The sequence below is a fragment of the Ambystoma mexicanum genome, chromosome 1q (genome assembly GCF_040938575.1).
Source record: "Ambystoma mexicanum isolate Mex_15411 chromosome 1q, UKY_AmexF1_1, whole genome shotgun sequence".
Classification (NCBI taxonomy): Eukaryota; Metazoa; Chordata; class Amphibia; order Caudata; family Ambystomatidae; genus Ambystoma; species Ambystoma mexicanum.
Window position 1 is genome coordinate 1,551,113,424 of NC_090922.1, and position 121,896 is coordinate 1,551,235,319.

General features: G+C 51.1%; 1 protein-coding gene across 1 annotated transcript; it reads left to right on the plus strand.

Moving 5' to 3' along the window:
* The first annotated feature begins 55,443 nt into the window (after positions 1-55,443).
* LOC138552094 (zinc finger protein 268-like) lies at positions 55,444-114,631 on the plus strand. The gene is made up of 3 exons (XM_069642516.1): positions 55,444-55,580; positions 60,647-60,710; positions 106,640-114,631. Exon 3 carries the CDS (start codon positions 107,705-107,707, stop codon positions 109,661-109,663), a length of 1,959 nt encoding a protein of 652 aa, XP_069498617.1. The 5' UTR covers positions 55,444-55,580; positions 60,647-60,710; positions 106,640-107,704; the 3' UTR covers positions 109,664-114,631.
* Positions 114,632-121,896: the final 7,265 nt, after the last annotated feature.

Sequence of the window (121,896 nt, forward strand, 5' to 3'; positions counted from 1 at the left end):
GCTCTGTTCTACCTTATTCCAACTCTTCGGCAGATTAAATCAGACGAAATAAAGATTTTGGACTCAAGCAACAGACACCACACAGCCAAAGCCTACCTACATATTCCCTCAACAAGGGTGAAAACTTTAATAAGACAGGAGTCTCATGAGCTTCTAAAGCTGGGCTACGCACTTATGGAACCGACACCCAGAAAACAGGTAGCCCGATTGTCAAGAGCCCGAAGCATACAAAATAGACTAACATCTTAAAATACCCTTCCCACCAACTCAAGGAAGCAAAAATATAAGGAGGAAGAAGACCCTCCTAAGAGTATCCAAGAAAAAGTTTGAACGAAGGAGAGAAAGGACCTTAAAATTAACTCAGTGTCCCCAATGAAAACCGATGCTCACCACACACCTCGCCCAGACCGTCGAGGGTGCAGTGTAAATCAGTTTCACCCTCCCAAACCTGAGGATAGGAAAAACCTAAGCTATTCCAGCCGGCAAGGGTCTGACTGAATTTCAGAAATGAAAAGATCCTTTACACAAAGAATCGGGACAGGAAAGGACCCTGAAACACCAAGGACAAAGGAAAAACTCAGCAAGGCATATGGTCCTGGCTGCCGAAGGCATTGATATTACATCGCAAGAAATAGCAATCCGCCTGTCTGACAGGCGATAAAAGAGACGACTCGTCAGCCCACACACCCCTCAATGACTTAAAACTATGTTCTTGGAACACAAGAGGGCATCACCACTTAACAGCCTTGGGAGACGCAAACCTTGGCTCCTTTGATATTATTTGCCTCCAAGAAACCTGGCTTGTAGAAAAGCCAATTTTGGACGGGTATGACCTCGCTGTAGCTCCAGCAAGAAAAGGCCCATTAGGCCGCCACTCGTCAGGCCTGCTCACAGCCTGCCTCAACGGGCAAGGCCTTTTGATAAAAGAAATTCTTCAGTCAAATTTGTCATCCTTGATAGTATTGATAAACTGGTCCCAAACAGCAGCGGCGGCAACAAACCCAACCTCTCACACACCAATTGCAATTGTAAACACCTACTGGAACCCAGCAGCTGTAGACGCAGTGGTCTTCCTCGACATGATTGAGAAGGAGATCAATGAGATCCAGACAATACCTCAGGTATCTTTTTTCTAATCTGTGGCGACCTGAATGCATCCTGCCAAATGGTAAACACCATAAAGGAGTCAATAAACAAATTAACAGGGACCACCTACAGAGGCCACTTATGGTCCAAGCTAATGACATCGAGAAACCTGGTCAACCTTTTCTCTGTGTTTGAAAACAAAAACCGCCTACCAACATGGAAGCAGGCTGAAATGAAGGCCACCATAGATTACATTTATGTCTCTCGACCTTTCCTGCAAATGACCATGTCCTTCGAGGTCTGTGGCATGACGGCCAGCGACCACAATCTGCTAGCAATGTCCTGGATGAATAGCGTCAAGAAAACTCCAACTTCGAATATCCGGATAGAACCAAACAACCAAGGAAATTGTCTTAAACTCACCTCGGACTCAATCAAAGAGCTGACCAGGAGATATACCAACACTGGAAGCCCAGATCGCAAAGGCAAACTAGGCTACATCCCTTTACTTCTATCTTATACTGCACAGGGCTCAAAAGAAATTGAAACCCAGTGCATATAACCTCCACTCATATGACACCCTGCTAGTAGCTAAAAGACAAGAACTATGCAAAACCAAGAGGCACGCAAAAAACCTAGAACCTGAACAGGCCACAGTAATAACAATGGTAGCCACAAAAATATACCATAACTGGGTGCAAAACCATTTCCGAGAGATTTGGAAAAAATTCTGAAAGCAATCTGCGGCAGGAACGCCAGAGAATTCTGGTCGCTTCTAAGATCTACAACTCCTATGAGTAAAAATGTGATCTTCAATAGTATTGGCGTACCTGTATGGACTAATCACTTCAAGTCGCTCTTCAAATCACCTCACCAATGCACAGAACCAACTTTGGAGTGTGATACGTCTGCATGGGCAATACATAACGATCATGAAGAGATCTCAGACCAAATAAAAAAACTAAAACATTCCAGATCGGCTGGGCCTGATGGCATTACCAACTTGGACCTTAAAAATCATCCAAAAGAATGGGCAATCGTCCTAAGTAAAGTCTTCACTAGATGTGCCAAGCAAAAATCAATACCACCATATTGGACTTCGGCAACAATCGTGCCAATTTACAAGAAGGGCAATAATAGCGATCCATCAAATTATCGCCATATATCGCTCCTGGATTGCATTGGGAAAGTTTTTGGAGCCCTATTATTGAAAAAATTTCAGTCATGGGCAACAAGTGCTCCCTGCAATGACATCTTCCAGTCAGGATTAAAAAAAACACAGGCAAAACAGCAAAGGTTTTAACAATAAGTATCCTGAAAAGCAACGTACTGGGGGGAGGCCAGAAACTATTTGTGGCTTTCATTGACTTAAGACAAGCGTTCCACCTGATCTATTGAACCAGCCTCTCGTCGGAATTGGCAGAGTGGAACTGTCCGAAAGAGATACTTCTCCCTATAAAGGGCTTACACAATGTTATGACTCTTAGAGTGAATTTAACTCAGCAGGGGGTCCTTTCTGCTGAAATTTCCGCCCCAAGAGGGGTTACACAAGGATGCCCCTTGGCTCCAGCCCTTTTCCTAACCTACATGGGTGACTATATACAAACGGAAGACTCCATCAGATTGTTTCCACCAAAATTGGCCACTACAAAAATCAGCCCACTCCTGTATGCGGGTGATCGTATTCTTTTTGACCAGACGCCTATAGGACCCCAGAGGCAACTCAACCGTCTATGTCACTACATTACAGAAAACAACCTTGAAATGAATAAAGAAAAAACAAAGTAATCACACTCGAGAAGGCACCTAAGAAAACAGAAAACCTTTGGTGGTACCTTTAAGAGAGTGAGATAGACAAAGTAAAAGAGTTCAAATATCTCGGTGTAAACCTCGACAGCTCCAAACAAGGAAGCACGATGCAAGAGGTTTTACAAGGAAAAATAAAGAAATTGGCTACCCAATGCAAAACGATTGACTTAAAGTTTGGCTGATTTTCCACCATTCCGGCAATTAACTTTTATAAAATGAAAGCCATACCAACTATCACATACGGAGCCGAGGCAATGCCATCAATACCAAATAAAATCTGGCCGAGGTTGGAAGCATACTTTTGGAGGACCGTTCTGTCTCTCCCCACGTCTACACCGTTGTCATCGATACAACGAGAGTTAAGCCTCCTCTCCCTATTAGGAACCATCAACTGTAATTCTCGACTGCTCTACAGGAAATGCTTGCTTCAACCCAGCCAATCAATCTATACTCTGATAGGAAGCGAAATGCAGGAGGAAAACTGCAAAATGTTAACATCTTGGAGGAATGACAAATAATTCTTACTGAATTCCGTCGTATGCAACGAAGACGACTTGATTGCCAACCTAGTCAGAGTAATAAAGAAACTTAAAACTTTGGACGGGTGTATGACTGTAGACACAGCTGCAACAAATAAACTTACGACACACCTTCCCCCAAGCACAAGAAAACTCAATGAACTGCAAGGTTACATAGCAAAAATTCAGAGCAGACCGGCACACAACTATCTTCTAAGGGCCAGACTGAATTTATTGGAAACAAATGAAATTCTGACAATATGAGGTCTTTCCTCAACCAGCGATTGCCGGTTCTGCAAAAAAGAAAAAGAAAAAGAGACAATTCGCCACATGCTCCTTTCTTGTCCAGGAACTTGCACAGTAAAATCTGCTTATTTAAAATCGTTCCGCATCGATCCTCAATGGACGGAAGAAGAACAGTGGTGGTTTAGGATGATGGGAGGAGACGGAGCTTCTTGGCAAATGGCGCTAGTCAAAATCCTTCAACACATCTTTGCATCTAAGTCCAGAACATCAAAAGGCATAGATAGCGCAATCAAGGAAGCTATCTGACTCTTGAATCTGGCTGTCTTCTTGACTTTGACTGCCTTTCTTTTTCTCTGCTGGATCTCCAAGACTCTATTTTTCTACTTGTCTTTTTGTAAAAATCAAATTTTTGATTAAACACAAATAAAATAAAAAATAAAAAAAGTTATGGGAAACAAGCAAATTTGTGAGACATTTGCGACCAGGAAGCAACTGAAACACGTGTGCAACAACACATGTCCTAACTTCCTAAGTTCCCACAGGTGTCCCGATAAAAAATATATTGAGTGTGGGTGCACTGACCCGGGCGCAAAGGATGAAGGCTAAACCATTGTTATACCGAAAGCCCTGGGAAAGAGTGGATTTGGCCTTCTGGACAACCCACAGATTTGGGCCTGTCATGTTGCAGCCCCAATGGAGCACAGGTAAACCCATGCATTTCTAAAAACATGACGCCCGTCAGATTCAAAAGAGGTCTCACTTCCATGCGTTGCGCTGCAATGTATTACCAAGAATATCTAGCAAAATTCAAAATGTCGGTAATCTAATTTGTTTGAACCTCATCTGGCCCTGTTGAAAGGGTGTGAGGTACCTTGACTTCCGGATGGACTGGAATCGAGAAGAATATGGCTTCTTTAGGGATGCTGTATAAAATTGTTGTAGGTTTCGGGATGACTGGAAATTCTTTCTGTACCACATCATTTAGGGGGCAGGGCACAAGTCCTGGATCATTCTCCAATTGCCCCCCCCATTGATTTTTTAACCAGATATATTACCGTATTGCATGGGGACGTAGATGGCACAGTAATCCCCTGGTCCAGTAGGGCCTGTATTGTTTTTCTAATGCCCTCCTCCACCTCCCTTGATAGTGGATATTGTCTCACCTTGGGCAGCACTGCACCTGGCTTCAGGGTTATACGCACAGGCGTTACTTCTTTCCTTAACCCTACATCATGTGAATTTGTAGTCCACAACTGCGAGGGCACGTGCTGTAACTCTTCATCGAAAAATGGGGATGGAGTTAATGCCGCCATCAGGGGGCGCTGCGCTCCTCGGTACTGCATCATTATGTCACTCGGGACGCACATCTCCAGTATTATTTCCCCCTCTTAGTCGTTATTCTCAAACAGTTCGTCATCCGTCGTCTCCTCTAGCTGAAATATTGGGTCTAAACAGAGCACAGTGTGCCACTCACACCCATCCTTATCCATTCCTAATAGGACCGTCCTTCTGTGTGAAACATACAACTCCTGCAGGTCCAGCGACAATATCGTTCCTGACACCGCCTTGGGCGACACAGCTGGGCAATGAATTAAAATCAGTCGGCACTCTCCAGCACTGCTTGGCAATCTGAGGCACCGCCTTCACACGCACTGTAATATTATAGATACACATGTCCGGGTCTACGGGAATCCTGCAGACTACCACCTCCCTTGTCATTGTGTGTATTATTAACATCGCCATAACAGCTCACATCACAGGTGTGGAACAGACTACTCCATGATCTGTAAAGAATATAGTCATGTTCAACTTACTGAGCAGGTCCCTACCCAGTAAATTGACAGGGTAACTCTCTAAATATAGTAAGGGTGCCAGTATTCCGTTCCCTCCCATCTTTACACCCAACTCCTTAGTGTATGGATCCTTTGAAATCACCCATAGAATCCCTGCGCACCAAGATATGTCCCTTATAGTCGAAAGCTTCCATCCATGATACATGATTTAGTTGCACCAGAGTCCACCATGAATGTGAACTGCTTATTTCCTATCTCTGCCCCCACCAATGGTTCCTCTTCAGGGTGGATAGTTGCCGACAAGACCGGACATGCGTGTGCTCTCTGTGGGCTGTCCTAATCGGGATACGTGTTTGTTCTAGGGAACGAGAAGGGCCTAGCTCCTACTACTGCTGCTCCCCAAAGGGAGCGGCAGTCCCAGCTGTCATCCGAATTAACGGGGCAACATTGTCCTGCTGTTGCTGTGATGGGTGCTGTGCTTGTGTGTCCAGCGCTTGGGCCTGTTGATTATAATTTTGGTATTGTCCCTGGGTTCACCTGGTTCTTGTACCCTTGACCCTGTTACTGGTACCCTAATCCTTCGGCCCTTGACCCTGTTGTTGTGGCCCATAATTATACCCGACTGCAGACCTGCTCCTGCACTCCCTTTCGAAATGCCCCCACCTTAAACAATTCCAACATTGAGACTGTCTGAACCCACCTCCCCTGGGTCCAAACCCTCCTCCTCTTGCTCCTCGAAATCCCCCTCTTCCTTGCTGGGGCCCTCCTTGCTGCCACTGTGGGCCGGGGAACTGTTGCCCTGCGCCCCACTGTCCTTGTCCTCCTTCTGCCCAGAGTGCCGCAATAGTGGCACTCATCACTTGCTGGTTACTCTCTGTTCCTTCCACCTGTACTGGTGTCGGCACAGGCACCTGAACTGCCACCTTTGCTAATTATTTCTCCACCAATTTTGCTTCGTCCCTCAGACACCATTGCACTGTTTCCTTCTCCTGCTCCTTAATCCTTTTACAGTGATGTACTATTATACTCTGTGTTTCCACCCATCCATTCGCCTCAATACCCACAATCATATCCAGCGCATTCTGCACTTCCTTCTGTAATCCTCTCTTTACAATAAAATAAAATAATGGTATTGATTGATCCCACGGCCCTCCCATCTCTGCTCTTCATTTCTCTTGCATCTTAAGAATAAATCTAGCTGCAAATCGGGAGTGTCCAGGAAGGCCCTCCCTAGTGCGTCTCATACCATTACCCTAACTCCATTAAATGATGCTCCATCATGTGGGTCATCCACAGGGTTACTCCCGGGTATCCGGCTTTAACCCACACCTCCCCTGCCTGATCCCCAATTACGGCAACAAATAGACTCTTAGGATCTCCTATTGCCAGGGGCACCCCTGCCCCCTGACGTATTTTTTGTATTCATGTATCTACTTGCTCACCCCTGCTGTGAGCTGTGGGAGGTTATTTGGGGCCAGGGCACATGTATGAGGGTCATCTGCCTCTTTGCTCTACTTCCCACATGCTTCTTCACCACTCTTCTCTTTACTAACGCCATCCGACCGGCCCTGTTCCTCAACCTGCCCGCTGCCCATTGACCTCTTACCTGGGGGGTATTTGCAGCCATCTCTTAACCCATCCTTTATTCTTCACTCTGATCCTCCGTGAACGTACCAGCACCCACTTCCTCCACATCCTCTCCCAAAACCATATTTTCATCTCCCAAAATAATCCATCCACCCGGACACCTTTCTTTCCCGACCCTTACACGTCTTATACCTTCAATATCCATCTTAAGCAGCACTTCCCCTGACTTTCACTCTCCCGATCCTTCTCTGAATGCACTTATATCTGTGACAGCTGCAAGCCACCCATCATAGGGTTAAACCACAGCACAGGGCCCTAGCCATGTTTCTTCCCTCTGGCTGCACACCACCCTTAGTGAGCTATGACAGCTGCAAGCCGCCTATCCACAGGTTATACTACAGCACAGGCGCAGGACCGTAGCCATGTTCCTTTCCTCAGGCTGCACACTGCCCTTAGCAAGCTGTGGCAGCTGCAAGCCACCTATCCACAGGTTACACCACAGCTCAGGTACAGGGCCCTCGCCATGTTTCTTCCTTAGGGCTGCATACTGCCCTTAGCAGGCTGTGATAGCTGCAAGCAGCCTATCCACAGGTTAGACCACAACTCAGGCACAGGGCCCTTGCCATGTTTCTTCCTTCTGGCTATACACCACCCTTAGCAGTGCAGGCACAGGGCCCTAGCCATGTTTCTTCCTTCTGGCTGCACACCATCCTTAGGAAGCTTTGACAGCTGCAAGCCGCCTATCCACGGGTTACCCCCCACAGCAAAGGCACAGGGCCTTGCCATGTTTCTTCCCTCTGGCTGCGCCCTGCTGTTAGCAAGCTGTGACAACTGCAAGCCACCTATCCACCAGTTAGACCACAGCTCAGGCGCAGGGCCTTAGCATGTTGCTTCCCTCTGGCTGCACACCGCCTCTAGTGAGCTGTAACAGCCGCAAGCCGGCCATCCATAAGTTACAACACAGCGCAGGGACAGGGCCCTAGCCATGTTTCTTCCCTTTGGCTGCGCACTGCTGTTAGCAAACTGTGACAGCTGCAAGCGCCTATCCACAGGTTACAACACAGCGCAGGCACAGGGACCTAGCCATTTTTTTTCCCAATGGCTGCAAACCAATGTTAGCAATCTGTGACAGTGGCAAGCTGCCAATCCACAGGTTACAACACAGCGCAGGGACAGGGCCTAGCCATGTTTCTTCCCTCTGGCTGTGCACTGCTGTTAGCAAGTTGTGACAGTGGTAAGCTGCCGATCCACAGGTTACACCACAGAACAGGCACAGTGCCCTAGCCATGTTTCTTCCCTCTAGCTGCACAGCACCCTTAGCAAGCTGTGACAGCTGCAAGCCGCATATCCTCACTTTACACCATAGCTCAGGCACAGGGCCCTAGCCATGTTTCTTCCCTCTGGTAGCACACGGCCCTTAGCAAGCTGTGACAGCTGCAAGCCACCTATTCCCAGATTACACCACAGCACAGGCTCCTAGCCATGTTTAATCCCTCTGGCTGCACATCACCCTTAGCAAGCTGTGACAATTGAAAGCCGGTTCGCCACAGGTTACACCACAGCACAGTCACAGGACACTAGCCATGTTTCTTCCCTTTAGCTGTACACTGTCCTTCACAAGCTGTGACAAATGCAAGTTGACTATCCCTAGGTTACACCACAGCACAAGCACAGGACCCTAGCCATGTTTCTTCACTCTTGCTGCATACCACCCTTAGCAAGCTGTGACAGCAGCAAGCCGCCTAGACAAAGGTTATACCACAGCACAGGCACAGGCCCTAGTCATGTTTCTTCCCTCTGGCTGCACACGGCCCTTAGCAAGCTGTAAAAGCCACAAACCACCTATCCACAGGTTACACCACAATACAGGCGCAGGGCCCAAGCAACGTTTTTTCCCTCTGGCTGCACACGGCGGTTAGCAAGGTGTAACAGCTGCAAGTTGCCTATCCACAGGTTACCCCAAGGCACAGGCACAAGGACCTAGCCATGTTTCTTCCCTCTGGCTGCACAGTGCCCATAGAAAGCTGTGATAACTAAACTCCGCCTATAAACACGTAACACCACAGCGCAGGAACAGGGCCCTATCCATGTTTCTTCCCTCTGGTTGCACACGGCTCTTAGCAAGCTGTGACAGCTGCAAGCCACCTATTCCCAGATTACACCACAGCACAGGCACAGGTGCCTAGCCATGTTTCATCCCTCTGGCTGCACATCGCCCTTAGCAAGCTGTGGCAGCTGAAAGCCGGTTAGCCACAGGTTACACCACAGCACAGTCACAGGACACCAGCCATGTTTCTTCCCTTTAGCTGCACACTGTCCTTTGCAAGCTGTGACAGCTGCAAGTTGCCACCTATCCACAGGTTACACCACAGCACAAGCACAGGACCCCAGCCATGTTTCTTCCCTCTTGCTGCATACCACCCTTAGCGAGCTGTGACAGCTGCAAGCCGCCTATCCACAGGTTATACCACAGCACAGGCACAGGGCCCTTGCCATGTTTCTTCTCTCTGGCTGTACACCACCCCCAGCAAGCTGTGACAGCTGCAAGCTGCCTATCCACAGGTTACACCACAGCACAGGCACAGGGACCTAGCCATGTTCCTTCCCTCTGGCTGCACACCACCCTTAGCAAGCTTTGACAGCTGCAAGCCGCCTATCCACAGGTTACCCCAAAGCACAGGCACAGGGCCTTAACCATGTTGCTTCCCTCTTGCTGCACACCGCCTCTAGCGAGCTGTAACAGCTGCAAGCCACCTATCGACAGGTTACACCACAGTGCAGGCACAGCATTGTGGTGCACCCTCCACCAGGCCCCCACTCATGTCTCCCAGCAGCCCCACCCCCCAGCACTGCGGCACCTGCCAGCAGGCCCCCACTCATGTCCCACTCGTGTCCCCCTGCACCCCCACCACCCAGCAGTGCAGGGCACCCTCCACCAGGCCCCCACTCATGTCCCCCTGCACCCCCACCCCCAGCATTGTGGGGCACCCTCCACCAGGCCCCCACTCATGTCTCCCAGCACCCCCACCCCCCAGCACTGTGGGGCACCTGCCAGCAGGCCTCCACTCATGTCCCACTCATGTCCCCCTGCACCCCCACCGCCCAGCAATGCAGGGCACACTCCACCAGGCCCCCACTCATGTCCCCCTGCACCCCCACCCCCCAGCACGGTGGTGCACCCTCCACCAGGCCCCCACTCATGTCCTCCTGTACCCCCACCCCCCAGCACTGTGGTGCACCCTCCACCAGGCCCCCACTCATGTCTCCCAGCACCCCCACCCCCCAGCACTGTGGGGCACCTGCCAGCAGGCCCCCACTCATGTCCCACTCATGTCCCCCTGCACCCCCACCACCCAGCAGTGCAGGGCACCCTCCACCAGGCCCCCACTCATGTCCCCCTGCACCCCCACCCCCCAGCACTGTGGGGCACCCTCCACCAGGCCCCCACTCATGTCCCCCTGCACCCCCATCCCCCAGCACTGCGGGGCACCTGCCAGCAGGCCCCCACTCATGTCTCCCAGCACCCCCACTCCCCAGCAGTGCGGGGCACCTGCCAGCAGGCCCCCACACATGTCTCCCAGCACCCCCACCCCCCAGCACTGTGGGGCACCTGCCAGCAGGCCCCCACTCATGTCCCCCTGCACCCCCACCACCCAGCAGTGCAGGGCAGCCTCCACCAGGCCCCCATTCATGTCTCCCAGCACCCCCACCCCCCAGCACTGTGGGGCACCTGCCAGCAGGCCCCCACTCATGTCTCCCAGCACCCCCACCCCCCAGCAGTGCGGGGCACCTGCCAGCAGGCCGCCACACATGTCCCCCAGCCAACACGTCATCACAATCCAGATCCCAGGCTCCTATGCCCACCCAAATCCCACCCCACGCCACCTCAGTCCACACACCCAACCAAGCTTTACATCCATTCAAAATTGAAATACCCATTACATGATAGATAACAAATAAGCAGTATGCGCATGAGTACAAGTCCGTCAGACCCACACAATGGCAACACATGACTGTGAAAACCCACATTGTGACAGGCATGAAACCAATGAGAGAAGTCCACACATTGAAGTAAGAAACAAAAATGTATTACAGTGTAAATGAAGTGAATGAAATCAAAACAAACAATAATGGCAACAAAAATCAAAATGCAGCATGTCCACAAAAATAATAAATAATGAAAATGGGAATCCAAAATAACCGTAATGAAATTGTGTCCAAAGTCACCGTCCAACAAAGCAAATCCAAAGGGAAAGTAAAGTGAAAATCCATTGCTCCATGGTGAAAAAATAATAAAAGATGAAGGCCACAAATCCACTGTCAAACTATGTACAAAGAGCAAATCCAGGGTCCATGATCCCAACGATGTAAATGAAACCTACAATAAAACCCACCTAACTAATAACTATATACAAAAAAGTGGGGCATAGTTCAAGCGCCCCAAATTTAAAAAAATAAATAAAACCTATCACTAATTAACTATATACAATGGCAGCAGGCTAGTCCAACGGCTCACTTCTGGATGTTGCGGGCCAGGGCATCATCGAACTCCTGTCCAATGTCCCGGAGGCGGTCCTGTTCCATGGCCCCGAGGATCCGCAGGGACGACGACATGTTCTCCTCCAACTCCCTGCGGATTGCCTCGAGGCACTCGGCCCGCCTCAGGGCTCTCCGCATGGAGTTCTCCGCCCTGACCATCGTGAGCCGTGCCTCTTCTGCCCGCTACCGCTCCGCATCTATGGCGTGGCCCAACCGCTGCCACACAGAAGACACTTCCCGTCCTGGGTCCTCCTACCCTCTGGCCGATGCCTGCCCCTCTGATGTCGAAGGCCCCGAACCATCGTGGCTCCCACCTACAGCCTCCTGCTGCTGCTGCTGTCCATGTGCCCTGTCCGATGGTGCCTGCACATCCTGCTCCAGCTGGGGTGCAGTTGTTGATGTGGCCACCCCTGCTGGACGTCCGACCCCCGACTGTGGCAGGGATCTGTTGTCCACCAGCCTGGCCGCACGGTCAGAGGCAGCTCCACAGGGCACCCAGGTGATACATGGATGGGAAGATGGCATGGAGGACGACTGGGGCATAGGGGGTTCCGTTGAGGAGGGGGTCGGAACAAGGTCCAGGAAACGGAGGAATCCGGCCATGGTGAGCTATCCCAGTGGGTCAACGCGGTCAACGAGCCATGCGAGAAGACATGAAGTCTCATCATGGAAAGACTGCAGGTCAGCTTGCATGGCCCGTTGACGCAACGCCACCCCACCCTGGACAGGCTCAACCTGTTGCAGGATAGCCACATCTGCAGGTGGAGGAAGGCCAGTTGATGTAAGCCAATACCCTCCCTGAGAACGGGTCTGGAGGTAAGCATCCCTGCTGGTGCAAGATGATGCAGTGACAGGAGCAGGGACAGGATTGCACACAGGCACCTCCGCGGCGGCCTGTGCTGCCACCTGTCCCTGGTCCTGCACTGCACCACTAGCACCAGTGGAATCCCCACCTCCAGACCCCACCTCTGTTGCTTGCACGGCCTCCTCCTCCACCAAACCCCCCACCAACCTGGATGACTCCATGCCATCTTCCTCCGTTGGGCCCTGTGGGGTCCCAGCTGACCCTTCTGCTGCCGAGGAGTCCAACTCCAACGTCCGCCTCCTGGACCTCCCCTCGGCAGCTGCAGCCTCGGACGCGGCACCGGACTCCTCACTCCCCGACGAGATCACAACCTGGGAGGGGAGCCGGGCCTTGCGTCTCCGGCTGGTGGTGCGACCTCTGCCGCTGTGCTCCACAGCACCTTCTCCGCCCTCTTCATCAGTTGACGCTGCAGACAGGGAGAAATAAAACACAGGCATCAGGGCACTGTATAATGGACTCATAAACACATGACAGTTGTACATGAGTGGCATTGGCAAACCTCAGACATGGCATCACAATCCCCAACACACATGTCATTTCAACTTGCACACATGAGCTATACCACAGCCATTTCGCAACAGCCAGCACCATCCATACACATACAACAGCATGAGCAGGCAAAGACATCACATGCGACACAGGGAGTGCACTACACATGCACACACACCACCACACTTGCATGCATGTGTACACCTCCGCCAACTGTCGCAGTGTTCAGATCGGCATCCATGTCACACCTGCCAATCATTCTTCCACATCCTTTGCCATGCAAGCCTACACAAACAAGCACCATCCATGTGTCACACATGAGAGCCCTTGCATGTGTCAGCCTCACGGCCCTGTACCCCCCCCCATACTTGGCCACATAGAACCACATGTGCAACCTGCACACTCCTGCCACACCACCACACGCACAGCTTACAATCAGTATGCATGTACACTTACCGCTCGACTCCAGACGGGTCTGCCTCTCAAGGACCTGGACGTGGAGCACTGGGGATATGCGTTCCAGCACCCTCATCTGATCTTCCGACAAGTGGCCCCGGCGCCCCTTAGCATCCGCTGCTTTCAGGTGGCGCCGGGCCTTCTTGAGGGTCCTGGACCTGAAGTCCTCCCAGCGCTTCTTCACATGATGGAATAGTCGGACTGCCACACCCTCCGCGTTGATGGCAGTCATGATGTCCGTCCAGATCCGAGTCCGTCTTTCCTTGTCGGCGCGCAACCTTCCGAAGAGGGCATCATACTGCCCCAGGACATGCTCCACCAGGACTCCAACTTCGGTGGCAGTGAAGCTGGTGCCCCTCTGCCTCTCTGGCCGGGGGTTGCCACTGGTGCCAGATGTTGCAGTGCCCGACATGGCAACCCCAGAGGCAGGAGTGGGTGGGCAACTGGGTCCTGGGGCTGGGCTGTGGAGTGATGGTATCCCAGTCGGGAGCCTACGGTTCCAGCAGGGGTGGTCACAGCAACAGCACCCCTGGCTGATGTGCAGGCAGCAAATGGCAGGACACGTGGGCAGCAGGCAGTCAGACAGCAGCAGATGGCAGGTGGGAGCATGCTCGGGGCTCTGGGGGGCAGTAATTCAGCCTTCTGGGCAGGAGCGTGGTCTTCCGTGTGCTTACGCATGGCCAGCTTGATACGGAGTGATTTGGCACGTGAAAGTCCAGCACGTCTGCATGTAATTCGAGGAAAGGCCCTTAGCGCGTAAGCGCGTCAGCACACGTACGTTAATTCATTGGCCCAAAGGCCCCCAGGCACGTCTATGACGTCACGCGCATGGCCGTTGAGAATGGCGCGTGTAAAATAAAAATACACGTCCGAGTGTCAAAGCGTGTAATTGGTGGAAATGGCCCCAGCGCGTATGCGCGTCTTTGACGTGTGTATAAAAGGTACGTGTAGAACACCATTTCCTTGTACGTGCTTTTTGTGGAGAGCAAGTGGGTGAAATCTGTACTTCTTGTCAGTTCACACGCGATTTACTTCACAGCGTTTCAAGTTCGTACTCCCTATTACCTCTGACAGCTTTTTCTCTTTTCCTCTTTTTCCTGGGCCTGTTTCCTCAAACAGCGTTCCCTTCTACTGTTGTCCTGTCTCCTCAGACAGCGTACAATTCTTCTTTTGGCGGGGGTGTTGCCAACGCACACACGAGCGTCTTTTTCATGCTTTGTTTCCTGGCAGACGGTGAGTCGCGCACGTATTTAACATCTGTGCTTGCCCTGTGTGTCGCGCACCTCTTCAGAGGTCATTCTAGGCTGCGTGTGACACGCATACGTTCATTCTTGTGTTTCTGGGTGCCACAGTGTAGTGCAGGTTTATTTTTCCACACACGTGGTCTAGGAGGGGTTGCGTGCACCTTACTTCCCTTTTTTGGGGTGCCTGTGCATTGCGTGACCCGTCATCTTTCCCCAGGGGTGACATACAGCCTTGCTAGAGCTCTAGGGTACGATTACCATCTGGTACCCAACCCCTTTGACCCCCAATTGCCCAGGACAATAGTTTACAGCAACTCCCATACGCACAATAACATCAGTGCCATGGTTGGGAGGCGACCAAGCCGTAAGGGTGGCAAAGGTGGCCGAGCCCCAAGTGGTGGCCGTGGTGGATCCGGTAGGGGACGTGGCTGTGACTTGCAGGGTGCCCCTAGCCCCCCCCATGTGTGGAGGACCAATCAGGGACACCCATGCCCTCCCCCCCCGGTTGAGGGTAACGTGGCTGACACCATCCATGCTCAGCCCTTGTTGGACCAGCCCACTGTGGCACCAGACCTGGCACAGGGTGACTCTATGGCTAACTTCCAGGTCAGCAAGTCTAGGCCACGTGCGCCGGTGCACGTTGGTGTCATCAGGCCACGTGGATCAGGGGCAGCTAGGTCATCTGCTGCCCCGAGAAGGCAGGGTGGGGAGGCTGCAGGGGCAGCTGTGGCTCCATCCACCCCACCTCTCACACACCCAGCCAGGACAGTGTCGGTCCTAGTCCATCCTGCTGACATTCCCCCTGACACCATCACACTTGAGCTAATGCCTGCACCAACTCCCATGCTGAGTGTGCAATCCCACACTCCTAGTACAGAGTCCAACGGGGCTCCTGCCCCTAGTGTCCAGAGCAGCGTAGGACACTCAGGATCCCCACCACCTTCCAAGCGGAAGAGGAAGAGTGCTCGTCCAGTAGAGGCTGATGCCCCAGACACGGCTACACAGTCCGGCCCGTTAAGGAAGCCCAGCTTCAATGAGGCCGAACTGAATTCACTTGTAGAGTATGTGTCCGCACATGACCGCGAAATGGTGATTATTGCAGGATCCAAGACCACACCTGCACAACGTCTGGCACACTGGCAGACCATCGCAGACATCATAAGTGCCCTTGGAATCGTGAGGCACACAGCTACTGAATGCTACAAGCGCTGGAATGACCTGAAGCGCAGGGCAAAGAATAAGCTGGCCTCAAGTCATGCTGCTACTCTAGTGACTGGAGGTGGGTCTCCAGCAGAGGACATAGAACTCACTCCACATGAGCATGTTCCTGGGACCTACGTCACAGAGGAACAGATCCAAGGTGTGGGAGAACTGCCAGATTATGAGGCATTGTCCGGTGAGTGCACATGCATGTGTGTGTCATCCTTGTGCATGGTGTGTGTGTGAGGGCTTCTGTTTGGGTGCCAGGTGAGGGTGTGTTTGCCTGAGTGGTTTGGGTCACCCATGTGCCTCATCCAATACATTCTGCGCACCAGCATTTGGGTATAGCAGTATCCCTTCTGCCAACAGAAGACATCTAGCCCAACACCACGCCAGTTGCCCTTGAAGTGTCATCTTGCCACAACATTGTTGCTTATTTTTCTCTGTTCATTCAGGCAGATTGTTTGCATTCCACCACTTTTACTAGGCATTTCTCAGTCCTATTGTCACATGTCTGACATGGCTATGGTAAAGTGGAGTGACTTTGTTTCCTGGATATCATTTGTTTAGACATGTCCCTGTGCTATAGGACCATTTTGGACTGGCAGCTCCAGGTTAAACATTTGAACTATTTCAATTAACCTGCCAATCACAGGCCAATGTGTGATGCCACTGCTAGGCAGCATGCGCAAATGTGTTCATCTTCCATCTTGGTGTCATCAATGTGTGCCATCTGCCTCCCCTTCACACGCAGTGACGGTGCATGCATGGGAGGGTTTTAGTCATGTGGGACATGTGTCAATCAAGTACTGGTTCTGTTGCTTCTCAGCCCTAATTGTGTGCCATGGTGCTAATGCCTGTTTCCATTTCTTTTCTTTCATGTCTTTGCAGGTGATGACGCACTTGATACTGCTGGGGTTGTGGAGATGGTGCAGACCCAGGAGGGGTCTCAGGGCCGACCGACCACCAGTGAGGGACGTGGTGTGGTGGTGGGTGAGAACCCACAACTGCTGCAAGTCATGCTCTCAAGGGGTGTCTCTGGGTGCACCTCCCCCGAGCTGTATTCGGGTGTCGATTCTGATGATGAGACCTATGTGCCATCGCAGGTGAGTGATCCTGGGAGGGATTCTGTTCTGTCCGACCCACCTGCACCAGGGGTAGAACCCTCAATGGGGATATCAGTGTTGGCAGGTCCGCCTTTGGTGGTTACGGATGCAGGGTCACACTCCGCAACATCTGATCCTGTTCCTGGGCCAGCAGATCAGAGGGGGAATGCAGTCCTGCAGCCTCAGGCAGTGCCGGCACAGCAATGCGCAGTTCGCCTTGCCCCAGACAGGTGTGGTGCGTGCCGACATGGTGGCTGTACGCCACCTGGCAATACCGCATGGGAGCAATCCATATACGGTATGGCAACCCAACAGGCAGCATCATCAGAGATGATTGCTCAGGCCATGGATAGGGTGGCCACTTCCATTGTCCCCCCAGAAAGGCTGATGGAGCGACTACAGCAGGCAACAGACTCCATCTGCCAGTCACACAGGGAGGACATGTTGGCGTCCGACAGGGACAGGCGGGCGGCACTGGCGACTCTGCGGGAAGCCATTTCCATAGAGTCCCAGGGCCACAGGGAAGCCCTGAGGGTGGAACTCCGTCACCTCAGGACGACTCTTGTTGAGCTTGAGGCTTCAACAAACACAAGGACAGAACAGCAGCTGGAGTGTCTCACACGTACGCTCTCAGCTGAGATGCAGGCAACTCGTGAGGAGGTCCGGTCATCCTGTGAGTTATTGCATGGGGACCTCCGCACAATTATCCTCCAGAACCAGACCTACCACACCCGCATGCTTGCTGCCATGGAGGACCACACTAGGGCTTTGCGTGGGCTGCCTCCCATAGTGCTACCACCTCCTGAGGCAGCTGCTGGGGAGAGCGACAGCAGTGATTCTCTCACAATAGGGTAGCCGTGAAGGCCATGAGCCCATGGAGGTGTTTTTTTTCCCATAATCCACACAGGTGGGTTTTGGTGTGCATCCTGTCCTCTGACCTCCTGGGTGGCCTCCCCCACCCCCTGTGGCCCATACATTGCCATTTTTGATTTTTCTTTTTTTATTTTTCATTTTTGATTTTTCATTTTTGATTTTTGATTTTTCTTACAGTGTGTTGCCTTGTGTGGCTTCCGTGGGCATCCGCTGTATTGTGGCTGGGCACATGCAGGCTTGTCCTGAATTTGGGTTAGATGCTTGGGTTTGTGAGACACACACCCCTCCTGCTTCCCGTTTCCATGGGCTTGCAAAGGGTGTGCCCAAGTGACATTGACTTACACAGTGACGTTGGACTCCCATGACATTTGTGGGTAGTCTGTAGTCAATACTGTGGATACATTCCTAGTGCATATTGTTGTTGTATTGTACACTGCCTGGTGTATTGATATGTAACTCTGCATCCATGTCTTCCTCCTAATTTGCAGGTTCATTGCTCATGTCTTCACAAGGCCCTCTACTTTGGAGATGGAGTCCATGTTGTCAGCAGTGCACCTACACTTTTGCGTGGCGCCAACACTGTACAGTTGGAAGTGGTCGAAGTGCAGGCATTTTCAGGTGGTGAGACTACCAATTTTTTGCATTCGTACTGTCATGTTAATGGTAGGTTTGAGGGTCAGTTGCTGATTAGTTTTGTTGCTAAATACCTGCTCATGTGTTTTGTTGGTCCTGCATTACTGTGAGCATTTCATGTGTTGCCAGTTACCTTTAGGGACACTGTACTTTGTGACACTTGTGTCATGTTGTAGGGATTACTTTGTTTGCTCTCACATACCATGACATGGCATGGTGTGTCGTGTGGCGGTGCTGGGGAGGGTTTGGGTGACATGGCACTGTCCTCATGTTGCATTTTACAAGTGGGTATACATTTTAGCTGCATAGAAGTGTGTCTTTTAATGAAACTGCATTGGTGGTGTCTGTGTAGGTAGGGATGCACACATTGTAACACTTCCATGTGAACAATCTCAGACTCATATGGTTCTGACAGTTGATTCTCCCTTCATACACGATCATTGTCAGGTCGAGTCATCATTGCTTATCAGATGGTATGTGCCAGGGCTGTGTGCACTCCACAGGGGTCTGATTTCTATGTGAAGTAATTAGCCACCAGCTGCGTACGGGCTGCCTCACCCCGTGCCCTTTCCCCTCCCATGCGCAGCGGGCGTGCATGTGGTTGGGGATGTGGGGGCACCACCATGTCCACAGCCAGGCCCCGGCGTGTTGCAACATTGTGCAGGACACATGCTGCCACTATGATCCTGCACACTACTGGGGGTGCATATAACAGCTGCCCGCCAGAACGGTCAAGGGAGCGAAAGCGTGACTTGAGCACTCCGAATGTGCACTCCACTATGCCCCGGGTTGCAATATGGGCTGTGTTGTATCTTACCTCGGGAGGCGTGATGTGGCGTCATCATGTGGGTGCTCAGAGGGTAGGCACTGTCCCCTGGTGAGGAGGTGATGGGTATCATTAGTGGGGTAGTGACATAACTCTGCATCTGACATGCATGCATGTGCAGTGGCATTCATACTCACCAAGCAGCCATGTATCGCCATGTCGCCCAGCTTATAGGTCCCGGCTTAGGGTAGACATTCGGTAAATGAAGCTGTCGTGGGTGGACCCTGGACAGTTGGCATATACTGAGGTGATGATTCCCTTGGCATTACATACTACCTGCAGGTTGATGGAATGCCAGTGCTTGCGGTTCCTATAGATGTGCTCAGATGCCCTGGGGGGACGTAGTGCCACATGGGTGCAGTCAATGGCACCTAGCACTTTGGGGAATTGTGCCACACCGTAGAAATCCAGGGCGGCAGCCTGCCTTTCTGCAGGTGTTCTGGGCAGGTATATGTGCCTGCGGACTGATGGGTGTGCAGTGATGATGTTCAAGACCTGGTGTAGGCAGCGTGACTGCGCGTCTTGAAACACCTGTGTATAGGCGCGTTACAAATACCATATCATATCATATCATATCACCCCACTTGTCCGCTGAAATGATCCAGTGGCCAAGAAGTGCAATACATTAAGGACCTTCTCCAGGGGGCTGAGTGCTTGGGAGCACAGGGTGGGTGATGTGAGGTCATCCTCCCACTCACTCACCAGGTCCAGTATTATGTGAGGTGGAAACCTGTACCTCCCATACACCTGGTCATCAGGCATCCCAAAAAGGCTGGTTCTGGGTGTGAAAATTCGGGCCCTCACTATCCTCCTCCTCCTCCTTTGGTAACCCACAGCCACTGCTGCTAGGAACGGTATATTCATCCTGGCGTCTGAGCTTGTTTGTTGTTTGCACGCACTTTTATGCTGCGTGGGTCGACGTACGCCTGCTTCCTGCTGGCGTACTTGTTTCCGGATTAGCACGTTTTTTTTGTGCGCATGCCTTAGCCCCGTTCAATTCCATGGATACGTGTTGTTGGCGAGCGTGTAAAACTTCCTGCGCCCCCCTGTAATACACATACCCAAGCAAATCGCGTGTGAGAATTCCCGTGCACCCCTGCAATACACGTACCCAGGCCAATTGCGTGTACGGCACTTTCCTCCAATTACACGCGATGATACTCTGACGTGCAGTGTTTCCACATGTGCTCTGTCATCACGTGCTATGAGGGAAACACCCGCGCGCGTCACATCACGGACGCGCTTATGCGCTGAGGGCCTTTGGTCCAATGGAATCGCGTATGCGTGCTGACGCGCTTACGTGCTAAGGCCCTTTCCTCAAATTTCACATTGACGTGCAGGATTTTCACGTGCCAATTCACTTTGTATCAAGCTGGCCACGCGTAAGCACACAGAAGACCATGCTCCTGCCCAGAAGGCCGAATTACTGCCCCCCAGAGCCCCGAGCAGCCTCCCACGAGCCATCTGCTGCTGCCTGCCTGCCTGCTGCCACCATGCCCTGCCATTTTGTGCCTGCACATCTGCCATCTGCAGGGGTCCAGTTGCTGTGTCCACCCTTGCTGGAACAGAAGACTCCCGACTGGTATACCATCGCTCCACAGCCCAGCCCCAGGACCCAGTTGCCCACCCACTCCTGCCTCTGGGGTTGCCATGTCGGGCACTGCAACAGCTGGCACCAGTGGCAACCCCCGGCCAGAGAGGCAGAGGGGCACCAGCTTCACTGCCACCGAAGTTGGAGTCCTGGTGGAGCAAGTCCTGGGGCAGTATGATGCCCTCTTCGGATCGTCACGCGCCAACAAGGAAGGACGGGACAGGATCTGGGACGACTTGGTGGTTGCCATCAACGCGGAGGGGGTGGCAACCCGCAACATCCAGAAAGTCAAGAAGCCCTGGGAGGACTTGAGGTCCAGGACCCTCTTGAAGGCCCGGCGCCTCATGGAGGGGTGCTGGGGCCGCATGAGTACCATCCAGCTGAGGGTCCTGGAACGTGTAGACCAAGCGCTCCACGCCCAGATCCTTATGAGGCAGACCCGTCTGGAGTTGAGCGGTAAGTGGGCAAGCATTGCTGTGTGAGACAGGGCATGTTACAGTGTGCTGGTTGTCTGATACTTGCCTGTATGTGTGACATAGGCCATGTACGTATGTGTGTGTGCAGGGACATCATGGTCATGCATGTGAGACCAGTAATGTGTGAACCACATGGTTGGTGCATGTGTTTAAATGCAACATGGGGAGCCCTATGCGGATTGTACACATGAGAGCATGCCAGTCTCTGTTCCTGGACATGGGTGGGGGTGAGGGATGGGTGCTGATGCCATGTACATGTATGGTATCCATGTCTGTGTGTCTGACCTGCGTGTCTGTGACTTGTGAATGCCATGGATGCATGACACATGTCTGTGACAATGTACAGATTCACAGATGCTGCCTAGTTATCCTTGTATCCACTGTATCTGGGGTGTACAAGGCCAGATGGATGAAACTACAGTGATGTGTGTGCATGTGATAGGCATGACCCATGATGCATGTGAGTTCCATAACAACATTGTATGTTTCAAGAGTCCCTTGGACATGTATGCTAATGTCCATAGCATGCGCCATGCCTGTTACTGCATGTGTTTTGCCTGCACTGACCCATGTGTTGTGGAGGGACATGATGGAAGTGATCTTTGACAGTGCCACTCATCTGCTATTGCTTCCTGTCTAGGGGACCATTGTACAGTACCCTGATGCTTCTGTTCTATGTCTCCCTCTACACAGCGGCAAGTGAAGAAGAGGGCGGAGACGGCGCTGTGGAGCAAAGCGGGGGGGATGCCCCCACGGCTGCAGCGGAAGGGGTGGGTGAGCCCCCACAGGGGCTTGCAACGGCGGAAGACGGTGTGGAGCCATCCAGGTTGGTGGTTTCCACAGAGGAGGAGGAGGCCGCTACTGAGGCGCACATGGGGCCTGGTGGGGGCATCCCTGCTGGTGCAAGTGGTGCTGTCCAGGGGCAGGGGCAGGAGGCAGCACAGGTCGCCGTGGAGGGGCCTGTGCATGTCACTGTCCCTGACACTGTGACTGCACCACCATGCACCGGCAGGGATGCCCCATCCCAGGCCCGTCGGCAGGTAGGGGGGATGTCCATGTCATCTGACTCCCCTCCACCTGCGGACGAGGGGGCCCGTGGCCGTATGGAGAAGGTCCTGATTGGTGTCGCGTTGCACACGGGTGTCATTCGTGATGACGTGCATGCTTCCCGGGTGGAGCTTGCACGTCATCACGAAGAGCACCGTGCCGACGTGGCCCAGTTGGGATCGGCCGTGGTCGGGGGTTTCCTACATGTGTCGGCCAATCTGGCGGCCCTCTCCTCCGCTGTTGAGACTATACGCCAGTCGTTCTCCATGCCGTCTTCCAGCCCAGATGCCACCAGGGCCCCCTGTGAACCTGCCCTGACCAACGCAGCCAGCTTGGTTGGGATCCCATCCCTGCCACAGTCGGGAGTCGGAGGTCCAGCATGGGTGGACACCACAGCAACTGGACCCCAGCAGATGGAGGATGTGCCGGCATCATTGGGCAGGGCACGTGCACGACGGCGTCGGTGGATTCCATCAGTCTGGATGCCGTCGTGCTGGCAGAGGCGTGGGAGGCAGCAGCGGAGTCAACGTGGGAGGCATCATGGCTCGGGGCAATCTACATCGGAGGGGCAGGCATCGCTCGGAGGGCAGGAGGACTCAGGACGGGAAGTGTCTTCCGTGTGGCAGCGGTTGGGCCAGCAGATAGGTGCGGAGAGGCGGCGGGCGGAAGAGGCGGGGCTCACGATGGTCAGGGTGGAGAACTCCATGCGGAGGGCCCTGAGGCGGGCCGAGTGCCTCGAGGCAATCCGCAGGGAGTTGGAGGAGGACATGTCGGCGTCCCTGCGGACCCTCGGGGCCATGGAACAGGACTGCCTCCGGGACATCGAACAGGAGTTCAATGATGCCCTGGCCCGGGACACCACGGAGTGAGCTGCTGGACTAGCCCGCCACCTTTGTATATAGTTAATTAGTTCCGGGCAGAGTTCCAGTCTGCTCCAGCTCGCTTCACGGGAGGACGTGTCGGCTGCTTTCTCTGCTTCCTCTGCTTCGTCTTGGACTTTTGCAAAAAACAAGCCCAACCTCCATAAAAACCCCACTTCCGCGCGGAGCGCGCGCGGAGTTCCGGGCAGAGTTCCAGTCTGCTCCAGTCCGCTCCGGGAGCTCCGGGAGCTGGGGGGTGACTAGCTGACCTCCGCATCAAGCGAACTGCAAAAATACAGAGATGGAGGAAGACCCAGATCAACGTCTACTAAGGAGCCATATGAAAAGGACCCCACTTACCTCGAACAAGCCCGAATATCTCTCCCTCAGTCTCAAGCCACGGTCCTCTCTCAGACCAACGAGAAGGCCCGGCAGCACTATCCGGTGATGGCCGCCCCCTTACCGCCTCGGCGAGTGACCCATGCTGTGCGGGAGCCGGAGGGCCCCTGCCAGGGGGTCTGAGGGTGGCCACACCGGTGACGGCAGCCTCGCACGAAGTGCACCTTTCTCCGCCCCCGGCTATCACCCTAAAGCCGGCGGCCACCTCCGATTGGGTTAAGCATCCAAGCAGGAACAGGCGGATTTCCACCAGCCCCGCTTTCCCCAGAAGCCTTGAGCTCTACCCAGCCGAACACCAACCTACCCGACCTGGATCAACACTGTAACCGGCTGAAGAGCCCGACCCTCCAGACCATCACGGCCCAGATCCACCTGGCTCAGGAGGACCAACTGGGCAGACCCGGCCCGGCCGGTGCAGCTCACTTACAGAACCTAACTACATCCAGTGCCACTGAAGAGCCCTTCCTCTGTCCGACACCCAGCTTGCCCGCGTCGCCTTGGATGGCAGAGGCCGCAACGCCCCCCTCAGACTCAGCTGGAATCCTGGATATAAGGGCTTGTCCTGTCACGCCCTTAGATACCCATAACCAACCCTCGTCTACGAACCCCCTGCAAGAGGAGAGTCGCGACTCAGACTCCGACAACTCCCCTGCTGCTTTGGATAATCTCAGCTGCAAACTTTCTACTAATCAAAACAAAAAAAGACCAACATATAGGAACAAAGGCAAATTGACACTTAAGCCAATGGCTGCAGTAGCCACAAACACCAAAGCGGCTGTCTCTACAAAAAAACAGCAAAACCCAGCGGCTAGCCTTCAAAAAGCTAACAGCCAAACTAAAAAGGCTGTTTCACAACAAGGCCAAAGGAAAAAGGGCTACGCAAAATTCACCCTCTCCACCCCGCTCTTGTCAAATGCATTGATGAACTTTTTCAAGACACAAGGCAAAAGAAAATTATCCAATGATTCCGAACTGTCAGACGCGGAAATCCTGGAAGCTTTTGACGAGACCCCTCCAGCGTCTAAAGCCAGAAAAACTACGGGTCCTATTGACCCTCAACTACTCTCAGTCGGGCAAGCTCCACCACAGTTAACTCCCCTCCTCGGATCCACATCGGACGCGCCAGTCCCACCCCAACCGGGTCCTGGTCGCCCGCCAAATAACATTTCAACTTCGCCTTTAGATCCGCAGGCGAAGTCCCCGCTACCACCTGCCGCTGAGCGGGTGGTCTCCGCAAATGCTGACTCGATTAACACCACCCGTCTGCCACATCAGGGCTTTTCGGACATTTTTGACCTACAGCAACCTATAGCGGGGCCACAAAGAGAACCGCCCCCCCATCCGCGGACAAAGATCCATCTAACTCCTGCCTTGTTCGCGGCTAACCAGCAAGTCCCTACATCCCAGTCTTCATGCTGGGATGACCCCAACTTCCAAACGAGACCAGCAGCACCAAGGCCATCCACCTCGCTTGACATTGGAGGCCCTAACCCTACGCGTAGGCACTCCTTGGCGAACCCTGCCTCCCTAGGTATAAGAGACACGCCACTGAAGTCTGGAAGAAGATGGGACCTCCCCTCACCACCTCACAAAGAGTCCCCTAACAACAGAAAGGACCTGACCACAATTATGTCTGCCATAACCATCGCGATGGCTCCATTCTGCAAACTGTATGAAACGCTAAGTGACGTCTCTAAGGACAACACGGCCATTTTAGCGAACATACAGTCAAAGCTTACCTTCTTAGAAGGATACATAACAGCCATTGACTTGAAGTATGACCTTCCTCACACAACAAGACAGGAGGCAGTCTCTGTGTCGCCCACGGCCGCGACTCCCTCTCGTTCGAAAAAGGATTCTTCATCAGACATACTATTGCACAAATCAACCCAGACTTCCCAGCTCAAAAACCCTAACGAATTCGCAACAATATTCGCATCAAAGCAACAACCCTCGTCAAATACAAACACGACCACATGCAAGAAAGTTCTAAAACTAGCAACGATTGACCAACCACCCGCTCCAGCTCGCCACCCAACCCAACGCAAGCTTGAATCTGGAGCTCTGTCGCCGAACCATCATACCGCTCTCGGAACTGCAGCCCAGGGTCCCACTCGAGCGGGCTCCGTGATGGACCTGACCAAGTCCCCGGTCTTAACAGCAGATTCCCTAAACTCAAGTCTTATACTGCCGGCACCGTCTCACATTGCTCAAGCAGCGCCTGAGAAAGGTCCCTTCAAAGGCAACCTCCCACCAACACCTCCTTCTACCTTCAACCTTAAGTATACAGTAAGCCCTTCACTCCAGTCATCGCTGGCCCAATGCCCTCACAAGTCTTCCCTGGGCCCTCACAACAAAGACCCTCCAAGCCCTGCGCCTGTCGCACAAAGACGATCAAGACCAAGAACCAGATCAACGAGATCCCCTACGCCAGGGGCACGCTCAACCCGACATCAAACAGCAAAACATACCGATCACACGAGTGACAATTCCACCCGTCTTTTCAAAATAGAGCAAATTTCCAGTAAAGACAAACACGTCATCTTGAACAGAAGAACAGTGCTAAAGATAACATCGTCTCTACCCTCTCTAAAGAACCTAAATTCGGCAGATTTTAAGTGGATCGAGCCTTACCACAGAGACAACAAGGCTAAAGCTTACCTTCACATTTATTCCTCCGCAATACAAGACATTTGCCGCCAAGCCGGTGAAGATTTAAAAGCGCAAGGCTGGTTGCTTTCTGAACTACCAACTGAGGATCCCAAGAAATCCATCAGGGAAATATATCCCAATAACGGGAAAATCACCAACCACAGCCCATCTCAACGACATGCAGATCGAAGAAACAAACTGAAATCCTACTTCACATCTCTATCCAGGTCTCCGAAAACGCGTTCAGACTCTCCTGCCCGCCCACTGCGCCCACCACGTGAACATTCAGATCTGAATCGATCACCACAGATAAGCCACTACCGTAGCAATGTCAGACAAGACCTAGCTAAGAACCGCCTGCCCTATTCCCAAATCCACAGATCCCGTCTGGACCAAAGAAAGCAAAGCTGGAGAGAACATTCCCCGCGAAGAGACACGGTCAACCATAGACCTCGGGCGCAATCCAAATCACCCCCGCCGATCGCCAGCACAAACTCAACAACCCCATCCGACCCATGGGAATGGATAAAGGGTGCCTTATCCTCAAAGCCCCTTAGATAGCAACTACCGAAAGAAGCCGACGCCCAATTTCATCAAAAGTCCTTATCGCTGGCCTCTTGGAACACTAGAGGACACACCCATCTAACTGACCACAACACCGTTGACCTGGGCCTATTTGACATATTCTGTCTCCAGGAAACATGGCTCCAGGAAAAACCGTCACTGGACGGATACGACATCGTGATCTCGCCAGCTACTAAAGGTCTGCTAGGCCGCCCCTCAGCAGGCCTTCTGATTGGAATTCGGTCAGATCAAAACCTAAAACTCATCAAAACAACGGCAAGATCATACGAAGTGCTGGCGGTCTTAATTGAATGGAACCATGCGCCTGAATTCCCGAATCAACATGCAAGCAGCCCTCAGCACTACCGCTCGCTCTGCTTACTACCTACTGGAACCCTCAAAGGTCATCGACACCATCCTTCTGTCAAACTATGGCTGAGGCAATCGACGAGATTCTTACTGAATGGAACACCCCTTATCTACTTATCTGCGGGGACCTCAACGCGAAATGTACCCAACCGCGAAACAGCCCCGTAAAGTCCACCGTCCCTACAGCAGCGGAGCTTAGGGGTCAAGCCTGGATGACCCTAATGACATCCAGGAACATGCACAACGCCGCCTGGATTTTGGAAGGGCAGTCCCACCTACCGACATGGGAGAGAGGCCGGTCTTCAGCTACTCTAGACTACATCTTTGCCTCCCCAGCATTGTGTGCAGTAATCCAAGATTTCCGCGTAGTCAAAACTCTACCAAGCGACCACAACATGCTAACGGTATCATGGCCCTCGACCGGCCGCATTCCATCTCGCTACTCTGCCCTGGTCGAAACGAACGCTCAACAAACACGCCTTCGCTTGACATCGGCAAACATCAGATTCATCACTCAACAGTACGCCTCAGAAATTGAGTCAGATCTGGCTCTTGAGCCACCACCAAGGCCGAATTATCTGCCTATGCTTCTCAAGCACCAGTTTCATGTCACACCGGGCTTGGCGACCCCAAAAGCCTACATTCACCAGTACGACAAACAAATAGCATTGAAAAAAAAAGCACTGAGACAACTCAGAAGACGCGCAAGGCGGACAACACCATTGCTACATGGGACCGCTGGAAAGACGAAAATAAAATCTACAAATCATGGATCAGAACCCGCCGAGCAGCACTATACCAACACGACGCCGAATCAATGCTGAGAGTCTTAACGACAAAGAAAACAGCGGACTTCTGGTCCCTGATAAACGCCTCTCAAGGACTTACAACCTCAAGTATGATTAACTCAGTCCCGGAGCAAGTCTGGGTCACCTTTTTCACCGACCTTTTCGCCAGTCCGACCTCTGCTACACACACGTTCTTTGATACCACTGTCGCCCCCTGGATCGACTTGTCAGCCCCAGCAGACATAAGTGCAGCTATTCAAAAACTAAAAGCCTCACGAGCCCCGGGCCCCGATGGCCTGACGAACATAGACCTAAAGAAACATCCTACTGAATGGGCCACCTTTATCAGCATTTTGTTTGATCATTGCAGAACCACCAGAAAGATCCCATCATCATGGTCTAAAGCAACTATCATCCCTATCTTCAAACAAGGCAGCAGGGAAGTGCCCGAAAACTATCGCCCAATCGCCCTACTGGACATCATGGGCAAACTCTTTGCGACTCTTCTCTTGGACCATTTCAATCGTTGGGCGAAATCGGCACCTTGCAGTGACCCATTCCAACTAGGCTTCAAGAAACATGGTGGCACTGCACTGAACATCCTTATACTCACCATCTTGAAAGCCAAAATAAAACAAGGGTCCCCCACAGTCTACGTGGCGTTCATCGACCTCTCACAGGCCTTCGACAAAGTCGAGAGGTCCAGACTGTGGAGAAAGCTGGAAAATTGGAACTGCCCGAAAGATATCCTACTGCCGATAATAGCCCTCCACACCGATACTACACTTAATGTCCGGCTGAACAGACAGGGAGCTCTGTCCAAAGATATTCAAGCTCACAGAGGAGTAAAACAAGGCTGCCCTCTAGCCCCGGCGCTCTTCGTGGCTTTTTTGGGGGACTACAAAGACTCGGAAGCCCAGGTCCGTAGTTTCCCGCCGAAGTTTGGCAACAGTATCCTCTCCCGTCTTCTCTACGCTGACGACTTGATTCTGTTTGACCAAACCCCGATCGGCCTCCAGCGGCAGCTGGATAATCTGGCAGTCTACATGAGCACCAACAACCTTCAGATCAATCAGACAAAAACGAAAATCATGATCCTTTCCAGATCGGGTCGCTCCCAGAAAAATCCTCGAACTTGGTCAGTGTGCAAAACCAACATCGAAGTGGTCCCGCACTTCAAATATCTAGGAGTGATTATCGACGGGTCCTCACAGGAACTTACAATGCAACAACGGCTGTGGTCTAAAACCAAACAACTAACTTCCCAACTTAAAGCGATTGACAGAAAGTATGGCAAATTCTCGCTAGTGCCGGCCATCAATTTCTATAAAGGAAAAATGGTTCCGGCCCTGACCTACGGCATGGACGCCATGTTCACTGTTCCGTCCAAACTATGGAGGACGCTGGAGAGCTACATTTGGAAATCCCTTCTAGGCCTACCCAACGCCATTCCAATTGAAGCCATCAGACGTGACCTGGGCCTCTTATCACTAAGTGCCACTGTCAGTGGGTCCTCACTTGCCCTTTTCAGGAAGACTCTTATCAAAGACGGCCTGCCAATCTCCAACATCATTGGACAGGAACTCGAATCATCGAACTGTAAGGCTGTCCAACAATGGACAAACCTCCAAAAAACCAAACTGGAGGACTTGCAATGCACACTACACGACCTGATCTCGAACCCGCAAAGAGTCAGTGAAAAACTGAAATTGCAAGACTGGATCAACACTATCGACAAAGCGGTCGCAACCAAGTTCCTCAACCATCTCCCACCAATTTACAATAAATTGAAAATCCCCATGGCGTACTGTCAGATTTCCGGATAAAAAGCTTTGTTCTACATTTCTAAGAGCACGCCTAAACCTGCTCCACACTCGAGAAATCCTAGCGATCAGAAGGCTGTCGGCTGTCACCACATGTAGACTGTGTAAAACTCCGGACTCTACCGAGACTATCCGCCACCTTCTCCTAAACTGCCCTGTTTTAACTCAAGTGCGTACAGCCTTTCTGTCTCCCCTATGGCTCGATTCAGTTCTGATCGACGAACAAACATGGTGGTACCGTTTGATATCTGGTGAAAAATCCCGCTGGGCTGTCGCCACGGCCAAAATACTGGAAGCTGCCCTCATCAAAATCAACGCTGCAGCCTAGACGTTTCTCTGGCCATCGAACTTCAGTCCTCGGGCCCCCAGCAACTGACGTCTGCCCCATAGATGACTTTTGAGATCATTTCTCCACCCGATACGTCTGGATCCAGACTGCATGAATTCCAAGCTGTCTTCACTTCATAGAACGCACCCTTGTAAAAATCACTTTCTTTGATTATACACAAGTAATAAAAAAAAATTTAAAAAAAAATAGTTAATTAGTGTTAGGTTTTATTTCTTTTTTTTAATTTGGGGCGCTTGGACTATGCCCCACTTTTTTGTACATAGTTATTAGTTAGGTAGGTTTTATTGTAGGTTTCATTTACATCGCTGGGATCATGGACCCTGGATTTGCTCTTTGTACATAGTTTGACAGTGGATTTGTGGCCTTCATCTTTTATTATTTTTTTCACCATGGAGCAATGGATATTGACTTTACTTTCCCTTTGGATTTGCTTTGTTGGATGGTGAATTTGGACACAATTTCTTTGCGGTTAATTTGGATCCCCATTTTCATTATTTATTATTTTTGTGGACATGCTGCATTTTGATTTTTGTTGCCATTATTGTTTGTTTAGATTTCATTCACTTCATTTACACTGTAATACATTTTTGTTTCTTACTTCAATGTGTGGACTTCTCTCATTGGTTTCATGCCTGTCAGAATGTGGGTTTTCACAGTCATGTGTTGCCATTGTGTGGGTCTGACGGACTTGTACTCATGCGCATACTGCTTATTTGTTATCTATCATGTAATGGGTATTTCCATTTTGAATGGATGTAAAGCTTGGTTGGGTGTGTGGACTGAGGTGGCGTGGGGTGGGATTTGGGTGGGCATAGGAGCCTGGGATCTGGATTGTGATGACGTGTTGGCTGGGGGACATGTGTGGCGGCCTGCTGGCAGGTGCCCCGCACTGCTGGGGGGTGTGGGTGCAGGGGGACATGAGTGGGGGCCTGGTGGAGGGTGCACCTGAATGCTGGGGGGTGGGATGCAGGGGGACATGTGTGGGGGCCTCCTGGCAGGTGCCCCGCACTGCTGGGGGGTGTGGGTGGAGGGGGACATGAGTGGGGGCCTGGTGGAGGGTGCACCTGACTAATGGGGGTGGGGGTGCAGGAGGACATGTGTGGGGGCCTGCTGGCAGGTGCCCCGCACTGTTGGGGGTTGTGGGTGCAGGGGGACATGAGTGGGGGCCTGGTGGAGGGTGCCCCTGACTGCTGGGGGGTGGGGGTGCAGAGGGACATGAGTGGGGGCCTGGTGGAGGGTGCCCCTGACTGCTGGGGGGTGGGGGTGCAGGGGGACATGAGTGGGGGCCTGGTGGAGGGTGGCCCTGACTGCTGGGGGGTGGGGGTGCAGGGGGACATGAGTGGGGGCCTGGTGGAGGGTGCCCCTGGCTGCTGGGGGGTGGGGGTGCAGGGGGACATGAGTTGGACATGAGTGGGGGCCTGGTGGAGGCTGCCCCTGACTGCTGGGGGGTGGGGGTGCAGGGGGACATGTGTGGGGGCCTGCTGGCAGGAAATCCACACTGCTGGGGGGTGTGAGTGCAGGGGGACATGAGTGGGGGCCTGGTGGAGGGTGCACCTGACTGCTGGGGGGTGGGGGTGCAGGGGGACAGGGGTGGGGGCCTGGTGGAGGGTGCACCTGACTGCTGGGGGGTGGGGGTGCAGGGGGACATGTGTGGGGGCCTGCTGGCAGGTGCCCCGCACTGCTGGGGGTGTGGGTGCAGGGGGACATGAGTGGGGGCCTGGTGGAGGGTGCCCCTGACTGCTGGGGGGTGGGGGTGCAGGGGGACATGAGTGGGGGCCTGGTGGAGGGTGCCCCTGACTGCTGGGGGGTGGGGTGCAGGGGGACATGAGTGGGGGCCTGGTGGAGGGTGCCCCTGACTGCTGGGGGGTGGGGGTGCAGGGGAACATGAGTGGGGGCCTGGTGGAGGGTGCCCCTGACTGCTGTGGGTGGGGGTGCAGGGGGACATGAGTTGGACATGAGTAGGGGCCTGGTGGAGGCTGCCCCTGACTGCTGGGGGTGGAGGTGCAGGGGGACATGTGTGGGGGCCTGCTGGCAGGTGCCCCGCACTGCTTTGGGTTGTGGGTGCAGGGGGACATGAGTGGGGGCCTGGTGGAGGGTGCCCCTGACTGCTGGAGGGTGGGGTGCAGGGGGACATGAGTGGGGGCCTGGTGGAGGGTGCCCCTGACTGCTGGGGGTGGGGGTGCAGGGGGACATGAGTGGGGGCCTGGTGGAGGGTGCCCCTGACTGCTGGGGGGTGGGGGTGCAGGGGGACATGAGTGGGGGCCTGCTGGAGGGTGCCCCTGACTGCTGGGGGATGGGGGTGCAGGGGGACATGAGTTGGACATGAGTGGGGGCCTGGTGGAGGCTGCCCCTGACTGCTGGGGGGTGTGGGTGCAGGGGGACATGAGTGGGGGCCTGGTGGAGGGTGCACCTGACTGCTGGGGAGGGGGGGTGCAGGGAGACATGAGTGGGGGCCTGCTGGAGGGTGCCCCTGACTGCTGGGGGTGCGGGTGCAGGGGGACATGTGTGTGGGCCTGCTGGCAGGTGCCCCGCACTGCTGAGGGGTGTGGGTGCAGGGGGACATGAGTGGGGGCCTGGTGGAGGGTGCCCCTGACTGCTGGAGGGTGGGGGTGCAGGGGGACATGAGTGGGGGCCTGGTGGGGGGTGCCCCTGACTGCTGGGGGGTGGGGGTGCAGGGGGACATGAGTGGGGGCCTGGTGGAGGGTGCCCCTGACTGCTGGGGGGTAGGGGTGCAGGGGGACATGAGTGGGGGCCTGCTGGAGGGTGCCCCTGACTGCTGGGGGTGGGGGTGCAGGGGGACATGAGTTGGACATGAGTAGGGGCCTGGTGGAGGCTGCCCCTGACTGCTGGGGGTGGAGGTGCAGGGGGACATGTGTGGGGGCCTGCTGGCAGGTGCCCCGCGCTGCTTTGGGTTGTGGGTGCAGGGGGACATGAGTGGGGGCCTGGTGGAGGGTGCCCCTGACTGCTGGAGGGTGGAGGTGCAGGGGGACATGAGTGGGGGCCTGGTGGAGGGTGACCCTGACTGCTGGGGTGTGGGGGTGCAGGGGGGCATGAGTGGGGGCCTGGTGGAGGGTGCCCCTGACTGCTGGGGGGTGGGGGTGCAGGGGGACATGAGTGGGGGCCTGCTGGAGGGTGCCCCTGACTGCTGGGGGATGGGGGTGCAGGGGGACATGAGTTGGACATGAGTGGGGGCCTGGTGGAGGCTGCCCCTGACTGCTGGGGGGTGTGGGTGCAGGGGGACATGAGTGGGGGCCTGGTGGAGGGTGCCCCTGACTGCTGGGGGGTGGGGGTGCAGGGGAACATGAGTGGGGGCCTGGTGGAGGGTGCCCCTGACTGCTGGGGGTGGGGGTGCAGGGGGACATGAGTTGGACATGAGTAGGGGCCTGGTGGAGGCTGCCCCTGACTGCTGGGGGTGGAGGTGCAGGGGGACATGTGTGGGGGCCTGCTGGCAGGTGCCCCGCACTGCTTTGGGTTGTGGGTGCAGGGGGACATGAGTGGGGGCCTGGTGGAGGGTGCCCCTGACTGCTGGAGGGTGGGGGTGCAGGGGGACATGAGTGGGGGCCTGGTGGAGGGTGCCCCTGACTGCTGGGGGGTGGGGGTGCAGGGGGACATGAGTGGGGGCCTGGTGGAGGGTGCCCCTGACTGCTGGGGGATAGGGGTGCAGGGGGACATGAGTTGGACATGAGTGGGGGCCTGGTGGAGGCTGCCCCTGACTGCTGGGGGGTGTGGGTGCAGGGGGACATGAGTGGGGGCCTGGTGGAGGGTGCACCTGACTGCTGGGGAGGGGGGGTGCAGGGGGACATGAGTGGGGGCCTGCTGAGGGTGCCCCTGACTGCTGGGGGTGCGGGTGCAGGGGGACATGTGTGTGGGCCTGCTGGCAGGTGCCCCGCACTGCTGAGGGGTGTGGGTGCAGGGGGACATGAGTGGGGGCCTGGTGGAGGGTGCCCCTGACTGCTGGGGGGTGGGGGTGCAGGGGGACATGAGTGGGGGCCTGGTGGAGGGTGGCACTGACTGCTGGGGGGTGGGGGTGCAGGGGGACATGAGTGGGGGCCTGGTGGAGGGTGTCCCTGGCTGCTGGGGGGTGGGGGTGCAGGGGGACATGAGTTGGACATGAGTGGGGGCCTGGTGGAGGCTGCCCCTGACTGCTGGGGGGTGGGGGTGCAGGGGGACATGTGTGGGGGCCTGCTGGCAGGTACCCCACACTGCTGGGGGGTGTGAGTGCAGGGGGACATGAGTGGGGGCCTGGTGGAGGGTGCACCTGACTGCTGGGGGTTGGGGGTGCAGGGGGACAGGGGTGGGGCCTGGTGGAGGGTGCACCTGACTGCTGGGGGGTGGGGGTGCAGGGGGACATGTGTGGGGGCCTGCTGGCAGGTGCCCCGCACTGCTGGGGGTGTGGGTGCAGGGGGACATGAGTGGGGGCCTGGTGGAGGGTGCCCCTGACTGCTGGGGGGTGGGGGTGCAGGGGGCATAGCTCTCAACCATTTGTGTTGCAAAGGCGGGTGAAAACACCCGATTTTGTTTTTGGCGGGTGAGAGGCCCATTGAAATGAATGGGCGTGCAGGAGGCTTGGCGGGTGAGTCAGCTGTTTACAAGGCGGGTGACACCCGCCAAAAGCGTGTGAGTTGAGAGCTATGGCAGGGGGACATGAGTGGGGGCCTGGTGGAGGGTGCCCCTGACTGCTGGGGGGTGGGGTGCAGGGGGACATGAGTCGGGGCCTGGTGGAGGGTGCCCCTGACTGCTGGGGGGTGGGGGTGCAGGGGAACATGAGTGGGGGCCTGGTGGAGGGTGCCCCTGACTGCTGGGGGTGGGGGTGCAGGGGGACATGAGTTGGACATGAGTAGGGGCCTGGTGGAGGCTGCCCCTGACTGCTGGGGGTGGAGGTGCAGGGGGACATGTGTGGGGGCCTGCTGGCAGGTGCCCCACACTGCTTTGGGTTGTGGGTGCAGGGGGACATGAGTGGGGGCCTGGTGGAGGGTGCCCCTGACTGCTGGAGGGTGGGGGTGCAGGGGGACATGAGTGGGGGCCTGGTGGAGGGTGCCCCTGACTGCTGGGGGGTGGGGGTGCAGGGGGACATGAGTAGGGGCCTGCTGGAGGGTGCCCCTGACTGCTGGGTGGTGGGGGTGCAGGGGGACATGAGTGGGGGCCTGCTGGAGGGTGCCCCTGACTGCTGGGGGATGGGGTGCAGGGGGACATGAGTTGGACATGAGTGGGGGCCTGGTGGAGGCTGCCCCTGACTGCTGGGGGTGTGGGTGCAGGGGGACATGAGTGGGGGCCTGGTGGAGGGTGCACCTGACTGCTGGGGAGGGGGGGTGCAGGGGGACATGAGTGGGGGCCTGCTGGAGGGTGCCCCTGACTGCTGGGGGTGCGGGTGCAGGGGGACATGTGTGTGGGCCTGCTGGCAGGTGCCCCGCACTGCTGAGGGGTGTGGGTTCAGGGGGACATGAGTGGGGGCCTGGTGGAGGGTGCCCCTGACTGCTGGAGGGTGGGGGTGCAGGGGGACATGAGTGGGGGCCTGGTGGGGGGTGCCCCTGACTGCTGGGGGGTGGGGGTGCAGGGGGACATGAGTGGGGGCCTGGTGGAGGGTGCCCCTGACTGCTGGGGGGTGGGGGTGCAGGGGGACATGAGTGGGGGCCTGCTGGAGGGTGCCCCTGACTGCTGGGGGTGGGGGTGCAGGGGGACATGAGTTGGACATGAGTAGGGGCCTGGTGGAGGCTGCCCCTGACTGCTGGGGGTGGAGGTGCAGGGGGACATGTGTGGTGGCCTGCTGGCAGGTGCCCCGCACTGCTTTGGGTTGTGGGTGCAGGGGGACATGAGTGGGGGCCTGGTGGAGGGTGCCCCTGACTGCTGGAGGGTGGGGGAGCAGGGGGACATGAGTGGGGGCCTGGTGGAGGGTGCCCCTGACTGCTGGGGGGTGGGGGTGCAGGGGGACATGAGTGGGGGCCTGGTGGTGGGTGCCCCTGACTGCTGGGGGGTGGGGGTGCAGGGGGACATGAGTGGGGGCCTGCTGGAGGTTGCCCCTGACTGCTGGGGGATGGGGGTGCAGGGGGACATGAGTGGGGGCCTGGTGGAGGGTGCCCCTGACTGCTGGGGGGTGTGGGTGCAGGGGGACATGAGTGGGGGCCTGGTGGAGGGTGCCCCTGACTGCTGGGGGGTGGGGGTGCAGGGGAACATGAGTGGGTGCCTGGTGGAGGGTGCCCCTGACTGCTGGGGGTGGGGGTGCAGGGGGACATGAGTTGGACATGAGTAGGGGCCTGGTGGAGGCTGCCCCTGACTGCTGGGGGCGGAGGTGCAGGGGGACATGTGTGGGGGCCTGCTGGCAGGTGCCCCGTACTGCTTTGGGTTGTGGGTGCAGGGGGACATGAGTGGGGGCCTGGTGGAGGGTGCCCCTGACTGCTGGAGGGTGGAGGTGCAGGGGGACATGAGTGGGGGCCTGGTGGAGGGTGCCCCTGACTGCTGGGGGGTGGGGGTGCAGGGGGACATGAGTGGGGGCCTGGTGGAGGGTGCCCCTGACTGCTGGGGGGTGGGGGTGTAGGGGGACATGAGTGGGGGCCTGCTGGAGGGTGCCCCTGACTGCTGGGGGATGGGGGTGCAGGGGGACATGAGTTGGACATGAGTGGGGGCCTGGTGGAGGCTGCCCCTGACTGCTGGGGGGTGTGGGTGCAGGGGGACATGAGTGGGGGCCTGGTGGAGGGTGCACCTGACTGCTGGGGAGGGGGGGTGCAGGGGGACATGAGTGGGGGCCTGCTGGAGGGTGCCCCTGACTGCTGGGGGTGCGGGTGCAGGGGGACATGTGTGTGGGCCTGCTGGCAGGTGCCCCGCACTGCTGAGGGGTGTGGGTGCAGAGGGACATGAGTGGGGGCCTGGTGGAGGGTGCCCCTGACTGCTGGAGGGTGGGGGTGCAGGGGGACATGAGTGGGGGCCTGGTGGGGGGTGCCCCTGACTGCTGGGGGGTGTGGGTGCAGGGGGACATGAGTGGGGGCCTGGTGGAGGGTGCCCCTGACTGCTGGGGGGTGGGGGTGCAGGGGAACATGAGTGGGTGCCTGGTGGAGGGTGCCCCTGACTGCTGGAGGGTGGGGGTGCAGGGGGACATGAGTGGGGGCCTGGTGGGGGGTGCCCCTGACTGCTGGGGGGTGGGGGTGCAGGGGGACATGAGTGGGGGCCTGGTGAAGGGTGCCCCTGACTGCTGGGGGGTGGAGGTGCAGGGGGACATGAGTGGGGGCCTGCTGGAGGGTGCCCCTGACTGCTGGGGGTGGGGGTGCAGGGGGACATGAGTTGGACATGAGTAGGGGCCTGGTGGAGGCTGCCCCTGACTGCCTGGGGTGGAGGTGCAGGGGGACATGTGTGGGGGCCTGCTGGCAGGTGCCCCGCACTGCTTTGGGTTGTGGGTGCAGGGGGACATGAGTGGGGGCCTGGTGGAGGGTGCCCCTGACTGCTGGAGGGTGGGGGTGCAGGGGGACATGAGTGGGGGCCTGGTGGAGGGTGCCCCTGACTGCTGGGGGGTGGGGGTGCAGGGGGACATGAGTGGGGGCCTGGTGGAGGATGCCCCTGACCGCTGGGGGGTGGGGGTGCAGGGGGACATGAGTGGGGGCCTGCTGGAGGGTGCCCCTGACTGCTGGGGGATGGGGGTGCAGGGGGACATGAGTTGGACATGAGTTGGGGCCTGGTGGAGGGTGCACCTGACTGCTGGGGAGGGGGGGTGCAGGGGGACATGAGTGGGGGCCTGGTGGAGGGTGCACCTGACTGCTGGGGAGAGGGGTTGCAGGGGGACATGAGTGGGGGCCTGGTGGAGGGTGCACCTGACTGCTGGGGGGTGGGGTGCAGGGGGACATATGTGGGGGCCTGCTGGCAGGTGCCCCACACTGCTGGGGGTGTGGGTGCAGGGGGACATGAGTGGGGGCCTGGTGGAGGGTGCCCCTGACTGCTGGGGGGTGTGGGTGCAGGGGACATGAGTGGGGGCCTGGTGGAGGGTGCCCCTGACTGCTGGGGGGTGGGGGTGCAGGGGGACATGAGTGGGGGCCTGGCGGAGGGTGCCCCTGGCTGCTGGGGGGTGGGGGTGCAGGGGGACATCAGTGGGAGCCTGGTGGAGGGTGCCCCTGACTGCTGGGGGGTGGAGGTGCAGGGGGACATGAGTGGGGGCCTGGTGGAGGGTGCCCCTGACTGCTGGGGGTGCAGGGGGACATGAGTGGGGGCCTGGTGGAGAGTGCCCCTGGCTGCTAGGGGGGTGGGGGTGCAGGTGGACTTGAGTGGGGGCCTGTTGGAGGGTGCCCCTGACTGCTGGGGGGTGTGAGTGCAGGGGGACATGAGTGGGGGCCTGGTGGAGGGTGCACCTGACTGCTGGGGGGTGGGGGTGCAGGGGGACATGAGTGGGTGCCTGGTGGAGGCTGCCCCTGACTGCTGGGGGGTGGGGGCGGTGGGGGACATGTGTGGGGGCCTGCTGGCAGGTGCCCCTGACTGCTGGGGGGTGGGGGTGGTGGGAGACATGTGTGGGGACCTGGTGGAGGGTGCCCCTGGATGCTGGTGGGTGGGGGTGCTGGGAGACATGTGTTGGTGATCAGTAGTGCAAGGTGACATGTGGGTTGGCTGGGGGGCATGGCCATGGTGGATGGGCTGCCTGCGGGACATGAGCAGGGGTGCAGGGTAGTCCCCTGTGGTGTGGGCTGCCTGCAGGAGCCGTGGAGGGTGTAGAGGGAACACCTGGGAGGACCCACACGGCCAATTCACGTGTAGTACTACCCGGCACCCCCGAAATACATGTACCCTGCTGCAATCGCGTGTGGAACTTCCCGTGCACCTCGGAATACACATACCCTGAAGAATTAGCGTGTGGAACTTCACGCGCACCACGGAATCCACGTACCCTGCTGAAATCGCGTGTGGAACTTCCTGTGCATCCCAGAATACACGTACCCAGGCCAATCGCGTGTGGGACTTCCCGCGCATCCCGGAATACACGCACCCAGTCAATTCACGCGTGGAACTTCCCGCGCACCCTGGAATACACGTACCCAGGCCAATCGCGTGTGGGACTTCCCGCGCACCCTGGAATAAACGGACCCAGGCAATTTGCGTGTGGAACTTCCCCCGCACCCCAGAATACACGTACCCAGGCCAATCGCATGTGGGACTTTCCGCGCACCCCAGAATACACGTACCCAGGCCAATCGCATGTGGGACTTTCTGTGCACCCCAGAATACGCGTACCCAGGCCAATCGCATGTGGAACTTTCCGCGCAGCACAGAATACACGCACACGCTATTTTTCACACAGCGGGTGTCCGTGTTTGTCGCGTACCCCTTTGCACGTCATTTGTCTTAGAGAGCCACAGTATGTGACATTCATCATAGCTGTATATAGGTGCTTTTTGTTGGCGCACATTTTGGCGCACATTTTTTTCAGGGGCAGGGACACTACCGCCTGCTTTCTTGTGGCAGACGTGTTTGGGCCCGTGTGCTGGTTTGACCGTGCGCTGGTTTGCCCTATTGGATTCCATGAATACGTGTTGTAGGCGAGCGTGTGGGCGTTCCGCGCACTTGCCTCCTGTACTTCCCCCGTGATGCCCACATTTTGACGAGTTGTTCCCCATTCCGAGTGTTCCGCCCCGTGTTCCGCCTATTTTTGTTGTGTGCGCCATGTTATGTGCGATTTCGCTGTGGCTGTTGCGCACGCCGTTAGATATCCTATGCGCCGGCGTGTGCCGCGCACTTTTTCAGCGCACATCCGATATTTTTCTCGCGCACGGCCTTCCATGAATGGATGTGCGCTGGTTTCCCTGCGATTTTCGCAGTTGCACTGCGATTTTCGCACTTTTACTGCGAATCGCATGTTTTGGCACCTCTGCGCGGGAATTTTCGGCACACATTAATTCCATGAATCGACTCCATAATATCAAAGGAGGACCAAGTCAAATTATCTTTGTTAAACAGATGGGTAAATTCCCCAGTGTTCCAGGAGCCAATTAGGAATGAGTTCCTCATCTCTGTAGCCTTGCATTAATTTTCTTTCACAGAGGCCAGGGCTGTCTGGATCCAGTCCCAGTCTTCACCACTCGGCGAGTCCAAATTGTGATGATTATCGGGCTCCTCCAATCGATCGATTTTTGGTGTCCTGGAAAATGTGATTTTCAGGCGAGTAGCCACCTTGGTCAGAATGTTTGCATTAGGTTCCTCTCCACACCCTTTAGCAATAGCTCGTTTCTGGGCTATAAGCCCTCTAACGCTTTCCACTTTTGTTTTTGGGGCTTCCCTTTGAAGATCTCTGAATTTATGACTTGGCACGCAACAGGACCCCCCACAGTTTAATTCATGGGTTAACTCATAGCCCAATGACCAGATCTCTGAGGCTGCCTCCCACAAAGTTATTTTGATCCGCTCTGATCTTACATGTAGCAGGACTAAATCAGTGCGAGTTTCTTTCACAAACTCGACCACAGAGATATCATCAGAAGATTTTCCCTGTACTGCAGGTATATGGTGGCGTAGGATCATTACGTTCCTCCTATTCAGTATAGGATCATCATTTACTTGGGAACAACGCTCTAGAAAGAAAGTAATTGCGACTTGCTTCTGCTTTGTTATTTAGCAGGCTTCTTTTCTATCTTCGTTTTATTGGCCCGCTACTGTTTGGAGAGGTGGCGGTTCGTGGGGAAGCATTTTTTTTCGGCCCTCACTCTTTTTTGGGCCAACGTTAATCACACTTCCCTAAGTGTGCTTTGAGCCTTACTCCACGTTGGTTTGAAGGGTACCAAAGGCTCCTGCCTGTTCCGTTCCAGGCTGACCTCCCACTGCTGTTCATTAGCCTGTCCCTGGCTCCTTTCAAATGCCTCACTGGTTGATTCAATCGAATAAACTGAGAATTCAAGCTCATATATTAATCCATTATCTTTGTTATCCGGACTAACTGGATCAACATCTCTTGAAGAGTAAGGTCCGGGCCGGATGCATTGTCTTGTTACCATTTGAGGGGGCTCCCCAGGCTTTACACTACCAGTGATCCCCGGATTTGGCGGCTGGTTAGTAGGTTGGGGGAGAATCTTTAGATTATGTTTGAAAGATCTTGCAGCGTTAGATTTTGGTTTTTTAGTTGAGACCATATTTTTCTATTTCTTTTGTTGGACGGGGAGTCCAAGCGCATAACTTTCAGGTTTTTCCCAAAAATTGTAAACACTGGCTCTGGGACAATGGGATTGCCAAACCCTTGTCCGCCCTCTTCAGCCTGAGTTCTTTCTATGGTTCCCTGATTGGGTGCCGCAATCATGTATGGCTGAGATGGTAGTATAAAAGTTGCATTGTTGAGATCACGATGGGTTGGCATCACAAGGGGCTCATGGGATCTTCCATCGGGTTTCTGCGAGGGATAGCCTCCCTTGCTAGCCTCTTCTACATTGATAATGTCCTTCAGATCTGCGGCCACCAGCCGGTTTGCTTTATTTTCGGGATGTGGAACCTGAGGCTTTACGTTGAGGTTTTAGTTTCCTTCCCACGTCCCTATTTCAGATATTTTGTCAGGTTTGGCAATAGGTACTGTATCCCTATTGTCTCCCACTTCAGTCATTACTCTGATCCACCTTTGGGATTTGAGGATGGCGTCCATCCTTGATGTTTTATCAGCAGGTCCAGCTGTTGTCAAGTCACAGAGTCTGCTTTGCCATTTATTGGATTTCTCTGCTTCATAATTGCGGCTGTTTTGAATTGTTGTTGTGAAAGCCTCTAAGTATATCAGTTTTGAATGAACCATTGCTAAGAGGGTGGGTTGGTGCTTGAAGTCTTCATTAATTCATTCATACAATTTAATGAAAGGAGACAGTGAAATAATCAGTGCTGAAATGATCATGGATTGAATTTCAGACTTCCGAGCTTCCCCTCCCTGCTTCTCTCTCACTGGAATGTCTGGAGAAAAAAACAACTCATTGAGGCTAGGCTCAGACAATGCAGGCGTGGAGACAATGCAGGCGTGGAGTTCTATGGAATTGCAGATAGTAAGGGAGATCTGCGCAAGTCAACTGTGGTGATAGCAGTGGACTCCATTGGCGAGGAGTTGACAATACGTGGCTCCACCTCTTTTGCCCCATCCGCACTGGCAGATTTGTCTCCCCATTGTCACCCCCTTGTGAAGCAGGGAATGAAGAAGTTAATGAGAAATGTTTCCCCAGGGGATTGGAGAGGCGAGCTCTGTTAACAATTCCACCACTTGAGAAGAATGGTTGTTCAGTTTCCAATTAGCTTTATTTATTTTTTTGGTTTATTACAAACCTTCAAAAATAACAATAATTTAAATAGTTTTAATACACAATTCCCAATTTGCAGTTTTTCACAGTGTAAATTTTTAAAATCTATCTACACAATGGGCCTCATTACACGGTAGGCGGTGAACCATGGTGCTATTAGCGCCATGGTTCATGCCGGTAAATTACCGGCACCGCCTTGGTGGAAAGGGGAATTACCACCCTATTCCAAGGTTGGCGGGGCGGTAATTCCCCCTTCCCCATTGCCCTTCCCCATTCCCATTTTTGCCCCATAGGGCATAATGGGAATGGTGAAGGCGCTAATTACGGTACCGCAAATTGCGGTACCGTAATTAGCTCCCTGGTCCCTTTGCGGGTTGGTTTTTAACGCCTGCCAAAAGCAGGCGTTAAATTCTCCAATCCGCAAAGGGACCTCGTAGTAAGGCGGTAAGGGTTTACCGGTACCGGTAAAATACCGGTAACGGTAAACCCTTACTGCCTACCGTGTAATGAGGCACAATGTTTTTATCATCATTTCAGATTTAGAAGACGACATAGGGCCTCATTACGAGTCAGGCGGTAAGGGGTTTACGGCGGCGTAAACAGCGCCGACCCTTACCGCCTGATTCCGAGGTCCCTTAGCGCCATGGAGGACTTAACACCTGCTTTTAGCAGGTGTTAAAATCCATGGCGCTAAGGGACCTTGTTGTTAATTACGCCACCGTAATTTACAGTGACGTAATTAACGCCTTCCCCACTCCCATTATGCCCTATGGGGCAAAAATGGGAATGGGGAAGGGTAAATGGGGATTGGGGACTTACCGCCCCGCCAACCTCGGAATGGGGCGGTAAGTCCGCCAACCACCATGGCGTAAACATAGTTTACGCCATGGTGGTAAAGGTACGACCCAGGCGGTAACTTACCGCCTGGGTCGTAATGAGGCCCACAGACTCGGACAGTTTTTCACAAATTCTTCTATGAAGAATGTCAAAACAAATGTCGGTTTTCATTCAATTTCATTGAATCATGCTTGCCACCTCTCTTCTGCATCAAGATTCGGTCTTTCTAACATAAAATGTCCCAAATGTTTAGTTCTTTCTCACCTTAATGCCGGGCAAAACAATGTTAAATGCTTCAATGTCTCAAGTTCCTTTTTACAAAGTCTGCAGCTCAGATGTATTGTATCCTGGCTTACTCACTGGCTTAGAACTTTTGGTTTTAAATTGGTTGAGTCGAAATTTCATGAATATCAATCTTCGGTGTCTATCAGGAAACTTCTCCAAGACGTTTTGAACTTTGTTTAGAGCTTTCAATTCACTAGGAACATGTTGCATGACTTTGTGTGTTTAATTCTCTGATCTCCTGTACCTATCCGGTCCTGCATCCATTATGTTTTCTTGGCACTATTTGGATTTGTTTGCAAGATGTTATTACCAATCTTAAGATCTACCAGGGGTTTTTCAAAGTGCAAGAATGATGTCTCTATTGCCACTACTTGGATCTCGTAAGAGTTTAAATTGAGGGCTTATAGGTTCCATGATCATTTTGCACATAGCTCTCAACTCACACGCTTTTGGCGGGTGGCTGACTCACCCGCCAAGCCTCCTGCACGCCCATTCATTCCAATGCGCGTCTCACCCGCCAAAAACCAAATCGGGTGATTTCACCCGCCTTTGCAACAGAAATGGTTGAGAGCTATGTTTTGCGATAGAGTATAAGTGTGTTCCATATTATTCTAGCATTTATGGACACCAGACTTTTGTCCAGAAGATGTGTTCCAACGTGGAACACATATTGTTTAGAGTGGCTTGAATGAGCGCAATGTCATGCGATAAACTTAGGGCCAACATGGAGCTTGACATTGGGGTTTGGTAAAACAGGCAGGCTGCCGCCGGACCCGTAGGGATTTACCGGCTCCGGACTTGCCGGAATTTCCAGGGCATTACAACCACAGTGATCTGGTAATTCCGTAGCGGGCATTCTGTAAATTGTTAGGCAGAATCATGCGCAGTACCCTTTGGGAACACTACACACAATTAAGACTATGGGCCTCATTATGAGTATGAAGGTAGCTATGGTGCTATTAGCGCCATGGCTGCCTCCATACCGGGCTCCAATACCGGGTTCCTGCAATGAGGACTTACCGGGTCATTCCGACATAGGAGGACCCGGTAATTCCTCCATGCAGGAACCCATCCCCATTCCCATTTGAGCCCCCATAGGGCACAATGGGAATCGGGAGGGAGGTAATAACGGGCACATTACAAATGGCCCGTTATTACCTCCCTCTTCCCCTCACGGGAGCCGGAAAGGACGCCTGGTTTTACCAGGCGTCCTTACAGGGTCCGGCAAAGGGAACCTCGTAATTGTGCATCCAGTAATGAAGGGTGCCGGTCCCGTACCGGCACCGTTCATTACGGGAGCTCAAGCTCTCGTAATGAGGCCCTACAAGTGTAAGTACAATTTCACCTGTGTTACAAGCCTGTACTACACAGTAAAGTGGTAGCGATGGCTGAGCAGCCAGACTTATCTCAAGAGTAAAGTGAGCAGTAGAACAAGTTACACAAAGGACCCACAATTACAGTGATTCAAACAAACACTTACTTAAGGTTTCTTGGTAAAAGAATATACATTTATTTACACAGTCAGTTTGAAAACATTACACTAGCAAGCGTACCTCTATATCACACACTAATAAACCACAAATACACAACCGATAAGTAAATGAACAAGTTTAGCTCCCCTGAAGTGGGAGCAAAATGCACTTCAGATACTTTCAAAAGGGGTAGAAATACAAGGTTATAAGAATTAATTGCACAAATACTTGCATAGGCTGGGCAAAGGGTTTCAGTAAACTACAACCTGCAATTCAGTTCATAGGCCTGGGCCAAAGTCAATGGTTCAGAGTCTTTGTATAGGATAGCACAGTTCTGGTAGTCAACGGTTAAGTCTTTGCCACAGAGTTTAGAAGAATTTGGCTAGGAGAAAAGTTAGATGAATGTTTAGAGAAGGACAAGCCTTCGAAGTTGAGAAAGTTTCTGCGAATTTAAGCAATGGCCGAAATGATTTCCGGACCGCGTTTGCACAGTACCTTGAAAGTGAAGAAGAGCGGTAGCTGAGGCAGTTGTTCCTGGCAGTTCGAGCAGATCTCACCGTTCCTGAGCTTCAGTCGTGGGGACAAGAAGGAGGACGTCGGGAGGTTCCTGCACTGCCCAGGGATGAGGCCAACAGCTTTAGCAAGATGTTGATTTAAGGTGTGAGTGCCTTAAAGTCCAAGTGCTGGTTTCCTTCCCTCTGGCTATCCAGTCTTCAACAGCACTCTATAGAAAATTCGACCAGATGGGGACGGTGTCCAGGTGGCTTGCGAGTTGGTTGTTCCCGCCAAACTCAAGGGAAGAAGTTAACCTTGAAGGGCTTCTGTGTCGATGGAGTTTCAGGCAATTTGGACCTGCAGCAGGACTTCACCGGTCGTCCAGGAGTTGCAGCAGTCCTCTTCATTCAGCTCATCTTCGGTTCTTTCGTTCCAGTGGTCGACTCTGCTTTCCAAGTCCCAGAGACCTGCTTTTAAACAGTTTTCCCCCATGCATTCCAGCCTCGCTGTCACTCACACCGCAGGGTGTGTCCTTGCCAGACAGCCATCTGGCCAATCACGCCAGAGTGCATTCAAGTCTCCTAGCAGACTAAGCACATGGAGTTTCGGGCACCTCCCTCACACCCTGTCCACCCCAGACACTCAGGCGCCAGAGGAGGGCTTCAGCACTGAAGCCCGCCAAAGGCCAATGAACAAAAGGACCAAACCTGGTTTGGCGTGCAGAGACAAACACAAGAAGGACCTTTCTTAAAAGAAATGGGGGAAAAAAGTCGACCAGAGTCTGTTTTTAAAGATAGGTCTTGGGCGCCATATTGAAAAACATGGCTGACCTGATTTTTAGCTACCGTTGTTCGCGGTCAGGAAAAATCATGGTAGTTTGATCTAAACCACTGCCACCAGCCATTTAAAGTAAGAAAGGGTAACATTTGACTGTAACAGGAGTGTTTTGACTCAGGGGAAGCAAGGCAACCCCTCCAGCGCTCTATAGGAAGATAGTGTGTGCTGGGTCTGTAAATTTAAAGAAACTAGTGAAGTCAATTTAACTTTACAGGCTCTGGGAGACAGTAGTCAGCCCCAGAGAAGGTATTTAAACCTTGGGAAGTCTGAAAGACATCCCTGTGCCACTGCACTGAAGGTGCTGTGTGACATACAGAAAAAGAAGATGCCGATGGAGATGTTTTAAAACTCCATAACCAAAGAACACAAAAATAAAACACACTGAAAATGAAAAGTTCAAAGCCCCAAAATATAGCAAAAGAGCTGGAGGGCTCTAAGGTAGAGGGAATTTAGCACTTGTGTGAGAAATCTCCCTAACACTCGCCCCCCGCCCCCAGACTAAGGGACAGGGGGATCTAATCCCCACCAGGATGGATCTCCTGTTGCAAGTCGGTTAAATGGCCTGCTGAGTACACCAGCAAGACTTTGTAACCCTTGCTATGACACTTTTTATCAGAGGTTTTCATTTGTAAGCTATATGACCTACAAACTTGTGGTGGTACATCTCTCTTCTTTAAGGTATAGGGTATCTGAGTTAACAGTCCCTCGGAAGTTGTAACAACCTCTGAACCTACAATAGGCTTTTTCAAGGGGTCATTAGAAAGTAATTCCATAGATCTAGAGGGGCCTCCAGGGTTCCTCTCCACCTCTCTCACAAGAGCAGGTTGGGTCTCAGGTATCATGGTTGGAGGGGCTGTGGTGAAGCATGGTACATGCTGCCACTTGCCTTGAGATCTGTCCTTACCTATTTTAGAAGTTTCCCTCCTAATACTAGGATTTACCTTGGAGTCTTCAGTAGAGGTTCCTGCAGTCTAAAGGTGTTTAGCCTTAGACCTATTGTTCCTGGTTTTCCACCAGCTTTGAGAATTACCAGTTCTCACAGTCCTAGAGAGGGGACCAATTTGTCCATCCACCTCTTCCTCAGAAGCAGGGGGGGGGGACAAGGACTTTACAATTGGATGGGCAATGATGGAGCTTGGTTAGGGCTCCCATTTCCCTACTATACTAGCCTCAGATATGCCTGGGTTAGACGTCAACTTACTAACACCAGGGCTTGGAGTGGGGTTCTCTTTAGAAGTTCCCACAGGCTCAGAGTGGTCTCTTAAGGCTGTCTCTTTAGCCAATTTGGTTTGGTTCTGTTTCCTCTGACTGGGAGGCCTGTGGGTACTGGATACTATCCTAGAGTTTTTAAATCATTCCCCAACAGGACTCTCCCAGGCACCTCAGACTGGACACTGACAGGAATCTGCACTGTCATATTATTACAATGAATGAGAGCTGGTAGAATTGGAACCAACTGGACAGGGCCTCCAGAAAATTTAGTGGGACCTTTGGGTGCCTTAGCAACAAACTCAGGCTTGAAAAAGCTTTCATCCACTACTGTTCTGCTGGCCCCAGTGTCTCTCCTGGCAGGGCTATCCTGGCCATTGACAAGAACACTGACCATATAATACCCTCTATAGTTCTCTGGAATGGAGTTGTACACATCCATATTCTGTTTCTTACCCAGAACCATAGACTCTAAGGATACAGTGGCCTGAAGACCCAAGGGTGCTTCAGCAAATAGTTGGAAGTGGGCACTAGCCATTTGTACTTCTTCCTCTGGGGAGAAGGTTAAGGAGGCCGTGCTTATCCCTGCAAGTTTACCATTGCACCTGGGATCTCCTTTCACATGGTCAGTTGAGCCACAGACATAGCATTTATCAAATGCTCTCTGGAAAGGGGGTTTCTGCTAACCTCCCTCTGGTTTGGCACCAGAGGATTCACTAGCCCTATTTGGTTTCCCATGTGGCTTACCCTGGTTATGTTTGGGGGCCTCTTCTGGTTGGATAGAATTAGATTTATCTGTGTTCTCACCTGTGTGCTGCTCCCCCCCATCCTTTTTGGGAGTTGCATCAGAATCCTTATGAGTGGCCCTGTTGGCTACCCATGGGTCAGCTGCTCTAGATATTTTTTTGGATCTAATTCCTTAGAGTCAGCCAAGCATACATGCCAACATTCAGATGCACCTGGGAGGGAGATTTCCACAGGGAAATCGGGAGACACATATTTCCCCATAAGAATGCATTGGGGCTACAGTTATGTCGGGAGGGTTGGCATGTATGACCAAGTGCTGTCTCAGCTCAGGAGAGCAGGCATCAAAAATAGTTTCCAACATAAACAGATTTCTCATACCTTCGTAAGTGCTAACTAACTCTGTAACCGTTAACCCAACCATCTAAGTTTTTCAAACATTCACACTCCCAGGTAGCCCAAGGGGTACCATCATGCTTCTTGAGGGTTCTAAACCTCTCAAGATACTGAGAAGTGGTCTTCCCAAATCTAGCTATCAAAGCTAGCTTCACAGTTTCATATTCTTTTCTGTCTATATCCCCCAACTCCATTACCACATCAGTTGCAACAGGGGGTAGCCTAGAAAAAGGCCTAGGGGTCTCATTACGGCCTGTGCGGAATGGGTTAACGGGTCCCACTAATGGGTGCGGACCGGTTAACACCATTCCGCAGGATTACAAGGTCCCCTCGCGGGACCCGGTAAGGAACACCTGGTCAAACCAGGCGTCGTTACCGGGTCCCACGAGGGGAAGAGGGAGCTAACAACGGGCCGGTCGCAATAGACCCGTTGTTAGCTCCCTCTCCCATTCCCATTGAGCCCTATGGGGGCTCAGATGTGAATGGGGAAGGTCCGGGCCCGGGTTCCCAGAGGGAGGAATTACTGGGCCCTCCGAACTCGGAATGGGCCGGTAATTCCTCATTCTGGGAACCCGCTAAAGGAGCCCGGTTTGACAGCAGCCATGGAGCTATTAGCTCCATGGCTACCGCCAAACTCGTAATGAGGCCCAAGGAATCAACTAATTCCCTCTAATGTCTTGAATCCCATGGTTATATTCAAAAGCAGCCAGTCAATCCAAAATATCAAGCTTAACCTCATACATACTTACTGCATCTTTGGGCATGTGAGGCCTCTTAGGACTGGAAGACCTAGAGGACCCTGGGAGAGAACCAGTTTCAAGAGACAACTTTTTTCATTTCAAGTGCATGATTCAACTCTATTTCTCTGAGTTTAAGTTCTTGGTGTTTGCTTTCAGATTGAGCTTGGATTCTTTTAAACTCTAACTCAAGTCTCATTTTTTCTAAATAGACTAATTCTGGACTTAGGGCCTCATTACGACCCTGGCGCTCCCGTAATGAAGGGGGCCGGTACGGGACCGGCCCCCTTCATTACGGAGCGCCTATTACGTGTTTCCCTTTGCAGCACCCGGATCAGATGTCTGGTAAAACCAGACGTCTTTTCTGGGTCCGGCGAGGGGAAGAGGGAGGTAACAACGGGACACTTGTAATGTGCCCGTTGTTACCTCCCTTCCCATTCCCATTGAGCCCTATGCGGGCTCAAATGGGAATGGGGAATGGTTCCTGCAAGGAGGACTTACCGGGTCCTCCTATGTCGGAATGACCTGGTAAGTCCCCATTGTAGGAACCCGGTAATAGAGCCCGGTTTGGAGGCAGCCATGGTGCTAATAGCACCAGGCTACCTCCAAACTCGTAATGAGGCCCCTAGTGTTGGACCTGATGGGGTCCCTGTGGTCAAAGGTCAAGGCCTATGAGCAGTTAGAGGTAAGACAGGGTCTACATTCTGAGACTCTTCTGCCTCATCTAACTCTTCCATAACATTAGAGCTGGGCTCTGACTTATTATCATCTTCATCAATATTTTCCACATTTGCTGCAGGGGTGGGGGTTTCAGACCCACTCCTCAGACTTTGGTATTCTAATAACTTTTCTATCAATTTCACCTTCTTGCCTTTTACAGTGAGATTTCTAGCTTTACACATATCCCTCAATTGATCAACTGTTAAAGTGACTAGGGTCTCCTGTCTGTAGCTTTCCATATCGGGCATGATAAAAACAATTGCTTTTCTAGTGTTGTTTAGCCTTTTGAGGATTATTTGAACAAAGGTAAAAGTAACACTCTAAATGTAACAAGTATACTTTATCCCACCGCTGCCACCAGTGTGTTAGGCAGAATCATGTGCAGTACCCTTTGGGAACACTACACACAATTAAGACTATAGGCCTCATTACGACCCTTGCGCTCCCGTAATGAAGGGGGCCAGTACAGGACCGTCCCCCTTCATTACGGGAGCGCTGATTACGAGGTTCCCTTTGCAGGACCTTGTAAGGACGCCTGGTAAAACCAGGCGTCCTTTCCGGGTCCCGCGAGGGGAAGAGGGAGGTAATAACGTGCCAGTTGTTATGTGCCCGTTATTACCTCCCTCCCCATTCACATTTGAGCTCTATGGGGGCTCAAATGGGAATGGGGAATGGTTCCTGCAAGGAGGAATTACTGGGTCCTCCTATGTCGGAATGACCCGGTAAGTCCTCATTGCAGGAACCCGGTAATGGAGCCCAGTTTGGAGGCAGCCATGGTGCTTAAAGCACGATGGCTACCTCCAAACTCGTAATGAGGCCCTAAAAGTGTAAGTAAAATTTCACTTTTGGTACAAGCCTGCACTACACAGTAAAGTGGTAGCAATGGCTGAGCAGCCAGACTTATCTCAAGAGTAAAGTGAGCAGTAGAACAAGTTACACAAAGGACCAATAATTACAGTGATTCAAACAAACACTTACTCAAGGTTTCGTGATAAAAGAATATACATTTATTTACACAGTCAGTTTGAAAACATTACACAAGCAAGAGCAGCTCAATATCACACACTAATAAACCACAAATAGACAACCGATAAGTAAATGAACAAGTTTAGCTCCCCTGAAGTGGGAGCAAAATGGCATTTCAGATAATTTCAAAAGGAGTAAAAAGACAAGGTTATAAGAATTAATAGAACAAATAATTGCATAGGCAGGGGAAAGGGTTTCAGTAAACTACAACCAGCAATTCAGTTCATAGGTGTGGGCCAAAGTCAACGGTTCAGAGTCTTTGTAAAGGATAGCACAGTTCTGGTAGTCAACGGTTAAGTGTTTGCCACAGAGTTTAGAAGAATTTGGCTAGGCGAAAAGTTAGACGAATGTTTAGGGAAGGACAAGCCTTCGAAGTTGAGAAGGTTTCCATTAACTTTCGCAATGGGCGAAAAGATTTCCGGACCGCGTTTGCACAGTAATTTGAAAGTGAAGAAGAGCTGTAGCTGAGGCAGTTGTTCCTGGCAGTTCGATCAGATCTCGCTGTTCCTGAGCTTCAGTCGTGGGGACAAGAAGGAGGACGTCGGGAGGTTCCTGCACTGCCCAGGGATGATGCCAAAAGCTTTAGCAAGACGTCGGTTTAAGGTGCGAGTGCCTTAAAGTCCACGAGCTGGTTTCCTTCCCTCTGGCTATCCGGTTTTCAACAGCACTCTAGAAAATACGACCAGAAGGGGACGGTGTCCAGGTGGCTTGCAAGTTGGTTGTTCCCACCAACCTCAAGGGAAGAAGTTAACCTTGAAGGGCTTCTCTGTCGATGGAGTTTCAGGCAATTCGGACCTGCAGCAGGGCTTTACAGGTCGTCCAGGAATTGCAGCAATCCTCTTCCTTCAGCTCGTCTTCGGTTCTTTCGTTCCTGTGGTTGACTCTGCTTTCCAAGTCTCAGAGGCCTGCTTTTAAACAGTTTTCCACCAGTCATCCCAGCCTGGCTGTCACTCACACAGCAGGGTGGCAGTTCTTGCCGGACAGCCAGCCGGCCAATCACGCCAGAGTGCATTCAGGTCTCCTAGGAGACTAAGCACAGTGAGTTTCGGGCACCTCCCTCACATCCAGTCCACCCCAGACACTCAGGCACCAGAGGAGGGCTTCAGCACTGAAGCCCGCCAAACGCCAAGAAACAAAGGAACCAAACCTGGTTTGGCGCGTAAAGACAAACACAAGAAGGACCTTTCCTAAAAGAAATGGCGAAAAAAGCTGACCGGAGTCTGTTTTTACAGATAGGTCTTGGGCGCCATATTGAAAAACATGGCTAACCCCATTTTTAGCTACTGTGGTCCCGCGGTCGGGAAAAATCATGGTAGTTTGATCTAAACCACTGCCGCCAGCCATTTAAAGTAGGAAAGGGTAACATTTGACTGTTACATGAAGCTAGGCTACCCCTCCAGCACTCTATAGGAAGATAGTGTTTGCTGGGTCTGTAAATTTAAAGAGACTAGTAAAGTCAATTTAACTTTACATGTTCTGGGAGACAGTAGTCAGTCCCAGAGAAGGTATTTAAACCTTAGGAAGTCTGAAAGACATCCCTGCGACACTGCACTGAAAGTGCTGTGTGACACACAGAAAAAGATGATGCCGATGGAGATGTTTTAAAACTCCATAACCAAAAAACACAAAAGTAAAACACACTGAAAATGAAAAGTTCAAAGCCCCAAATTATAGCAAAAGAGCTGGAGGGATCTAAGGTAGAGGGAATTTAGCACTTGTGTGAGAAATCTCTCTAACATAAATCTCCATTACATAGCTCTCAATTCACACGCTTTTGGCCCGTGTCACCCGCCGTGTAAAGGGCTGACTCACCCGCCAAGCCTCCTGCACGCCCATTCATTCCAATGGCCGTCTCACCCACCAAAAATAAAATCGGGTGATTTCACCCAGCTGTGCGACACAAATGGTTGAGAGCTATGCCATTACCATGGAGTCCCATAGGACTCCATGGGAATGGGGACTGCGGAAACACCGGCACCATGCGGTAATGGTGCTGGTGTTCCCGCGTCCGTCTGCGGCGGGTGGCATCATGCCCGCCAGATCAGACCTGGCGGGTGTAACGCCAACCGCCCGCAGAACTCGTAGTTTGCTGGTCCGGAAAACGGTGCTGGTACGATTTTACTGGCACCGTTAATTCCGGACCGGCAAACGTAGAATGAGGACCATTGTCTTGGGAGTTTCAACCATTTATTTCCCCTTAGGGTTGTGCGCCAAAGGACTAATAGGAACTTGGGAATTAATTCTGAATGATGAAGATCACCTAGAGCCGTCGGGGAGCTGTACGGGGAGATAGAGTTTTGGGGGGGGACACCTCTCTGTCCGGGTGTGCGATGGAGGCGATGGCTTGATCATCTATTCGGGGTGTAGAAGTAAGGGGAGATAAACACTTCCCTTTGGATTTGGATCGTCGTCTTGTTGGGCTTGTGTCCAATCTGGGTCGGACATTTCCTTTGCGCAGTGATCACTAATGCCAACCCCCACAGTGGAGCAGTCGGGACCACCTTCCGCCACCAACTGCCACTAACTGCTAGGCTCAGCAGACTCTACGGCGCTCCGTGCCTGAAGGAAGGTTTTGTACTGCCTCCTTGCAGTACCAACAAACAGCCAGCGAAAACAGACTGCATACACTGTGGCGCACTGCGTCTGAAGGGAGGTTTTGTACTGCCTCCTTGCAGTACCAACAAACAGCCAGAGAAAACAGACTGCAGCACCTGCGCATTCTTGCCAATCCTACTGATTTAGGCAGTAGACTACTGCTTTTTAAGCCGTCCTACCACCTACATTTTTGGCAACAGATCCTACTGCTTTTTACTGTGGGAGGTAAATTATGTGACTCTAAGGCAATTCATTTGACTGTGCCGCCGGCGGGTAAGTGATACATTTGAGTGATGGGCTAATATCAATCCACTGACCTGACAGCTACATGACTCTGCCCTGCACTCCTGACAGGACAGACCCTAGGGTGCACCACCAGTGAAGGCAACTAGCAGAGTGTACCACCAACACACAGCATCTGCCTATCAGACTGAGGAGGGTATCAATCTCCAATGTCGTTCAGTCTTCAACTTGCACTGCAGGAATACATATGTACTGCCCGGGCTGCTGCTACAGAGCAGTGGCAAGCGTTGCCTTACCAGTTAAGTGTGATTACCTTCTGTAAAGTTAGGTCATTGAATTTGGTGTTAACTTACCAATCACAAATATACATGTTAAACATTTGAGCATCTTTCCATGTTGTGCTGTTTATGGGTTATACTTTTAGAATGCTCCAGTGGTGCCAACAATGTATGTTTTGTAATTTCCTGTGATGTCATTGTTATGCTGAGTATTATTTTTGAAACTTGAAACATCCTACATCTTTTTGGTCATAAAGTGTTGGCAGGTATGCCACGTTCCGACTCCACTAACTGCTAGACTCAGCAGACTCTATTGCAACCTATGGGAAGATTAATTTCTCACACTTTCTGTGGTAAATCTTCCTGCCACGTGCCCAGAATGTTGACATGCTTTCAGATAATTGTGTTGATATTGTATTGTGCTGGGGTGACTTCTGAGTCTGCCCTGGGGCATCACTGCGCATGCTCTACCCCGCCTCTCCTTACTGCGCATGCGCAGATCTCATAGTCAAGCAGTGCGCATGTCTGTGGCTATCTCCATAGACCATGATGGAGAGCTCAATGATCTCCGTGAGGGTCTGAGTGAAGATCCTGTTTCATCAGCGCGCATGCGCTTTCACTAACCCCTATATGCGCATGCTCCGATCAGGGTTTCTCAGCACGGCCCATCATGGTTTATAGAAATAATGCATTTTTGGATCATATTAGTGTCTCCTCTGATGCCTGCCTTTCCCGTACGGATGCTTTCGGAGTCTTATTTAGTAGTAGTGCGTCAATGGGCATGCGCCTCCCCTACCCACTTTCTGCGCATGCCCCTTGCGTCCGTTCCTCTCTTATTTGTCTTCTCTGCGCATGTCTGTTCGTCCGCTCCGCGGCTTGGATGCGCTGCTGGGGTCACGTGTCACTCTGCGAAGTTCCGGGCGTTGGATTGGTTCCCTCCTCCGGTTTGGCAGTGAATCGTCAGCGCGCATGCTCTATCGAGTATCCCCTTTCTACGCATGCGCTTCTGATACGTGTTCCTGCTCTGCGCATGTGCAGTTATCGGCTCCACCGCGCGGGTTTGCTGCTTTGTCCAGGGTTCTCATCTCAGTCGCTCTGTGAGGGTCTGGACGGCGGGTGCCCGTCCCCCCAGCCCCCCCCCGTCCCCCCAGCCCCCCCCCGTCCCCCCAGCCCCCCCCCGTCCACCCTGCCCCCCACCCTCCTGTCCTGCTCATTTACATCTCAAAAGCTGAATTCTGACATGGAAATCACTGCCCAAGTGAAGACCCAGTAATGATGTCATGATTTACTGGGGGTGAGTGACAGGGGGCAATTGCGCACTTTTGCAGTGAGAACATCATATGATATGTGCGGGGAGGGCGGAGGGGGGGCGGTGGGGGTTGAAGGGAAGGGGGCAGTGCAGTACATGGGATTGACAGTAAAAAAACAATAGAATAAATAAAAGCAACAAATAAAAAGTGCAAGAGTAACTGCACACATCAGGTGTCAAGGGCTGGTAGAAGCTGTAGGGAAACAGTCCCCAAGTGATGGGGATGCCAGGGAGGCAGTGCAAGGGTGAAACTGGCGGGGGAGGGAAACTGGGCCCGAGATTGGAGGGTGGCCAGGTGACCAGTGCAGTTTCAGTCAGAAGTTCAGCAGTGGAGAGGAGGAGAGAAAGCGGAAGCTAAGAGGAAGGTTTTGAGGTGCTTCCAGAACCGGAGGTGATTCTCGAGTTTGAGGTAGGCTGTTCCAGGGGGAGGCCCCAGCCGAAGAAAGTAATCTACCACCAAGTCGCTGCTTGGATAAGTGACTGACCCTGAAGGAGTTGGTGACGGATGAGCGAAGAGCACGAGAAGGAAGATATTTCGGAAGCGAGAGTTGAAGGTATTGAGGCCACAGGCCCCAGAAGGCCTTGTGGACCATGCAGAGGGTTTTGAACTTAATCCTTGCAGCCACTGGGAGCCAGTGCAGATATTTCAGTCCTGGAGAGATGCGATCCCTGGGCTTGAGGCCAAGGACAAGTCTTGCAGTCCTGTTCTGGATGAGTTGCAGAGGGCGGAGAGTAGCAGGCAGATTTAGAAAGAGGCTGTTGCAGTAATCCAGCCTAGAGAGAGCAAGAACTCTGGAGACAGTGAACTTCTGCGGGAAGGAGAGGAAAGGAAGAATACCTCTGAGGAGGTGCAGCTGGTACTGTGACTTCTTATAAGCATCAGAGATGTGAGGAGAGAAGGAAAGTGTGGAGTCGAAGATGACCCTGAGGTTTTTAGCCTCACAGGTGAGAGCAGGAAAAGAGCCAAGGGAGGCCGGCCAGAGAGAGACAGGAAAGGAGGGAGCGGGTGTGCCGATGAGGAGAATCTCAGTCTTACTGGCATTAAGGCAGAGATCATTGGTGGCACACCACTCCTGGATAACAGACAGTCGGAGATGAGGTGGCTGAAGGGAGCCTGAAAATAACCTGAGTATCAACTGCATAGCACTGAAAGTTGGGCCAGAGAGCGGCAATGCAGTGGCTAAGCAGTGGCAGGTATTGGTTGAACAGCCAGGGAGAGAGGTTGGACCCCTGGGGAACACCACAGGTAGAGATAGAGGAGAGGAAGGACCCAAGTTGGTCCTGAGAGGGTCAATCGGAGAGAAAAGAAGTCAGCCAAGCCAGGGCCTGATCAGTGATACCCAGGTTATCACAGAGATAGTTGAGCTGGAAGGCATGGTTGACTGTGTTAAAGGCAGAAGAGAGATCAAGTAAGATGAGGACACATGGGGTGTTGGAATCAAGGTTGGAGAGCAGGTCTTCACGGATTTTCATGAGAGCAGTTTCTGTGCTTCTGGCAGGTTTGATGTCAGACTGATGGTCATGGAGACAGCCAACAGATTCAGAGTGAAGATTAAGCTGGGAGATGGGCAGCTTTTCCAGGAGTTAGCCCACGAAAGGAGTGATGGAGATTGGGCGATAGGCAGGCAGGACGGTTCGGCAGACGGTTTCTTAAGAAGAGGGTGCACAAGGGAGTGCTTCAGGGGGGAAAGGAAGACTCCAGTGGCGAAGGAGTGGTTGCAGAAGTCAGCCAGAGCAGGAGTTAGGGGGTCTATGTAGGCCTTCATGGTTTTGGAGGAAGAGTGGCGAACCTGTTTTGACTAAACTTTCGTAGACCAGACTTGTCTAGAAACCTTGTGTGGGGATAACATGGGAAAGGCAGAGAAGGAGGGAGGAGAGGTGGCCAAAGAAAGGCTAGAGGAAGAGCAGGGAGTAGAGGTAGGAGGGGGAGAGGAAGAGAGAGAGGCAAGATGTCCTGAGTTTTATAAATGAAATGGGAAGCCAGAACCGTGCAGAGGGCCTGGGTGGGGACAGCTGAGGTAGAGGCTGCAGTATGATTTGCCAGCTCCCTGCAGATTCTAAAGACTTCGGTCAAGTTGTTAGATGCCGCAGAGATGCTGGCTTGGATTTGAGCTATCTTCTTGTTGCGGACAGAGAGCGGGTATTGCCTTTGGAGCAGGCGGCAGGCCAGTTTGCCAGAGGATGTAAGGGAAGCACACAATTTCCTCTCAGCCACCTGGCACTTGCGTTTGAGGGTGACAAGGTCTAAGTCGTACTAAGAGTTGCACTTGGCTTTGGGCTTCAAGCGGATCCTCGTGACAGGGGCAAGAACATCAAGAGTATCGGATATAGTGGAGTGGAGCATGGAAAGGGCTGTGTCAGGGTGTGAGTCAGCTGAAGGGGGAGGGGGAGTGAGAAAGTGGCGGCGAAAGCCTCAACTGACATACACATCATGGTTCGGATAACCGAGAAGGTGGGTGGCAGTGCTGGAGGTGGCTTGGCCTGAGGGGTATAGAGAGTGAGCTGGGAGGAAATGAGAAAGTGATCACTGCAGGAGAGAGGAGTGGTGGGAAGTATAGAAAGGGGAAGGTCTGAAGAGATCAGAACATCCAGAGTGTGCCCTGCAGAGTGAGTCGGGCCAGAGGGGAGAATAGAGAGTGAGAGAGAGAGTTGCAGAGGTCACAAAATAGTCCAGAGGAAGGACAGGAAGCATCCAGGTGGATGTTAAAGTCTCCAAGAAGGAAGAGGTGAGCGGTCGAGACCAGGAGGGAAGAGGAGAGGTCCGCCCACCCAGAGAGGAAGGAGGAGATCTGACCAGTTGGCCGATAGATGGTAACCACAGGAAGGGAATGGCTAGGAGAGAGAGAGAGCCTGCATATGAGGCATTCGAAAGAAGAGTAGGCCTATGTAGGAATGACAGAGGCAGGAATCCACTCGGGGAAGATCAGGGCTTCAGCCCCTCCGGAACGGTTGGACCTGGGTGCAGAGAGGATCTTGTAGCCGTCAGGGAGTAGAGTGTCAAAGCTTGTGGCAGAGCTGACCATGAACCATGTCTCGGTGAGACCGAGGATATCGAGGTCAAGTTCTTCCAGGAGGCAGCATATATCAGAGGAGTGTTTGACAGCTGAGCGAGAATTAAGAGTGGCAATATAGATAAGGTTGCAGTCCTTGAAAGACTTCCAGGGAGGGGTACAGATGAGAGGTACGCCCTGCGGAGGTGTAGAAGAAGCCCGGGGTGGCAAAAGAGGAAGGAGGACAGGGCAAGGTAGCCAAGCAGGGGAAGGCAAGGAAGCCGGGGACAGCAGCAGCAACAAGAAAGTTGTTGAGGCGTGTTAAGCGTCTATCAAAGAGGAGACGACTTGCCTGAGGGCCTTGGACCAAGACAATACCATTCAGGTAAACATTTATGATGACCTTAGAGGAGTCGGAGGAGGTCAGGAGGGCCTCACACCGGGTGCCTCCATTAATGGAAGAAGACGAGAGAGGAAAAAGCACAGATACCATATGTAAAGTCCATAGGTCTGGTGAGGGAACGACAAAGAGGATGTCGGTGAGGGTTTGCCTAGAGGAGGCACTAGTATAGGTGTCAGGGATAGGTAGGCCTGCTTTGGAGACCAGGTTATCCTTTTTAAACTTCTTCCTACCAGATTTAGAGTGGAGAGCAGGGTAGTCGATAGAGAAGCAGTTGGAAAAGATAGGAGAGACAGAGAGCACCATAGAGTAGGTGGGGAGAAAAGAGAAGAGGAATGGGGGAGAACACTACAGAAGGACGCATGGAGGGGCGCAGGCAGGCTAGACAGAGAGAGACAATTCAGTTGGACAAGAGGACATGCGCTCCGACTATGGTAGAAAGTTTGCTAGTTGAATACCTTGCTAAGAAATCAGAACCCCAGAGTGGCACCACTTTCACAATTTAGTTTACATACTGGAGATAAAACACACCTAAGTCTGAGAGTCCTGTATAGGGGGAAAAGGCCTACGTTTCACAATGCAATTTCAAATACTTTCAGAATACAATTTTGCTTTAACTACTGGAGAAACACACCTAAGTCTGAGAGTCGCTATGTGGCAGGGTTGTCCAGGTAGATAGCAGGCTCTATTCCTAACCTGGGCAACTCCTAACTTGCTTAGTCGCTGCTGGTTGACGGCTGGTCACTGGCTTCCCATGCCAGTGACACAATAAGGAACTGCCTCTGCAGGAGCTGCCCTGTGCCTTGGGGCCCTTTATATAGGCAGGGAGCTGCCCTGGGGAGTTCGTTAAGTGGAGCAACCAGGCCAATAGGGGGAGGAGGGAGGGGCAGGAGGAAGGAGGGGAAGGGAGCCTAGGTGGAAGAGGGTTGGGGAAAGAGAAGGTGGCTGCCAGGGCTGGGGGCCTCTAACACCTTTACAAATATGGGCAATCAAGACCCTGGAGGGTCAGAAAAAGCGCAGCACTCACCTGGAGGACCAGGCCGAAATGCTGTTCTCGTGGATGTGCATCGTCTTTTCAGGGTGCAGCCTCCCTTTCACCACCCACCATTCACACCTCTTAAAGAACATGCCCAGCTACACATACCCCTCTCGTTGCCTGCAAACAAGGCGGGGCCTGCAGCCATTCATACGCAGATTGCTGTAATGCAGTGCTTTGTGGCTGCCTGGGAGTGGGTACAATCTATTGAAATAAATAACCCCGAATCCAGCACCTTTAGATAGCTCAGTCCGCCGGTGCACTGGTTTGCTTTCCTCTGGGCTCTGGTTCGAGTCCCCTGTATATAGTTGAAGTAAACAACACAAGTATTTTTTTAAAGTTGCTTTCCTGGAACAGTATTCTCAGTTGCATAAAGTATGGGAACGATGAAGGATTGCACAGGAAAGTAAGGGAATGTCATACCCTTTAGTTCTCGCCCACTTTGACCTCTGAATGGAGGGGGTGTTATGATAGTGGGGGCAGGAGGTGGGGGGTGAGAAACGCAACTCTTTCTTTGGACATTCCAATGTTCTATTTTCTCTGTCATGTAAATGAATGGAGTATTTAATTAAGATTATTCTTATTGTACATGAAGTAATCATAAGATAATGTTTGCTTTCTCCAGACCTGAACACTTTACTGTTGTGTCCCCGTGTTCAGCAAAACGTCAGGATCACAGGCTACAAAAGGTAAATAACTTCTGTGATATATGTTTTGCTCTCTGATCTTTGTGTCTGAGGTGGCTTGTCTCCTGGCCTACGTCCCCGTGCCCTCCTTGTCTCCTCTTCCCTTTCTGTACAGTAACCCCCTCCCCCACCTATCTTACCCTATCCGTGGACTAGTAACCAAAACACGCCCTGGAAATTCTTTTCAAAGAAGCATAACAAGCAATCCCAACCCTCAAGAGAAAGTTTGGATGAGAGCAATAGTATGGATTTTAAATATTTTAAACTTATTTTAGGGGCCCCTTAGAGACCCATTCCTCTTTCCACTCAATCAAACAAAATGTAGAGATCCAAAAATCTGTCGTCTTACAGTCAAGACTTTGTGTGTGCAATTTATAAATGGTCACTGATATATATATATATATATATATATATATATATATATATATATATATATATATATATATATATATATATATATTTGAACAAAGTCACACACTATATAGGGGGGGTCCCAAAATGTGAGTTTTTACCCATAGACACAATGGAAAATTATTTGCTCACACCTACAGCCGAAACCGCTGAATGTTTTTTCACCAAATTGGTTGCAGGAGCAGCGGTTTGGTCCCGAAATTGTGCTTTTGTAAATTTGTTGTACATCCATCCTGTAGTTTTTTTCAAAACGACCAAAAAGTAGGGCTCATTCTTTTGTGATATCTGGGTTTGGTCCGCATACTCACTTCCCTGTTCGGTCCACGAACGGGCCTCCTATTGATACAGGGGCCAGCGTGAGGTCTGCGGACATCGAACGCTCCCACTGATTGAATGGTGAAAAGCATGAGGTGCGTCAGAATTTTGGAAATGCCCGCCCTTGTCTGCGAACATCACAGTAAAAACATATTAAAAAACACAACATTGCACTTGTCAAACTTATCAAACAATCTCTGGGGAGATGAGGGTGGTATGGGATATGGTCTTAAAAAAAACAAACAACTGGTGTTTTCCTTCCCCGATGTCTGCTAATGATCCAGCACATTCCTGTGATGTCCGTGAACATCTTGGATGTTCCGGGGCTTCTATGCTTATTTGTGAATTACATGGTTGGTGAAAAGCCGTTTTTGGATGGCTTATAACTTTGGCACCACTCAATGAAACTGCATGAAATTTTGGAATGTCATTCTTGACCTGATTTTAAATGGTTTTGGAAAGTGTGGTGCTGCTAAGAGGGACCAAAATTAGAGGGGGTGTTCCAAATTTTGTAAAGGCTTATAATCTGGTGCGATTTGCAAATCTGTACAAATGCTTGCAAAAAGATTTTGGGGCCGATTCATGGAACAAACGTGCGCCGAAAATCTTGGCGCAAGCAGGCGCAAGCGTGAAAAAATAGGCGCATGCGTGCAAATCATGGAAGTCCCTGCGCGTGTTTTCCTCGGGATGTGTGCCAAACCCATGCGTGGCGCCCATGGGCGCTCACATTATTGCAACAGCTCGAACGCCATGCACGACGTGCACAGGGAAAGCGTACAACGTCCGTGCACACACCAAAAGGGGGACGGGACACGGGGCGTAACATGCGGAATGGGGAACAACGCGTGAAAAAGAAGGCGTAATCGGGGAAGTACTGCAAGGAAATACAAGGAACGCCCACACGCACGCGAACAACCCGTGTTCATGGATTTGAATATGGGAAACAGGCGCACGGCAAAAGACGCGCACAGGCGTCAACACGTCTGCCACACGAAGGCAGGCGGAAGCGTCCCCGCGCACAGCATAAATGTGCGCGCAAACAACAAACACGTATATACCGCTACGATGAATGCCCCATTTGTCGCAGCACTGATCGTGGGACACCGCAGGAGGAGGAGAATAGCCAGAGCCCGCATTTTTTTTCCACGGACCAGCCTTTTTGGGATGCCTAACGACCACGTCTATGACAGGTATAGGTTTCCACCTCATATCATCCTAGACTTCGTCAGGGAGTGGAAAGATGACCTTACATCACCCACCCTGTGCTCCCAAGCATTGAGCCCCTTGGAGAATGTGCTCAATGTCCTGCATTTTTTGGCCACTGGGTCATTTCAGCGGACAACTGCCATAGTGGGGGGGGTCTCACAGGCCCGGCAGTCACGCTGCCTACACCAGGTGTTGGCAATCATCACTGCACGCCCCTCTGTCCGCAGGCACATATACATGCCCAGAACACCCGCAGAAAGGCAGGCCGTGGTCCGGGACTTTTACAGGGTGGCACACTTCCCCAAAGTGCTCGGTGCCATAGATTGCACCCATGTGGCCCTACGTCCACCTAGGGCCACTGAGCACATCTATTGGAACCGCAAGCACTGGCATTCCATCAACATGCAGGTTGTATGCGATGCTAAAGGAATCATCACCTCTGTCTATGCAAACTACCCTGGCTCCAGCCATGACAGTTTCATATACCAAATGTCCGCCCTAAGCCGGGCCCTGGAAGCTGGGCAGCATGGTGACACACGGCTCCTAGGTGAGTACAAATGCCTGTGCACATGCATGCATGTCACACACAGACAAATACCAAAACCCTAATAATCACAACTATTATCACCTCCGCAGGGGACAGTTCCTACTCTCTGAGCAACCGTATGATGACGCCAATCTGGAACCCCACCACACCACCTCAGGTAAGATACAACGATGCCCATATTGCAACCAGGGGCATAGTGGAGCGTGCATTCGGAGTGCTCAAGTCACGCTTCCGCTCCCTTGACTGCTCTGGTGGGCAGCTACTATATGCACCCCCAGTAGTGTGCAGGATCATTGTGGCAGCATGTGTCCTGCACAATGTTGCAACACGGCGGGAGGTACCGGTGGACATGATGGTGCCCCCACATCCCCAACCACAGGTACAGGCACTGCCCATGGGGGGGGACAGGGCACGTGGTGAGGCAGCCCGGACCCAGCTTGTGGCCACATTCTTCACCTAAACTCCCACCCCTGCAGAGTACACACAGGCCTGGCACATACCAGGTGACAATCGATGATGACAAAGAGCCAGTCAACTGTCACAACCTTACTACCCTGAGAATGTTGCCACGGAAGTGCTACAATGTGTGCATCCCAAGCTACTTAAACATAACCATTCCTGTGTGACCAAAAAAGGAACACATGCAAGGTGTGTATCACACCCCCCCTCACCCAAACAGGCCATGACAATCCCTGGTATGTCACCCAAACCCTCCCAACCCACATCACCCTTGTCTGCCACACCATGACATGGCATGCAATAGCAAAAGCCCAACACATGACCAATAAGATACGAAGTGACATGTGATAAATGGAAAAGTGTCCCGAGACAATGACGCCTGGCATGGAATTAGATTAAATGACTGACCAACAGCCTCCCACACATACCAAGCCATACACAAATGCTATCCACCAGTCCTACCATGAACACAACACTGAATGCCTGTTCACATGCACATTGGGCAAGCCAAAATCCCTACTCCTGAACCCATGTGCTCTGTGTGTCCCCTGCAACACACTGCTCAGCACACAGCACTTTGAGCAGCCATTGTGTTGCAGATACACCTTGAGCATCACATCACATGAAAAAGACTAATCACATCCACAACCAAATGACACATGTACATGATACACGAATGATAATAGATCATGTGCTGCATGGACACAGCGAGCCTGAGAATGCAATCTGTGTGCACCTGTGGCCATGGAAGAGTGGTTGTACGTGTGGTGGATCATTGTGCAACTGTGTGTGTCATTAGGCACATGCACTCAATATATGCCTGTGAAATCAAGTGACCCCCAGGGTCCTGTACACATCACATGTGAACATTGGCCATGTGATCCCCCCAGCATGTCAAACCACACCAATCCCCTGACACCTGAAAAGTAAACACAACACAGGGACAGGCATTGACCAGCACAACACATCATGTACATAGTACCCCACAATTACAATGCCAGAGTGCCCAAAACACTGTAGCCCAAGCCAACTGTCCAACAACAAGAGGCCCTCCCTTACAGATCACCTTGACCTTCAGAACATCTGTCTCTGGGGCATGTAGCCTTCTTCCCGCAGGTCTACCTGGCTACAGGATCACCCTACCCCTTGCTCTCCATGTTCAAGCTTGCGTGTAAATAGGGTCCAGCCCCCTCAGAGGCCACCTTGACTGGTAAAAATACCAAATCGCAGAGAACTCCAAGTAGCCAAACCCCCAAACCAGGGAAAAAGCCTGTAGGCACCAAATAACCCAGGAAGAGTCTCCAGTAGATGACTAGAAGTAGCAGGAAATGTCAAAGCACATGTACAAGCACAATGATAGAACAACCAAGGTAGCACAGTTGAACAATGGTCCAACAGGATGGGTACCATTTACGGTACATAACATACAATGATGATGCAATAACTGATGGGTAGTGTCACAGCTCTGGTGTCCAGGCGCTGGAGTTGCACGAACCAAACACCCCCTCCGTGGTCTGTGCGCCTGCAAGGTCAAACTTACACAGGCCTCTGAGACCCCGCCGGGGAAGGAGGGCCAGGGATATGTAGCATGGACAGGCATTGGTAATCAGGAGAACCGGAAAGAGGGGCAGGAGAGTGGATGTGGATTTGCAAGGGAAAGTAGGGAAAATACAACTATTCACAAAAGCACATACTCAATTAGATAAAACATGTTCATCATGCACATTGTACCAAAACAGTCAAATGCAACCCAAAGAGAGACTTATCTCTGGGGTGAGTGCTGGCCTCCTGCCTGCGCACTCTCAGGTCTGGTAACAGGAGCACTTCAATGCTGCAAAGAGAGCGTGAGTTACAAATCTGAATGTGTGATTACAACACACACAGACACAACCCCATCCATGCCCCAAAGTAAGTGACTTCTCCACAAACAAACACCCCTGTGTGCTGCTTTGTACCCATACGTTGGCTTTGCCCACCGATGGTTCATACACTGTCAATGCAGTAAGGCAGGTGCATGTGGCCATGTGGGAAATTGAGCACCAATGAGTCAATAATCACACATGATACAATGGTCCCTGGGTGAGCTGCTAGACACGTATAACAAGGTGCAACTTCAGTACAAGTTGTGTTCTGTCAGCCGCATATTTCAATAGGTAGTGCACCTGGCAATTAGCACACGCAAATGACATGCACTGGCCACGAGTCTGTGCCTCGCTGGGTGTCCCTGTGCGTCATATCAGTATCTGGCTAGAAATGCTACTACCCTAATAACTATGCTTCAGTGGAGCAGGGGGTACTACAGGAAATGTTTGATGGCCCCTGTGTGTGCCCCTGACAACTTGTAAAGCCACATGGCATTTGGCCCTCAACGCATGCCAGCTGTACTGTGTGCTTCTCCAACAATGCCTGGCAAAGCTCCCCAGCACTGGTGCCTCTTAGCATGCATGTGCAAATGGCCTGGTGGAAGGTTGGCTGCGTTATCGACCCTTGTGCTGCTCACCTTGGCTGGAGATCCTGGAAACACGTCTGCTTCTGTTGGACGTCTTCGCACAAGCCTTGTGCCTGTGCTTGCGCACACATCCACACGTCTGCACCACCAAATGTGCCCAGTTCTCTGGATTTGTTGTCCCTGTGTCTGCTGGCAAAGGTAGTCTGGAGGCTCATCTTCCTGCAGAAAGGGCATTAGAGAAATCAATAAGACATGAACGTTCCCTGTGTGTGTGTCTTCATGCTGGTTGTGACTGGTCCATGTTACAGAGCTACATCCAAACTCCTCCCACCATCATTGACAGGCCAAGGGTGCAGGCTACTGTCTACAGCATGAAGTGCATCAAGCACATATACAGGCAAGAAAATGACATACATCACAATCCACATCAATTAATGCATAAATCAATCACATACTCACCCAAATTCATTACAGACATTGGGTGGATGAAACGCAACCAATCCCCACTAGGGGTGTTAACACAAGTACAACAGCAGCAGACAGGCCACAGTTATGAGGCAAGTCCAAAGCCCTTGTGTAATATTTTGTAACACCGAACCATCCTAGCGAGCCCATGGATAAGGGAAGCAGGAGTGGCCTATGTGAGTCAGGACCCCAAGCTGCAAACACATACACAAGACAAGCTTGAAGGGCCCAGCTGGAACAGACAGTGGATGCTTTCAAAAGCCACAAAGCACCACCCTGTCACATGAATCCACAATAGACAAACAATATTAAACTATATTAACTAATTAAACTAACTATGAACAACCTACATAACCTAATTAAAATAACTATCAAATAGTTAATATGAACTAACTAACCTAAAAGGAAAAATCAAAAATGGCCACATACGACCCGGGGGGGCGGGGTGAGGCACACAGGAGGGGGAGGTACAGGGTGCACCTCAACACCCACATGCGATGATGTTGAGACGAAAATAAAAAACCTCCATGGGCTCAACGCCTACACACCACGACCTGTGTGGAAGATAATTCGTGGTCCGAGTCTACCTCTTCCTGTAAAGGACGACGTGGGCCAGGAGCCTGAGCACGCCTAGGCGCAGCTTGTCCCTCGTCGGCAGCAAGTCTGCCCGACGGGTGAGCTTGGTTCTGTGCAGCAATGACACGCAGGTCTGCATGCAGAACCTCCCTTGATACACGTGCTTCCTCTTGCAAGGTAACACGTGTAGCACAGAGTTCTTCCTGCGTGGTCTGGCTTGACAACCGATGCAACTCCCGGCAAGCATGTAGCTCAGCCGAGATGGTACGCTCAAGCTGCTCAAACCTCTCCTCTGACTGCACCCTCTGGGACATCAAGAGAACACCCAGAGTTGATCGGAGGGACGCATACTCACCCTCCATGGCCTTAATGTGTGCCTCCGCATGTGCAGCAATTGCTTCACGCAGAGACAACATTTCAGCCTGGCGTGCCCTGTCAGAGGCCGCCATGCCCAGCCTGAGCGAGCGGGCCTTGGACTGCGCCGCCTGCCGCTGGAGAAGCACCTACCTAGCGGGGGGAGCACGGATTGGGCCACACGTTCCATACTCGCAGAAATGTTATCAAGTGCTGCCCCCTGACGTTCTGAATTGGCAGTCATGTCTTCCTCCCACTCAGTATACCTCGGTGGCACGCGGCCCCCGTGTTGCTGGGCTTGACACCTGCGGGACCCAAGGACTGTCCGTCCTCGTAGGCTTGGCACCGCCTGCGGCTGCACGGCTACATGCCCCCGTCTCCGTGATGCCCCAGGCACATCAGCAACTGGTGTGGAGGGTGACCCTGCGTCCCGATCCATCACAGGCGGAGGTCCCACCACTGACTGGCCCCTCAGTGCAGGTGTCGCGGACAGAGTAGTGTCCATATCAGAATCACTGACGCCTGGACCTGATGCTCATTCAACTCGACATGGCTGTCAGAGTGGTCATCTGGGCTGGACTCATAGCCAGCCAAAGACAAGATGGTCTGAAGCACACGTGTGTTTTCGCGGACTACCACCCCACGACCCTCACTTGTGCCGGGTGGTGGTTGTGATGACAACCCTGTGCCTGGCATGACAACACCATCCTCTGGCTCCATTGCATCATCATCTGAAAAGTGGAGAGAAAGAATACATTAGTACACATGTCAGAAGCACATGACACACATACACATAGACATCACACAGACAGCCAACACATGAAGCAGACATGTCACACACAAAAGATAACCTGTCATGCATGCCTGGTCAATTTGACATAGTATCAGTGAGTAGGCATGTAGAACGGTGTTACATGGCTCCGAAGCGAGTTGATGCAGTGCACAACATGTGTACGTTACTCACTATCTACATTAACAAGTACTTCATGATGTGTATCAATAGCCTTGAAGCCAGTGGAAGGGCTAGTTCAGGCATCACTTGCAATGTGCATGCAATGGGTTGCATGGCTACAAGCAAAGCCCCACGCCCCCAGTGAAAAAGCAGGGATGCCTTGCTTGGTAGCAAAAGGCTGAACAGACACCTGTGTATTGGCAGACAGTGTTGACTGGCATCTATGGCATCATCTGAGTCAACTGACAACACAGCAGATGATGATGGGACAGTAAGCAGGACCCATGACAAACCCTCAGTAGTACACCCGAGTGTGCAAAAGCCACTACACCAGTTTGACAGAGTCAGTGGGCCTGAAAGTGGGGGAGGACTGTGCCCCACACAGACTGTGACACCCTAAACATGTGTGTGATGCAGGACAGGGCCAGAGTGGGCATGGGATGGCTGAAGAAATCCCATGAAATGTTGCACATACAAGACACGTACTACAATGATCATCCAGGCGAGGACACATAGGGGCATGCATGGAATGCACATGGAGTATGAATGAGCACTCATGTCCCTGCGGAGCATCTGCCATCTGCACAGTCCAAGTGAGACACCCTGCATGAAGGGCAGAAGATGTACCCCACTGCATGTGACTGGCAGGTTGGCTGGTGGAAGTTAGCATGTACACAGGAGGCTTGAACAGGCCATTGCAGTAGCGCAAAAAGTTAAACAACAGTGCATTGGTGTAATTGGGGTGCAGGTGGGTGGAGGGGCAAGGGGGCATGCCCACGTGGAGTACCCGCATGCAGGCAGAGGGCACATGCATGTCAGTCATGCAATGACATAGTCCCAGTGCTGAGAGGAAAACCACCCCAGGCTACATGCAGAAGGGCCAGAGAGCAGGAACATGGACCGGAGGGGCGTCTGAGTGACTAGCATGTGAGTAGGGTGCAAGTGTGGTGATGAGGACAGTCCCCTTCTGCTCTACATGTACACCATCCTGCACAGCAAGCACGCATCTGTGAAGCATTGCAGGATTAGCACATGAGAACCATGTACACATAGCATGTAGTGGCAGTCAAGCACAACACATCTCACAGGCAAACCATACATGGGCCACACATACACACAACAACACTCACTGGACTGGGCATCAAAGTTCTGCATCTCTCCCACTCCTTCGACCATTTGTTCTGGTATGAACTCTGCAACGAGTGCCTCGTGCGGAGTGAGGTCATCCTCCTCAGGTCGTGGCCCACCGCCAGTCACCAGAGTCATGGTGTAATTAGAGGCACGCTTGACCTTAGTGCTGCGTTTGAGGTCATCCCAACGCTTCTTGCACTCGGCAGCTGTGCACACCTCATGGCTGAATGCACTTACATTATTCGCAACATGCTTCCAGTGGGTATTACGATGGGCAGCCGTAGTCTGACAATTCAGCCCCACTATCATCTCACGTCTGTGAGCCCGCACGTAGTCCACAAGGAAGTCCAGTTCCTGCCTGCAGAAAGGCTTCTTCCTTGATGTGAAGGAAGCCGTGGCTGTGTCTGGGGTCCCAGCCTGTGCTGCAGATGCAATCTTCCTCCTCTTGGGTAGTGGCGCGGACCCTGGCTGGCGAATGCCGCCCTGATCACTATGGCCAGTGGGACCGTTGGATTGAACCAAGGGAGTGGCAGGTTGAAGGACGACCGAAGGGCTGAATTGCGTCAGTGGCTGCTGGGTGCCCTGGAATGGACCCTGCGCAGCAACATCCGCTGTGCCAGGGTCATTGACTGCGACTGTCCTGGTTGGTAGTCTCACAACCGGGGTGTTGTTGGCTGCATCTGCCCCTGCAGTTGCCAACACCCGACTGTTCGGGGCAGCAGATGACATTGCTGCCCCAGGGACACGTCTCTCGGTCAGGGCAGCCCTGCATGCACCTATGGTGTTCCTCCTGACCTGCTGGAAATCTTCCAGTGACTCTTCAAGTGACAACGCAGCCTGCACTGGCAGACCCTGAGCCTGGGTGGTGGTGTCCACAGCTGCACCTGCAGCTACCACTCCCCTTGGTCCCGTGGCAGTCGATGAAATTGACTGCCGGGTCACATGGGCGCCAGTACCAGATGCAGAAGCTGCATCTCCCGGAACCACAGGGGGTGGTGGCATGACAGCACCAACACATGGCACATCATTGTGCTCAAGTGGCGCACCCCTGGCTCTTCCACCTCTGCGGCCACCCTGGACACCCTGGAGTCCCCCTACTCCCTGGTCACCCCGGCCACGTCCCTGTCCATGCCTGCCACAAGAAGTACGCCCAGCAGAGGCGCCCCTCACCTTTGGTGGCCTCCCAACCATGGCACAGATGGAGTAGTGCCGGCACAGATGGAGTAGTGCCAATGGGAGGTGTAGACCACAATTGTCCTGGGCATTTGGGGTGAAGGGGGTGGGATGCAAGATGTTAACAGCACCCCTGCACCTTCAAGGCTGTTTGTGACCCCGGTGATGTAGTGACGGGTACTGCACCGCTAAGGCACCCCAAAACTGCAGTAAAACTGTGCATGCAACCCCTGCAGCCTACGTGCGTGGAATTAACCTCCCGCAGTACGCGGTGGCACCCAGGAACACGAAAAACGCGTATGCGTGGGACACGCAGGCTACTATGACCTCGAAAACGGGTGCGATACACAGGGGCACCCACAGTGGGAAAATAGCATGTGCGACTCACCGTCTGACTAGCGCAATGCAGAAAAACATGCGTAGCCAATACCCCCGCCAAAAGAAGAGATATGTCCTTGATAGCTGTGAAGTTGTGATGGTGGCGAAACAACACGAAGTAGCAACACACACGTCGGTCTCCACGAAAGGCACGTACAGCGAACTGGCGGGACCTGCTCATATTTAACCCGCGCTGAGGGAAACGAATGCGCGCGTCACGTCACTTACGCGTTTAGGCCCTTTCCTCAGATTACACGCATTCACACGCCGACGTGCAGTTTTTTCACTTGCTGAATCACTATGCACCCATCAAGAGGGAAATGCCTGCGCGCATAACGTCAGAGGCGCTTACGCACTAAGGGCCTTTCCTTGAATTACACGCTGACGTGCAGTTTTTTCACGTGCCAAATCACTCTGCATCAAGCAGGCCACCTGTAAAGACACGGAAGACCACGCTCCTGCCCTGTAGTCCATTTTTCTGCCCCCCAGAGCCCTGAGCACGCTCCACCTGCCATCTGCTGCTGCCTGACTGCCTGCTCTGCCCACGTGCCCTGCTATTTGCTGCCTGCACGTCAGCCAGGGGTGCAGTTGCTGTGACCAACCCTGCTGGAACTGAAGACTCCTGACTGGGATACCATCGCTCCACAGCCCAGCCCAGCACCCAGTTGCCCACCCACACCTGCCTCTGGGGTTGCCATGTCGGGCACAACAGCATCTGGCACCACTGGCAACCCCCAGCCAGAGAGGCAGAGGGTCACCAGCTTCCCTGCCAGGGAAGTTGGTGTCCTGGTGGAGCAAGTCCTGGGGCAGTATGATGCCCTCTACGGAAGTTTGCGTGCCGACAATGAAGGACGGACCAGGATCTGGATGGACATCGTGACTGCCATCAGCGAGTAGGGGGTGGCAGTCCGCGACATCAAACATGTCTGGAAGCGCTGGGAGGACTTCAGGTCCAGGACCCTCGACAAGGCCCGGCACCTCTTGAAGGCAGCGGATGCCAAGGGGTGCCGGGGCCACCTGTCCGACCAACAAATGGGGGTCCTGGAGCGCATACACCCAGCGCTCCACGTCCAGGTCCTTGAGAGGCAGACCCGTCTGGATTCGAGCGGTAAGTGTACATGCATACTGATTGGATGCTGTGCGTGTTGTGGTGTGCTAGTAGTGTGCAGGTTGTACATGTGTTTTTGTAGGGCCATGTAGGGATATGTATGAACAAGGGCGTGAGGGTGCCACATGTGGGTCCTCTCAGGTGTGAGACACATCGATGGTGTATGTGTTGGTAAGCATGCTGGGCAAATGCAGGTGTGGGAGCACACATGTTTGAATTTCTGTGTATGTACGTTGGCATGGTTGGGGTGTCACACATGGATGGTGGTTCCTGCTGCATGTATCTGAACTGTTTTCATATGCATGTGTGTGTATTTGACAAGTGTGCAACTGTGATGCAACATGGATGCATGTGACACTGACATGTAGAAGGCTGAATGCCAGATGTGACATGGATGGCGATCTCATCACTGCGACAGTTGTTGGGGATGTACACATGCATGTAAGTCTGGTGGCGTGTGTGCATGTGTTGTGCACTCCCCGTGTTTCATGTGACGTCAGGCTCACCTTCGGCTGCTGGTGCTGTTGTTTGTGTATGGATGGTGCTGCCTGGTGCAATATTGCTGTTGAATTGCTCATGTGTGTGAGTTGAAATGACATGTGTGTTGGGGAGTGTGATGCTGTGTCTGAGGTCTGACACTGCCACTCATGTGCAACTGTCATGAGTGTATCAGTCCATTGTACAGTGCCCTGATGCCTGTGTTCTATCTCTCCCTGTCTGCAGCGTTAACCGATGGAGAGGACGGAGAGGGTGCTATGGAGCAAAGCGGTAGGGATCCGACCACCAGCCATAGACTCAAGGCCCGGCTCCCCTCCCAGGTTGTCATCTCGTCGGGGAGTGAGGAGGCCGCAGCTGCCGAGGGAAGGTCCAAGAGGCGGAGGTCGGAGGTGGACACCTCAGCAGCAGAAAGGGCAGCTGAGACCCCACAGAGTTCGATGGAGGAAGATGGCACAGAGTCATCCAGGTTGGTGGTGGGTTCGGTGGAGGAGTAGGCCTGGAAAGGACACACACGGGGTCTGGAGGTGGGGATTCCACTGGTGCTAGTAGTGCAGTGCATGGGCAGGGACAGGAGGGAGCACAGGCCGCCGCGGAGGTGCCTTTGTGTAACCCTGTCCCCGATCCTGTGACTGCATCATCCTGCACCAGCAGGGATGCCTACGTCCAGACCCGTTTTCAGGGAGGGGATCCGCTTACAACAACTGGCCTTCCTCCCCATGCGGACGTGGCTATCCGGGACCGGGTTGAGCCAGTCCTGAGTGGGATGGCGTTGCGTCAACAGGGCATGCGAGGTGACCTGCAGTGTTTTCGTGAAGACACTGCACGTCATCTCGAATGCCTCGTTGACCACGTTGACCTACTGGGACTGGTCACCAGGGCTGGATTCCTCCATATGCTGGACCTTTTTCTGACCCCCTCCTCACCTGAACACCCTACGCGCCAGTCGTCCTCCATGCCATCTTCCACCCATGTATCACCTAGGTACCCTGTGGAGCTGCCTCTGACCCAGCGGCCAGGCTGGTGGAGGACACATCCCTGCCATAGTCGGGAGTCAGACGGCCAGCAGGGGTGGCCACCACAACAACTGCACCCCAGCCGGAGGAGGACGTGCAGGCAGCAAGAGCCAGAGCACAGGCACAGCAGCAACAGCAACAAGGTGGGAGCCATGATGGCTCGGGGCCATCGACATTGGAGGGGCAGGCATCGGCCAGAGGGCAGGAGGACCCAGGATTACAAGTGTCTTCCGTGTGGCAGCGGTTGGGCCAGGCCATAGGTGCGGAGCGGCGGCGGGTGGAAGAGGCACAGCTCACAATGGTCAGGGCGAGTGCATCGAGGCAATTCGCAGGGAGTTGGAGGTAAGCATGTCATCGTCCCTGCGAACCCTTGGGGCCATGGAAGAGGACCACCTCCAGGACATCGAGCAGGAGTTCGATGATGCCCTGGCCCGGGACATCGGGAAGTGAGCCGTCGGACTAGCCCCCCGCCATTGTAAATAGTTTTTAGTGTTAGGTTTCATTTTCGTTTTCATTTCTTTTGGGGTGATTGGACTATGCCCCACACATTTGTATATGGTTCTTTTCTTAGGTAGATTTTTAGATAGGTTTCATTTCTTTCGTTGGGCTCATGGACCCTTTCAAAATTCATTGTACATAGTTGGACTTTGGATTTATGTGTTCATTTTCTTTGGATTTAAGCATGGGGTAATGGATTTTGAATTTTACGTTTCCTTTGGATTTGTTTTGGTGGACAATGATTTTGGACCAGTTTCCTTCAGGATTTATTTGGATTGCGTCTACATTTCATTTTTCATATTTTTGGACATGCATTTCTTTTCATGTTTGTTTGATTTTTTTGCCTTTCATATAATTGCATTGATCTTGTTAATAATACATTTTGATATTTTAATTCCATGTGTGGTATATGCTCATTGGGTTCATGCATGTGAAATTGTGGTTGGGGGACATGAGTCAGGGCCTGAGCCTCACTGCTGGGTGGGTGGGGTGCGGGGGGACATGAGTCGGGGCCTGCTGGCAGGTGCCCCCCCTCACTGCTGGGTGGGTGAGGGCACGGGGGGACATGAGTCAGGGCCTGCTGGCAGGTGCCCTTCACTGCTGGGTGGGTGGGGGTGCGGGGGGACATGAGTCAAGGCCTGAGCCTCACTGCTGGGTGGGTGGGGGTGCTGGGGGACATGAGTTGGTGATCACTAATGCAAGGTGACATTTGTGCTGGCTGGGGGGCATGCCCATGGTGGATGGGCTGCGTGGGGAACATGACCAGTGGTGCAGGGTAGTCCCCTGTGGTGTGGGCTGCCTGCAGGGGCCGTGGAGCGGTTAGAGGGCACACCTGGGAGGACCCACACTGCCAATTCACGTGTGGGACTCCCCGTGCACCCCACTGGATACACGTGCCCTGCTCTGACAGTGAAATCGCGTGTGAAAGTCCCCTGAACCCCAGTAATACACGTACCCCGCTCGCACGGGGCCAATTGCGTGTGAAACTCCACGCGAACCCCAGTAATACACGTACCCCACTCGCACAGGCCCAATCGCATGTGAAACTCCACGCGAACCCCAGTAATACACGTACCCGGCTTGCACAGGCCCAATCGTGTGTAAAACTCCATGTGAACCCAAGTAATACACTTACCCGGCTTGCACAGGGCCAATCGCGTGTGAAACTCCACACGAACCCCAGTAATACACGTACCCCGCTCGCACAGGCCCAATCGCGTGTGAAACTCCACGCAAACCCCAGTAATACACGTACCCCGCTCGCACAGGCCCAATCGCGTGTGAAACTCCACACATACCCCAGTAATACACGTGCCCCGCTAGCACAGGCCCAAACGCGTGTGAAACTCCCCGCGCAGGGGTGTACATGCATTCGGAGGGGGGCGCAGGGTGTTTTACTGGCGTTTTCGTGGTTGGGGGGGCTTTATGCTGGTCCACTGGCCTGTGCGCCATGTACGGGATTTGTGCGCTGTGCATGGCACATGGGGAGGGGTTGGGGGCGTAACTGGCACTGCTGCAGGGTCGCTGCGCCACTCTGCGCCACCGCTGGTAATGGATGTTGGAATCCATGAATACGCTGTGCGTGAAAATTGATGTTGGCGCATGCGGCTGGCACAGACTGTCGCATGCACACACTGTGCGCCAGCTGCGTGTTAGGGAGAATTCTCTGTTTAGGCTGAATTTCCTAACCTAGTGAGTCCCCCAGCAGCTTTGCTGGATTTCGGGAGTTTGTTTTTTTCCATCCTGCCAAGAGTGAGACACTTTTTCTCCCACTCTTGGACATGTATGTGGGTAATTCCTTTGAATGTCAATGTGTTCTATGGGCTATGGGGTCTTTTACTCCATAGGGTCTCATATGTTTTTCTATGTGTGTTACACCGCACCCTACGTGCCGTAGCACTGGGGCGTCCTAACGGACCCCCACCATAGACTCCATACCCGGGGACAGACTACTGTCTCCCCGGGCATGTAAAGTCACCATTGGCTTTACTAGACCTAAATTTACTAACAGAACTAGTACAAACCATCTTTTTGTGGACGTACTAGTAGGGGTAATTCGATTACTCCTGGATCTGTTACTCGAGGGGGCACTGTCCCGTCCCCCCTCGTCGAGTTTTGGCTGGTGGCAGTGGAAACTACTTGTTATGTTCGACCCCGAACATAACCCTATGGGATTCGTCCCATTGTTGGAGATTGATACTTTTTCTCGTTAATCTCTAACGTACCATCAATCTACTTCTCTTAAATAAGTTTATCGGATGGTATTTTCTGCCAGAACTCGGTTTTTAAAATGGCGTCTGTGTTCGTCTCTGTGACTCCTAAACCAAAGGTCGAGCCCTTTGTTCCACTTTTGGCAGGCTCTGTACAGAGACCCTCCAAAGTGGTGCCATTCTGTCTGGGTTTCCACAGGGGTGTGGGAGGGGGTTTAGGCACCCTGGACTGAGTTGCCTTGCCAACTCCGGTCGCACTCTGGAGTGATTGGCCCAAGTGGTGAGCCTTCCCGCTCACCACTTAGCATGTGTTGATTGACAGCTAGGCTGAATGAATGGGGGTTTTCTGCATAAAAGCAGGGCTTTTGGGACTGGATCTTCAGAAGTCGCCACAGGACCTAAGAATCCGACGAGAGTAACGCTGAGCCGACCTGCACGACGATACCTCCGGTGGAGCCCTGCGGAACCGACTCACCACTTCCCGACGACAGAGGAGATCTCCCTGCCGGAGAGTCTCTTCCCCTGGCTGGTGGGAACAACCAGTCCCTTTTGCTTTTTATTCGCCTCAGGACGCAGTGGTCGAATTGCCCGTGCAGAGCACCTCGGCAACCGGATAGCCACTACCCCTGTACCGCGACCAAAAGGTGGTGCCTTGTGACGGAGCACTCCGCGGCTGGTCTCTTCCCTGGTGGTGCACCGGACTTCACTTTTCTTCGACGACGAGAACATCTCTACTCTTGGCAAAGACCCGACGTGCACCCACCACCAGGAACAACTGCCCCCGCCGGAGCTGCCCTCCACAACAAGGTACCGTGTCCGCCTGGCTTCCCTTTCGATTGGTTCAAGTGAGGTGTCTTAATCCTCTCCGTTCTGTTGGGTCGCCTGAAAGCTTTTCACATTTATTGTTCTGAACTGGTTCAATCTGCCTATAACAATTTGCTACAAAGACTTGAATGCATCTCCACTAGAGACTTTTTGGGACATCGCGCCTTGCCTCTCTCCGAGTGGGCCTGGCCTCTGAACTTTATGATCTATTGTGATTCTTGCCTTCCTGCCTTGCATTTTATCCGCGAAGGATTGAACTGTGTTGATTTCATAACCTGCCTATCTTTTTCTCTCCCGTCCTAACTAATGTTCGAGTGTCATCTAGGTTGAGGTATACACCTCTGTCTGAAAATAAGTGGTACCAGTAGAACCTAGACTTGTCGAAATATTGCTAGGGGGATTGATCATGTTCTTCTCCGTAGAGTAATTGTGTTTGATTTGTTTGCCGTGATAGTGCCGTAGTGTTTTTCATAGATGTTTTGTTATAAATAAATACCTTAATATCTTTACACTAAGCCTCGTTGCGTGTTTGCTTGTCTTGCTGTGAAGAATTGCCCTATCTTGTATACTCCACATACTGCTCAACTCTTCTTGAGGGAAGTCTGACTGCACAGCCACAGCTACCAAGTGAATCTGTGTGGTACAGACTGCTACCAAGTGGGTTCACCGCCAAATGCCTGTAGTCCTAAATCTTTTGCAGTGGTCCCAGAGGGAACTGCACAGGTTTCCGCCTAACACTGGTGTACAGCGGTGGGATTTGTATCGAGTATACAGTTTAGAGTGCTTTTCAACACTTTCGGATAACTAACCACAAAACTTTGCACAAAAAGCAACTTTCAAAAAACATGTCTACGATGGAAACTTACAGTCAAGAGTCCTTGTCAGGTGAAAATACTGAGAGTCTGCGAGCTTTCTGTAGGCAAGAGAATCTTCTTGTAAGAGGCAAGAAGTTAGAACTAATCAAGAGATTGCTGGCGAACCAAAGTCTGGGTACTGGTTCAGAGGAACCAATCTCTCCAGCGACTGTAACAGTGATGGTGATGATCTGAATCGTAATTCTGATGATAGCGATGAAAAGGCTGACGAGGACGGAGAGGCTAACGGAATTGTCTCCCCTGCTCCTCTACCTGCCTTACCAGCTGTGCCTATGGGGCCCATACCAGGTCCCACAAGTAACCCTGCTTATTTTGAACTTGAAAAAATAAAGCTCGAACTAGAATACAAACGGTTCTTGGCTCAATCTGAACAAAACCAAGAGCTCGAGTTCAGACGGATGAATGCCCAGGCTGAGCAGAAGCAAGCTGAGTTAAGACTCAGGGAAATAGAACTTAAGCACGAGTTAGAGATGAAAAAGTTGTGTATGGAAAATGCTTCTCTCTCCTCTGGTTCCTCTAGGAGCTCCAGTCCCAAAAGACCCCGGATGCCGAAGGAATTAGTGGGTATGTATGGACCCAGATTGGATGTGTTGGATTGGTTGAAACTGTTTGAATACAATCATGGGCTCCAGGACATCACCGGGAATGCTTTGCTGCCCTGGTTGTTCTCTAGGCTCCCTCCTGTTGCGACTGATGTGGTAATGGAGTTGGGGGAGGCGGATAAGACGGATTACGAAAGTGTGAAACTAGCTTTAATAGCTAGATTCGGGAAGACCCCTTCCCAGTATCTTAAGAGGTTTAGAACCCTCAAAAAGCATGATGGTACCCCTTGGGCTACCTGGGTGAGTGAAGGGTTGAAAAACGTAGAAGGATGGATTAAGGGTTACAAAGTGAACACGTATGAGGGTATGAGGAATCTTTTTATGTTGGAGTCTATTTATGATGCCTGTTCTACTGAGCTCAGACAGCACTTGGCTGATTCGAAGGAATTGGATTCCAGGGAGCTAGCTAAGGCTGCTGACTTGTGGGTTACCAACAGGGCTACTCATAAGGATTCTGGGGCAACTCAGAAAAAGGATGAGGGAAAACAGCCTAAAAAAGACTCAAAAGAGAATTCTAATAACTCACATTCCAAAGAGGGCCCCAAACAAAACCAGAAGGGTAAGCCACCGGGAAAATCACAGCAGAATAGTGTGTCTTCTAGTGCCAAACCGGAAGGAGGTCAGAACAAGCCACCATTCCAGAAAGCATTCGGTAAATGCTTTGTTTGTGGCTCGACTGACCACGTGAAAGGCGATCCCAGATGTAAGGGTAAACCTTCAGGGGTCCAGCTTGTCTCCTTAGCCTTCGCTCCAGAGGAGGAAGTCCAAATGGCAAGTGGAAACTTTCTACTGCTAGCTGACGAACCCATTGGAGTCTCAGCCAGCATTTCTTTAGTATCTCTGGGGTTGTGGGAACAACAGAATTTAGATGTCTATAATTCTATCCCCGATAATACTAAAGAGTATTATAAGGACAGTGTCCAGGTGAATGGTCAGGAGACTCCTGCCATTAGGGACACTGGGGCCAGCATAACTGTGGTGGATAAATTGTTTTTTCAGGCTGAGGATGTTGCTAAGGCATCCAAACGCCTCACCAAGTTAGCTGGAGGGCCTGTGCAGATGCTTCCCCAATTACCAGTTCTCATCCAGTGTAACGACATGAATGCGAAGATACCTGTCAGCATACAGAGTGAGGTACCAGGACGCGTACTGTTGGGTAACGATTTGAAACCTCTCGGAGTTGTATCGCATACTCCCAGACCTCCTAGTAAACGGTTACAGGAGCTAACCAGACCTGCAAGAGAGAGGACCATGCGCAGTACTCTCCAGGAGATGATGAAGAAAGATATCACTCCTGCTCCACTGGACTTGTCGGCCGCTGTCTCCAAGAAATCAGAAGGGAAAGGGAAACCTAAGACTTCTATCCCGAAACCAGCAGCCAGCATTCCAGTGCAGCCAACACAGACTTCCCCGCGGTTGTCCAAAGTTACACCCGTAACTCCACCTCCAGCCGAGGCTGAGAGGGAGGTACAACCCTGTCTGGTAGAATTAGACTCTGAGGAAGAGCTAATGGAAGGCCAGGAACTCATTGGAGATCTGGATCCTGTTGACCATCCTGAGCTGCAGTCTTTACTGGCAGAAGGTGGACCCAGCAGGGCAGACTTCAGTAAGGGACAGAGAGAATGTCCAACTCTGGAAGGTCTTCACCACCAGGCAGAAGCTCAGGCTGAAGGGCAAGAGCCTGGGAAATACAGGTTGCACTGGGAAGATGGCCTCTTCTACAGTGAACCAACCGAGTCTGCACCTGGAGACTACAAACGACTTGTAGTACCCCAAGAGAACAGACCACAGTTCTTGCAGTTAGCCCACGAGATTCCTTTGGCTGGTCACTTGAGTTTCAAGAAGACTAAGGAAAGGCTCTCTCTCTACTTCTATTGGCCAAAAATGGGGGCCGAAGTAGAAAAACACTGCAGGAGCTGCCACACCTGCCAGATCTCTGGTAAGGTTGGCTCCAAGAATGTGGCACATTTAGTGCCTCTCCCAGTTGTGGGCGTCCCATTTGAGAGAGTAGGGATTGACATCGTTGGTCTCCTTGATCCTCCAACCTCCTCAGGCAACAGGTTTATCCGTGTTGTAGTAGACCATGCTACTAGGTATCCTGAGGCAATTCCTATGAGGACTGTTACAGCTCCGGCTGTGGCTAAGGCCCTCCTTGGTATTTTCACCAGGGTCGGGTTTCCTAAGGAAGTAATCTCTGACAGGGGGTCAAACTTTATGTCCCACTACATGAAAGCCATGTGGAAAACCTGTGGAGTTACTTACAAGTTCTCAACAGCTTACCACCCACAAACCAATGGGTTGATAGAACGGTTCAACCGAACCATGAAGAGCATGATAGGTGCTTTAGAGGAACCCCTTAAGCGTAAGTGGGACCTTCTACTGCCATGCCTTCTCTTTGCTTATAGGTTACTCGCCCTTCGAACTCCTCTATGGTTATCCCGTCAGAGATCCATTGGCCCTGATTAAGGAGGGGTTGGAGAGTGCTCCTTCCCCCAAGCCAGTCAGAGTGACTGACTACGTGATAGGTCTCCGGAGGAGAATGTCACACATGATGACGGAAGCAAGCGATAACTTGACCATCCGGGGGCACGATCTCAAAGCTAGTGAACATCCCATCCCCATATCTGCTGGACCCCGTACCATTCAGCGAGGAATGAGCATGAGTCTTTATTCACCAAGGCGGTCAATTTGTCCATCAAGAACATGTTCTTAAGTTTTTTTGTCCAATCTTCTTTGTAAGGTGTTTCCAGGCTCTTCCACCTCTGGCCTAGGGCCACTCTGCCTGCTCTCAACATAGTTTCCCACATCCTTGGGTACCGGTGTATTTCCGCTTCCTCCGGGGGGAGGCCCAGCAGCATGGTCAGTGGGTTGAGGGGTAGAGGGACCTCCGTTACCTCCGCTATCCAGTCTCTCACCGATTCCCAATAGGTCTGCACCTTCGGGCATAGCCACCACATGTGACCTCTAGTCCCTATCTGGCCACAGCCCCTCAGGCATTCAGGTGATACCCCTGTGAAAATTTTCGAGAGTTTTGCCGGGTCTCTGTGCCACCCCTGCAGGATTTAAAAGTTGTGTTCCATATCTGAGGTGAAGAGATTGCCATGAAACGATATCCTGAAAATGCGAGCCCAGGCATCCTCTGATATCTCCTCCCCCGCCAGATCATTCCAAAAGCCCCGGAAACCTCGCCTAGCCTGGAGGTCATGGGTGTTTAGGACAGTGTACATACAGGAGACCGCACCCTTTCTGGAGGTCACTGAGTCGAGGAGTTTCTCGAAGGGCGTTAGTTGACTCCGCAGGTTTGGGCCCCATGCAGGGTCCTTGAGGATGCCCTTGAGACGGAGGTATTCGAATATGGAGAGGGTCCCACCACCCAGTCCCTCCCGGAGGTCCTCATAGCTCAAGAATTCTCCCTCCTTGAACAGCTGGCCCGCCCATTCCAGTCCCGCATCAGACCAGCGCTGGGATTGTCTAAACCCCCTGCTGCCCAGTTTCAGGGGGGGCCCCCACAGGGAGGTCATGGGGGACGGCCACGAAGATAGATGCGCCGTCCGGGGGCATTCCCTCCAGATGTCCCAGAGAACCCCCAGGGTCGGGTGTGACAATACTTGTTTTGGGATAGACCTGCGAGGGGCCCACAGGAGGTCACAGACTTTTAAGGGGTGGACGTCCATGTCCTCCAGATATGACCAATATGTCCGTAAACCTTCCTTCATGTGTTCTAGGAGGACCCTCAGTTGTGCTGCGTGATAGTACAATTGGAAATCTGGGAGACCAAAACCTCCCTTCTCCCTCGGGAGCGTCAGAGTGGCCCTACCAATCCGCTGGGTTTTCCCCTGCCAAATGAAGTCTTGGACACCCTTGTGTAAATCTATGAAGGTTTGAGCGGGTACCCGGGTAGGGAGGGCTGTAAAGAGGTATAAGAGCCGTAGTAGTATGTTCATTTTGACTGCCGTCATCCTACCATACCATGAGAGGATCATTCTTCCCCATCTCCTTAAGTCAGAGGCGATCTCAGTTAGCATGGGTTCGTAGTTGGAAGACCCTAGTTTTGTTAAATCCCTACTGAGGAGAACCCCCAGGTATTTTATAGAGTTCTTGCCCACCGCTATCCCGTGAAACCTAGTCAGGGGGTCTAGTACCGGGTCCACCAGGCGCGTCGGAAGGAGGATTGACTTGGCAGTATTTATTTTCAGGCCTGAGAACCTCCCGAAAGAGCTGACCAGGGACAGGAGGGAAGGGATCGAAGAGCTCGGGTCCACTAGGTATGCCAGGATATCGTCTGCAAACAGGGATAGCTTGAATTCCACCTCTCCCCTTCCAATACCCCTGATATCTGGGTGGGACCTAACCGCTATAGCCAAAGCCTCTATCGTGAGGACATACAGAAGGGGGGAAAGGGCGCAGCCCTGTCAGGTCCCTTGGGTAAGAGGGAAGGATTCTGACAGCACTCCGTTCACCTGGACCCTCGCAGTAGGGGCTCTGTTGAGGGCGGCAACCCAGCTCAGGATGTGCGTCCCAAAGCCCATTCGTTGGAGGAGGGGGGTCATGTATCTCCATTCTACTCTGTCGAAGGCTTTTTCCGAGTCCAGGGAAAGGATGCATGCCTCGAGGTTTGAATTTTGGGCGAAATGAACCAAGTCTATAGTTTTGCGAATATTATCCGATCCCTGCCTGCCCGCTATGAAGCCCACCTGGTCCCCGTGGACTAACTTCTGCATTATCCCCTCCATCTGCCTGCCCACCACTTTGGCCAAGATTTTGACATCGATGTTGAGCAATGATATGGGTCGGTAGGACGAACACTCCCTCAGGTCTTTACCTTCCTTGGGGAGGACCACTATAATGGCTCCCATCATGGTGTCGGGGAGAATGCCCCCTTCCAATACCGAATTGAAAACTTTCGTCAGGTATGGGGACAGGGTAGATCGAAATCTCTTATAGAAATACACCGAAAAGCCATCCTCCCCCGGGGAAGTCCCCACCTTCCTCCCGCTGATCGACTTCTCCACCTCATCCTCGGTCACCCGACCCTCCAGCCCCTCTGCCTGCTCCCGTGAGAGGGACGGTATCTGTATGGAGTCGAGAAACTCTTCGATTTGGGCATCACCACCGTCATATTCGGAGGCATATAATGTCTCATAGTATTGATGGAAGGCTTCGCTGATATGGGGGGTGTCATAACCTAATGTTCCCACGCTGTCCCTCACCTCCTTCACCATCCTGCTTCTCTGGACCTCCCTTAATTTCCAGGCCAGGATCCTATCCGCTCTGTCCCCCTTCTCGTAGTATTTCTGTTTAACTATTTGGAGGCTCTTCTCCGTTTTGTGGAGGAGTAGGTCTTTCAATTGGAGCCTGTAGTCCTCCAGGGTGGCCACATGATCTCGCTCTAGGGGTTGGAGGTGCGCTATTTTATCCCTCAGGTTCCTCTCCTGGGTCTCCCTTTCCCTCTTCTATCTGGAGCCTATTTTTATAAGCACTCCTCTTAGTGTCGCCTTGAAGGCGTCCCAGAGAGTGTGCGTGCCCACCTCCCCGTTGTCGTTTAGCTCGAAGAATTCTGTAATGGCCTCCAGTACAGTCTGGGCATGGACCTCGTCTCTCACAATAGCGTTGTTACATCTCCAGCGTCCCCTTCGTTCTCTGCACCACTCCCCCGCCAAGGTGACCTTAACCAAGTCGTGGTCCGACCAGGGGACAGGGTCTATCCTGTAACCCACTATGTGTGGTCGGAGTACCTCGTCCGCGAGGATATAGTCTATTCTGGAGAAGGCTTTGTGGGTGGAGGAGTAGTACGAGAAAGAGGGGGTCCCTGCTCGGGGGGTGGGTAGCGTGTCCACTAAATTCAGGTCATCATTCACCCTTTGGAAGCAGCGTGACGTGACGTCCCCAGCGGGTCTGGGGTTTGATGCACCCACTCGTCGTCTATCTCTGGATGGGTCTAGGACCATATTGAAATCGCCTCCCACCACCAATGGGCCCTGGACAAAGGTTTTCAGCCTTTCCCCCACTCCCTCCCAGAATTGAGCTTGACCCTCATTTGGGGCGTATACTACCGCCAAGGTAATGGGCGATCCCTGTAGGGAGCCCCGTACGAAGAGGTAGCGGCCTTCGGGGTCCCTTAGGATGGAGTCTTTCACGAAACCCAACCCCCTAGCGGTCAGAATTGCGACCCCTCTTTTCTTTCCTTTGTGGGAAGCGTAGAATGTCTCCTCGATTCGGCCCCCCCACAACCTGGGCTCCCTCCCCCTCGCCCAGTGTGTTTCCTGCACGAACAGAAGGTCCATCTTAGCCCTCCTAAACTCTCTGCTGATTAAGGATCTTTTCGTGGGGGTGTTCAAGCCCCGTGCATTCAGGGTTCCCACCCCCAGGGCCGGTCGGTCGTCAGCCATAATCGCTGTCGCCTTTCCCCTTGGTCACCGGTGTCACATGGTCGCTCCCTCCCTGCTTACTATGTTTCCTTGTTTGGATCTCTTTGAAACGTTTCCCCAACATCCCCCCAACTCTTTCCCCGCCCTAGAACCCCCAACTTGTAAACAAATCCCCACCCCCCTCCCCGGCGTCCAGCCAATTAGTTTTTCCATTCCTGGATTGTTGGCTGGACCACCAGCCGGTTCCCCTCCGGCCAGGCGTCAGATCCAAAGCTTGCTAACGTGAGCCCCCCCCTTTCCCCTCTCGTCACTCCCCCGAACCTCTCAATTTGGTCCCTCTCCCGGGCCCTGGTTGATGCTTCTCTCAATTCCCACAGTTGTGATCCCCCTTATGCCCCCTTAAACTTGCAGTTCGAGGGGGCAAACCAAGCGTCTCCAGAGTCCTTCTGGTTTCTAGTCCCGATGATCTGCGTGGGGTCGCTGGAGTCACCCCTCTGAGTCGGCCCGGTCTTCCTCCATTGGTGTTGGTGGTGTGTTCAATGTCTTGAACATCCTCGTGCCGGTTTTTCTCCTTCTGGGGTTGGGTTGCCCGGGGGTGCCCCCATCTCAGCGCCTCCGGACCCACTGGTCCCCTCCGGGGGGCGGGTTCGCCCACATAATTTTGAATGGCGCCCTTAATGTCTTCCTCCGTTACCAGCGTTGTGCGTTGGCCTGAATATTCAAAGGTCAGGGAGAAGGGATATCCCCATCTGTAACGGACGCCCTTCTCTTTCAATTGTTGTGTCAGAGGGCGGCACATCCTCCGTTTGGCTAGGGTGTAAGCTGAGAGGTCTTGGAAAATGGCGATCTGTGCGCCGTTGTAGGTTATCGCCCCCGCCTTCCTCGCAGCCTCTTCAATTTTGGCTTTCTCAGTATAATAATGGAAGCGGGCCAGGACCGTTCTGGGGCCCCCCGATATTCCCCCGGCCCTGTGCACCCGGTCGAACGTGAGTTCCGTCGTCATTTCCTCAGCAAACAAGAGGGTGATGATGTCTCTCACCACTCGAGTCAGCTCTCTCTCCGTCTCACCCTCCGTCTCTGGGATCCCAAAGAACCTTAGATTGTTCCGCCTTTTCCTGTTTTCATAGTCGTCCATAATCCTGGCTCTCTCTTCATCCCTCTTCTCCAGAGCCGCCAGCCGTGTGTCGAATTGGATTTCCTGAGATGTAGATGACGATTGATAATTTTCCATTTGTAGGACTCTATCCTCAATTTTGTCTACCCTTTGGTCCAGTTTCTCGAACTTCTGGGCAATGTCGGATCTCATTTCTCTGATCTCCTGAAGGATGGAGGCAAAGCCCTTTTCCATCGTCATTGCGGGTTGGCCTGCGGGTTCCGTGTGGGCCATGGCTCCGGAGACCGTAGGGACCTCGATCGTTTTCTCTGTTTCTTGAAAGCGAAACGTTTGTAGGGCTTTCTTCCAGCTCATGGGGTGTCGTTGATCCTCTGCCACAGGGTCCCCTGCGGGCCGGGGGGCCTTAGGGGGGAATGCTGTGCCGTCCCAGGTCCAGTCCGTAGTGCGTCGCTCCGGTGTGGTTTGTGGTCAATGGATTGTCCCCTGCGGGGAGGGTGGGGCAGCCCTCCAGGCGGGCACTCGCCCCGCCAACTGAGGACGGGGGCCTCTCACCTGGGTTGCGGGCAGCCTGCGAGATCAGGGGGGGCTGGGGGAGCGGTGATGCAAAGGACGCCGGAGGTGTGTGTCAGTTCTCTTGAGGGGCGTGATCGTGGGGACTCCTTTCGGGGCTAGGGTGTCTATTGCCCCCCAGTTGCTTCGTGCGTCGTGGCCCAGTGGGCCCCTGGGGTCGTGCTGCACTGACCCGGGGTCGGGGTCGAGTTGTTATGGTTCTCCGGTGCATGAGCTCTGGTCCTTATTAAAGGTGGGGCCGCCCCCCAATCGGGCCGATATGCGGGAAGAGGCCTCTGGGTGGGCACACGCCCTACCGGGTCCTGGTGGGGGCCACACACCCGGGTCTGTCTCCTTGATCAGCCGAGTCCTGGGTGGTTGTGGGCAGGCACACGCCCTGCGAACTAGCACAGGGGCCTCCACCCACTGGGATCGAGCGCCAAGTGAGGCCTTCTCTCCCTCCGACTCCTCTGTGCTGGAGAGGTGGTGTGGATCCTTGGCCTCTTGGGAGGGGGGGGCTCCGTGGATGCGGGTCATGGTGTGAAAGCCCGCAGAATCCCAGCCGCGGGCCGCCGATGTTTGTCCTCCCCCTGGCTGCGGGCCACGATAGCCCCGATGCCCCTCTGCAGAGGGGGGGCCGCGCTCCACCCACGAGGGCCGCTGCGTCCTGGGTCTGGCTGTGACGATTTAGCCCTGGGCGGGCTCTCCGCGGCATTTGCTGGGCCCGCTTTAGGTAGGGGGTCGTGGTCACGGGGCCGCTGCGGCCCCGGGTTTGCAGCAAAAGTGAAGCGTGGGGGGTGCAAATCCCCGACCCCCCCCACCGCCAACAAGTCACCTATCTGGGCCTCGGGGTAGCGCGAGGATCCCGTGCTCCTTCGTGTCTCTGATGGGGGCGGGGCGGCCGGAGCCCGCAACCCGCTCCGGGACCGTTGTGCCCCGCACTTGTTCCCCCCTGCGGGAATGGGCGATGGGCCGACAGCGGGGGCCCGGCACTCCAACAGGAGTCCCCCGCGTCACCGGGCAGCGCCTCTTCCCTCGGGCCGCGACTGAGGGATCCTCCCTCCAGGCCCGCTCCTCACATCGTCTCCGCGAGGCCCGTTCTCCGTTGTTCCGTTGCCACTGAAGACCGCTCCTTTGAGCCAAGGGGGCACGGGGGGTTCCGCCAGCCGAACCAGCACTTTGTAGTCGCCGGGGGTAATCAGGGGGGGCTCAATCCCCTTCGATGGCCCAGCTTCAGCGGGAGAACTGCGCTCAGGCTGCCATGTCATGCGCGCCCCCTGGTGGCCTCCTGTGTTGTTTTTTTAATGTATAAATAGTAAGTACAAAACATAGTGATATAACCTTGGTGTCGGGGCAATGGGCCTGGCTGTCGGTAAGGAGAAATGTGTACCATCATTTTCTTATTGGGGCATGTGCAAGACCAAAGCGGTAGGTTTGAATAGGACAAAATATTCTGCTTGCGGTTACAGCCTCAAGTGGTGGACTAGATTACAACAAACCTGCCCGACGATCATTAGCAAGGACCTGCTGGCATGTTTTTGGAAATATGTCTTGTGTTTTATTTTTCCGAAGTGTAATAATGTAAGTAGGAAAACTAGTGATATACATTTGGTAGTTGGGTAGAGGGCCTGGATCTCAGCAAACACAAATGTGTACTCTGATTTGCTTATTGTGGAATGCATCATGGCCGAAGCCTATGCCCTATGGATTTGGAGACTGGCCATCTCTGACAGCCAGGAGCACTGGCCAGGTGTCCAGTTAAAGTACCGAATACAAAAGGAACGAATGCCAAAGGGTCGACTCAATTTGACCTAAAACAAAAGGGTTGAATGTTTTTTTTTTAAATATATATTTTTGGGGGTTTCCGTTTTGGAAAAAAAGTGGGTTTTACCACAAAAAAGGGGGCTTGGGGGGTGACCCACCCCAAAAAAATTTAAAAAGAAAAAAAAAATACTACAAAAATTCGACCCTTTGGTTTTCGGTCCTTTTGATTCGACCCTTTGGTCATTTGATCCTATGCATTCGAAACTTTGACCTGTAACCCACTGGCCATTGATTACAATATTTTGGTATAGTGGACACTGAACTAGGATGCAGGGTAGGTGCAGTGATTAATAGTGGTGGGTTGGTTTGGCTGTGGTCAAGGTGGAGCCTTATGCCGTGGGCAATTTAACAGTGATAGTCACCCCCAGCATGCCCTGCTGATAAAAACAGATATAATTATGTGTTGCAAAATATTTTTTTCTTAATGGAGCTTTATAGTTCTTTTATATATTCAGTATCGAGGATGTAGCGATAGCCATCAAGCCACAGAAGGCTGGGAAAGCGACAGGCCCAGATAAAATAAAATACTGATAGATTTATACAGGGAAGAACCCAGAGAGGGTGATAAGAAACTCTTATTCAGTATCGAGTATGTAGCGGTAGCCATCAAGCCACAGAAGGCTGGGAAAGCGCCAGGTCCGGATAAAATACTGATAGATTTATACAGGGAAGAAACCAGAGAGGGTGATGAGAAACTCGTATTCAGTATCGAGGATGTAGCGGTAGCCATCAAGTCACAGAAGGCTGGTAAAGTGGCAGGTCCGGATAAAATACTGATAGATTTATACAGGGAAGAACCCAGAGAGGGTGATAAGAAACTCTTATTCAGTATCGAGGATGTAGCGGTAGCCATCAAGTCACAGAAGGCTGGGAAAGCGCCAGGTCCGGATAAAATACTGATAGATTTATACAGGGAAGAACCCAGAGAGGGTGATAAGGAATTCTTATTTATTCAGTATCGATGATGTCACGGAAGCCATCAAGTTACAGAAGGCTGGGACAGTGGCAGGTCCGGATAAAATACTGATAGATTTATACAGGGAAGAACCCAGAGAGGGTGATAAGAAACTCTTATTCAGTATCGAGGATGTAGCGGTAGCCATCAAGTCACAGAAGGCTGGGAAAGCGGCAGGCCCAGATAAAATACTGATAGATTTATACAGGGAAGAACCCAGAGAGGGTGATCAGAAACTCTTATTCAGTATCGAGGATGTAGTGGTAGCCATCAAGTCACAGAAGGCTGGGAAAGAGGCAGGTCCAGATAAAATACTGACAGATTTATACAGGGAAGAACCCAGAGAGGGTGATAATAAACTCTTATTCAGTATCGAGTATGTAGCGATAGGCATCAAGTCACAGAAGGCTGAGAAAGCGGCAGGTCCAGATAAAATACTGATAGATTTATACAGGGAAGAACCCAGAGAGGGTGATAAGAAACTCTTATTCAGTATCGAGGATGTAGCGGTAGCCATCAAGTCACAGAAGGCTGGGAAAGCGGCAGGTCCAGATAAAATACTGATTGATTTACACAGGGAAGAACCAGTCATATGGGCCCCGATACTCTGGAAGCTTTTTAATGCATGTAGCACAACTAACTCTGTCCCATGCAATGAGTTAAAATTGTACCTGAACTCTCAGAAAAAAATCAATGGTTCTCAGGCCCCGATTTGGTAAAACAATGAATCTAGGGTTCGACGCAGGGGTGCAGCCACTAGAAAAAGTAAGCCACTATGACTACCTGGGCATACGGTTTAGTGATAGTGGCAATGGGACAAGCCAAAGCGCGAGAGCCACTATTACGCTGGAAAAATATAGTGGGGATACCCACTGTTTCTTTAACACACATGGTAGGGGTGCAGTTTCTCCGGCCCTGGACCTGTTCAAGAAGCACGCCACGGCTGTCACACTTTTCATGGGGCAGAGTTATGGGGATTTGTTGACTTAAAATCATTGAAAATAGTAGAAAATAAGTTTCTGAAGAGATTACTCTGCCTCCCCTCATAGATGCCCCATGCATTGTTGCACCTTGAATTGGATCTTTGCCCAATAGATGCAATTGCTGCCGCAAATCCAATTCTATATTGGCTGCGACTCTGGGGAACACCAGAACTTGACTCATTCAGAGCAGATGTGATCCACTTGATGAATCAGGAGTGGCCACATCAGAAAAACAAGCATCTTAGACCTAAATGAGCAGGACGCATGAACCCAGCTGCAGTTGCTGAACAAATTAAAGTGCAAATGTATAAAGGCAAAAATACATGAAGAATTTTACAAAGGGCGTATGGTCACAGCATGTAGCAATCTAAAGTCGCCACCAGAGTATATATGATTTAAGGCAGACTTTGGCTTCAGAAAATACACAGACTGGATTACACCACCATATGCCTGAACACTTTTTATTAACTTCAGACTGGGTTCCCTAAAGGTAGCTACATTTACTGCCTCATGGAGGCCTGTAAACGCAAGTGAATGCCCCCTGTGTAAAGCAAAAGTTGAAACAGTTGTACATTTCATGTTTATTTTGCCCTGCCACCCATGAATTAAGAAAACAATACATTTTTCTTTGTTTGTAAGAGAGGCTAGAAAGTAAGATGGGGAGAGAAATGAGGGAAGAAGCACCAAGCACTAATATGGAGGGACAGGTGGACAGGGAAAGATGTTGCACGTGTGTTACATCTAAGGTAGGGGGCAGTGTTTCTCATTCTCTTTGATTCCAGCTTCTAAAGCACTCTGAAATTGCTCCCCCCTGCAGAGTGGTGTAACGTTTCAGAAGAATGGATTGGCTGGGCACATATATTGAACCTAGTTCCATAGGGGATGTCTAGGTCCAATTGTTTGGCGTTGTTTCCTTCATTCATGGTGCACGTGGTCAGCTGGGCTCATCTCTGCGGGGTGAAGGTGAGGCTTGCAGATGACTACACAGTTAATCTAACTGACTAATTCTAATCACAGGCGATGAGACTGTAAGAAACCCACACTCATAAACAATAGACTGGAATGAGAGGTGCTTTAGAGTTCACTGACAGTTATCTGAGTATGATACAATTTACACCCAAGGATCTAAACCACCGCACCATAGACCCCCGGACTCAAATGCCAGCAGTATGGGGTGATTGATCTACCTGATGTTCCGTGATTTAGATAGACACATGTTATTGCTGGGTTGGAGAATGCAGGCATGGGATTAAGGCTGAGGTGGGTGTTCTGACTTGGTCACTGTGAGGGGGTCAGATGTGTATCGGCATCAACAAGCATGGGGGTATTGGCAAGGAAGGCTGTGGTCTGGCCGGGTGGGGCTGAGGGGGAACATTGGCAGGTTCATGGAGACGAATGGGCAAACAGGCCAGAGCCCGCTCCGGTCACACACAGGGCAAGGATATCAGCGGATATTGAAAAGGGTACAACACATTCACAACATTACAGGGCCAGACTTCCATGAGAACAGAGTTTATGCAGAGCTGACAGGTGGTGGAGGGGGGAGCCAGGGCTGGCTGTGTGCAGCCACGGGGAGAGGGAGAGACAGGCCTTTTAGAAATCATTCCTGGGCCTACCAAAACATGGCGTTCAGGGCGGCACAAAATGGAGTCTGAGTGCAAATGCTTTGTCTCTTGCTTTTGTTTATAATTTTAGTATTAAGTCTGAATCAAGCAAGCAGACAGACAGACAGAGGGGGACATCTCCCACCTTTAGTTCACCACATTTTATGGGGGAATGTCAAGGGGGTGGGAAGAACCACCTCTTCCTAACATTCCCCACTTTCATTACTTGTAAAGTAACAAATATCCTCATCGAGAATTTCGACCTTCCTCTTCCCTTCTTATTGCTTCATCCCATGCCAGTGTACCTTTCATTGGCATCCATGCACGATATACACTCCTTAGGCTTTCCCCTCGCTGTGCATATTCATCAGGATTACAGGTCATATAAATACACCCTCCATCCCCTGCTAAATCAACCCACACCTCCTTATAATTCTCCAAGTCTCGGGTTGTTTGATGGTTGTGTGATACAGAGTGCCTACTACAACTCCTGTGTTGTATAATGCTACCATACAGTATTTGGTTTCATCATTCTCCCCTGTTTGTACTTGCGCAACCTTTAGTTGTATATTAATCTCATGATTAGTGGTAACCGTTACCATCATCCTTGTACTCTGGGGGACCGCGCCTGTGCAACATCGTAGCCCTAATTGACACACACAAAAAATCAGCAAAAATAACACGATTATTGGAACCAGCAGCTTCATTGCAGTTCCAAGCCATGAGGGCACCCGGTCGAAAGCCATAGAGAACCAATCTGAAGGCTGTACACGGCCCTCCTTCATGCGTACACCCAGTTTGTGCATAGCTGCGATCACATGTGAGAGTGTCCCGTTATCAGCATCTGAAGAGGGTACGAAAGTGCAGCATGCATTCCCGATTTTTTGCCAAACCCTGCCCTCCGTTGCAGTGAGGAGGTCGAGGACATACCTGTTTTGCATTGTCATCAACAGCAGGGCTCTGATTTCTACCTTGATAATGTTAAAACCTTCAGTGTCGTTCGTTGGCCAATTGGATCAGCTCCCATCTAACTATTTGGAGCCATTTGGCGTTTGCTCTTGTTTGAATACTGGGAACCAGTGATGCAAAAAACTTCTCTGCTGAGTTGAATAATTTGCACTGGTCCGGTATCTGTGCAAGGAGGTCGAAGGAATCTTGGGAAATGTAGTTGGAGCATCTTTTCCGGAACAGATGGTCATGTCGCTCTTCTCTGGCAGGATGCGGAAGAAAGGGGGTTCTTCATTGAAGGCTAATGTAGGCTTTGCTGACTGCATCTACTGCAATGAGAGTGGATCGTCAGGCAGCAGTGGCCCCCCTTTGAAATGTTCTTCAGGTATTCACCAGCAGTGCAGAGTGCAGAGTCACAAGCGCACAGTAACCTATCCATGATGGCGGGAGGTGCACATATGGCTGTTTGCCACACACCCAGTAGCAGTCCATAAGAGTGGCTGTTCCTTTTCTTAGATCTGTTATACCAGATACCAACCCATGGTAGGCATCGTATTTTTCTGGGCGCACGTCCCTCCTCCCCCGTTTGCTCCTTGGGGGTGGCGTTCTCATTTCCACCCTTAATTTGCACCACCTTTCTCGGTCACACAATCCTATATACAGGTTATCTGATAATAGAGTAATGAACGTACTTGTGCAAATACTTGCATTTGTGGTGTTGCATATAACATTGCTATCACTCTCACTGGAATGCTGTATGCCATCTAAGGGGGACGCCGCAGAATAAGAGGGAATGATGTATTATTGGTTTTCATCCATTTTACCCCCCCCCTTTTTTATATGGGTTCCCCAGATAAAAGCAGCTCCCCAGTAAACTCCAAGCAGTAAACTCCAAGCACCAACAGAACAGTAGTAAAGACGATGGCAACGAAATTAAGGTCGCACTCGTAATTGTACGAGCGCGTTGAACCTATTACATTCCTATGAGGCGTCCTTTGCATCACCGCTCCCCCAGCCCCCCCTGATCTCGCAGGCTGCCCGCAACCCAGGTGAGAGGCCCCCGTCCTCATAGGAGATTTATACAGGGAAGAACCCAGAGAGGGTGATAATAAACTCTTATTCAGTATCGAGTATGTAGCGATAGGCATCAAGTCACAGAAGGCTGAGAAAGCGGCAGGTCCAGATAAAATACTGATAGATTTATACAGGGAAGAACCCAGAGAGGGTGATAAGAAACTCTTATTCAGTATCGAGGATGTAGCGGTAGCCATCAAGTCACAGAAGGCTGGGAAAGCGGCAGGTCCAGATAAAATACTGATTGATTTACACAGGGAAGAACCAGTCATATGGGCCCCGATACTCTGGAAGCTTTTTAATGCATGTAGCACAACTAACTCTGTCCCATGCAATGAGTTAAAATTGTACCTGAACTCTCAGAAAAAAATCAATGGTTCTCAGGCCCCGATTTGGTAAAACAATGAATCTAGGGTTCGACGCAGGGGTGCAGCCACTAGAAAAAGTAAGCCACTATGACTACCTGGGCATACGGTTTAGTGATAGTGGCAATGGGACAAGCCAAAGCGCGAGAGCCACTATTACGCTGGAAAAATATAGTGGGGATACCCACTGTTTCTTTAACACACATGGTAGGGGTGCAGTTTCTCCGGCCCTGGACCTGTTCAAGAAGCACGCCACGGCTGTCACACTTTTCATGGGGCAGAGTTATGGGGATTTGTTGACTTAAAATCATTGAAAATAGTAGAAAATAAGTTTCTGAAGAGATTACTCTGCCTCCCCTCATAGATGCCCCATGCATTGTTGCACCTTGAATTGGATCTTTGCCCAATAGATGCAATTGCTGCCGCAAATCCAATTCTATATTGGCTGCGACTCTGGGGAACACCAGAACTTGACTCATTCAGAGCAGATGTGATCCACTTGATGAATCAGGAGTGGCCACATCAGAAAAACAAGCATCTTAGACCTAAATGAGCAGGACGCATGAACCAAGCTGCAGTTGCTGAACAAATTAAAGTGCAAATGTATAAAGGCAAAAATACATGAAGAATTTTACAAAGGGCGTATGGTCACAGCATGTAGCAATCTAAAGTCGCCACCAGAGTATATATGATTTAAGGCAGACTTTGGCTTCAGAAAATACACAGACTGGATTACACCACCATATGCCTGAACACTTTTTATTAACTTCAGACTGGGTTCCCTAAAGGTAGCTACATTTACTGCCTCATGGAGGCCTGTAAACGCAAGTGAATGCCCCCTGTGTAAAGCAAAAGTTGAAACAGTTGTACATTTCATGTTTATTTTGCCCTGCCACCCATGAATTAAGAAAACAATACATTTTTCTTTGTTTGTAAGAGAGGCTAGAAAGTAAGATGGGGAGAGAAATGAGGGAAGAAGCACCAAGCACTAATATGGAGGGACAGGTGGACAGGGAAAGATGTTGCACGTGTGTTACATCTAAGGTAGGGGGCAGTGTTTCTCATTCTCTTTGATTCCAGCTTCTAAAGCACTCTGAAATTGCTCCCCCCTGCAGAGTGGTGTAACGTTTCAGAAGAATGGATTGGCTGGGCACATATATTGAACCTAGTTCCATAGGGGATGTCTAGGTCCAATTGTTTGGCGTTGTTTCCTTCATTCATGGTGCACGTGGTCAGCTGGGCTCATCTCTGCGGGGTGAAGGTGAGGCTTGCAGATGACTACACAGTTAATCTAACTGACTAATTCTAATCACAGGCGATGAGACTGTAAGAAACCCACACTCATAAACAATAGACTGGAATGAGAGGTGCTTTAGAGTTCACTGACAGTTATATGAGTATGATACAATTTACACCCAAGGATCTAAACCACCGCACCATAGACCCCCGGACTCAAATGCCAGCAGTATGGGGTGATTGATCTACCTGATGTTCCGTGATTTAGATAGACACATGTTATTGCTGGGTTGGAGAATGCAGGCATGGGATTAAGGCTGAGGTGGGTGTTCTGACTTGGTCACTGTGAGGGGGTCAGATGTGTATCGGCATCAACAAGCATGGGGGTATTGGCAAGGAAGGCTGTGGTCTGGCCGGGTGGGGCTGAGGGGGAACATTGGCAGGTTCATGGAGACGAATGGGCAAACAGGCCAGAGCCCGCTCCGGTCACACACAGGGCAAGGATATCAGCGGATATTGAAAAGGGTACAACACATTCACAACATTACAGGGCCAGACTTCCATGAGAACAGAGTTTATGCAGAGCTGACAGGTGGTGGAGGGGGGAGCCAGGGCTGGCTGTGTGCAGCCACGGGGAGAGGGAGAGACAGGCCTTTTAGAAATCATTCCTGGGCCTACCAAAACATGGCGTTCAGGGCGGCACAAAATGGAGTCTGAGTGCAAATGCTTTGTCTCTTGCTTTTGTTTATAATTTTAGTATTAAGTCTGAATCAAGCAAGCAGACAGACAGACAGAGGGGGACATCTCCCACCTTTAGTTCACCACATTTTATGGGGGAATGTCAAGGGGGTGGGAAGAACCACCTCTTCCTAACATTCCCCACTTTCATTACTTGTAAAGTAACAAATATCCTCATCGAGAATTTCGACCTTCCTCTTCCCTTCTTATTGCTTCATCCCATGCCAGTGTACCTTTCATTGGCATCCATGCACGATATACACTCCTTAGGCTTTCCCCTCGCTGTGCATATTCATCAGGATTACAGGTCATATAAATACACCCTCCATCCCCTGCTAAATCAACCCACACCTCCTTATAATTCTCCAAGTCTCGGGTTGTTTGATGGTTGTGTGATACAGAGTGCCTACTACAACTCCTGTGTTGTATAATGCTACCATACAGTATTTGGTTTCATCATTCTCCCCTGTTTGTACTTGCGCAACCTTTAGTTGTATATTAATCTCATGATTAGTGGTAACCGTTACCATCATCCTTGTACTCTGGGGGACCGCGCCTGTGCAACATCGTAGCCCTAATTGACACACACAAAAAATCAGCAAAAATAACACGATTATTGGAACCAGCAGCTTCATTGCAGTTCCAAGCCATGAGGGCACCCGGTCGAAAGCCATAGAGAACCAATCTGAAGGCTGTACACGGCCCTCCTTCATGCGTACACCCAGTTTGTGCATAGCTGCGATCACATGTGAGAGTGTCCCGTTATCAGCATCTGAAGAGGGTACGAAAGTGCAGCATGCATTCCCGATTTTTTGCCAAACCCTGCCCTCCGTTGCAGTGAGGAGGTCGAGGACATACCTGTTTTGCATTGTCATCAACAGCAGGGCTCTGATTTCTACCTTGATAATGTTAAAACCTTCAGTGTCGTTCGTTGGCCAATTGGATCAGCTCCCATCTAACTATTTGGAGCCATTTGGCGTTTGCTCTTGTTTGAATACTGGGAACCAGTGATGCAAAAAACTTCTCTGCTGAGTTGAATAATTTGCACTGGTCCGGTATCTGTGCAAGGAGGTCGGAGGAATCTTGGGAAATGTAGTTGGAGCATCTTTTCCGGAACAGATGGTCATGTCGCTCTTCTCTGGCAGGATGCGGAAGAAAGGGGGTTCTTCATTGAAGGCTAATGTAGGCTTTGCTGACTGCATCTACTGCAATGAGAGTGGATCGTCAGGCAGCAGTGGCCCCCCTTTGAAATGTTCTTCAGGTATTCACCAGCAGTGCAGAGTGCAGAGTCACAAGCGCACAGTAACCTATCCATGATGGCGGGAGGTGCACATATGGCTGTTTGCCACACACCCAGTAGTAGTCCATAAGAGTGGCTGCTCCTTTTCTTAGATCTGTTATACCAGATACCAACCCATGGTAGGCATCGTATTTTTCTGGGCGCACGTCCCTCCTCCCCCGTTTGCTCCTTGGTGGCGTTCTCATTTCCACCCTTAATTTGCACCACCTTTCTCGGTCACACAATCCTATATACAGGTTATCTGATAATAGAGTAATGAACGTACTTGTGCAAATACTTGCATTTGTGGTGTTGCATATAACATTGCTATCACTCTCACTGGAATGCTGTATGCCATCTAAGGGGGACGCCGCAGAATAAGAGGGAATGATGTATTATTGGTTTTCATCCATTTTACCCTCCCCCTTTTTTATATGGGTTCCCCAGATAAAAGCAGCTCCCCAGTAAACTCCAAGCACCAACAGAACAGTAGTAAAGACGATGGCAACGAAATTAAGGTCGCACTCGTAATTGTACGAGCGCGTTGAACCTATTACATTCCTATGTCTATCTAACTGATTGCTAAATATCGTGAGTGGTAGTAGCTCAACCATTATTGCACCTAAAGAAAGGACAATATAAGGGGCTAATAGACAATGCAAGGGCGAAAAAAGATGCAAGGAAAGCAAAAGATAGGAGGAGGCATGGAGATACACGACACTTGGATATAAGACATTTGCACTTAGTCAATACCTTTTAATTTAACAGTTCATATTAAGGCATTTCGTATATACATTTACATTTATACGTTTTTTCTCCATCATGTAAAACTGTATGTTTTTATTTCTTTTGTTCGTACTAGTATGTTTCTTTTCTGCTCTAAGTTCTGCTTAGAGTAATTAATTTGCACTAAGGTACAGCTACTTCTTGTTCATTCTCCTGTGTGCTTTCTGGTGTCACACTGTCATGGGCTTTTCTGACATCAGTCAGATGCATCCAGTATTTCAGTCCCTTCACTTCTACTGCTTGTGGCGTGCAGTATACTACTTCATAGGGACTGTGGAACCGTGGTGAGTTCCATGTCCGCAAAAAGCTGCAGACATAAACTAGTTCACCTGGCATCAGAGGTTTTGCTGGGAGGGGCCCATTTCATTCTCCCTAGTGAATCGTGGGGCCACCTGTTTTGCAATGCTCCTTACTGCACGTGTAAATTGGGCGAGATACTCTTTAAACTCCGCTCCTCCTGTTGCAGTTCTGTGTGCATCTGACATTCTCCTTACTGGTGAGAAGGGTGTTTGCATTCTCCTTCTTGTTACTATTTAGTGGGGGGACAAGTGGTGGTCCTTACTGGGATGTGTGCGCAGCTGAAACAAAGCCAGGGGTAAACAGTATACCCAATTTTTCTTGAGACTGTGGCATCATTTAGACAATTTACTTTTAAGAAGCCTGTGTTTCTTTTCTACCACCCCATTCACCTGTTGGTGGTAAATTGAGCACATTTTATGTTCTAGCCCAAGCAAGGACGTCACTTCTTTAAAGAGTTCATTAACGAATTGGATGCAGTTGTCAGACTTTATGACGTCACATATTCCCCATCGTAGAAATACTTCTCTGACCAAGAATCTTGCGGCACATTTCGCATCTGGGTGGGCACAGGGCCCTGCTTCCACCCACCGTGAAAAAGGACAGACCACCAGTATTAGATATCTTGCCCCATTGCACCTTTCTCCCATGTCTGCATAATCAATATGAAGCTCATGGAAAGGTCAGACGGGGCGTGGCAATGTTCCTCTCAATGTTCTTTGGGTAATTCCTGAGTTAAAGGTTTGACAGGTGATACATTCAATGTACATTTTGGCAAGATGTCCCTGTAGATTTGGAACAAACCAATCTTCCTGAATATATGCAGCAATGTGTTGTTTCGCCGTGTGAGCTGGGAAAGGCAATTGTTGGAATGCTATTTGTAACAATTCTAGAGGCATTACTACTTTCCCTGTTGTGTCTTGTCTCCACAGGAGGTCTGTAGGCGACTGAGTGCATCCCCTCTTTGCCCATAACTCCTGCGCTGGGGGTGGTGCTATCTTTTGGAGCTCCATTATCTGTGCTATTGGTAATGCATTGTACCCATTTTCCTTGGATTCTTCTGGTCTACTTGTAAGCACACCTTCTGTGCGTGCATCCTTTGAAAATATACTGCTTGTTTGGCAGCAGCGTGATATTTTGTCGCTGTTATTTGTGTGAGCTTGGCATTTCACCAGTGCTACCATTGAGGGATCTGCGAGAGCCGCAATTAGCTCACTGAGCAACTTTGCATGTTGAACCGGGGACCCATCTGCTCTCCTGAATCCCCTCCTTCTCCAACGGGATAACCCAGCTTGCTCTGTAGTGGTGACGTATCCTGAGTCTGAGTAAATTGTCACTGTGCACCCTTTTGCTGTATGCAATGCCTCAATAAGTGCTATTAGTTCTGCTGCTTGCACTGAATAATGAATTGGAAGTCATTTTTGCACTATGATCTCATACTCCCTGTCCTCCATTCTTACTACTGCTGCTCCCACATGTTTTTCTCCTGGTTCTGTACAAATAGACTCTGATCTATCTGCGAAGTACACCTCTCCTTCACTCAGGGCGTTCTCGCCTGCTTTGGGAATTTCGTCCTCTTCCCCTTCATAAGTGGCACAATGGTGATTCTGTATGTTTTCTACCGTGCATGACTCTGTAAGGAATGTGGCCGGGTGTAAAGACTTGTGGGGGGTGTCTGTGCTCTCCTGCTCTCTATATGGCAGAGGAGAGGCACAGGACCCCAGCCAATATTTTCTATAAGGTAGCTATGGTCGAACAAGCAAGGCCTAGCTTCTCAGGAGGTGATGCGGGCTGGTTCTCAAGTCAAGTACAGTGTAGCCCCCAAGCACCCACAAAGGAATGTCCACACACTGTATTAAGGAAAACACAGTCTTTATATAATTAAAGTTCAAGGTTATATACACAATCATGATAACTCACTTTGTGCTCAGTCAATCTACAATGGCAAATATAGACACAGTTCTACGTGGTACCACAATTACTATTAGATTTCATTAAAGTGCATCAACTGTACGGTGGTCAAATGTCACACAAATCAATTAATAAAGGTAACAAAAAATAGACTTAGGAGGAAAGCAGTTGGTTAGAACAATTGGCAGAATACTGGTGCATACCACTAGGCACAGTTCTGTATGAGGATCTATATTGTCCACAAGAGCCGCATTTCCTCCTAAGTAGTTCTACCACCCCAATGTACCAGGTGTGGAAGAGTTCTTCGTCGGGGAATCGACGGGCCCTTCTTGAGTGCACTCCCTTTAAGGCAGAAGCCACGGTTGTCGAACATCCGGCAATGAAAAAGGGTCAACCACGACGGTGAGGCGGCAGCTTGGCTCCTAGTGGTGCTTGACGATGATTGAGCGTAGACGTCCTGCGAGGAAGAGGTGTGCGTAGCACTTCATGGTGATAGTTCAGGACCGCAAGTGTCTATGAAGAACTTTGGCCCAGCAAGGGTGTCGGGTCGTCGGCGTCTCTGTGGTCTTCAGGTGGTGGGAAACCCACCGGTGGATGTTCCTCGGCACGTCGGCGTCTTTGACTTTCTCTGGCTGGACAAATCGGTCGACGGTGCAGGCGAGAACGTCCTTGGATCAAATGTACTTAGGCAACGGGAGCACTGCAGCTCCGGGCGGTGATGGCTGTTAAGGATTTCAATCAGGCGACACACACCTTGGTCTCAGCCTAGTATTTAGCGCACAACTGAGATGCCTTCCTCTTTATTTTATGCAGATTCAATTTGAAATGGTACACAACTCGTATCACACCCCTTTTTCAAATACCCCGGGTCACAATGGACCATGAACCAGGCCGGTTGGTGAAAATGCAATATTTTATTTATTTTTAAAATTCAAAGGAAATCAACACAATTTTAATATGGGGCAGCAATCACCAATGGGGTGATGATTAAAATGAGCATGGAAGCAATGCACTTAATTAACCTTCTCCTAGAACATATACAAAGCACCAGTGAATAGGAGCACTTTTTGAATTAGGATAGATAGCGCCCAAGTTAAGATTTCTCCCTGCAATGTTCCCTCAACCCACAATTAATACAATTCTGGACAGAAAGCAGCAGCAGGTAGTCAGGAATAAGAGACAAAATCTGACGTTCCCTCACCAAATAAGAGAAACAACGAAGTTTAAATCCTTTGCAATGGCATGAAATGACACTTGGAAATGGACAAATAAATAATTAATGTTTGGTTAAATGTGTGGGGCAACTATGATTTCTCACACTGGCAGTAATCTACAAACACTAGCAATCACAAGGCACTGGATCACCAAGAGCATACAATTCAAAAACGAGTGCAAAGTTTAAAACATGCTGCAGCCAAATGACACGTTGGAAAGTTGCAATTTTCTCGATTGCCGCTTTAAATTACCCAAACGTTTTTTATAAAAACGGGTGAAATACTGAAAATCGCAATGCGGTTTTTGGTCTGGGGGACAGATGTATATCTCAGGGACAATATCAAAATGAAAGAATGGTAGTAGCTGAAGATTTGGATGAGATTTTCAGGGTGGAATGGGGTTTAGTTTTACGAAAAATAGAGCAGTTAAAATGAAAACTTTGGTTTTGAAAGAAAGGCAAATGTTACTTAAACTTAATTATCTAGATTATATTGTTAAAGAGGAACGCAGTAAGTTCCAAGGTTGATTCGCGAGGTCAAGCTTTTCACCCCAGCGCCAGCCTTAACTGGAAATTAATGTGATTACACAAAATATGACTAAGGGATTAGGATTTACACAAGACAAAATTAAGAGAGATGGCGCTAGCACTTTAGAAAGTCAAGGACAGGGTGCACAGAGAATTCTAACACTTTTATCAAGTTACCAGGGTATAGATATGACTGCTTAGATAGTAGGATAAATACAAAGTGTCAAGATAAGGTAGGCTATGGGCCTCATTACGAGGTGGGAGGTAAGGGATCACCGGCACCGGTAAGGGCACCGGTGCCGGTAATCACTTACCTCCCTACTACGAGTTCCCTTTGCGGGTCCTTCCTTAACGCCTGTTTTTTGCAGGCGTTAAGGATGGGACCCGCAAAGGGACTCTAGAGCTAATAAGGGTACCGCAATTTGCGGTACCGTTAATTGCCCCTTCCCCATTCCCATTGAGCCCTATGGGGTCTCAAATGGGAATGGGGAATGGCCCTGGTGAATGGGGAATTACCGGTCCCTCTGACCTCGGAATGGACCGGTAATTGCTCCATTCACCAGGGCGGAGTCGGAAGGGTTTTGGAGGCAGCCATGGAGCTAACAGCTACATGGGTGCCTCCAACCTCGTAGTGAGGCCCTATATGTTTCTATGGGGTGGGGATTTATACTCACAGTCCATGCTTATGTTTAGTGATTTTGGACAGTCAACAGGTTCTGGTCTCCAGGGATCGGGTCACCAGGTAGCGGACTCACCTGGCAAAAGACAGCTGGACAGATGGTTGGGAATTAATGCCCAATTACTACTGTTCCCTTTTTGTTGAAAGTTATTGATGATCATAATTAACTAGGTGTTCTCCAGTCAGGGTTTCGTGCCATGCATGTGAGGGAGACTGCTATGTTAAATTTGAGAGAGAATCTTGTTGAGATCACTGAAAGGGGTAAAGTTGCTCTGCAGATGCTGCCCGACCTCTCAGCAGCTTTTGACTTTCTAGATCATTCCAAGCTGCTGGAGAGGCTGAGCAGTCTCAGGGATTGCTCCGGGCAGACTATAGATTGGATGTCATCCTTTCTCAGTTCAAGATCAGCCAGGGTTGCTATTGGTGGCTTCCAATCACAGCCAGAGATCCTAGCATGTGGCGTCCCACAAGGTGCATGCCTTTCGCTTACCTTATTTAATATCTATGTACGTCCCTTATTTGATATGCTTGATGGTATAGATGTAAAATATACAAATTATGCTGACAAAACTCAGCTTGTGTTTGAGCTTTCTGGAAATTTGAAAATGTGAACAGAGTCTATAACATCATCCAAACGTGGATGGTCATGAACTCACTTGCTTTGAACAATGATAAAACTGAGCTCATGCTTGTCGGCCCAACTAATCGGCTCAAAAAATTACATAAACATGTCCTACAGATCAAGTCCTCCTGTGTCTATGTAAATAAACTTTTGTGCCAGATCAAACCCTATCTCACAACCACCAACCTTGCATCTGTTGCCTCAGCATAGGTTAATTCCTGTATTGATTATTGCAACAGTTTGACGATTGGCACCACTGAAACCAACGTTAGAACATTGCAGGTGGTTCAGAATGGGGCCATTAGAGCAGTTTTTGGAAAGAACAACAGAGATCACACAACTAAAGCCAGGAGGTCTCTGCACTTGCTGCCAGTACGTCATTGCATCACACACAAGATTCTTACACTTACCCAGGAATGCACTTCTGAACAAGTCTCCAGTTTGATGGGGAGGGAGGCCAACAGGGTCCCATCAATGGCCTCAATAAGGGCAACCTGCGCTTGTTGCTGAGTTAGGATCCTGGTTTTTCTGGTATAATCATCATCAATGTAGTCGCCTGAGGCTGAATATTAGCCACTGAAAGGCTTTATCTCACATGGCTTAACAGGTCAGTCAGGAAGTAATGCCTGAGGCCTCTGAGTCAAGTGGTGGATATTAGCCACAGGTAGGCTTTATCTCACATGGCTTAACAGGTCGGTCAGGAAGTAATGCCTGAAGCCTCTGAGTCAAGTGGTGGATATTAGCCACAGGAAGGCTTTATCTCACATGGCTTAACAGGTCGCTCTGGAAGTAATGCCTGAGGCCTCTGAGTCAAGCGGTGGATATTAGACACAGGAAGGCTTTATCTCACATGGCTTAACAGGTCGGTCAGGAAGTAATGCCTGAGGCCTCTGAGTCAAGTGGTGGATATTAGCCACAGGAAGGCTTTATCTCACATGGCTTAACAGGTCGGTCAGGAAGTAATGCCTGAGGCCTCTGAGTCAAGTGGTGGATATTAGCCACAGGAAGGCTTTATCTCACATGGCTTAACAGGTTGGTCAGGAAGTAATGCCTGAGGCCTCTGAGTGAAGTGGCGGATATTAGCCACAGGTAGGCTTTATCTCACATGGCTTAACAGGTCACTCAGGAAGTAAGTTGGAAGTCCAGGTTTATACAAACAGCCAGGTTTTTAGGGCTCTGCGCTTGTTGTTGTCTTCTGATTAGACAACAATCCACTCGTGTCCCACTGTCTTGGAGGGTCTGCTTCGACACCCAGCCAATAAGTGTCCACTGTCTCCACAATCTAAACAAAGCATGTTTGTTCTTCTTTGTTTCTTTTTTGAGATTCTGATAGTGGGCCTCGTACAGCTCCCAATTGCATGGGTTCTGCTCCCGTTCTGATGGGAAAGAACAGTACGGTCATTGGAGGAGGTAGACTTCCAGAGCCTGTATGCCATCTTTCTGCTTGCCTTTCCACATGTCTTTGGTCTAACTTGCTTACATTTTCGATCATGGACTGCAAGGTGTCTGGCTCGGGCAGGAATATACTTGACCATACACTCTTCTGATAGATCCTGCCTGAATAAGATCATGTCAATGTGTTAGGCATCCCCTCTGCTTCCAGAGTTACCAAGTCTTGAGCTACACCAGAAGCTTAACAAGAATCTCAATATGTAGTGTGGTTTGCAGAAGCAGGGAGACTAGTGAATGGGGCACAACCGTCTCAAGGAGAGATCCCAACACAATATACTCCCTCTGTTCCAAAGCCAATGCCATGGCTGCCACTGATGTGCAGGACCTGTGACTAACTCTATGATGAAGAACACTATTGGTGTATGCTTTGGTTCTCAGACAAAACACCATAAGCGAAACCTTTCTGCACATGAAATTATAGTGTGAAGACTTATAATCAGGACCCCATTCCAAATAAGATGTGGAATACCAGTGAGCGTGTCCCTTCTCCTAAATAACCATGTGTCTGTTCTGAAAGATAACCAGCATTGATAACTTAATCATATAAGATCCAAAGCAAACTTTATATAGTTGATGTAAATACAAGAACATATCTCTGCTCACAGTCTCTTGTTCTCTTTCTGCCTTTGTCAGGCTGAGCTCGCTCCTCCCCCTGCTCCTCACCTGTGGCTTCCGTCTGGTTGTCCTTGGAGGATGAAGACTGCTTCCATAAGGCTTTGGAAGGCTCCTTGGTTAGTTTCTCCTTGGACTTCCTGTCATGTAAATAAGGCCTGGCTCCGTCGGAGGCCACCTTGACAGGAAGTGGAACCTATCTCGGGGGGCCCCGAGGAGCCAAGCCGAACTGCGTCAAAAAACCCTGTGGCGTAGTCATTGATACGGTCCTGCTTCTTAACAATGATAACAAGAAGAACGTCAGGTAAGCAGGATCAGTATAACAAATTCCAGGTATAAGTGAAGATTCTGGTAGGAATGGAGACTCCGGTAAGCCCAGTAGCTGCCGTGAAGGATGGCCATTTCTCAGACTTCAGAGACCGCGCTTCGCCACCCTCTGTCAATCCTGGCTGTTGGCCAATGTGGCACTTCTTTATTGATTTCTGTGCCAAAGCATGATGTGGGAATGGTCACTGGGCCACACATTTCATGATATCTGTGTTAATCCTGTTCATGAGATTGTGGATCAGTTATGCTACCATTTAACAAGTGTCTTCTAAATAATTCAGTAGTGTTCCAGGATTTTGTAAAAATATTTTCTATAAAGCGAAAACATGCCTATTTGCTTTTCACAAATGCGATTTCAAACAAGAAATATGTATTTGTCACTTGTGGAACACTAATCCTGTGTTTCCTTTTTCCTTCAAACAGGGCCATAAAAGTAAGAAGCAAGGAAAATACGGTTTTGAAAATGTTCTGTTAAAAAAAAAAAAAGAATGTTACTCTGGTAGCTGTGTATTGGGAAAGTCTTCTTCATCATGCCAGCCAGTCCCAACGTATAGCTTCTAACCTTGGGACAAATATTCCACAAACTGCAATTGTTAATGGTTTTGGTGGAAATATATGGTTCCTATGTCCAGGCAATACCAGTCACTTGGCAGGTCTTATGTGTCCAACCCCTATGATAACTCTGTACATCAAAGGGGGCTTTGAGCCATCTCATTATGTTCACAATTAAGGTCGCACCAATATGCTCAATATAGCATTCTGTAACGTAGAGATAAGTAACTGCATATGGGAACATACACGCAGGAAATACTAAGCCCCAGAGAGTCTATAGAAATGTGTTAGGTGGGATGAAACCTCCGCTGTGAAGACTTTGAAGAATACACTAAGGAGAGGCTAACAAGAGCCACCTTACAAATGCCTACACATGCCAAATCATGCAATACAAATGGCCAGCTGTGACAAGTATTCCAGGACTTAGAGCCATCTAACGGTAGACCACTGAATCCATACCGGGGAGAGGAGAGAATGTGAATGGACAGACAAGAGGGAAATGGCACCCACTTTGAAGTAGAGTTTTTGTACCTTCATGCATTTGGACCTGTAGACCCTCTTTACGCATTATTGTCTAAGGCAAGACACTGGTGTGCCACATTCAGTGTGAAAATGGTGCTCAACACCAACTTTGGACTTGATGCTTCAAAATCAATAACACCCCTGATGTGGGGCTAGTACTAGTTACTGATGTTTCTGTAACATATGGCAGCATTTAAAGCCCATAAACCACAAATCTAGAAACCGTGCTCTGAACATAGACCGGTTACAAGCAAAAGCCTTTGTCTATTTTCGGACTTGCCTGCTCTGGCTGAGGATTGCGGCTCATGCTTGACACTCGTGTGGAGAAATTCACCTGACCTGGTGAGACCAACAGCAAGATTCAGAACACTATAGAAATATACAGAATTACCATTTAAAAATAACATCCTAATAATGGAAGTACCTTCTGATTTATCGGAATGTGAAGCTACTTTTAGGGAAACAGGTCCTCTATGGAAACAGAAGACATTTCACTCTGAAGAGAGAGAACATAAGCGTTCTGAATGTGCCAAGGCTTTTAAAGAAACAAGTCATCTATTCAATCATCAGAAGAATCACACAAGGAAGAAACCATATGCTTGTTCTGACTGTGATAAGGCTTTCACGCAAAAGGGTAGTCTAGTGAGACATCAGAGGAATCACACTGGGGTGAAGCCGTATGCATGTTCTGAATGTGATAAGGCTTTCACGCAAAAGGGCGATCTAGTGAGACATCAGAGGAATCACACTGGGGTGAAGCCATATGCATGTTCTGAATGTGGTAAGGCTTTCAAGCAAAAGGGTGGACTATTGATACATCAGAGAAGTCACACTGGGATGAAGCCATATGCATGTTCTGAATGTGATAAGTCTTTCACGCAAAAGAGTAACCTAGTGAGACATCAGAGGAATCACACTTGTGAGAAACCATATGCATGTTCTGAGTGCGATAAGGATTTCAAGATAAAGAATAGTTTATTATTACACCAGAGAAACCACTCTGGGGTGAAGCCATATGCATGTTCTGAATGTGATATGTCTTTCACGCAAAGGTTTTATTTAATGATTCATCTGAGAAATCACACTGGCGAGAAACCATATACATGTTCTGAATGTGATAATGCTTTCACTGTGAGGAGTCATCTAGTGATACATCAGAGGAGTCACACTGGAGTGAAACCATATGCATGTTCTGAATGTGACAAGGCTTTCACTGCAAAGAATACCCTAGTGAGACATCACAGGAATCACAGTGGGGTGAAGCCGTATGCATGTTCTGAATGTGATAAGGCTTTCACTGCAAAGAGTAACCTAGTGAGTCATCAGAGGAATCATACTGGGGTGAAGCCATATGCTTGTTCTGAATGTGATAAGGCTTTCAAGCAAAAGTGTGAACTATTGATACATCAGAGAAGTCACACTGGGGAGAAACCATATGCATGTTCTGAATGTGGTAAGCCTTTCAAGCAAAAGGGTCAACTATTGATACATCAGAGAATTCACACTGGGGTGAAACCATATGCATGTTCTGAATGTGATAAGGCTTTCAAGCAAAAGGGTGAACTATTGATACATCAGAGAAGTCACACTGGGGTGAAACCATATGCATGTTCTGAATGTGATAAGGCTTTCAAGCAAAAGGGTGAACTATTGATACATCAGAGAAGTCACACTGGGGTGAAACCATATGCATGTTCTGAATGTGATAAGGCTTTCAAGCAAAAGGGTGAACTATTGATACATCAGAGAATTCACACTGGGGTGAAACCATATGCATGTTCTGAATGTGATAATGCTTTCACTGTGAGGAGTCATCTAGTGATACATCAGAGGAGTCACACTGGGGAGAAACCATATGCATGTTCTGAATGTGGTAAGGCTTTCAAGCAAAAGGGTCAACTATTGATACATCAGAGAATTCACACTGGGGTGAAACCATATGCATGTTCTGAATGTGATAAGGCTTTCAAGCAAAAGGGTGAACTATTGATACATCAGAGAAGTCACACTGGGGTGAAACCTTATGCATGTTCTGAATGTGATAAGTCTTTCAAGCAAAAGGGTGAACTATTGATACATCAGAGAAGTCACACTGGGGGGAAACCATTTGCATGTTCTGAATGTGATAAGGCTTTCAAGCAAACAGGTGAACTATTGAAACATCAGAGAAGTCATTCTTGGAAGAAACCATATGCATGTTCTGAATGTGATAAGGCTTTCACTGTGAGGAGTCATCTATTGATACATCAGAGAAGTCACACTGGCGAGAAGCCATATGTATGTTCTGAATGTGATAAGGCTTTCAAGGTAAAGAATCATTTAGTATTACACCAGGAAACCCACTCTGGGGAGAAGCCATATGCATGTTCGTAATGTGATGAGGCTTTCAAGGCAAATAATTATTTAGTAGTACACCAGAGAAACCACTCTGGGGTGAAGCCATATTCATGTTCTGAATGTGGTAATTCTTTCAAGGTCAAAGGTGATCTGTTGATGCATCAGAGAAGTCACACTGGGAGGTAACGGTATGCATGTCCTCAACGCCCTTGCACTCTCTCACAATATACTGGATACTATTGCAACCCACTTCATCGGTGTCCAGTCAAATGATCGACAAAAAGGGTCGAATGGTCAAAGGATCGACTCCAAAGGACCGAAAACCAAAGAATCACATTTTTTTTTAAAATTATATATATTTTTGGGGTTTTCGTTTAGGTAAAAAAAGTGGTTTTTACCACAAAAACGGGTTTTGGGGGGAGACCCCCCCCAAAAAAAAAAAATTAAATCCTTTGGTTTTCGGTCCTTTGGTGTCGACCCTTTCACCATTCGATCCTTTTACTGTCGATCCTTTGACCCGCAACCCACTTCATCCACACCTGCCCAGCCTCATGACACTACATCCCCCATACCCCTATATACCACACCACCCTCCTACACCACCATCCAAGAGCCCCGCTGCTCACACACAACCAGCGCATTTCCTATGCAGAACTCCACCTCCTCCACCAGCAGACACACCAGACTTAGAACCCGTACTCTTCCATCAGAACCGAATGCCAACCCCCTTCCTCCACCTTTCAAAATCTCCAACTAGGTTCCCGATTCACACACAAATTCACTCTGCACCTCAAACATCCTCTCACTCCCACTCACACATCCAGGCCCATCCAAAAACCCCGCCACACCAACACACCCAATACCTCCCACACATCTGGCCTCCACACAACCACCACAACCACCACATTGCCTCCTCACCTCAAATGTGCCCTCCTCAATGCTAGATCACTCACCGTGCACGCCCTAGAAATAAATTATCTCTTAGCCAACAACAACAGGGACCTAATAGCCACCACCGAAACCTTTGGCTGTATGAGGCATCCGGCCCTGCCATCACCCTTGCACTCCCAGAAGGCTCCACCATTCTCAGACAAGACAGACCAACTCGCTTAGGAGGAGGAGTAGCCCTCATATTCAAAGAAACTCATTAGCCACCCATGGCAGAGCAACTCTGATATGCTCTCTGTAAAGCTTTCACTGTCCCCAAATATGGGCATCAATATACGCATGCTATATCACCCCCCTGGCCTCCCATCAGACTTCCAGGGACACCCACCTACTTAGCAACAAAATCAAAGGATCTACAAAGACTCTCCTTCTTGGAGACCTGAACCTAGGACCACACCCAACCTAACAAATACTACCCAATAACCACTGTGCCCTTCCTCCTCAAGATCCTGGTCAAACCTGCACTTTGCCAAATCCAACAATTCCTTGAAGCCCACTCCATCCTCAGAACTAGACAATCTAGCTTCTGCAAAGGACACAGTACGGAAACTGCCCTAGTTGATTTAAAAAAAAGATCACACAAATCATGGATAAAGGAAAACAAGTCCTCCTGCTACTCCTAGACCTCTCGGCTGCGTTCAATCTGGTGGACCACAAGACTCTCACTTCACACCTCACCCAATCAACAAACTTTTCCAAAGAAGCAGCGCTCTGGATCACCTCCTTCCTGGAGGGTAGGACCATGAAGGTCTTCTCCAACATTGCTAACGCAGCCCCCACCACCATCCACTGTGGAGTCCCACAGAACTCTTGCCAGCACCCATTCCTATACAACTTGTTTGCAAAGCCTCTCTTCGACAAACTTGACGCCCTGGGTATCGCATGCACCAACTATGCTGACGATTCCCAGGTACTCCTACCACTCTCTGGAGTATATGACAAAGACGCTGAAGCACTCGACACAATCTATTCCACCATCCAGGCTTGGATGGCGGCCAACGGCCTATGCCTCAATGGTGATAAGACCGAAATCCTCATAATAGGTCAAAAAACAACTCTAACCAAACTCGACAAATTATACTCCAACTTCACCATTGATAAAACCATCATCCCCGTATCTACCTCTGTGAAGACCCTAGGAGTTCATATAGGGCCTCATTACAACTCAGGCGTTAAGGGTTAACGCCGTCGTTAACCCTTAACGCCTGATTCCGATTTTAACGGCTGCTTTTAGCAGCCGTTAAAATCCATGGCGCTAAACCGCCTTGGTGCTAATTACGCCACCGTAATTTACGGTGGCGTAATTAGCGCCTTCCCCACTCCCATTATGCCCTATGGGGCAAAAATGGGAATGGGGAAGGGTAAAATGGGAAATGGGGATTTACCGCCCCACTCACCTTGGAATGGGGCGGTAAATCCGCCATACACCATGGTGTAAACGTAGTTTACACCATGGTGGTAAAGTTGGCGTACTTACCGCCTGGGTCGTAATGACCCCCATTGACTCTACCTTATCCATAACTAAGCAGGTCAGCGCCATTTCCTCCACCTCAGCTTACACCACCAAACTTATAAATGCAATAAAGCCATACCTCTCCAAACCCAACTATCTATAGCCAGAGTAAACATCGGTGCCAAATTGGACTACTGTAATGCCCTCCTAGCAGGTACGTCCGCAAAGAACATTACCCGACTCCAAATCACGCAGAACAATGCACTAAGAGCAGCACTCAGCATCACAAAAAAAGACCACATCACCCATGCCAGATAAGAAGCGCACTGGCTCCCAGTTAAAGAACGCATCACATTCAAAATCCTCACTCTCACTCACAAATGCTTCTCCCGCACAGCACCCTCATACTTAACAGAGACTATAACCAAATCCACCTCCACACGACCTGTCAGGGCTCGCTACGTCAACAAACTACACCCCCCCCACATAAACAAAGCTAGAGCTGGAGGGTTAGGCTTCCCCCACATACCATCCAAGCTATGGAACTCTTTACCTGCTGACATCAGAGCTGAAAACTCCCTCTTTGCTTTCCAGAAAAAAATAAAAACCACCCTCTTCCCCTAATCCCTATCTTTCGCTTCTTCCCATCTCTGGCTCTATAAAGTGAAAAATGCATATGCTACGTAACTATAAATAAGAAAAATGAATCGTAAATCTGAAAAATTATCTGTATCTAAGAAAAATGCTCTGTAACCAGCGCCACGATGCCTACGGGCTGTTGTGCGCTCAACAAATGTGAATAAATAAATGTGATAAGGCTTTCAAGCAAAATGATCAGCGAGTGTGATAGATGAGTGAACTCACATTGGGGTGAAACAATATTCATGTTCTGAATGTGATAAAGCTTTTATGCTGAAATTGTATCTATTGATAAATCAGAGAAATCATACTGGTGAAAACCATATGCATGTTACATACCATATACATATATTTACCTCTCCACCCCACTTCTACTCGCCTCTTACTCTCCCATATCACCTGATGAGGTTTCTAGACGAGTCCGCTCTATGAAAGCCTCATCAATACAGGTGCTCCCCAGCTTCTCTAGAACTATCAAGGACAGAATTGCCATCCTTCCTCCAGCCTTGGCTGATTTCTGCAATCGCTCCTTTGCCACTGGATCCCTCCTGTTACTCCTCAACCACTCCCTTGTGCATCCTCTCCTCGAAAAGCCAACCCTTCCTGACCAGCAAAATACCACCCTATCTCCATTACCCCCTTCCTGGGCACTCTATTGGAGAAGCTGGCCATCTCCCAGCTTATCCACCACACTGACTCTTTTGGGTGTCTTCACGACCATCAGTCTGGCTTCAGAGCTGCCAGAGGCATGGAAACTGCTCTATTGAACACCCGTGATGACTTGCTTTCTAATCTCGATTCCAACTCTCCTTCCATTCTCATCGTTCTTGACCTTTCCTCTGCCTTTGATACAGTCAATCATGCCACCCTTATAAATCAGCTCTGTGATACCCTTCGCATCAAAGACCTGGCTCTGGAATGGTTGATCTCTTTCCTCCGTTACCGACCTTCTGATGTTCAACTGGGCCCTGTTCTCTCGTCCATCTCACTCTTCACCTTTGGTGTCCCTCAGGGCTCTATCCTCTCACCTTGGGTTTTCAACATCTACCTTGCCTCCTCTAGCCCATTTGATCTCTTCCTTCTCCCGTAACTTTCAGTGTTATGCAGATGACACTCAGCTCTCCTTCAATCCTTCCTCTGCCTCCTCCTCTTCCTCTCTCATTCCTGACTCTCTGTCTGCTATTCAGGCATGGTGCACTGCTAAAGATCTGTGCCTTAATGTCAGTAAGACTGAGATCCCCAGCTTCCTCCTTCCCTCCTACACCCTGGCCCCCCTCCCCTCACCCCCTTATGAGGCAATGAAAGGTGCATTCCAGGAATCTCCTTGCATTGTCGGCCAATTACTTAAAGCGCACTGGTACTCTATGAAAAGGGAACAACCAATGGTCTTTTTCCAGATGTGCTCAGGGGCCAGTAAAGGGTTAAATCCAGGTAACAGGCTGACAACCTTCTTCATGATCTAAACCAGATCACTACTCCAGCAACAGGGATCCTGACTGGGCTGAGCTGCCGTTGGACAGATGGGAAGGAGGCAGAATATGCCCCTTCCTCCAGCATGCTACACAACTATCTTCAACTCCTCGGTAACAGAATCAATATGAAGTTTGCAGCATATAAAGTTCAGCAGTTCAACCACTCCTACAACTCGGTGAACAAGACAATCATGAAGAAGGGTGCATGAGATCTGCTCCAGAAAGGCACCATCTACAAGAATGTCTTAAACTGGACAGTGCTTAAGAAAAGTGTCCACACATTTATAGCAGAGTGCATTCTAACTAATTAAAAACATATTTTTTTTTTTATAAAAGCCACACTACAGGGTTAAATTATAAACTTGAATAGACACATCTATGAACTGGTAATCATTTATCATATCATTTTAACTACACAATTAGAATGCTGTTCTATTTTATGCAGATTTACGTCATAGATCGAGTTCTACAATAAAATCTTTCATTGCATAATGCTTGTGTAACAGACTGTGATTCTTGATACATTGTTTCTTACACAGCAGTTTCCGTACACATCTTTACTGCATAACTACGATGAAGGTACACACACTCAGATAATGGTGCATTAGAAGGTTGAGACAGGCTGCTGTTCCAGTTTTGTAGATAAAAGAAGAGAAGAGGCCTCATTACAACCCAGGCGTTAAGTGTTTAACGGCGCCCTCGGCGCCGTTAACCCTTGACGCCTGATTACCATTTTAACGGCTGCTTTTAGCAGGCGTTAAAATGCAAGGCGCTAACCCGCCTTGTTGCTAATTACGGCACCGTAAATTACGGTGCCGTAATTAGCGCCTTCCCCACTCCCATTATGCCCTATGGGGCAAAAATGGGAATGGGGAAGGGTAAATGGGGAATGGGGATTTACCGCCCCACTCACCTTGGAATGGGGCTGTAAATCCGCCATCCACCATGGTGTAAACAGAGTTTACACCATGGTGGTAAAGTAGGGAACTTACCACCTGGGTTGTAATGAGGCCCCAGGTGTGAGAAGGGTGCAAAGACTGGAGGGGGGTATCTGAACTCCCGCCATCTATAGAAGTACAGTAGAAGTACAGAGCACCCGAGCCATGGTTCTCTATAGGGTAGCTATGGATGAGCAACTAAAGCCTAAGCTCTCAGGAGGTGATGCAGGCTGATCTTATGTACAGTTTAGTCCCCAAGCCTCCCACAAAGTAATGTCCACACACTATGTTATGTGCTAACACAGTTCTTTATCTAAATTCTAATATGACAAATATATACAATGGGCCTCATTCCGACCCTGGCGTTAACCAAGGCGCTACTAGCGCCTTGGTTGACGCTGTTATTTTTCCGACTCCGCCATGGTGAATGCGGAATTACCGCCCCATTCCAAGGTTGGCGGGGTCGGTAATTCCCCATTCACCAAGGGCCCTTCCCCATTCCCATTTTTGCCCCATAGGGCTCAATGGGAATGGGGAAGGCGCTAATTACGGCACCGTAAATTACGGTGCCGTAATTAGCTCCTAGGTCCCTTTGCGGGTTGTTTTTTTAACGCCTGCAAAAAGCAGGCGTTAAAGTACCAACCCGCAAAGGGAACTCGGAATAGGGCGGTAAGGGTTTAACGGCACCAGTCTTGTTAACGGTGATCGTTAACCCTTACCGCCCTACTCGGAATGACCCCCAATGTCTATGTGTTATCACACTTAGGGGGTAATTCATAGAAATCGGCGCACAAAAAAACCCATTTCGGCGCAAAGTGTATTCATGGATTTATACATCCATAAGCAGACGTGGCGCAGAGTGGCGCAGCGACCCTGCAGCAGCCCCAGTTACGCCCCCAACCTCGCCCCGTGCAGCAAAAACATTGCACAAATCCAGTACATGGCGCAAAGGCCAGTGGACCAGCATACAGCCCCCAACCACGAAAACACGTGATTGGCCTGGTGCGAGCGGGGTACGTGTATTCTGAGGGGTGCGTGTGAAGTTTTACACGTGATTTGGCAGTGTGTTCCCTCCCGGGTGTGCCCCCCCTCCCCATACCCCTCAGGCAGCCAACACCACAGGGGACCACCCCACACCGCTGGGCATGCCCCACAGGCAGCCCACCACCCCAGTCCATAGCCTACAGGCAGCCCATCACCCCTTGCATGCCCCACAGGCAGTCCACATGGCACCATGCACTTGATAGCCCCGTCTTATGTCCTCACCCCCAGTGACAGGCACCTGCCAGCAGGCCCTGACTCATGTCCCCACCCCACCCCCAGTGACGGGCACCTGCCAGCAGGCCCCCAACTTATGTCCCCACCCAACACATCATCACAAACCAGATCCATGGCCCTTATGGCCACCCAAATTCCACCCCACGCCACCCCAGTCCAAACACCCAACCAAGCATTCCATCCTCTCCACATTGAATTCCCCATGTCATGATAGATCCCAAATAACCAGTATGCGCATGATTATAAGTCTGTCAGACCCACACAATGGCGACACTTGCATGAGAAAACCCACATTGTGAAATGCACAAAACCAATGAGAGAAGACCACACAAATGAAGTTAAAAATAAAAATGTATTATATACAAAAATGAATGAATGAAACGAAATGACACAAGAAATAAATGATAAATAAAAGGATGTCCGAAATGAAGGAAAAAATATAAATGTTGAAATCAATAAAATGCAAAGAAAAATGTCCATAACATCAAATCCAAAGTCAAAATAAAAACAAAACCATTCCTCCATGGTAAAAATAAATATGTAAAATCAGGTCCATAACTATATACAATGTAATAATTAAGGTTCCATGTGCCCAACAATCCAAAGGATACCTAAGAAAAAACCTACCTAATAAATAACTTTACAAAAAGGCAGGGCATAGTCCATGCACCCCAAAGGAAAAAATAAATAAAGGAAACCTTCAACTACATAACTATTTACAAAGGGGGCAGGCTAGTCCCACGGCTCACTGTTTGTTGTTCCGGGCAAGGACATCATCGAACTCCACGTCGATGTTCCAGAGGCGGGCCTGTTGCCTGGCCTCGAGGTCTCGCAGGGATGCAGCCATGGAATCCCTCAACTCCCTGCGAGTTTCCTCGAGGCCCTTTACCCGTCTCAACGGCGGGTGCATGGAGTTCTCTGCACTGACTATCCTGAGCCGTCCCCTCTCCGCCCGTTGCCTCTCCGCATCTATTTGCCAGCCCAACCACTGCCACACGGAAGACACTCCCAGTCCGGGGTCCTCCTGCCCCTCGGCCGATGCCTGCCCCCGGGGTGTTGATGGCCCCGAGCCATGATGCCTCCCACGCTTAGCCTGCTGCTGCCTCCGACCCAACTGCCTCTGCCACCACCACGGCATCCGGGCTGATGGAATCCCCTGGCGCCGTCGTGCAGGTGCCCTGCCCGATGGTGCCAGCACATCCTCCATCCGCTGGGGTCCAGTTGGTGGGGTGGCCACCCCTGCTGGACCTCCGACTCCCGACTGCGGCAGGGATGGGATCTCCACCTGGCTGGCTGCGTTGGTTGGGGCAGATCCACAGGGGGCCCTGGTGGCATCTGGGCTGGAAGATGGCACAGAGAATGACTGGCGTATATTGTGCACAGAGGAGGAGAGGGCCGCAAGACTGGCCGACACATGGAGGAAACCCCCGACCATGGACCCTCCCAAATGGGCCACATTGGCACACAGCTCTTCGTGATGATGTGCGTGCTCCCCCCAGGAAGCACGCACATAATTGTGAATGTCACGTGTGCGCAACGCGACACCAATCAGGACGGACTCCATCCGGTCACGGGTCCCCTCGTCCGCAGGTGGAGGAGTGCCAAATGACTTCGACCTCCCCCCTACCTGCAGACGGCCTGGGACGGGGCATCCCTGCTGGTGCATGGTGATGCAGTCACAGTGTCAGGGACAGAGACATGCACAGGCACCTCCACGGCGACCTGTGCTGCCTCCTGCCCCTGCCCCTGGACTGCACACCAGGCCCCATGCGCGGCTCTGTAGCGACCTCCTCCTCTATACACACCACCGACCTGGATGGCTCTGCACCGTCTTCTGCCGTTGCAAGCCCCTGTGGGGGCTCATCCGCCCCTTCCATTACAGCCGTAGTGGCAGACGCTCCCAGATGATGGAATTACCTTGGAGGGTGACAGGGCCTTGCGTTGCCGGCCGGTGGAGGCATCCCTGCCGCTCTCCTCCACAGCGCTGTCTCCGCCCTCTTCTTCACTCGCCGCTGTGTAAAGGGAGACATTGAACACAAGCATCAGGGTACTGTATAATAGTCCCCTAGACACAAAGCAATAGCACATGAGTGGCAATGTCAAATGTCACTTCCATCATGTCTCCCAACAACACATGGGTCAGTGCAGGCAACACACATGCAGGAACCGGCATGCATGGTACATGCAACAGACATTTGCATCCATGTCCACAGCAGCGTACAAACATCCAATGGTGGGCTGTAACTCATATGCATAATGGGACATGCTGATCACATGCACACGCATCCCCGGAGGGTCATGCATCTGTCCCCGTACACCCACAGACACAGTGGATACAAGCATGACTAGGCTGTATCAGTGAATCAACACATCGTCACAGACATGTGTCATGCATCCATTGCGCACACACTACTCAGACACACAGACATGTACATCATGCATGTCCATGACAACAGCACACATATCTCATACCCCAAACATGTTAAAGTATAGACACAGGCATGCATACATGTGTGCGTTCCGCATGATGCATTGTAACACATACACCATCCATGTGGGTCATGCCTGACTGGACTCACATACAGCCCCATCATGTCCCTGCACACACACTGCAACATGCCCTTTTTTAAATGGGAATGCATGGCCACTTACCACTCGACTCCAGACGGGCCTACATCCTGAGGATCTGGTGGTGAAGCACCGGACGAATGTGGTCCAGGACCCTCATCTGATGGGTGGTAAGCTGGACCCGGCACCCCACTGCATCCGCTGCCTCCAAGAGGTGCCAGGTCTTCTTGAGGGTCCTGGACTTGTAGTCCTCCCAGCGCTTCTGGACATGTTTGATGTCGTGGGGTGCCACCCCCTCCGTGTTGATGGCACCCACTATGTCCTTCCAGATCCTCTTCCATCCTTCCTTGTCGGCGCGCGATGGTGTGAAGGATTTGGAACCAGAGGAAACTCTGCCTCTACAATCTGGTTAATGGGTCTCATGTCCAGAATTAAATGCCACGACCCCTCTTTTGATTTTTTTTTCAGATACACTGCGGTATTACATGGTGACTCTGACGTCACCAAAATGCCTTATTCCATCATTTTAATGTTGAAGAATATTTGTACTGCACACTATCACCACTGGAGTGGTGCCCTGGTTCTCTGCTGGATCTGAAACAAAAGGGGGGTAGGTTAGGGCGTGTTAGTAGGACAATGTTTGGAGAAGAGCAAGGGAGCTGTGAAGTACTGTAGGCAGCTTCAGTTTGGTTAACAGCATTCGCCGAGCTTATAGGTGTGGTATTCAGTTCTGAGTCTGTTGTGTGCTGTTGTGTGAGGGTCTGTGTGGTGTGTTTTTTGTTGCAGTGTGGTGAAGTGTGTGCAGGTTGCTGCAGTTTTAAGAGGTGTGGTTGTGTTTAGTTAGAGTGTGAGAGGTGTGTGAGGAGTGGTGAGGTCTTTAGAAGTTTTCTGGGGATGGTTAGCAGCCTTGTTGTTAGGAGAAATGCATACTCCTATTGTGTGTCTTTCGGGATTTAGAGGAGGTTGTCTTCCTTTCAGTGATTAAGTATCAGCATGATAAGGCTGTCTCATCTCTCTGTCGTTATGTTACGTTAGCTAGTCTTTGTGTTTCTATCTTTGTATTTGGACAACCCTACATCCCAATTTGTGGTTGGTGCAAACTAGTCCTTTCGGATCGATTTACTTGCAACCTATGCCCGCACCCTATGCTCTTTCTGAGTGGGTAAGGTTGGAGGTAGTCCCTTTGTGTTAGGCATGTTTGCTATTTGTCTGTCCTCATGGGGTTGTTGCTTGTGTTCTGTAGCATCTTCTCTCTCGTTTCTTGTAGGAGTTCCTCTTAGTCAGTCCTAGGTGTAGGTATAGGTCATGGCTGATATAGGGCCTCATCAGGACTTTGGCGGTAACCCTTAAATCCGGCGGTCGCGCTATTACCGCCGGATTTAAGGATTTCGCCCCAGCTTTGAGCTGGGGCAAATCCGCTGAAAATTTGTGCTATTACCGCCGGCGGGAAATCAGCCGGCGGTAAGAGCGCTAAAATTCCCCATTGAGCCCAATGGGAAATGGGACATTCCTGAATGGGCTCAATGGGGAATTACTTTACCGCTGAAAACCTGATCCGGCGCTATTAGCGCCGGGGAGTTCGGCGGTAGGGCTAATACCGCCGGCGGTACTGCCAAAGTCGTGATGAAGCCCATAGTCTTAAAAATGTCCTGGTCTGCCTCTCGAGACATATTATACTGCCTTGCTTGAGGTAACATTGCTCCTGGTTACAACTTAATCTTACCTTCTCCACCCCCTTCAACAGGCCTACGTCTTAGGTGCCCGTAGTCCATAAAGAGGTTGGCACTGTTTCCATGTCTTCATCAAAAAATGCGGGAAACTGCTGCACTATCACCATTCACTGTGGGATTTCCCTTCTTTCTATCTTGATCCAATAAGTAATGCTCATTTCGAACACCACTTCATCATCTGACGGATAGTCTTTAAACATATCTTTGTCAGTGGCATCAGTCAATCTGTACCCTTCCCCAATGGCAATCACTGTTCTTCAGGGCCTGCCCACATCATCAAATCCTTCGAGCATGGCCAATTCACCTTACACTATGGCTGCCTGCAATTCTAGGGGAAATAATATGTCCCCCCTCTTCGTCCATAGGTACCTGTGGCCTGAACAGAAATTCGTCTTGCATTCTCATAATCTTGCCCACTAAACCGGGTAGCTATGTTTACAAAATGCATATCCCATAGTGAAAAACTTCCGGCTCTAACGGTGTTCCTCGCAGAGCTATTTGTCCTGTGAATGCCATGATAAATGTGCCCACATTTAAATAATGTATTCCTGGCGTGGAACACACTATGCCTTTGTCAGTGAAAGAAATCGTCATATTTAGCTTCGACATTAAATCTCGGCCCAAAATATTAACTGGTGTCTGCCTTGAATACAATAATGGGACAGAGATATCATACTCTCCTATAGAGAGTGGCAATTTCTCAGTGAAAGGAACTCTACTTGTAGCTCCAGAGAACCCTTGAGCATTCATGGCATTTCCTGACAATGAAAATGTTCACTCTCGTATACATGAGCGAGTTGCCCCAGTGTCTACTAAAAAAGAAAATGATATGACTCCTATGGTAACACCAACCCGTGGTTCCTCATGAGGATTTGGTGTCACGGATAGTACTGAACACATCAAGTCAACCTGTGAGCTGTCCTATGTGGGTAGATGCTTATTCCCGTACTGGTAAAAGGATTCCCTCCCACTACAGTGACACCCCCTACTCTAGGAGTCAATAACTGCCCTGTGTTTGCACTCTGCTGTATCTGCATGGGTGTGTGCTGCGACTGCCCTTGCAGTGGATTCAATGGTGCATGCTGTGGTTGTACAGCCTGTTGCATTTGCTGTACTTTTGCTTGATACACTGATCTTGGGCGAACCCATCCCTACTTCGTGGGCTATATGCTGGAGGATAAGCTGTCCTCCCTCTTGAGAATTGCCCATTGTGTACATAACCTTGGCTCCAAGATGTTTGCAC

Coding starts and splice junctions, on each gene's coding strand:
- LOC138552094 (XM_069642516.1), top strand. CDS start 107,705: ATGGAAGTACCTTCTGATTTATCGGAATGTGAAGCTACTTTTAGGGAA.